This window comes from Tympanuchus pallidicinctus, unplaced genomic scaffold (assembly GCF_026119805.1).
Source record: "Tympanuchus pallidicinctus isolate F22 unplaced genomic scaffold, pur_lepc_1.0 scaffold27, whole genome shotgun sequence".
Classification (NCBI taxonomy): domain Eukaryota; kingdom Metazoa; phylum Chordata; class Aves; order Galliformes; family Phasianidae; genus Tympanuchus; species Tympanuchus pallidicinctus.
Window position 1 is genome coordinate 7,093,260 of NW_026294744.1, and position 144,179 is coordinate 7,237,438.

At 41.1% G+C, this 144,179-nt stretch overlaps 1 long non-coding RNA gene across 1 annotated transcript; it reads left to right on the plus strand.

The window, feature by feature from the left end:
• The first annotated feature begins 58,448 nt into the window (after positions 1 to 58,448).
• On the plus strand, positions 58,449 to 85,890 carry LOC128084499 (uncharacterized). Its single transcript, XR_008208568.1, has 3 exons — positions 58,449 to 58,734; positions 80,208 to 80,338; positions 85,225 to 85,890. It is a non-coding gene; the product is annotated as an uncharacterized LOC128084499 (long non-coding RNA).
• Positions 85,891 to 144,179: the final 58,289 nt, after the last annotated feature.

The window sequence follows — 144,179 nt, forward strand, 5'->3', positions numbered from 1 at the left end:
CCTTTGGGGAAGTTCAGCAATTTCAACACAGTCGTTGGGATTTTCCAGGGGTTACAATCTACCAGTTAGTCATTCAGCCTGCTCTCCAAGTGCTCTTTTGAAAGAATCATGGCATTTTCAAAGAAGTCAGAGGTCATTGCTGGCTTGGCTTGACATTTACACTTATTTTTATCAAGAGATAGAAGAATGGCATTCACTGCTGGTACACCCAAAAACAGTGGAATTTTTTTCCTCTGAAGGGTTTAGAGCTCATTCTCACACTTGTTCACAATCCAAAAATAATTCTCTCATTAGTTCACTTACAAAATCACATTGCAGTACACTGCACCTTGTTACTGACGTTCTAGCAATATGTACATCACTGCAGAATAACTGCCTGACCGCTTCTGCCAGGAAGGAAAATGCCAGAGGATACATTCATTCCATTGGCAGAGGAATTAATTTTTAACTTTTTTCCCCTTTTTAGCTCTCTGAAAGATACAGACATGACCGAAGCCAGAGGAACTGAGCAGATCCTGTTATGTGAAGATCTGGCTAACCGTTTGGTAGGTCAGTGCACCAATATCTCTCCTGAACTTATTATGTGCTGCAGAGACAGGTGGAAGCAGAAAAGCCTAAAAGAAAAATACCCAGTTTCACTTTCTTGGGGCTTCCTGGTGATAAGATGGAGAATTTTTATTGCTATTTAATGCCACTAATACGTTTATACAGCAGGTTACCCAGCAGATAGAGGAAGGAATGTTAAATAATGTTTAATTATTAATTAGAACTAGGTGAACATTATGAGGCCTCCATCAAGATTAGAATCTCACTGTGCAAAGCTAGGTGAGAAGTCATTCCCTGCCATGAAGAACTTAAAACCTGAAGAGACCAGGGAGTCATTGGGATTGGACACAGCCTTTTTTACACTGAGAAACCAGAGCTGCAGTAGCCCTGTGTCCTTCTCCACAAGACTGACCCTTTCTCCGGGGGTTCTTTTAATAATGGACAAATTTAGCTTACTAGCAGTACTGTACACATGATCTGCTCCTTGGCAAGCACATTCCTTAACAGGCCAACTAAAATAATTCAGTTGCCTTTGTCCCTCTTTTTTTATTTAGAGAACTCGGAGTACATCAGCATACATGCAATAATAACAGATAAGAGTAGGAAGATATGACCAATCCTAATTTGTATTATGCTGGGTACATCAAAAAGCTACTTTTCCATAATCTGCTTATTCCCTTTGTAATCCATATGCAAGGACTCTGAAAATCTCCCTGGAGCATAAGGATAGAATAGAGTCAAAGAGGGAGAGGAAAAAGGAAGCATATTTAATAATTGAGGAAAATCTCATTTGAGAAAGGCTAATTTATGAGTACATGAAGCACCATGTGGTTCTTTATAAAGGCTCCAAGTATGACTGGGATGGAGAAAAACAGTTGCACTAGCAGATCTAGATCATATATCTAGTAGCTATATGTGGATCGATAGGTACTGTGACTCCTGGGAAGCCTATGACTGAGAGACTCTCCTGAGGCAAAAAGTGCACAAGGAGGTGGGCAGAGCTAAAGGAGCTCTAACTCTTCTACAATGTCTACAATTCAGCAAACATCAAATTCCCACTTGGTACCCTTGCTATTAAGAACTTCTCTGTTTCTAGTGGAAGTAAAGAGAGCTTTGCTTCATGTGGGGAAAACCCATCCCCATGATATAACTTATCCATAGGGATAAAGCCCTGGGCATGCCTTGAAAACTTGGAGAATTCAGTTATCCCAGCTCTACTTTTAGCATATATTTGAATCAAAAGGGAAGAGGACCCCACAGATCTCTGTGAATTGAAGCTGTCATCTTTTGGATGGCCCCATTTCAGTGCTAGTTTCTCCCACATTTCAATATGCCAGACAGAGACTCCTAAGTAGGTTGCATTAGCCTTCTGCGTGCCAGTGTGCTAGGTAAGTATCCTATGTACAAAACAATGCTGTACTTACAGAGAACTGTAGTTACTTACCTGAGTCTTGCATTCATCTAGGTTTAAATACAATTTGAAATAGCTTAACTTTATTTTGGGGTTCCCATACTGTTTTCTGTTATTTTTGGAATAAATACGCATTAATAAACATTTATGTTGGCCTGCACACTTGTAGAGAGTCCTGTGCATTAAGGAGATGATAAACACACTGCTGATGCATTGCATAGGGAATCTGGATGTGCAGTAATTCCGATGCAATCAACATGTGTAGGATTCACTAGGGTTAAATTGTAGGTTGCATCTGTATGTGTGTTGTGGCCATCTATGTAGCATAGTCAGGTGTTAGACTGTCTGGACTGAAATACTGTTCTGACTCAGTTGCCAGAGACATACAAAGGTCCTAGAAGTATGCCTGAAGTCCCCTTGTAATCTCAGAGAGAAATTTTTTTCTTGCTAGAAATCTGGCCGCAACCAGAAAATGCAGGTATATATAGGGTAGTACTATCCAAATCAAATCCTTAGTTCCCATGGTAGGAAACCAATGCAAATACAAGGGGATCAGGTTAACGTGCGTCTGTGTGCACAGACATGCACAACACAATTAAAAGCTCGGCTCCATTCCTAGCTCAATGCTCTAGCTCTGGGTAGTAACAAATCCTCACCCAGCAGGGTTTCAAGAATGAAAACCAGCCACAAGAGACAAAGAGGCACAGAAGTGATTGAAGCCAGCCTAGGCAGAAGCAAGTTCTGGGAAGTGTGATGCTCCTGGGCAGGCTCAGGGCCAGCAAGGCCCCGCTGCCCGGACTGATCCTGTAACAGATCCCTGAGGGCAGTGCTGATGTTGCTCTTGCTTTCCCTTCCTTGCAAGAGTTTGCAAGTAAAAGCCGTGCAATGAAGACTGCCTCTGTTATTTATTTTTTTTCTGTGGTCTCTCTGAAAGAAGAACATGATTTCTTCATCTCTGTAATTCAGAAGTATTTTAGTATTTGTTCTTCAGGCTGTGAAATGACCATAAATAGTTTTGTGCAAGAATTTGCTGCTTGGATTGTGGTATTTATTAGAGACAAGTCAGATAAAATACCTTAGGCTAAATTGCAGCCCTTTGGTCTCTGTTCATTGCAGAAAGGAGACTGGGAGGTCCTGGGGGAACTCTCCCACCAGAAAGCACATCTCAGGCTTTCCACACTGCTTCCTCATCACATCATCAGCAAGAGAGAGAATGATTTGGACACTCTACATGGAAGCCTGTACCCTAGGAAACCTGATAGCAACCAGATTGTGTGTGCCAGAAATCAGAACTGCTTCTTGGATGCACAGAGATCTGCACAAGCCTTTCTACTCCAAGCAGTGGAAAAGAAAATCAGTACTTCCCTTGCCCTCTCCCGCACTGCTGGCCACTGTTACTAGTTTGAGGAGCAGAATGCAGAATACTGCCCACATTATACTATGCCATCCTTCAGACAGTATCAGCATAGCCCAGCATAATACTACCAGGGGTGGGGGATAAGGACTGATACCTGAAATGGGGTCTTGTGCTGCGACAGGATGGCAGAGCACCAGGGGAGGCTGGGCAGGGGCGGTCAGGGCTGGTGGTGTGCTTGATGAAGGGAAGGCCCAAATCTTTTGCTACACATTCATTGTAGATGAACTTATGTACCAACATAAGTTATGGATAATTATAGACATGGATAATTATGGACAAAACTCAGTGATTTAAGAGCATGCATGCTTATGGGGCTCAGCAAACTCTGAATTAATGCATAAAGAAATCACGGTCACTGCTTCAAGTGTCTCTATTTACAGACACCTAAAAATAGCAGTGACTAAAGCAAGGTATCTCAAGTTAACAGTGTCCTGAATTGTCATGCACACATCATGGTTAAAACAGCTCTCAGCTCTTAAAGTCAATGCTCAGAAACTTCTTTAGAACATTTTAAAGTTAATAACATTCTTTATCCTCAAAGCAGGCATGCTTAACTGTGAGCTGATTTTGCTCTACAGTCATTTTGACACCTACATTTAGTTAACACTTCTTTATCCAGGCCCATCAGTGAGACCTGTAGAGTGGCAACACTCCTTGATTACTGACATGACTGCCTGAGCTTTAATGTGGTCTAACTGTCACCACCTTTCACATCAAGACAGGCACAAGTATCAGTCAAAGTGGCTTTGAGTTTCTCATATCCTTTATTAGCTTAAAATATTACAGTGAACATAGTCCCCTGTATAGAATGGTTCTTGGGGAGGCAGAGCAGTCCAAGAGTCAATTCATCAGTGACAATTTTTCTACTTGGAGAAAACATATACCAGTGATTATCAGTGGAATTGTCTATTGCTTATTTTAAATAAATCTCATTCTGTCTTCCTGTCCAATTCAAGAAATTTCTAAAACTCTTGTATTACAAAAGGGGGACTGACGTGGGATCCAGAATGTTCCTATTTTTATTTTTTTTTAGCTATTATTGCCAGTGTTTGAAGTGTGTTGACGTGAACCAGAAGCAGCTGGAGCTTCAGTCAGCAAAATGGAAAACATAGGTGGTGCATAATCATTGAATTAAGAAGCTTCACTGCTGCCCAGAATTACTGATTAGATATTATCTAATGGCAGAAGAAGAGATATTGTTAACATCTGATGGTTTCAATTTCAAGTATTTTTAGGAGATGCATCAATCGAAGCAGTGATTAGACAAAAGTGGACAAAGCCATCAGCTGACTGCTTTTAAACATTACAATCTCATTTAAAAATGAATGAAAAAAGTCTATAACTTTACTCAGCTGTAATTTCAGTCTGCTCGAATATTATGAGCTTGTTCTGTTTTGCAAACATCAAAGGGAAAAGATTTATGTAAAACGACCAATACTCCTTTCTCCTCCACATGAATAATTCCTGTAGCCAATTTCAACTGGGAAAGAGAAATACCTTTTATTTCTGTTGTGTACCCTGACACAATTCAGAGCAATTAGCTGCATTTAGGATACTTCAGATTATTGTCCATTCTTCTGACAGTTCAAGGAAAGTGGCCCAACAAGATCTGTTTTGAAAGAGATATTATGAATATGTCCAAAGCAGTGTACACAGCTGGGCTCAAGTGCTTCATTTCCAATGTCTTTGTTTTGGTAGGAAATGATGATAGAGCCTGATGCCTGATGCTTGGGTATTTTCTGGACTGCCTATTCAAACGGTGCCTCTGACACTCTTTCCAATTAGCATCTCCAAGGCTTACAGCAGATATTTATTTGATGGGTTCTCATTTCCTGCTTTTGGAAACATATGTTATTTGGAATGTCTATTTGGTAATAATGGCTTAAAAATAAAATAAAAACAGAGGCAACGTTATCAGAATAATTTACCATAGGTGATCCAAATGAAATCCCTGGAGGAAAGATTATCCAATCTCCTCATCCACTGAACTCTGAAACAAAAAGCTATGAAATAAAAGTGTTAGTATTCCAGAGTTTCTTTAGTTGTCTCTCTTTCCCAACACAGTAAACTAGTTTTCAGTGCTTCTTAATGTCTGAATGTATGAACTCTGTATGTTCTTAATGTCAAGTAGTCATAGCCATTGCTATTATTCAACTCTTTGAAAGGGTTGATAACTGCAGGACAAGGGGAAATGGTTTTAAGTTGAGGGAGGGGAGATTTAGGTTGGATGTCAGGGGAAAATTCTTTACAGAGAGAGTGGTGAGGTGCTGGAACAGGCTGCCCAGAGAGGCTGTGGATGCCCCGTCCCTGGAGGTGTTCAAAGCCAGTTTGGATGGGGCCCTGGGCAGGCTGGTCTGCTATTAAATGGGGAGGTTGGTGGCCCTGCATGTGGCAGGGGTTGGAGATTCATGATCCTAGAGGTCCCTTCCAACCCTGGCCATTCTGTGATTCTGTGATTTCTTCAGTATGGCTACTTTTCTGAGTTGGAGTAGGAAAGCAGATTAAAACATAACTACGTCTGTCTGCTTTTCATGTTCTATTAAGACATTGTCCTATGTTTCTCTCTCTTTTCAGAGCCATTGCTGTGCCAGATACTGAAGCTAGCAGTGACTGTATTTAAGCAAGGATTTAATATACAGAGGTCTAGCGTGGTTTCCTTAACCATCACGGATAAGAGGTTTCAGGTTCCATCAATTCTCCATTTTATTTAATGTATGAGTCAGTGGCTCAAACAAAGTAGTGATTTAACCTTGACACAAATCAGTTTATTTTTGTCTGTTTAAGTGGGAGCAAAATGCTTCAGCATGGGATTTTAAAGTGCTTTCAACATAGTTTGACTTTTTCTCCACCTGTGTGACCAGCATGACCTCTGTATGTCAGGATGCTGTCAGCTGGAATATAACTTGAGCATAGTTGTACTATCAGGAGAGAATTATTCTGTGATGTTATTTGGCTCTTCTGTAATGCATTTTAGCCAAACAGTTTTTTTACGATGAGTAAGATTAATTAGAGCTAGATGAAGATTTACTTGATCACTGTTGTCATTTTTCCACAGAATAAAATAAGGTTAGAGGAAAGAAAGAGATGTTTCCCCCTTGAAATTCATTGAAAAGCTTTGAATTTTCATTGCCAAGAATGAAAATAAAATAAAATAAAATATAAATAAAATAAAAAAGTCATGTATGGTTTTTATTACAAACAGCCATACTCTAATACAAAAACAGGAATTTTCTTTCAAACAGTATCCTTTCTACTCAGAACTTCTTTTTGGCTTCATAAGCTTCCAGTCAGCTCTAGTTCTTATCCTTGTCATACAGTTAAGGCATCCAATCTTCAGCCAAATGAAGGATTTTCCCCAGGTGCCCCATCAGGCTGGTGGCAGAGCCCAGAAGAGTCCAGTTCCCTGACATCCACTCTCTTGCTGGAGCCTGTTTTCCATTCACACTCCTCCACAAGAAGAGGCATGCATCAGTGCTCCCAAAACAGCTCCAATATTGCACTCTTTATTCTCAGAATAGAGAATTGGTCTGATAACAGCATATCTGCTGATAAATGCTGACATCATTTGGAGTTAAATATCCTCTGGAAAGATTCTGCTGCAGAGAGACATTTGCAACTGTAAGGAATATTATTTAGCATTGTATGTTTCTCTGGCTATTGAAAAAGATGCGATGAGCACTTCCTTTAGGAAATGAGAAAAAAGAGAGAAAATGTAAATGATGGCACTGAAGCCAACACATTCACCTGACAGATAAAATAGCACTTAGCAGTCACAGTAAGTCTTAGCTACACTAACAGCATTGGACATTTAAAGCAGTGATTGGGCTTAATTTGAATATGTCATTCTTCAGGATCTATGTAATTATTATCTGTATATTGTATATATTTCTGCTTTGAGTGCATCAGAAAGGATATATTTTCACACTATCTGCTGCTTCTTTACCTACTGCTCTAGATTTTCCACAGAACCGTATTTTGTTCTTTGAGATGATTTATTACTGTGACTTCCTCAGTCTTATTTGAATTGGGATTTAAATAATTGCATTTCCAGTGTTTTCTTCCTTTTATGTGCAAGGAGCTTTCATAGGAGATGGTGCCTGACACAGGCAGAAAAGAATGCATTTTGAATGCGATAATCTCCAGTTTAGCTAATAGTGCTAATTAACTAGGATTATGCTTTCTGGATTGTCACTGGTTAGTGAATGAATCCCAGGAACAATGAGTGCTGCAATATAATGAGACAGAGTTCTTAATGTATGTTTTTAGTGTTTCTTGTCAACAAACTGTGTCAGCTCCTTACTGTATTACATGAAGGTAATATATATTTTTAATGCTTTGGCTTCAGGAGTATTGACTAAAGACTTCTCTTCGACTGATCAGTATATATTTTTGTTTCTCCAGATTACAAAGCTTGTTATTTCCATGTCTTCATGGTTTACTGAAGAAGAAAGCCAAGTAGAGCTTCAAGTGCCTGCATCACGTTCAAGTGTCATAGATGAATTTCCTTAACGACTGCAAGGAGGAGTTTAATTTGGCATCGATCGGATTAGTTGAGAACTAGGTACAGTAGCAGAAAATGTGTTGCAGGGATCAGCACGAGTATATGGGCTTATTCTCTTTTCTCTTAGAAAATGTCTTTGAAGGTGTTCCCAAACTTTATCACTTTTCTGTGCTTTCAGAGCCTTTTTAAAGTGTTTGGAGAAAGAAAGAAAGGAAGGAAGCAAACTAATAATCATGGAGGGGTGGTGAGTGTCTGTGATCCAGACCTTGTCCATAACCCATCTGTAATTCATCCTCCCTACACTCCCTGGCAATATGCTACTGAATTATCACACTCGATGTACACAGTGCACATAATAACAAATAATGAGGTCTCACGCGGAATTCATAAACTATCACGGAGATGCCTCCAGGTTGTTTCCAGTATCAAGATAAATTACGTTAGCTAATGTTATGTAGCATGATCGTACATCACAGGCCTTCCCCATAGACCATATTGCCTAGCTCTACTTAGTTTTCTTTAAAAATAGATGCTATGGATTTATATTCCTGTAGCATAAGAGATGCTTCTCCTTGGGCCTGGTAAATGCAAGAGCTGGAAATGAACAATGGTGTAAGGGATATAGAATTATAGAATTGTTTGAGATGGAAAGGACCCTTAAAGCTCATTTAGTCCAACTCCCTTGCAGTGAGCAGCTACAGCTAGATCAAGTTTCTCAGAGCCCCATTCAACCTCACCGTCAACGCCTCCAGTGACGGGGGTGGCATTCACCACCTCTCTGGGCAACCTATTCCAGTGTCTCACCATCCTTATTGTAAAAATCTTGTCCCTTATATCCAATCTAAATCTCCCCTCTATTAGTTTGAAACCATTTCCCCTTGTCCTGTCCCAACAAACTCTGCTAAAGAGTCTGTCCCCTACTTTCTTATAGCCCCCCATTAGATACTGAAAGGCTGACATCAGGTCTCCCCAGAGCCTTCTCTTCTCCAGGCTGAAATTTAAACAATATTTTTCCTCTCTCCTTGACTCTCCCTGTCCCAGCGGGTACATCTTAGGCTTTATTTGGACATCTCTACAATGCCTTTCCCTGAGGATCTGTGAACTTGCCATAAGGGAACTCCAGGGTAGCACAGAAGATCACAAGAGCTCATGCATCATCTCATCACTGAGCATCAACCCTCCCTGATTCAGTGATGAGGGGCTGGGCAAGAGCAGGCCTTGTGGTCTATGACCTTCGAGCAAGACCCACTGTATTCTGAAAGTGGGTGTGGTGGTTGGCACACTCTGCTAACTACACTGTTACATGGAAATGGCATGAAAGAGAGATCTGAGAAAAACTAAGATACAAATGGCTTTTTACTGTCTCACTAACAAGCTAGTCTAAATACAATACAGCTTCAAAAGTGTCTTTAATTTGTACAGGGCCTACCACTGTGACAAGCTCTTTTAGATGAGAATACAAGGAGAGCCTTGGTGAGAATATGTTTGGGGTTTTTTTAACTTTTTTTTTTTCCTTTTTCTTTTTTTCCTTTTCCCCTTTTTTTCCCCCTTTTTTTCATTTTTCATTTTCTCTCTATGTTTAATGATGCTAGATTATGTAATCAATCTGATCACCTCTTTTGGAAGGCATTTATAATGATCAGTGTCAATATTTATGAGAAAATAAAGCACTCTAAAAATTATTCATAGTCACTGAGACTATTTTTCACTTAGCATTAATGCTCTGAGTGTGGGTTTCTTGATACAGTCAGATATGCTAGCCAAGAATAAGCTCAGACCCTAGTGTACAGCTAAGGATGTTTAATGTATCTTGACAGTCATTAAGTAGTTGGTAAAAGACTGGCAATGAATTCATTATTCATCTTATGAATCAATCCTATTTATAGCAAACTATCAAAAAATTCACACTATAATATGGAGATTGAAATGGTTATATATAATGGTCCTTTCAGCAGAAGCAGCCATGAAAGAACCGGTGAGACTAGAACAAATTACAGTTAATGACAGACTCTTTCTCAGAGAATTAAATACTTTAATTGGTCAATCAGGTTGGGCATTTGAGAAAGAAAGAGTTGTAATTATGTGAAAACCTGCCTACTGTACTTTGGCAGCTTTATAGGCCTCTGGAGAGCAGCAGCAGCAGCAAGATAAAAAAAAAAACAATCAGAAGCAATAGCAAAACCCCAGAGGAATCATGTACCAAAACTGCTGCTTTGCTCAGAGGAAAAGTCACTTTTCCTTAAGGAAAGTCATTTTGTTTCTTCACCCTCCAAAAAAAAATACTTCTCTTAGGCAAGCTGAGCGTGGATCTGTTGTTTTATGGGTAAAAAAAAATAGAGGTATTTTGCCATCAGTGCCTCTGTACATTATCACCTTCAGCTGGCAGGCATGAAATAAGAGCCTCCACCCCTGAAAGCAATGGGAGCAATCTAGGCTTTGGGAGGATGCCTGGTTCTCAAATCCTACCTTCTTTTGTCACAGCTGTGTTGAGCCTCTAGGGCAACAATCTTCCTAACATGTGTGGTCAACACACACCAAGGCAGGGGCAGAAACTCCGAGGAGCTACACTGGCAGCCAAGCGGAGAGGTGCTTCTCTGCGTCATGAGCCACGGCTCAGGAACAGCCTGGTACACGAAATATTTCTGAAGCACCGTGGAAACAAAGAGATGACACACACTCCCAGCAGCAGTGGCCTGCCAGAGGAAATTTCTCCCTTGTTGCAGCCAACCATGGCTTTGCCTAGACCCGGGCAGGGGGACCAGGGCCAGGGTAGGCCCTTCCCAGAGTATGTCCTTCATTGCCCTCCTCACTCCGTTCTAGACCCACGGCCTCTGAGGTAAGAGGCAGCCCAGGGCACAGTGAGATCGGCTGGGCCCATCTGTGGGGAAAGGGTTCTGTCTGCGGGACAGGAGTGAGTTCTGACCAGCGTGCACAGGGCCGGGCAGGGCTGGTCTGCAGCGTGGCTAACAAGATGGCTCCCGTCAGACCTGAGGTGAGAGCACCAGATAAAACACAGGTGTCAGGGAAGGGGGCTTCTTTTTGCATTGTCCCTAAATGTGCCTCTGAGTCTGAGGAAAAAAAACCCAGCCTATTATTAAGTAAAGCTCGTTTTGTGTGTATACAGAGCAGAGGAGAACAGTGCTGATCTGACTAGAAGCAGCACAGCACCTGCAGCTCCTCTCCATTCAGGAGGTGGGAAATTCGTGGAGGCCAATGGCTGGAGGGGGATCCTATGCAGCTGCATTTTGCCAGGAAAGAGCTTGCACAGCTAAAAACCGTCATCATGGTGTCTCAGAGAAGGCAAGGAACAAAACTGGGTTTTCAGGAAACTGTACAGTGTTTTCTCACATCTGACTATTTCTGGGGTGTTTACAAAAAATATCACCTCTGATCTTGTGCTAATAGGCAACATGCCACGAAGTGCTGGATGTACAGCTTCCTCTTGCATGTGCTTGGCACATCCCAGGTTTAATACAGCTTTTGGCATGAATTACTGCTCACTCCCCTCGGGGGCGGGTTGGTCAGTGTCCAGCAACACAATGGTGTACTCAGCTGTATCCCTGGCTGTGAGTGAGGGTGGTTCTTACACCACTTGGGCACACACAGATACTCTTCTGCAACTGGTGCGTGCTTTGGAGCTGGCATGGAGCCGGTCTCAGGCATGGCTCTTCTGCACTGAAGTGAGAGAAGACATAGCGGCTAAGTACAGAGCCCTATTTCTGTCCTTGCTCCAGACCCAGCCATGCTGCTCCTTGCAGTTAAAATCAGCTTTCTAGCTGGCTGGCTGCCAGCAGAGGCCTAGAGCAACCACAGCCCAAGCCTGCTGCACTCTGCACTGGCAATATAGGAGCAAAACTATTTGCATTGCTATGCAAACAGTACCTACGTCAGTGTGAGTGTTCGACCTTCAGAGAGACCTCATCCAGTTTGGCAACAGTAGAGTCAGCTCTGGCACTACAGGTACAAGTGACTTCTGCTGCCCCAGTGATGAGAGGCCATGGTGTGGTGAAGAGGTGAATAAAGCCTCTGCAGGTTATGGGCAGATGGGAACTGCAAAGAGAAGTCCTTGAAAGCTGGGCTTGCTTTTCCTTAAGTCCCTGGGAGAGTGGGAGTATGGCTACTTCCCCTAAAGAGAGAATTCCTTTTACTCTTCCTAGACAGCAGTTAGAGCAACCTGACATACTTTGAGCTCTCTTTTATTGGAGGCTGCAGCTCACACCAGCCTGGTGTTGCAAGCAGGTAGTGGGCAGCAGTCTGCTACTCCATGGAAGTATCAGCATTGCTGGGGCCTTTAACTCGCATCAGCAGTTTAGGGAGCTCAGGTTTACCTAGGCATAAGAATGTTAAAATTCACTGTAGCTTATTCACTGAACACATTACAAATGTTATTAAATAAACTGTTAATGCTTTTGAAATGCAAATTCTGGGCAGGGCTTTTCTCTGCTTTGCTTTGTTAAGGATCACAAGACTGGGGAGCTGACTCTTGGCAGGGTTCTCAGGGGTCTCCAAGCTTTTAGTGTTTTGGCATTTACTACCCATAAATACACTTTTCATATTTAGATGACAAACTGGCACTGCACCAGGGGAGCCCATATTTATTCAAAATATGCTAGCCTTCCTCATGCTTAGGACAAATCCATACTCAAGGCTTCCTGCCAGCTTGAAGGTCTGGATCCTGATCAGCAAACTTTGATGAGAATCAATTCAATATAACTTGCTATATTAGCAGTTGATGTGAGAATGAGCTCAGGGAGATGAAAAGCCAGTACAGCTTCTGTTAACAGTTAGACAAAACTGCTACATTTATTTGTGCATTTGCAAGAGAAATAGCTTTTTGATGCACTGGGCCTTCAACTTCTGTCTTTCCTCTATAAAGAGAAACACATGACCTGGCAAATCAGACCTTTCAGTTTTTGCCTATTAGGGAGATGTTTGATAAGTCCATATTTTTCCTTTAGAACGTGAGTACTTCTTTGGGCTTTAAAAACTATAATTTGTTTAACTGGTTGCTGTCTTCAGAAAGTACAGGAAAATCTAAAAAACATGCTGGTATCACACAATCCTCGTACCATGTTAGTAAATGGAAAGGTATCCAAATGATTTGCTTTTAGAGGTACCGTGTGTTTTGAACTTGCCATCCTCTCTGTACTTGCCTTTTCTTATCCCTTTTCTCTGTTTGTTCACTGTTCTTCCTGTCGAGTCGGGAGCTCTTCCCCCCAGATGTCCTGTGCTACTCAGTGGCCCTGATAGAGAAATGTTTATTGCCTTCTTCTTCCCTGCTGTGGCAGGCAGGAAGTTTAGCAAATGATGTTTCCTGCCAGGAATCCAATGCAGGGCATAGGAATCTCTGCTGTCCAAAAAAGCTCACCAGTCAATGCAATAAACAATGAAACTTCTTTGGTATGGATTACTACAATCGTTATTAGTCTCATATTTGCATTGTTATCTAAGAACAAAATTGCCATATCTCTGTGCCATGCAAAAGTTTTGGTTGCTCTGCAAACTGGAAAGTCAATTTAAATTGAAGGAGTTGGTTAATAATGTGCAAGACAATCAGTTTCACTCTGTTATTCTCAAAGATATTAAGTTAGTATTGAGGAAATACAAACACTGCGTGACAAGATTATCGTCATATACAAACATCTAAGGCCTATAGTGTCTTTGTTATCCACATGGTAATTACTTACTATTATGTTTCCTTGGTTTAATTCCATTTACACCTGTAAGATTACAAAATAATTAAGCTTGAGTTAATGCAGGAAACTAGAAATGGCATGGTTTGTTAACAACAGACAAAAAGAGTAAAATTGGCAAACATGTCATGGTTATTTGTGCAACATCTAAAAGTGTATATTACTACTTTGAAGATCCAAGAGTGTTGTGTGGGATGCAGGCGTGAAGCCTGGCCAGCTTAGCACCTGATAAAAGGAAAATAAAACACCAAGGAAAGCACTGCATTGTAAAGCAAACTGGCAGATCTCCAGGGCTGATTAATTTTAGAGATGTAGCAATTTAGCATACATCTTCATTTGTGACTTCTTGTCTTTTTCATGCTGGTGTACCAAAAAGCATTTTTACCTATTGCTTATGTTGTACGAAAGGCTTATATTCTTTTTGTTTTGTGACTGTAGCGGGCTGGATTTCCATGAGTAGTTACCATGTTAAACAGGGAGGAAATGCCAGTCAGATTGTTTTATTTGTTGTCCTTATGGAGAAGATAGAGCATTTTGATGGATAGGGCACAGAGCAAAACATTCTGCTCCTACAAGTATTGCTCTTTGACTTCTGGAGGCAGATGTGTCTCTTCACTAAGAGTATGTCTATCAGATTGTCTCTCCAAACTCAGTTAAGCCTTCTAAGCCTGGCAAAACCTATAAAGGTTATTAATGATACAGTGGAATTATCCCCAATCAGTGATGGCAATGATATTATCAATTAATTGGCAGCAGCAGGGAGCTGTATACTTTAGGTCTGCATCGTTCAGGCCTTGAATGGTAGGTTTTATTATGGAATCAAGGAGAATTTAGGATTTTAGCCTGAGTTTAAGATTTAGGAATTTAGGATTCATCTTTCAAGCTCCTTAGCTCCTTGCTAAGTCAACATCTTTCATGTGGTATAGAATGTCATCCTTCCATGACAGTGGCCATCAGCTGATCTGGAGCAGCAGCCTTGACTTGGAGTTGCTTTGTTGCTGTTGTGCGTTTCGAAGTACATATAAAATTCTCTCAGCTTGGCTTTTTGTTTCTTCTGTGCTTATTTATGAAAAAAAAAAACCCAAAAACTGAAAGACAGCAAAACCCTCATGGAGCTCATGAACCTCCTTGCCAGCAAGCCATCAAGAATTGCCTCCAGGTATCACTGTGTTGCTGAATGTCTTGGGACTTCAAGAAGCTGAGCAGGGTGTTGAAGTATCCAGAGTGTCAGCATAACCCCAGGCATTTCTACACATCCTCCACTCTCTGTAGACTGCAGAAGTGAATACATCCTGGCGTTTATGTATAATAACAGCATTTTGACTGTGTTGGCAGTGGAGCAGGTTTAAATATTTTCACAATGACAGTGCTTCATTTCATCTAAAGTCATTTAAATAATGTAAATATATTTAAGCTTTGTGACAAGCCAACAAGTAGATAAGCAGCATTACTCCTACCAAGAGACAGTAAGAATGAGGTACCAGGAAAATGAATAATTTAGTTTGGTACAAATACTGTACTGCAAATAACAGAAATACAGAATTACAAATTCTTTGCTGCAACCTCTAGAGATGACCTCCCCTGCTGCTAAGTATTCTTCTTTTACAGTGCTGGTGAAAAACCTACTGCACAACTGTGGAACATCTTTGTAATAGAATAAACAAGCAATAGCATGAAAACTTGTCCAAGAAGACTCAGCTTGCGAGGCAGCGAGCTGAACAACAACAGGGAGCAACCCAGGAAGGCAAGCAGGGTGACCCCAAGACCACGCTTCCCCATCCACAATGCATGGACCCATGGGATTTGAGCTGAGTGAGTAGAGTAGAGGCAGTGATAACAGCAGGTCCTAGTCACTGACTGCTGAACTTCAGGGGAAAGCAAGGTTAACAAGCCAGGCCCAAGGTCAATCCAAACACCAATTCAAGAACAAGGCTAGAAACAAGTTGTCCTATACCACAGCTCTGTGGAAAAACGATTATGATTATTATTATTACCAGGAAGAGATATTTTCCAAACCTATTTGAGGAAATCAGATGCCTTCTGAAAAAATGTTTTTTGATTTGAAAACATTTTTTTCCTTCCAAAAAGAAGCATGAGAGGAATGTAAATAAGCCCTACCTAGTGAACTTTATTTGACTCTTTAGTGCCTTGAGCATCTTAATCACTTGTTTGGTTGGGTATTCTGTAAAGCAATGGGCTACGTTCTATGGCACAGTTGACTTTTTGCAGTGTATATTCAGTTATGCCAGTGAGACTGGGAAAGATCTTGGGCCAAATTACATGATCCCCAGGCTAATGTTTTACATAGCTTCATTTCTTTTTTTTTATTTATTTATTTAGTTTCCACTCATTAAAATTAAAAGTAAACAGCAGTTTTAAATCTTCAGTGACAATGCATGACGTATTTAGGCTCTGTCTCGATTACTCCCAGAAGAAAAAGCTTGAACCCAGTAAGGGGAGGCTTTACCTTTTTACTGAATTAGGGTTGAATGTATATTTCTTACTGGCATGAAGCTTGCACTGGTATCCACTTTGGGCTACCATCCTGCAGCAAGCAGTATCCTTGCCAGAAGTTGATCCAGGAAATCAAAAATCTGCTCCAGAAAGTCACTTCAGCAAAACTTGCCCCCAGCACTCATACCAAAGAGAGATGAAAACAATGGCTCATGATCTATTCAGGGAGAAGCGGTGACTAAGAGGGTCCAAACTTTAATAATATTTTCCTCTCCGCCAAGTAAGTACTTCCAAGAGGTGTTACAAAACAAAGAAGGGAGGATCCAAGTAAGGCTGTTTGCACCCACTTTTCTTCGTCTCTCTGCATGGTCAAAAAGCTTCCAACAGTATAAATAAAATCAGTGCATTTTAAAAGAAAATAAAAATGCTGCTTTTCTGTAACATCTGCAAGTCACCAAAACTGGCTTACAGCTGGCAGACTTTTATTGGGTACCTTTCCAGAAGAGACACAAGTCTCTTCTGGAAAGCCTTGCTAAGCCAAACCTTACCTTTTTCAAGATTGGCAGTTGCAAATGGCATGAGTAGAAACAAGGGTACAGGAAGGTAAGCAGTGAACCTACCTACTCTTGCAAGCCTGCTGCCTTTGCCATGGTGACTACAAATCAGTATGTCCTAATGAGGGGATCTGAGGTATCAAACAACACAGGTCAGACAAAATTTCCATGGCTTCTCTCCCCCTGCTTCCCAGTGCTAGTGGTTTGTGTTTCACAACAGTAATAACGGAATTCGATTCTTTGTAAAAACAAAATTAAAAACCCCAGCCCAGTGTATTTTTCCTTGTCCCCCAAAACATTAGGCTCAAGAAAGAACTATTCCAGAAGCTGAAATTACAGGACCAGGTACTGCAACTCCAACACTGTCTGGAACTTCAAAACCAAAATTGTTTGCAGGTGAGAAGGATAAACTTGGCCTTAAAAAATGCATCTCCAGTGCCTCGTAATTATGCTGTTGTTCCCACAGAGCTGAATTTCCTTCCAGAGCAGGTTAGCACAAAATGGCCTACAATGCAACTGAACTGCAGCAATGATGCTGGAGAGCATGTTATTGAATTCAGTGCTTGAATGCAATGCAAAAGCCTTGGGACAGGGCAGAACATTGCACTAGCTCTGGGCTTTTTCAACATTTTCATCATTTGGATTACCAGGACTCAATAATCTACCATAAGTGCTCACTGGCCCTTGTGCCTCATTGCTGTATCAGTCACAGTCATTGATGCCTCTTTTTTCCTCCTTCAAAGTTAGGAAAAAGGACCAGAACTGCACGTGGTGTGAAGCTAGCTTACTGCTTTTGTGGTCTCTACCCTGAGTATTAAGTAAATTCTAAGGTTTAAATTACTCTTATGAAATAAGGTAGTAAATAATATTTTTGTGAATATGAATTTGGTCTTACTTCACAATTCACGTAGTCACTTGCAGAGGTGTGTTTGTCCACTTAACAGACACAGGGCATTGCCTCATATCAGACTGCATGCTCCCTTTCATTTCATAAAATCATAGAATGGCCTGGGTTGAAAAGGACCACAATGACCACCTCGTTTCAACCCCCCTGCTATGTGCAGGGTTGCCAACCAGCAGACCAGGCTGCCCAGAGCCACATCCAGCCTGGCCTTGAATGCCTCCAGGGATGGGGCATCCACAGCCTCCTTGGGCATTTCTTGATTATGTTTGTGGGTGATTTGTCATGGGTCCTGGACAGGAGCAATAAAAGAAAATCTCAGAGAAGGGAAAGCTCAGGACTTCTCAGTGTTGTAAGTAGGTTTCCAATTTGCTTGGGTTGCAGGTGCTCCTGTTCCACTAAGGAAGGGAATGTGTCAGGGCTGAGTGTGGTGTTATCATGTAGATAGAAGCCCATTCCTTCAGGGGCAATATGCTGGCTGGTTTTCTGGAATTGCTGAAGTGCAATGAAAGCTATGGATCCATATGGATAGCTATGGCTATTAGCTGCCATAGGTGACCAGCCCTGCATCTGTATGAGTTTAAGCAAGGCTTTTTATTCTACAGATTGCCACGTGAAAGGAAAGAACTGATGCTTTGGCTTTTCTGCCAAGATAACTTGCTCATTTAAATGGCATCACTTCTCAGGAGCAGGTTGTTTGTGGCTACTACACCTACAGTGAAAAAAAAAATAGTGCCGACCCATAGGAATTGACTTGTAGAATAAAGTAACTGTTGCTCAAGTCCTGGTATCTGCAATGTATGTATTCTGGGCTACTCTCAGACTCATCCCTAAGCAGTGCATCCATTTGCAGATGGGGCTATTGCTCTGTTTAGTTTGATTTTAAGTAAGTTTGCTCTGCAGGCTCTCAGCCTCTCTGTGTTATGAACCAAAGCGCGGCGAGTGGGAGTGATGGAAAGGATGCTTTTTGGAGCATGGCTGCTGTTCTAACAGCATCTAATACAGGTCTGCCTTTATGGTCTGCCTTTATGGTCAGCATGCAGCATTGCTTCCCTTGGGCACACCTGCTGATGGCAAGGGAAATAGTGCTGGACTATGCAATAGCTGAGCTTTTCAAATGTGAAAAATCCCTTTTTTAACACATTGATTTGAAATGTCTGCTTGCCTCTGCATCTACAGTGGATTCAAATGCATTGGCTGACAAGGGAAGAGCAGGTATTGATTCCGAGGAGAATGATGAAAATGTGAATTGTTTGAGTAACCTGAAACGCAGGCAGTGAGTCAGAGTGAAGTCACTCATGGTGACTTCCCTCATTTTGCTAGGGAGGTGATGTGATGCTTAATTCTTTAATGTTTGCTAAGTGTTTTAAAACTGTGAAGAAGTTATTTGAGAGATGTAGAGATTACTAAAGGCCTTATGCAGTAAGCTTTCAATGCTAGATTATTATTTAAATGTATAGTACCCTGCTATAAACTGAGTGCCAGAGCTGTTTCATTAAAAGATCTGTTAGCACTTCCATTATTAAATTCTATTTTAATGCTAAATCTCATTCCTGGTGAGCATCTTGGGAGCACTTCCCACCTTCCCAAGTCCGAGAGGTGTTTAAGTTCTCATTAGTTCTGGAGCTGGCTCTATCAGTCTTGTAAGTGAGCAGAACTTCTTCCCTGTGGAGATGATGGTTTTGGTTGCAGTAAATTTACTGCAACTGAGGTGCAAAAACTGGTGGGGACCAGACACAAAGGAAGGGGTGGAAACGAGTAGAGATTGTTTAGGATTGGTCTGGTTGTGGGTTTTTTGTTTTGTTTTGTTTGCTTTTTAAAGAAAACGTACCCAAGAATGAAAACCTAAGGTCAAAGGGAAATGCAAAGAGGTCCTTGAAATGTCAGTAATTCAAGCTGCAGATACCATGTTAAAAATAGCATTCTTCAGACTAGATTAATTGTGATCAGTATTGCCAGCTTCAGGCTTTCCAGGTTCCCTCCTAAACCTCAGGGTTAATTTTCCTGTCTGACCTGCTTTGGTTTCCCGATGAAACTACTAAAATAACAGTTTGACAATGGAAATCTTCCCTGCGCATGAATTTAAAGAGAACAAAGCATGAATTAGCATTTGTATTGCAGAGGTGCTCGAGAGAACGGAGCCAAAGTCACAAGACAAAAGCTCTCTGTGTGGTTAGGTAGTCTCCTTGCTGATCCGTAATGACACTCGTGATGCTGACAATGAAGACCCAACAAAAGGGGAAAGTGGTTCTGTATTCAGTTTCTGACTTTGTACTCGAGAGACCGAAGTGTTTCACTCCATCTCTTTACCCTTAGGCAAGGAACATCAGCCTTACAGCCCAGCCGGGTGGGAAAAGCCAAATATGAGGCCATGAAGTCTCATGAGTAGATAAGTATTGGTGCCCTCTGCAAAAAATCACGTAGGTCTGAACCCTCAGATGAAGCATTTTGTATGCTGTTTCTAAACACCGCTGGCATTTCCAGAAAAGCTGTTCAGCTATGGTTGTGCTGTGCTCTTTACCTGAATGTCTGGCCCCCAATTTGAGCCAGTCTGAGCAGGCAGATAGGTTGCGAATGCTTCACTTTGGGAAGAGAGTCTTGGTGGGAACACTGTAAAAGTCTGGAGATCACTGAAGTTTGGTTTTTGTTTGCTTGTTTTTTGAGCGGCCTGATGTGTTGGGAGTGTTTTGGTGGGGTTTTTGTTTTGTTTTGTTTTGTTTTGTTTTGAGAGGGTTGGGTAGGAGGGTTGTTTTTAAGTGAGCAAGATCTTTCTATATACTAGAGCACGCTTAAAATAACACCTGGTGAGATGAGAGGTAGACTGGCTGATGAGAGAAGCTGTTACTTTCTGGTGTTGGCTAGAAAGGAGTTCTTGTTTTGTATACATACAGCAAAAGAGCACAGTAAGAAGTCTTACTGCAGAGACATAGGTAAGTGCTACTGCCAAAAGCAGAACAGTTGACTTTAATGATCTGAATGGAAACAGCAAAGGCAACGATTAGCTCTTGCTATTTTTAATACCTTGAGGAAATGCCAGTGATACTAAAGGTTTGTGGAATGAAGAAGGCAGAAGAAGACTGCTGGAGTCTTCCTTCAGACAGTGTTCTGGTTAGTAACTTTAAATAGTCCTGTGTACTTTCTGGGAAATCAGTGCTAGTCCAAATGTAATGCGTCTTCATTCTTTTTCATATTCTCTGCGGTAAAATTCAGTGCTTCTCAGTAGCTGATTTGATCCAGCTACATTCAGGAATAAAAATAACAACCAGAGCATGACTTCTCTTAACTAACACTGTGTTGTGTGCAGACAGATAAAATGTGACTGGTTTCTTGCAGTGCACTATATACGATTGTCTGCTTCCCAAGGAAAGTGTAATACAGAAAAGTGTGGTTTGGCTTTTTTTTTGGCCTGTCTCTTCTTCTCTTGTTGCAGTCAGTTCTTACCCAGGTCCACGTGTATATGATCACTGACACTGTCACAGGCAGAGGGCTTCCTGTGTCACCAGAGCAGGCCTATCACTGTGTGATGTCCTCTGTGTACCCATTTCTCATCCCTTCCTCCCTCCCTTCCTGTTGGCTGTTGTTTCTGCAATGCAGCACAAACGCAGAAGCAAAGCTTATGTCCCTGGAGCCTTTGTGTGGAGAGAGGTTAGCCCAGCACGGATAAGGTTTGCTGCTTATGCCCTGTCCAGGTGTTTTGGCCTTTCTCAGGGGGTGTATTTGAGATGGGGAGGCTGAGCACTGCCAGAGGGAGATTGTGAAGCTTGGATGAATATGAAGTGTTTTCATAATGCAGGTCAGCCCAGGTGAGTTGCTGGGGATTGGCTTTAGTTCAGCCAGAACTAGGCCTGTGTCTACTGTAAAGCTGTTAGCTATGGACTATTCTGAGGGAAGGCTGTTGTGGAAAGTTGTCACCACCACCCCTTGAGTAGCTGCTAACAGCAGGGCACAAGGTAAGCACAACATTGCCTGGTGTGGGGCACTCCAGATCTAAGGTGCTTGCTCTACAGAATGATAAAGCCCTTGAAATAGTAGAAAAGGGCAATAAAAAAAATGAAGTTTATCAATGATAGAATGGAAATCACTCAGGGTATATGTATTTAGGGACAGATTGTGACTTGGCCATCCTTCCATGAGGTGTAGGACAGTGTGTGGATCACACGATACAGTCAGGTGTGTGAGGGAGGCATGCAGAGCTGTCACCCCCTGCAGCAGCTGGGGCCGAAGCATAGCTTGGCACTTTCAACCCTCCCTCTCCTGCTGCCCACCTTGCCTCCTGCTCACCATGAGGCAGAAATAGCAGCAGGACTGCAGCTTCTATAGCAGTTGTTAGCGGCAAGCCCAGTGCACCACAAGCAAAGGAAATAGCAGAGCACGGCTGTTCCAAACACCCACGCTGCATTGCTGCCCAAGGCAGCTGCCAACTTTCCCTCTGCCTGGGGCAGCCCTGTGGAGGAGCAGAATCCCCTGGGTGGCTGCCAGCAGGAGGTTTTGGCACCTGCACCAGGTGTCCTGGCCAGCATGCAGCTGGCTGAGGAATGTTTCATAGGGGGTGACGGGCAGGGTGCAGTTTGCTTATTTTGTCTCTTTATGAGTTAGTTTTCCTGGCTGTTCCTATGCCTATGCAAACACTTCCTCCCTGTGTTCCCGTGCCTCTATTGTTTCCCCTGGTGAATTGAAGTTACTGTTACTGAATGATGATGATTTTTTTTTTTTCCATCCACTTCATTTTCAAGCATGAAAAGAGGTGATTAATGTGTGGGAGGAGGAGTGGAGTGGGGAGAAGCGCTGAAGGCAAGAAGTGTTTCCTGTGGCATGAAGGGGAAGATTTCTGCTGATCTTGCTGAAGTCCTGTGCTGCTGGTTGGGACACTCCTTGTACCAAGAGGAATGCACCCAGGGCAAAGCATATCAGGCTTCTTGTGTGACGAAGATGGTCAAAACGGAAGTTGGATTTATTTTTTCGCCTTCTTGCTGCTGGATTTCCTTTTTCCTTCTGCATTCTGCCCTGCTACTAACAGCAGTTTGTAAGAGTTTGATAAGGGACACAGGCCTGTTAAAGGTTACTCCCTTAAACATAGCCTTAACAATTGGTTAACTGGCTTCTTGCAGCGGATGCTTGGTTATGGAGCCTCAGTGAATCCCTTTCTTGGCTTTTATTTATTTATTTATTTATTTTAACAGTTTTATTTATTGTCCCTTCAGACAGTCTCACGTAATATCTTATCTCATAAAATACTAGATACTAGCAATCCCAGCTTCTGCAGTGAGACGCTCTTTTTCTCAAGTCACAAGAAGAAATCCTTCAGAACCCAGTGATGTGGACCAGGTTTAATGTCAGAAGTTCAGAAAATCTGGGAAACCAACAAAGCAAGAGTCAAATGAATCCAAGAGCAGCCTGTGGTAGCATAGTATCAAAATTTAAGCCTATAATGTACAACGTTTTCCTTCTTTCATTTGTCTACTTTACAAGTGCTAACACAGCATTTTTCAAGGTTCACAAGGGGGCTTTTCTCCCTCTAGGCTATTAGCTGCAGTAACAACTTAATAAGAAAGTTAGATTTTTCTCCCAGATGGGGGAACAAGAGGTCTCTGGAGAGAGAGGAAGATGAAAAAGCTGAACATTTTGTTTAAACAACTTAACAATACAATGCCAGAGGAAATGAATCAGATGAGTGATTTCTGTGTGTATGTTCTGCTCTAAGAAAACAAAGAGGTTTAAATCTTGGCCTCCTAAGAGTCAATAGGGCCTGTATTTAACTTAGAAAGGCAATATAGAGTCCTGGATCAGTTGCTAAGGGTGGAGAATGGTATTTTCAGAAGAATCAGTGTTAGGTTCCTATGTAGTATAGCATCCTCAGAGGCCCTTTACAGGAATATTTTCTGGGGAACTAAAAGCCAAACAACCTTTTTCCTTAGAAAAAAGCACAACTTTAATGTCCTCATCTACAGAAGATGAGATCATTTGCACCTTGATGCAGTAGGGTGTCATCTTGTTGCTGGCTGGCACTTGGCACAGATGCCTAATTCCTTCCTGCTGTGTGGTCAGACCAGCTCTGAAAAGTCTTAATGTTGCCCAAAGCTGTGCCACACTGAGATGCTTGGAAGGGCCATCTGGCAGGCATGGACTTCAGAAGACTGTAAATAAACCCCTGCTTTTCCTGAACTTGCCCTTTGAGATGAGATATACGGTTTCCTTCCTCTCATTTCCTATATTAGCAAGATCCTCAGCTCTTCATCTGAAGAAGACAGAATAGGAGGATGTGCTGCCTGTCCTGTACCCAGTGTGGCTGTTTGTGTGTGTGGTGTCTGTAGATTATTAATATCCCTTTGTGGGCAGATCATTCATGTGGTTTTGTTTGCATGCACTTCCAAGCCATCCTGCCTTTCTTTTTAAGGACTGTTTCCTGGAATAACCCTCTGTGGGCTTTGTATAACTGATGATTACCATCCTTAGTGTAAGACCGTTAGCTTTTTACAGCATGACTGATGGCTGTTTCACACTTCTGGTGATTTTTCGTAGCACCTTTAAGTGTGTGATGATTCTGAAATGGAAATTTTGCTGTTTGCCTTCTCCATTAGTGCTTATGAATAATTAAATCTCAAGGTAGTTTGAAATAGCAGTTCTGTTTTTCTCCATTCTGAAACTTTACTGTTCTCTTAGTACCAATACTTTCAAGAGGGCTTCCTGTGTCTCTCAAACTGTCCTGTTCATTTATCCATAAGTAGTGATATCAGTCAATGGGTGAAATTCTGGTCTGAGCTTTCGTAGACTGTTTCCTTCCTGCCTCTCTACATGCAGGATTTCCTGATTTTAAGTCTTTGAAAGCAAGACTTAAATGTTCTGAACCAACTCCTGCTTGAGCACTGTGAGTAGCTGTAGCCAGGCAGGCTGGACTGTCTGAAGTGTAAATCAAGGAGAATGATATTTCTCTCTGCATGTTTAATATGTCATTCAGATCAGAATACAAATTCTTGCATACAGAGAGCCTGAGAGAGACTACCCCACACAGGGAAGGTGGGCTGGGACATGTGGTCACTTCAGCACAGTCCAGGGCACAGTCCTGCAATATCTGGTGACAGAGGTAGTCCCAAGCTTCAGTGTCATTGATGTTCTTAAACAAGATGAGCTGATGAACCAGGTGTGGGATATGTCTAGGAGAGTCGATTCAGAAGCAGCAAGAGACCAGATTGGAGCTGGGACTACCTAGAATTTAGGCACAAGGATCATCTAACCAACAGGGTCAGAAATGAGACTGGAAATAGTAGTATAGGTGTGGGGCTTTAGGGGATGCCCCATCAGTAGGTTGGGATGGGGCTGGGCACAGTCATGCAGGCAGCAAGAACTGAAGCTCCAGAGCTGAGCTGCCAACGGCAGGGGATGTGTGGGGGTCACATGTGAGGAAAGCAGGGTCTGTTAAGGCCGCAGAGTTGTTAATGCAAGGCAGAGTTCTGGAGGCTCTTTTCAAAAAAAGGATAACCAGTGAACAACCTGTCACAAAGACAGACTTTGTAGTTCTTTGTTTTTTTAAGAGAATAGAATTAGTTTTCCCAGATTAACAGCCTGCTTCCTGAAAACTGACACACAAAAAAGTAAAAAATAATTTAAAAAAATGATGCAAATAAGATGACAATGAAATGTGAAGGGTAAGGGAGGAAGGAAGAATGAAAAACACTTGGCCGATGTGAGTTGTTGGGTGATCTTTTCATATGAGGACAAAAAAACATTTCCGCATGAAAATGTATCCAATGAGTTGTTGCCCAATGAATTTTGCTCTCCTAAAATACACAACTGAAATGGTCTGAGAAGGAAAAGTCAGAGAAGTTCCAAGAATGATGTTGTATTATTCAAAGCCTCGTGACCCTTGTTCTTGTCACGATCATGGCTTTCTTTTCAGTCCCTTATCCTAGCAATTAGCAAAGCATCAATTCTGTTATCAGATCAGTAATGTCTCTGAAGGTTAATAGATGTCCCTTCCTTTGAAAGGTCACTTCTTTTCAATAGAACATCAGTAAGGAGATTTAAGTGAGAGTATCTGACAAATTGCAATGTGAAATCTTTTGAAATACTGCCAAGAGAATCTATATTCTTCCATTATAGCATAGTAAAAATACAAGCAATCAAAGAAGGACCATCACTTTTTAAAGGAGCAAATCTGATTAGGACTTTCAGTTTATGAAGGTGCATACTACTGCCTAGAAGTGGACAGCCTTACCAGACATTTGTCAGGTAGGGTGGAGAGGAAGAGATTGCTAACATCAAAGCCCTTGCTGTAACTTATTCCACAACAGAGCATTAGAGATGTCAAGATGCAGGAAAGAGTTATTATTTTAAAAATACTTATTATAAAGGGAATATGAATCAAAGCTAAGGCTACTTCCCACTGCCAATTTTATTGTTTCATTTGTTATCAGAAATGCTGAAACTGTATTACTGAGATTGCCCAGACATGTTTCTGGCTCAGCCAGAGTTAGGAAATGCTGCAACTCTCCTTCTTCTTGTCTGTTCGCTTTTTCTTCTGAAAGCCCCAGTCTGTAAATACAAGGTCTGTCTCATCTCACTCAGTTTAATATTTCTGCTGATCTGTAAAGACCTATCTGAAATTAGCCTGTAAGTTCAAAAGTTATTGAAGGGTGTGTATGTGTTGATACCCATCCATACATGCGTTCATCTCTTAGTAAGTTCATTAAGCTTCATTTTCTTAGAAAACAAAGCTAACAACTCAATAAAATAACACTTCTTTGAAATAGCTTTGGAAGCAGATATTGAATGATAAATTGCACAGCCTGTGATGCCTGCCCCCCAAATTGCCATGTATTAGCAGACTACGTACCATAAATGCATAATGGCATATGACCTTTTCACAGGTGAATAAATCCTTGTGATTTGAAGGATTGTTTAGTAGAGGATAGATGGGTGGGAGGAAATAGATCAGAACCCTCCTTTTTCTAATTGCACTGAACTTCTTATTTGCCATGTCAGCTCATAATTTGTGTGCCTGCTCAAAGCTTTTGTCCAGTTCTTTTTGGACAATGTATTATCGCCACTTGTCTCAGTGCCATGCAAAACTGAGAACTGCAATAATGTTAATTACAGCCTCTGATATAATGCTCAAACTTGCCATCATGTAGTGTAATGCTGTTTGGAGACTACTTTTTTTAGGTTCTTGAGTTTCAGAGGATATACTCTCATGATTACCAGCGTGAATGATCTAAATGGCAAAAATCAACCAATCTGTCAATAAATATCTATTCAAAATACTTACTTTCATAAAAGACTTCACCAAAAGCTCTTAATTTGTTTCCAGCATGTGACCACAATGCATATCAAAACCTCAGAAGCTGTTGTTCTCCGGCCAGCTCTTTAAATAATTGTTAATTGTTGATCCATCAGCTTGCTGGCTATAGGTGTGGCCTAAGTATGAAATGTGGCCAAGGACTGTGTTTTACTTCTGTACACTTCAGCTATGTACAATTAAGTGGACTGTCTAGTGCCATATTTAGTTTGCACAAACAAGCATTAGTGCAGTTTCTCTTCCCATTATCTGTAATTGTTTGAATGGCAATTTCAAAGGTGTGACAGGGACCAAGATGAAGTTAATATGATTTGCTGCCATGTGCATTCATGTGAAATGAATTGCACACTAGAGTAATTAATTCTCTCTTGACCATGATGGGGGAGTCCACTGTAAGATGCTCTGGCATGGGTAAAATGAATTCTGCTCTGTAGGATAGTCTGTAAGACTTATGCTCCCAGATTGGTTGACTTCCTCCAATAAAACCCACTTTGCTATTTTATTCAGGGGAATCAGCCTTGGCTCTCTTTGCAGGGGCTCTAATCTCATGCGTCAGTAGGGAAATTTGAGGAGGCAAATGACCACAGTTCATCAACAACTCTTCTTTTCCATCACGTTTCTGATCAGCGGGTGTGCTCCTCCTGATGAGCTGCAAATGTGTACTTAATATTGTATTAGCTATTAACTCCCAAAGTCAACAGTTTCCCTGGTAAGATCAGAACACTTCAAACGTTGGTCTGTAGATTTTTAAAATAAAAAAGTAATATTTTTTTAGTGTAAAAGAACCCTTATTTAAATATTTACAGATACTTTTATGATGCTGTATTGCGGATCAACGGATCAACTGTGGTGAACACATATGTATGTCATCAATCTCTTCCCCCAAGTTCTTCAAACAGGAGAAAGTATTTGTTTCTGTATCCAGAGAAGTTCCAAGCTTGTTATGCTCTATTATGAAAATGAATTGGAGCCCAAAGACTTAAAGCAAACATGTGAAGTCTTTTGGTGCGCAGTTGTCTTCTTGCGACAGTGAAAGAGGTTCTGTTGACTGTTCTCTTTCATGCCAGTGGAACAAGAAGGAGGGACTCCTCCATGCCTTCAGTAGCTTTGCTCATTTGCTCGGGAGGAATAAATAAAAAATATCCTGTGTAATTCTCCTTTCTCTAAGTTGCATTGTTCATACATTTAAGTTGCAGTAGCAACTCTGCTAGGGCTATTGACCATTAGTTTTGTAACATCCAAATTCTCATTCTTTTGGATTTACGCTCTTATGATTATGAATTTCAGCAGGCTTGATGCAGTGTAACTCTCAGAGTTAATGACATGAGCATCTTTCTGTTAGTTATGAGAAACCTATTTGGAAATGACAGCACCCTTACCTGATCCAAAGCCTATTTAACAGATAGAAATTTTCCTACTGATCTCACTATATAGTGAGTTAGTCTCCCAGATACACAGCAGCTCCCTCACAGCAGCAATCAGTTTTAATGCTGCAGGAGGGATTAGTTACAGGCAAATGGTGTTTCACCAAGTTTCGGGCCAGCAGCTAATTCTTATATTGCTCCAGAAACAGTATATGCTTACTGAATGTGTGTCATGAGCAACTGCAAAGATGGCAAATCATCAAATGAATGTTTTGTGCCTAAATGGAAAAAAAATAGTGAGCATGAGGGAAAATTAACGTATAGTTATGTCTTGGGAATGCACAACCATTCAGCAAGCAGTTGCTGTTCTGTTTTGAGCATCCCAGATCAGTGCAGCATGCTGTTTGGCTTGATATTGGTGTGTAACATAACTAATATGTTGTGATCCTTCATGCAGATACATAGAAGTCAAACAAAATAGTCAGGGCCTTGGGAGCTTTAATAGATGTGTGAGAAAGAGGGGGCAGGCACTGGAATGGAATGTCCAGGGAGATGGCAGAGTCACTGTCCCTGGTGGTGTTCAAGAGAGGTTTAGGTGTTGTACTGAGGGACATGGTTTAGTGGGAAATACTGGAGATTGGTGGACAGTTGGATTGGATGACCCTGGAGGTCTTTTCCAACCTTGGTGATTCTACGATTCTGTGAAGTGGAGTGGCCTTGGCAGCATTATTAGACCTAAACTCATGTGTCCCAGATAGTGGGTCTTAATCTCTTCTGGGCTGTGTAATGATTCAAAGGGCTCCCAGGGTCTGGATGCAAGTACAGCACCATCTGCAGTGGATTTCTATAGTCTTCTGGTCCTTTGTGACATGTAACTGATCTTTTCTTTCAGTGCAACAGTTTGTGATCCTATACTGCAAAAGATTTAAGAAGATTGGTCTTTCTTCTATAGAATCACAGAATGACCAGGGTTGGAAGGGACCTCAAGGATCATGAATCTCCAACCTCCCTGCCATATGCAGGGCCACCAAGGTCCCCATTTAATACTAGACCAGGCTGCCCAGGGCCCCATCCAACCTGGCCTTGAACTCCTCCAGGATGGGGCATCCACAGCCTCTCTGAGCAGCCTGTTCCAGCACCTCACCACTCTCTCTGTAAAGAATTTTCCCCTGACATCCAACCTAAATCTTCCCTCCCTCAACTTAAAACCATTTCCCCTTGTCCTGCAGTTATCAGCCCTTTCAAAGAATTGATTCCCCTCCCCTCTGTAGGCTCCCTTTAGGTATTGAAAGGCTGCAATGAGGTTACCCCGCAGCCTTCTTTTCTCCAGGCTGAACAAGCCCAGCTCCCTCAGCCTGTCTTTGTAGGGCAGGTGCTCCAGTCCCCTGATCATCTTTGAGATCTTTTGACCTCAGCTGTGTGTTGCTACAGTTTTGGAAGCAGTGAACAGTGAGCATGAAGGTGAGAATCAGCAGCTGGAATAATGAGTATCTGTGGGGTGAGAGAAGGGAAAGCAAACTTCTTCAGCCAGCTTTGTGCCACTAAAGCTTTGGGCTGCTTTTCTACAAGTCTGCAGGCTTTTTTCCTCATGGTAAAAGGGGTGAGAACAGGCATTAATTACTGACTGTAAATGTTTAAATTAGCCTAAGAATTGCAAACTACCACCTTTAATTGGTGGAATCTTAGCACCCGTGGAGTTGAGGGTCATCTTATGCCTTCAGTGCTTGCGGTCAGTGCTGTCTCTCCCACCACAGCCAGAGGCCAGGCTGCTGCCAGGTGAGGCAGCGAGAGCTGCTGAGCCCGGCTGGCTTGCTCTGCCTAAAAGACCAGGAGCAATGGCCAACAATACTTGTTCACTTAACACAGCAGGCAGGAACAGGCTTTTGGTTTTGGGAACAGTCTCGGTGAGAAACTAGTTGTTCATGAAAAGATTACGCAGCTAGATAAAGTGGGAAATAATAAACCATATCAAGTGGTGTAAGAAGAATGCTTCCCAGGATGCTTGTGTGTTTGAGTGAAAGAAAATCACTGAAATGATTACATCTCTCTCAAGAAAAGTGGAAATTTTCTAGGAACTTGTTAACGTAATTATGTGTATGGAGTAGTGCAGGCATATTGTGTGTTAAGGCCTTTAAATTAAAAGATTATGTAATGTAGCTTTTTTAAACAATGCTACCGATAGACTAGTAACCCGCTAAACTTTCTAATAGTTACTTACTAATGTTTCTATAAATCAGTTAATTTGGTGGTTAAGAATAATTAAGACCCTAAAAAGTACATTTTGAAAACCAATAATATAGGTTGAAAGAGGAAATGATTCTAATTCTGTCTGCATTTATGAGGCTGCTCCAAAAGTAGCACCTCCTAATCTTATTACATTGGCACACAATGTCAGAGGTGAATGTTGATGGTATGGCAGTAGAAGCTGAGCCTTGTTGCCAATATTCCATTACATTTTGTTGCTGTGACAGATGGCAGCAGAGGGGCAGCGTGACAAAACGGCATCTGACATGGAAGTGCATATGAAACTAGGATGTGTCACTGAATTCCTCCATGTGGAAAAAATGGCAACCACTGACATTCATCAATGTTTGATAAACATTTATGGAGACCAGCAGTGGCAGTGAACACAATGAGGTGGTGGATGGTGCACTTCAGCACGGCAACAGCCACAGTCAGTCATCTCAACTAGTGCAGATTTTTATGAGTGCAGTATACAGCTCTTGTTCATCGCTGGCAGAAATGCACAGCTAATGGTGGTGACTATGTTGAAAAACTGTTTTGTAGCTGAGAATTTGCTCTGTCAATTTGTGCTCTTGTGCTCTTGTATCAGTTGTCGTTACAGTGGAAATAAGTAGGAGGCATTACTTTCAGAGTGACCTACGTGCTTCATGCTGAAGTTACTCCATTTCCTTTTAATTTTTTTTTTGTTTTATTTTTTAATGTGAAGGTAAGCAGGCTGTGGATTTAGGTCTGCACTATGTGGAGGGAGGAGTGTATTGGGTCTGATTACAATACTGAGTGCTGTGGCAAACTGTGTGTTGTGATGGTGCCATGTAGGGGCAGCCCTTGAATAACACTTCCTTCAAGTGGAATGGAGAACTATTGGAGCAAAGTGATGCTTTGCCTCACTATACTAGGATTTTCTGGCACAATTGTATTGTATTTTCAAAGCTACCAGCTGGCAAACTATCTAAGATCAGATACTAAATATCATACGGCCACTGTGCCCTACTTTGAGAACTTCCTTCTGCTAGCAGATTTTAACTCACCTCCAAGGAAATCTGCCACAGTAACTAGGAGTAAAAGGAGTGACAGGAGAAGGTGAACCCAAACACCTCCACGCTTGCACTGTTTGCTGGTGTGATTGCTTATGCAACTTAGTGCAGCCCCGAGGCTGCTTTTCCTTGAGACAAGAATTTTCGGATCAGTTTTCAGTCCACACTGGAAATGCTGTTGGCCGGGACCTCTCCTTGGAGCCCTCAGTGACCTTCTCATGTCATGCTCCCAGTTGCTGCAGTAAACCTGTGAGTTCAGTGCTGATGAAAGATGGTCTGCTGACAGCTCTGGAAACATGTTAAATGCAAAGCCAGGCAGGAGTACCAGAGGCCTATTGGCTTCTCCTGCACTACTGGCATGCGGGTGGCCTCACACAGGACCAAGCTGCTGCTGGCTCCTGTTTAATCCTTGGTCTTGCTGGGGCCACTTGCAAACCACTAATTAGTACCACCTGTAGAGACTTCCTCTGATGTGTATCAACAGGTCTGACATCCAGCCCTGTTGCAGCTACTGATGAGCAGGCCTTGCTGTTGCTGCTGAGCTGAGTCAGTGCTTCTGTGTGGAAGTTTTCAGAGAAAGACCTCTGAACAATTAGGTTTCTTAGGGGGAAAAGTGGCCTGCAGCCAGGAGAACCAAGTCACTGAAACAAAAAGGCAAAAGGATTCTGAATTCTCTGCAGCTCTCTGAAGAGAAATGCATAGAAAAGAGAAGGCCTGCTACTACAAATTCTGTGCTTACACAGCTGTGAGGCTGTAACCAGGCCATCTCTCTCAGGTCTTGAAATCACAGAATCGTAGAATCACTAAAGTTGGAAAAGATCTCCGAGATCATCCAGTCCAACCATCCACCAATTTCATTCACCAGTGTTTCCCCCTATACCAAGTGCCGCAACACAGTATCTAAACGTTTCTTGAACATATCAAGAGTCAGGGACTCTGGGCAGCCTGTTCCAGTGCCTGACTTTGGAGAAGTAGTATTTCCTTACGTCCAGCTTGAATCTCCCTTGATGCAACTTGAGGCCATTGTCCCTAGTCCTATCATTACGTGAGGGAAGAGGCCAACCCCCAGCTTACCACAGTCTCCTTTCAGGTAATTGTAGAGAGTGATAAGGTCTCCCCTGAGCCTCCTCAAAAGATGGGTGGCAGTTCCAGGAAAGTGTTGGGGGGAGAAGTGTATGTGAAGTATTTCATCTAGGTGTCTGAAGTAAGGAAAGCATTTGAACTTGACAAGGGTAAGGGAATGGGAGAGCAATAAAATATGAAACAAACTGTGGTTGAAGAAATTCATTATTAAATTGTTTTAACAGCCTTGTGGCTCTTTTCCCTTGAATCTAGGAGTATGAAGTACTCATGAATCCAGCAGCAGTAATCTGGGATTTTTCCCGAGTGATTTCCCAGCTGAACTGTCTTTGTTTTCCATCCTAGTAGTGTTCCAGTACAGTGCTGTTTCCATAGGTGATGTAGTTCCCAAAGCACATCAGTTTCTGTATCCCATGTTAGTGCCTAGAAATGCACAAGACCAGCTTTTTGCACTGGGTGTGGTTGCTGGGTTTAAGACTTGTGCTATTCTCTGATATTGTCAGAGCTTTCTGCTCTCTAAATGGGAGCCATGAGAATGCTAGATGCCCATGGGAGATGGTGAGAAAGGGCAGAAATTCAGAATAAAAATACCTAACTGGAGCTTTGGAATAAGCCTAAAGTGTATGTGGGATGGCAGTAGAGAGAGAAGAAATTAAACGGATATTCGACTTCCACTGTCATAATATTTTATGGAAGACTTAAGTGTGAGATGAAATGGCTTTAACACTTGAGTAGTTCTATTTTCTGTAGTCAATTTGTTCTGTATTCAACAATACTCTTTCTTTGCATCCACATAACTTATCAGAGGTCAGTAAAGTAAGAAAGAAGTGCGGAAATAATTTAGAAGAGCTCCACCGAGCAGTAACAAGGTAGGTTTTTTTTTTCGTTTTTTTTTTTTTTCTCTCTGAAGCAAAGATGGAACTAAGTAATTATTTGTTAGAGCTTGGAATCAACATAGGAACATTAAGGAAATAAATAACATTTTCTTTTGAATCTTCTTGTTATGCTTTCACTATTTCCAGCCATAACAAGAAAAAGCAGCAAAGTCATGTTCTCATTCTGCCATCCAGGCACATGGCTATAAGCTGAATTCTGGCAGCAGCTCACCAACTTTCCTCTTCTACTTTATTTCTACCTGTTGAGTAACAAGAATCTAAAAATGCAGCTGTTGCTTGTGGTACCCTCTGATTATTTTAGTTGAATTTACCTCTATCATATTTGTTGCAGTACCTTCCACTACCACTTCAGGGGTGGCTAAGGTGAGATTGGATGCAATTCTTGTTCTCTGCCAGAACAGGTAAGCACTCATACAGAAGGACTTTTGATTGGAAAAGTACTTGCTTGCAGAAATATAAATTCTTTGTATTAAATAAGATTTCTGACTATGGAGAGAAAGAGAGAAAGGGAGAAAGAGTACATAGGCTATAAACTTCTCCACAGACGCTAGAGAAATGCTTAATGATTCAGATGAAACGACATGTCAGAACATTCTCGTGAGGCTGCTGAGTAGCCGCTGCTTAGTAAAGGCTAAAGCAAGAGAGCATGCTGTCCTTTGCCCAGAATACTTTCTTTCTTCCTCGTAAGCTGTTGCTTCAGGGCTTCCTGAGGCAGAGTTTGTATCTGGGTTACTGTGTTCAATAACCACTGGTAGACTAATCCTTTCTCAACTTGTCAAAATTTTCTTACTCTGGAGCTTCTTCTTTGGAAATGAACAAATGTGGGACTTCTGGTTATGTTTATAGGAGAGGTGCTTCTATTCCTACAGGAATCCCAAAGCATTCAAACCTTTTCAAGCTGCAGGTAAGCTCTTCTGCCTAGACACCCAGCTATGTCCAAGGAGTATTCTCATTACTTGTTTTAGATTGGAGTGGGTGGGAAGTTCTTGAGTGCAAACAGTGAATAATGTATTGCATGCATCAAGGATGAACAGACTGACAGCTCCTCGCACTGAAGAATTCTTGCCTTGCATTTGTACAAACAGAAATGAGGCTGAGGGAAGGTGTTGGTGTGTCTTTTCCATTAGGAAAGAAATTCCCCCTGCTAATGTATGTGCATACCCCTAGCACGTTCTCCTCTGCTATAACCACTTCCAGGAGTCATGTGAGATGTTCTGCCTGTTCACACTGTGGGTGGCAAGGCAAACTTGATCTCTTGGAGAAGCTCAGTGCTCTCTGCCCACTACGGCCTTACACAGCATGTGTGTTTTTGTGTGGACTGACTTTCACAGGGAATGTTTTCTTTACACTGGAAGGGCCAAAAATACTGTGTAAGCAGAACTGTATATATTTAGTTGTGAATCTCCTACAGTTGGTTATTTGCTTGAGTGTATGTTAGAAATCATGTTTTGCTGTTTTTAAACAACTACTTTATTGACCAGTTCCAAGGGAGAGTTGCTGTGTTTCTGTCCTTGCTCACCTGCCTTAACATCTACTGTACATGTGATCTGCTTTGTTTGTTTCCATACTTGTACTGAGTGTTTCTGTGCCACTCCTGGATTTAAAGCCCAAATGCAGTTTTATATAAAACCAGATCTAATGTAAAGGATATAAATTAACCATTCGGCAAATAGCACAGCAGTACTAATTCCCACAGCATAACTGAGATGCTCTCAACATGACTGATGCCAGTAACATGAAGAAAGATGCAGCACAGCAATCTCAGCTGCTAAGAGCTGTGCTCCTAATAAGGAGCATGTGAGAGACAGGCTGGGTAGCTGCTAGTGCCTGTTCTCTCTGTGCCTGGCCCTTTCTTCAGAGCTTGTGAGTCACTTCCTCTCTTCCCTGAAGAGAAGCTCTTCAGAAAATGGCATACCAGGATGCTGTGTTTATTGACTTTCAGAATTAAGTTTTTCCATGTACCAGCAGAGATATTTTTCTCCTAGCTGCTGACTCCATAGATTCTCCTGGGTGCTGTAAGTCAAATAGTTTTTCCCCTGATTTAGGTGTTGTTGAGGATTCAATAGTCTCAGGCCAAATTTCACTTCTGGAGGTGATGTGAATGCTTCTAGAGCGTGGCTGCTATCTCCCTGAGCCCCTTTCTGCTGACGTGCAAGTGGACTCAGTGTCAGCTCCCTGTTGACGTACACTGATAAAGACAAAGGGAGTTTGTAGCTGCCTCTTCTCACAGAATGGAGTTTGACTTCCCACCTTTGAGGAGGTGACCAACGATGGCAAGTGGCTGGGGAAGGCAATGGCATTTTCTTTGGCTTTTGAGTATGTTCAACCCATGCTCAGTGAAACATGGACTTAGCAGGAGGCAGTGTGTGGATCTGAAAGGCCATGTGCCAAGCATTGCCATGGGACTGTGTACTCCTGACATCAGTTAGTCATCCCAAAATCATGAAAGGTTATTTGAAGGGCTGGCTACCTGAATATTTTTATTACTGTAATTTTAATTTATTTTGAGGGGAAACTGGATGTTGGGGAAGGTCTCCAGGGTGTATGCTCTGCAAGGGTCACTCTGCAAAGTGCTTCATGCTCTTTGCATACCACCAGCTGTGGAGATGTTGTGTTGCTTCCATAACAACGAGCTGATGTTATCAACATGATAACAACATGAGATTGACTTAACTTTAAGAACAAGCAGATGTAGAAATGGCTGTGGAGTCTCTAATCCAAGACTGGGTCCCTCACCCAGTTCCCATGCTGTGATGGGACTGGATTGAACCATAGCAATATGGTTCTCACTGTAGCTAGTAGCTTAACCACAGATCTTACTGATACACAAAGTGCCAGTCTGTTAGGGATATCTGTGCTGTACTTATCTTATGCTCATTTCAAATATTGTCTGTCAGCAGTCAGGAGTTTTTCATGCAGTAGCCACCAAGCGAGTATTGAAGGCATCCCTCTCTGTGTGGAAAATAGAGAATCTGAATGTGTTTTCCTGGGAAAAGATAATTTATATGTAGTTTTCAGTACTCTGCAGCTAAATAACTTCTTGGTCTGATTCAGCAGCATATTAAAACTCTTCTTTAATACGCCCGAAATACAAAATGGCTTTTTAGTAGATCGAGTAATCACTGGAGAGTATCTACTGGAGCTGGTGCATCTTATTCCTGGTAAAGTTACCATGGTAGTTCTCATGCAATTTATTTTTTAGGCTCTAATTGGGTATGCATCCGCTGACAGATCCAGCATCAGCTATCTGCTTCTCAGGATTTATGCACCTCCAGTGTTGTTCGGGGCCTGTCAGTTGCCCAGACTTTTAGTAGGGACTGAAACAGAGCTCCACGAGACTCTATAATAAAAAACCTTCCTTATGTATCACTCACGTCTTTTGAATTTGTCTTCTGTTGAATGTTCCATGGCTCAATTAAAGAACTGGGATTTTTTTTCCTGTTACCTCTATGAGCTTCCATTTAAAGTTATGATAGCTAGCCATTAAAAGTGAACTATCCCCTCAGGTTTTAATGCAATTTAGTTTAACAAATTCTTCACTATCTTTCAATTCTCAAAGCATGTGTGTATATGCATACATTATTAATTTTCGTAATGACTATAGTAAGTCTGAGTGCAACTCCCATGAGCAAGTTTAAATTTGACTTGCAGAGTAGAGCCTAGTTAGTAATATGTAGAAACAGGTGTTCTAGGTTATTTTCATCCATTCTAACATTTCCTCTTTTAGCTGTAGGTTAATGTGAGTAACATTCCTCATACGCAAAGTGTTTGCATCATGCAAAGCAACCAAAGATAATGTGTAAAAGTTATGGCACAGCTGAGACAATTATGATGTTAGGAGACTGGAGCCTTAACATCAGTGGCACTGTGCATCTTGCACGTTGTAAATGATCCTCCCACTGGAGAGGAGGAGGCATTTTTTTAAGCAGCAGTATGAAACAGCCACATGCTTCTAGACCAGCACTGTTGCCCCAGACTACAAAAAATACCACAATAAATTCTGGAGGCTATCTCTGAGAACATTGTTAATGTCTAGAATCAGTCAGTAACAGCATTCTGTTGCACATAAAGTTCGGTAAATGACTTCTTTCAGACAGAAAGGATCTTTAATTTTGACCAGAATGCATGACTGCAAACAGGCTTCAGTAAATTAAAATCTCAGGATAAACAATGTTTTATTTTTGGAGAAAATGGAGAAAAAAATCAGTAGATGCATTCCTTTGTTCCTGAACTTTGAGCTTTGCTGTACTCCATTGGATGTGATGCTGAAGAATAATCATACCTTTCATTTTCCCCATATTTTTAAATCACAGGATGAATGTGGTGTGCAAACACCATAGCTGCTGTGGCCAGCCTCTCTGGGAGAGTTAAGCGTATGCTCCTGCTGTTCAAACTGCTAAACCAAAGTACAGTCTCTCGCATAGTCGATAGCTGTCACTAGTTGGTGCTGGCAAATGCAGCTAGGAATGGCTTGAACTGGCAAACTCAGTGGGTGTGAGCACTTTGAGTCAGGCTGTCTGCTTGTTGCTGTCATTCCCAGGCCACTTACACTCCCACTAGTGTGTACAGTGCTTGATTTGAAGTCAGCCTTGTTTGATATTTTCTTGTGTGCACACTTTGGAGGCCTGACCAAATTCTGTTCTGACTGGCTGCTAAACCCGTTACAATATTTTAATTCACTGTAAGGCTCATGCATCGCTTTAATACAAGTGTAGAGCATACTGGACCAACAGCTCCTTGGTTTTGCATATTTTCATTATAGTCAAAAAACTAGACCTAATTTTTTGTTTTTCTGAAAGCACTGGCTCTAATTTTAGCTATTTCTTTCCTTTACACTGAATGGGAAGTTAGGGTCAAGAGTTCAAAACATGGCGTCAACATGTATTCTCTTGTTACTGTATTTGGGGATAACCAGGAGCATGCATGGCTCATAACATACCAAAAAGCACTTTCAAAGCTGACTGTTATTCTGCTTTCTCTGCCTGCGGGTCTTTAGAAGCAGGTCACTGCATCATGTCTTGAGCTGTAGTACTATGCTTGGCCCCCTTGCAAACCCCTATTTACCATCCTCTGCTTCCTTCTGGGTAGAGAGGTGCAAAGCATTCTTGAATTGGGCTCAGTATTATCCTTACTCAGAAGAGCAATAGAGTGAAGCTAGACATGGTTTGATCCTGAATCTTTCTGGAGCAGTTGAACTGCTGTTCCTGAAACATATAGAAGGCAGTCTGGCTCCAGCTGTAGCTGTAGCTCCATGGTGGTGCATCTTTTTTTTTTTCCCAGTGTAGATTTTTTTCCCCTGTAGATTGGAGAAAAAAACAAATTTTTAAAGTTCATAATGGCAATTTTGGTTGTCTGAAACTTCAGAGCTTCATGCTATTAAACCTGTACCTGAGGTTTAGTGCCACCTGGTTTTGTCAGTTGATGCTTTGGTTTCTGAGGTCAAGTATTTTCATATGAAGACAAAACCAGCATTTTTGGTTTTCCAAACAATGCTAACATTTACCCCACTATTTCTTGGAACAGTGTGCAGTTAGAATAAACACAGAGACAAGCTATGTTGTCTCAAAACAAGAATCATATAATGGCTTTGGTTGGAATGGTTCTCAAAGATCATCTAGTTCCAACTCTTCAGTCATGGGTATGTTTACCAACTGCTATATTTGGCAGGTTGTCCAGGGCCCCATCCTGGACAGTCTGGCCTTGAGCACCTCTGGAGATGGGGCATCCACAATCTCTCTGACAACCTGTTCCAGCACCTCACCACTCTCTTTGTGAAAAACTTCCCCCTGACATCCAATCTAAATCTCCCCTTATTTAAGGAGAGATCCCTCCAGCACCTACGCACCTACCTATAAGGCCTCATCTGGAGTACTGCATCCAGTTCTGGGCTCCTCATACAAAAAAAGACAGGGATCTCTTGGAAAGAGTCCAACGGAGGGCCACAAAGATGGTGAAAGGCCTGGAGCATCTCCCCTACGAAGAAAGGGTAAGTGAACTGGGTCTGTTCAGCTTTGAGAAAAGAAGATGGAGAGGGGACCTGATCCAGGTCTATAAATATCTGAGGTGTATGGGGCAGAGTGGTGAGGCCAGACTGTTTTCAGCATGGAGACAGGACAAGGGGGAACAACCAGAAAGTGCAGCATAGGAAGTTCTGCACAAATGTGCGCAAGAACTTCTTTACAGTGAGGTGACGGAGCACTGGAACAGGCTGCCCAGGGAGGCTGTGGAGTCTCCTCTGGAGATGTTCAAGATCCGCCTGGACGTCTACTTGCAAGACCTGCTGTAGGGAACCTGCTTTGGCAGAGGGGTTGGACTCGATGATCTCTGGAGGTCCCTTCCATCCCCTACGATTCTGTGATTCTGTGATTTAGTTTAAAACCAGTCCCCTTTGTCCTATAACTATTTACCCATGTGAAAAGTTGATTTATCTCCTGTTTATAATCTTCCTTTAAATATTGGAAGTCCATAATTTTCTTTGATGTCCTTAAGCTAGAATAAATCCTTGAATTTGGCAGATGTAGTTGTTTTTTTTGTTTACAGAGGAATTAATGAAGACCATCATAATTAATACTTGATGTTGCTTTCCTAGTGGTACAGCTCATTAATCTGCTCAAATCCTGTGTTGATGGGAAAACACTGAAAGAAGAAATGAAATCAAAATAAATGTTACATAGTTAAAAGCCTTCTGTATTATAAGGAAAACATGGTACTAATGCTGTGTATCTAGATAGATTAGGAAAACCAAATTGTTAGAAGAAAATGTTTCTGGTAAAATGCACTGTGGTCTTAAGGTGAATCCAAACAAATGTACATGCACATGGATTACTCCCTAAATGCTTTCCAGTCTTGTTTTTAATCAGTATTTCGTCTCCCACAGTCGCTGTTAATAGAGATTTGGAGCTGCTACTTCTCTCCCACCATGCTATGCGTTTGGCATTTGCCAGCTGAGATGTGGCCATTCATGTCATCAGTGTTGGTGTTTTATTTCTACTTTGATATTTATACAGTTTATGTTGCTTGACAAGTCCCTCATGTATGTATGTTTGTTATTTATTGCTGTTTCAGAAGCTGCAAATGAGATTACGTGCTGACCAGGTCATGCTGGAACAAGTACAACAGGAGAACCAGTGCCTGAATCAGCAAGTTGCCCATCTGACGGCTGCATTTATGGCATGGCAGAAAATGGTGAGATCAATATAACAATAATAGAGGCTATTTGAAAGTTTGAGGCTTGGAAGCAGTTAAAACCACTGCCTGATTTTATAAAGCTGAGGTTTTGTACGGGCATGTTTTCTTCTGCATGCTTCAGAGCATAATTCATTGTGTGACTAACGTAATGCTATTTACTTGAACACATATGAAAAGAGAGCCTGGTGTTCAGTCACATGTATTTTTGGAAAACTTCCAAGTGCAACATTGCTGTAAGTATCTTGTAGTGATATACCTAGAATAATTCAGAGGAAAGTTTGAAAACTACAGTGGGGTGGGTTTTTTCCCTTCTAAAACAAGCTGAAGCCTGATATGGCTTCATCCTTTAAAGGGATATTATTGGGCAGTTATTTAAAACAGTGGAGGCACTTGATCTTTTCATGGCTGGAGGAGGGGAAAGGCTTTTGCTGTAGGCAGTAAGATATCTTTTGCTCTCTATGAGTGCTGTTTCAATAAATTGCATTCTGGTAGATTTCACACGGTAATAATATAATACGTTTGTTTGGCGCCATGTAAGCCTATGCAAACACTGTGGCTGAATTCTCAGTAAGTGCTTATGGGCACTAATAGCTTTCATTACCTCTTGACATAAACATGAGCTACAAAATGTATCAAGTCTGGTTATGTTGCGTTAAGGAGCAGCTGTTCTTTTCCCTCCTTCCTTCCCAAAACAAGAGACTGCTTTCAGTATTGCATGGGTAGTGTGTTCTCAGAATTAATTCCTTTATCAATAGAATGGTTAATAAGGATGAAATGTCATCTGGGAAAAGGAATACAGATAATGGAGAGAAGAGGAGGAAGTGGTGTAATTCTTCCTTTTACCCAAGAGATCTGCATCATTCACCTAGCATACTTTGAATAAAATTACCTTATTCTTAATGAGGGGGATTTAAACTGCATCTCCCATCCCCAAGAATTTTCGATGTGCCTAACTGCTCAGGGGCCATTGTTCATCTTCCTGAATTTTAAATCCCTAAAGATGTCTCTGTATTCTCATTATTTGTACAAAGAGTAGTTGTGGCAAATCACTTCAAGGATGGTTTGCATAATATAAGAGGAATCACCCTCTGGATGAGCTTATTTTGACTGCACAAGGTGCTTAAATGACTCATACAGGAGGCCTCAAGTTAAGTGAGGAGGCATTTATTTCCTGTCTTCCCACTCCAGTGAGGATAGATTCTAGCAGAGGTAACAAAGATGTTGTCCTGACTTAAGCACCTCGTTTTGATGCTTAAAGTCAGATTGTGCAAAAAATGTGTTTCTGTTTTGTTTTCCTTAAAAGTGGGTTAAAACATTAATTATAATTTAAAAGATACCTTTTATCTTGGTCTGGGCAAGATCAAAGGCATCCTGAAATTACATTGATATCTGTGGAACAAATGAAGTGCTGTTTGTCTCTTTGGAAGTAATAATGGAGCTGAGTGGGTTTGATCCTATCGGACCAAAGCTTTCTCTCTTTGCTACCAGTGAAGTCATGCTAAGGGTATTGAATCCCAGATGAGTATTGCTATTCTGCACATATTGGATTTCTGTAAAGAAGAAAAAAAGAAGCTAATCTTTAAGTCTATCTGTTTTAGACCAAGATGCATTTGGAAAACTACAGCAATTTAATCCTATAGATGGTGGAAAGATTGCTGGAATCTTCTCAAACTTACTGCACCTGTATTTGCTAATAAATAAATAACTCACCCTTGAAAAATTTCTTGTACTTTTTTGGTGCAAGATGCATATATATTTAAGTGACATCCTGAGTCTAAATGTGAAGTTTGTTAAATCTAAGTTTTAAAAATATATCTGTTTCTAGGAGTAGTCCTGCAGTAGTGTCTGCAATTGCTTCTGTAGCTTGCACTTGTGGTTTGTGAGCAGCCATACCCAGATGCCCATCAGGTCTGCTGTTATTTTCCTTGTTTATACAGCCAGGAAAATGAGACCTCTGATACTGTGCTTGGCTTCACTTGTAAAAATACTTACATGTTCCAGGTAGAGTAGAGCAGAGTGAAGAAAAATAATCTGTGCTCCCTGCAGGATGCTGCTGAGACACATACACCCTTCCTGAGCTTCTAGAAGCAATTGAAAGCAATGAAAGGCAGATTCCTGGGCTGCTGTGCTAGGGCAGTGCAGTGTCCTTTGAGAAGATTGATTTGCTAATCAAAGGCTGTTGCAGAGGCCACTAGAAGAAGATCAAGAAAAGTAGTAATTTCCACTAGATTTCTGTGTAATGCCATTCAACTAAAGGAATGAACATTGAAGAACTGTGGTGTCAATAGTATTGGCAAATATGTATGCTTAGTATTTTTTAAAGATGTCTTTGCTCGTTCTCTGCAAGAAAATCTTCTGTTCTCCCACAGATTTCTTTTGTAGGCTGAGCAGTACTTGGCGGAGGAGCTGGCCAGTGCTTGGTGCAGAAGGTCATTGCTTTGCTCTCTGTGTACTGATGTACGCCTCACCTCTGTGAGCTGACCTTACCCCTGTCACAGAACCCAGGCCTGCACCAACAGCCTGACGCATGAGGGAGGGCTTCTCACCTGTGCTGGAGCTGCCTCCATGCTGCACACAGTGTGATCTATCCTTCCTTTCCAGCTTCTCTTTAGTTAAAATACATCAGACTGGACACACCTCTTTCTTTTTTCCTGCTGAGGCCTGTGACAGTGGGTCTGTGGTCTGGACACTACTTTCTTAAGCACTGTTTGTGCTGCTGTGGACCAAGTTTTCTGCCAGGCTGTGCGATGCCTATGAAGGACAGATGCAGAAGCAATTTCATGCAGAAGGACATTAAAACCTCTCTTTCAAGGATTTCAAACAGGCATTTAAAAAGTCTTCCATATAAACACTGCAGTATTAGCAGAAACATCCCCTCTGGCTGAGGGTTTGTGGTAGGAGAATGGCAACTCTCCTGTTGCCATCTTCTCTTCAGAGAAGAGCATATAGGGAATCCTGTTCTTGCTGATTGAGTTTGCAAATCCCTCTTCCCCGGGGCATTGCAACAAGGTGAGGAAGCAGTCACTGAGATATCCACCTCAGCCTTGATCCTGCCTGAGTGGGGTTAATGAGTTCTGGGTTATACCCACAGGGAGCAGCTTCCTGGTGAGCATTTGTTAACATTGAAACATGAGTGCTGGCGAATAACTGCAAAGAGGACTCCTCAGAGTGCGTGGAGAAAAGCTTCAGGGATGCTGACTTAGGTAAAGTTTAAGGCAGAATAAATGAGACTTGTAGGAAGCTTGATTAAACTGTTGATAAGTTTTGTGCTAGTGAGAGGGATTTTTCTATACTGAGAAGAGTGAACTCAAAAAAATGAAGGTAGGATTTGCCCAGGCACTCTTGAAGGTTAAATTTGAGTCTCCTGACTGCATCTTAATGTGTGATTCCATGGATAGTCTAACATGGTTCAGATTTCTTTAAAGTGTTTTAATCTCTAAAATAATTAATCATCTTTGTTATTTTTCAATTTGAAACGTAGTGTTTTAATATGTGTGTAACTGAATCAGGGTAAATATTTAGAACATTTACCCAATAATCCTGTAATGAGTTGAGTCGAAGGGAAGTACCTTTCAAGCCAGCAGAACAGAAGTTAGTTTTGAGATATGACAAATACTCCGTTGCAGGTGAAGGGCTGCACAAGGTTAGGGCACAGCAGTGTGTGGTAAAATAACTTGTGTTGGCAAAGGTGTTGGTGCATTCTTCTGTCAGCAAATGTGATATCGGAATATCCCGGATCACTTAGGACCATTTTCTGCTGAAAGCACCCTGTGGTCATCACAGATCACTTACTGCGTACACCTCAATTTATACCAAGAAAGCCCATTCGTTTTCCAGAATGGATTTCCTCGCTTCCTCACAGCATTGCCTGTGGAAAAACTGATACAGTACAAACTTCATGCAATCCTGGCAAAAAGCATAAAGCTTTCTAAAGTAGCATGTAGTCTGCATGGATTGAAGTACTGAAATAATTGTTGTAGTGTGTTGTAGTTAGGAAAAGATTTTTACTAGAGCTCAGTCCCCTTATTTGGGAAAGGAACATGAGATCTCAGTGAGACTCCTCATAGGGTTTTGTCTTGCTGATGTCCAGCAATCATGTGAACAGTCTTCAGGGAATTCATATGAATGAAATGAAATTGGGTTTAACTCTTCCCTCTCCCTCTCCCCCCCTTTTTTTTAAATGCTTATATCATGTTGGCTTTGGAGTCTTGTTTCTCTTGTGGCTGAGGTAGTTCAACTTCGCCAAATTTTAATCTAGTATAGGTTCTGTTGTTGAAAATGTCTCAATTCATTTGAAGCATCTTTAAGGTTTACTGCACTTCAATTTGTGTTTTGGGATTTGAAGCTGAAGTCCTTAAGGCTATCATTAAACTTGAGGTAGTGATGCTTGGTAGATTTTCACTGCACTTCTACTGTTATCTAATAGATCCTGTGTGTGTGCAAGAGATGAATGTTTTTCCCTATTCCTTAGCAAGGACTAAATCCAGGGAAAGGAGGGGAAGATGTCACAAATGTTTTGTGCACTGACATAGCTTCATGTGTGTAAGGAGCTGATGTTTAAAACGAACCTTTGGAAATTATCTGTGCATGCTTTCCTTCTACTTTTCTTCTTTGGCATGTTTTTGGACATGTATTTGTCTTCTTGTAAAACATGTCAGCAGAATAGTTGATATGGTCACCCAGTAGATGTTAGTTTTGTCTTGGGTGAACAGATCTGGTGGAGCAAGGCAGCGTTCACAGCAGTAGATGGCAAAAGTGAAACACCTTTGGAGAAGTTCTGCTGTAATGGTGCCCAAGGCTTTCATAAGGAAAAGAAAGGAATGTCTGAGTCTACCCCTTCCTTTAAGGACAATCCTGGAGACCTCAGTCAGACAAGCTGCTTCCAGCTGGCTAAGTCTATGGCGTGGCTAAGTCGGTTTGTGAGCACTGGGACGTGGTGAAATGCATAGATCATCCAGCAAGTGAGAGAGGACTGAAGTTACTACTAACATTCCTTTGTGATGATAGTCTAGATGCAATTAAGTTAGTAAGAGGTGATTTGCAAATGTTTTGTTCAAGTTAGTGCACCGTAACATAGCTGTCACCACTTTGCACTATTTGGTTTGGCAAGGTGAGATTCTACTCTGTCTTGTCTGACTTTTGTAAATGATAAACTGTCTCCCAAAATTAATAGCAATATGTCATAAGTATATCAGCTTCTTAATTAATGTGAAGATTAATCTCTTAGGATTTACCTGTCTTACCAAGTGCTTGCAAGCATGCAACTGCTTTCTTACATCCCAGGGCTGGGGTATTACATATTCATAATGACAAAGCAGAAACAAATCTCAGATGTGGATGATCCCCTGTATCTTAACTGGACTGTATCCTGTTTCTGCCACACTCCATAGAACATCATTTAAGATTGGTCTGTAAGAACTAGACACACGCAGTGCTGAGGAAACCTGCAACATAAAACAAAGTAGCTGGCAGAACAGATGAAATGCAGAGCACATTTCCTGCAGTGACAAACAATCATCTGTAGATCTAAACAAGATGTATGTCACAGATGTAATGACTGCATTTTCTTCTGGACTTTTTCCCAGCAGCAAAATGTTATAAAATTTTCTAGTAATCTACCTTAATTTCTACCTGAGGTGTGGTACAAATATAACAAGAAATGCCTACTGCTTAGTAAATCTTATTTTTTATAGAATTGTGGTTATGAAATTAAATCCTTCAGCTGCAGTCACAGTGAAATATTGTGAAGTGCTACAGTGTGCAAGGATAGACCTCACACTACTGTTTGGATCTCACTGAAGGACAATCCATACATCTTATCCGCACCTCCCCCTGGTGAGGAGGCTAATTTTACTCTGTGAAAAATCAACAGCTCTCTGTTGTTTGTATTCCCTACTGGCAGACAGATACTTGGACGGAAAATCAGAGCTGCTTTGAATGAACAAAGTCTTGCAGGGTGAAATTAGACTACAAGTCACAGGAATGCTTCTTTTTTGTGTGTCTTAACATAGGATGCACATGCAGCCTTGACATCCTTCATCTGCTATAGCCCTGAGCTGAGGTATGAGTTTGGTCACACCCTGCATGTTGGTCAGGATGTACAGTAAAATTCCGTGCTGGCCACATACGAGGAGAAGAAGCACTTCTGTCTTTGGAGATTAATGTTAAAAATGGGCAAGACAAATTACTGTGATACAAGTGAGCCAAAAGGGAGGAGCCAGGGGTTTTCATTTGTCTTTTTAAGCAATCGTAGGAATAAAGCAAGAAGCCAGTAGCTGCTTCCATGCTCTGCTGCCCTCTTGCAACCTAATACCACATGCACTTCCATTCTCCCACTTTCCAAGCAGTGTCTCAGTGACTTGCTCAGTGCTGGAGAGCTTAATTCTCAGATGAATATCTGCTCTGTAGGTGTTCTAGTCTGACTGTGTGACAGCTATTGCTGTGGGTCTGACTTCTTTTTTTGAGTGGGCCAGTGTCACTAAAGTATACTTCTGCCTGAAGATCAGATTTGGATTTTAAAACCTCTTCAGAAGCATGTCAGTCACAAACGTTGCATTGACTGTGCTTGCTTATCTTAGACGAGGCCTACAGTGACAGACTTTCTGCAGAAATCACTCTGGAGCAATCAGAGAGCATGAGAGAATGTGCAGGCTCACAGAACTTTCTGTTCACTTTGCATATTGTAAGGAAAGGTGAAAGGAGTGATGAGAGCTGCTAGGAATTTTTTAATAAAGTTTTTTGGCAAAACATAAGGTTCTGTCAAGAAATACTTCTTTTCACACTATATTTCTGTTGCTAACAGCATTGAGACTTCCAAAATGGGTTTCCTAAAGAGCTTTTAACTTACAGAAAAGCTTTCTGATGAACTGGAATCTTGTGCATGCATATACACTTACATTAAACTTGCCCCTCCTAGCTAGCTTTAATGAACACAGTGCTCATCTCTTTTGTTCCACTATGTTGAATCCGTACTGATGCTGTACTTTTCTCTCTAAAGGAATCTGTAACCCCGTGGAAAGGACAGGAAGAACTATGGGTTAAGTTTCTAATGATCGTGGTCAATGTTCCTCCTAATCAAAAGCCAGGCTTTGATGGCAAATAGACTTTTTGCAGTATGCAATTAGCACCCAGTGGCCCTACTTATTACTGAAAGGGATGAAATTAGTTCAGAGTGCATGAGGTTAGTTGAAAAGTAATGTTTGGTATCCTGTTGTATTTATTTCTATGACTTTTGGATGAAGTGGTTTACATTAATAAAAACCAGGATGTCAGACTCTTCCAATCAGAAACGATTTTTTGGAAGGAAACTGGCTACCAAAACCCTTTTGCTAGGGCTTGGCTTTAACTCCTGAGTGTTCTAGCCCTTCTGGAGCACATTTCTCTCCTCTTTTTTTATACTGAGTGAGAGGAAGGTGTCTGTCTGAACTAAATAGGCTGCTGCAAGGCTTGCATGATAGTTGCAGAATTAAAGTCTATCCAACATGCATATACTCGATGAAGCTTTGTCTTTGGGGTGAGTTGTTGCTCACTTTAAAGCGTGTATATTCAGTTGTATACATACACATGGGTGTGGGGAGAAGAATGGGAAGGGAAAGATGTAATTATTCAACAGAAGCATTAGTCTTGCATTATAAATATGGATCACAACTTAAGGAGCCTGAGGACATAATATATTCATCTTCTGCTTGAATATCTAGTTTTAGTCAAAGACTTGCCCAAAAGCCCTTACAGAAGATAAGCACTGACATTTAAAGTACTTATGACGTATATATTGTCTATGTGCAGATACAGTGGGCAAAAGGACCCAAGACAAGAGGATGCTGAATTGAAACAAAGCCAAGTCAGCCTTTTTCCAAATAGAGAAACTGTATTTTCATGCATTGGAAAATGCCTATAAGTAAGGGAAGGATAGATTCAGCATAAATGTCAAATCATTCAGTTGAAAGGATAATTTCTTGAAGCATGAGCACTGGGGAGCGGGTTGACAGGAGGTGTAGATGCTGCTCACAACCCTGGCATTGGCTTTAGGCAAACTGTTTAATCTCTTCCTGCCCTGCTCCTGTTTGGCGTATGCTTATTCATCCTGCTGAGCTTTCCTGAAGAGCACGTGCACGGTTGTGTAACTGCAGATGGGACCATGTGACAGCTGTGTCCAGACTGTTGCCTTTGCCTTGGCAGAGAAGTATATGAAGTTCAGCAGATGTACATCTCATCTTATATGATCCTATGCATGCTCACTGTATTCCCAGCTCTGCTAGCCATAGCATTGAAAAATGCACATGAAGAATGTGTAGAGAAGAGATGCTCAGAATGGCACTCCACACTGCTGGAGAGGCAGAACCAACATGCATCTATATAGCATTCCACAGTGAGGACTTGATTACATAGCAAGCCTTTAGGCAGTCCTGTAATTAAAAATGAATGCTGGGTGAAGTTAATCAACTATCTTGTGTCTTTCTTTCTCTTTAGTCCTTTGTGATAACTGGCTATATGGTCCTCACTGTGATAAAATAAGATGTTTTACTCCCTTGGCAGTTCTGAATTTAATGATCTAACTTGTTTCTAAACAAATCTTTACCCAATGGTGAAAGAAAGGTGCCTCTGAAATACCAGGGAGAGCTTGCCCATGATCTCAGAGAATGTCATATATATGACACCAAGCTACATCTTGTGGGCATTCAGGTGTCCTGCAGACACTTATTTACACAGTTCACCTAGTTGCTTGAGTCATTCTAGCATTTAACCCAAGTCATGGTGCTGCACTGAAGCAGGGCACCTAAGTGAATGGCTGTTTGTGGGACCAGGTTAATGCTTATTCTTGTGAGTACTGGGCTCTTTATCAAGATGAGACTTTGCACTCAACCTGCTGGGATATTCAATAGCCCAACTTCTAATTTAGGAAGAGAGATGAGTGTGGTGGGGTGCACTTTCTTGTGGTAGCTCAGCAAATGAGTAACCATCTTTTCTTTCTTGCTTTTGGCTGCAGAAAGCCATTGGGGAAGCTAGACTGTAAAGAAGATGAATGTTGGTGTTGGAGGAGGATCAACTTATGGAGCATGAGACCCAATAAATGAAATGGACATTCTTCTCTCCAAAGAGACTATTTTTCTGGAAATTGAGGGTTTTTTTTTAGCTAATATAATCAGTACTTTTCCCTGTGCTAGGATACATCATACGATGCAGTATGCACTGTGTATTTGTCTATGGTATTTTATACAAGTCTTATTTCAGTGGTAAATCTTATATGTTAAGAGTTTCCTTATATTTGGATTACAGTTTAAAATTTTTCAGAACAAACTGAGACCAAAGATCCTGAAGAAGCTAATAAAAACTATGACACAAATGCTCAGTGATGTTACTCAAGCAAAAGACTGAAACTGTCAAGGAACAATTAGACATTTCCCTGAGGGAGCAGGCATACTATTAGAGGATGAAATTTGATGAGACACATAACCTTTACTTTTTCCCAAGAAGAGACTAACTAACTTCTTCATACTAGTTATGGAGTATATACAAAAATGTAAGTCAGGACATACATTTGCTGAAGATTGTTTAGTGCTAGAAGAAGAACAGTGTAAGGCTGTGTTTGGATAGCCAACACACAGAACTACCTTCCCAAAGGGGTTCCACTTCCAAGGCATATTTGCTGGGGCGTTCTATCACTGATAAACTGTTCACAAGCCTGGAGTGATACAACAAGGGGGTTATTAATATTTAGCATCCTAGTAAGTATGGGAGTACAAGCCTGCTGCCTTCTAACCTGCAAGTTGTTCTGCTTGTGGACAGAAGCCAGGATACCAACAGACTGGGGCATCTTTGGCTTTGCTTTAATATTCCCTTCTAGGAGAACAGGCATAGCCACTGCAGAAAAATAGGCAAATATTTTTCTCATCCTACAAAAAGAAACTGTGATTCCAGTAGCGGGGATTTCATAAACTGTGTCCTTTGTGTGTAAGACTTACTAAATCTCACTCTTTCTATCTCTTGTTTAATATGTTTAAATAGAGAGCTTTAAAGCAGTTATGATAAAAGGGGACACAAAAGCCAGTGTTACATGAGCCAATTTTCTTCCTGAGAGTTTTAGCATTAAATAAATAAATAAATAAATAAATAAATAAATGAAGTCCTTCCTATCCTGCAAAGCAGGTAGCGAACTAAATAAGGTAAGATTTGGAGAAGTTTTCCCTTCTGTGAATGAAAGCTCCCACTTTCTCAGCTCAGTTTCCTCTACAACTTGCAAGTTTGTGATTAAGGCTGAGTTTGGAGATAGTTCCTCTATTAACTTTCCTTTCTTGAGCATCTGTAGATGAGAGGCAAAATACAGAGCCAAAAAGGAGCTGCCACATTTTTTTTCATGTGGCAGAACGTTTGTCAATGCTAAAATATATTTCTGAGCTAACTTTCTCTAAGTGAGAGGTGAAGAGGCAATGAAGGCTAGCCTTTGGAGGAGTAGGATATCTGAGGTATGATCTCAGTTCTACTGGCCTATGCCTTGGTAAACATATGTGGGACAGTTTACAAAACAGGAAGAAAGAGTCTCCCTCTTGTGTGCTTCGGGACCTACAGATAAGAAGTGCTTCATAACAGGAAAATGGTGTTGTTAGATGTTACTTGGAGTTTGTGTGGATGCCAACTGAACTGCTGATATAGATGCTCTGGCTTTTTCTCCAGACATTCTGACAGCAGGGTGTGTTTGGTATTACAACTATGCCCTTAATTGTGGGTTAGGAAGCTCCTAGACAGAGGTGGTGCTAGCTGTCAGTGAGGAGATTGACACTGTGGCTCAAAGGAAGATGAAAGATGTTGCACTGCTGCCAAAGAGAGTACAAAAACTTAATGAGTGTTTTGGAGGGTTTATCTTTGAGCTCATTAAGTTAGCCTAACTGGACAATATGCATGGAAAGCATTGTTACCAAAGGTTTTTCACATCTGAACTTGCCCAAATTTTTCTGGCTATGGCCAGATCATGGACTGAATTACACCTGAAGTGATCATCCCTTGTTGGTTTGTGAAATGAGGTGCTAACGTCAGAGACAATATCCAAAACAGAAGCAGCAGTTTGATAGGAAATTGAGCTTGCTTTTATTCTGTGGTGTTACAATAATCCCAGTAATATATTTTGTTTCTGCTCCAGTACTACCCTCTACTAATGATCAGACTACTTTCTTCACAGTTCTGTGTTGTTTACATAGCACCATGGGGATATCTGTGATAAGGCCTGAGCGCAGAACAATTCACGTGCTTGGAAGACCTGAGGGATTTTCCTTGTTTACAGGTTATTTCAAGCTCTGTGTCCCTATTCCTGTAGCACTGGTAGCGAATCTTCCAAAAAGACCATACAAGAAAAGTGTATTTTTAGTGGTTTCAATTGAATTCTAAAACTCTGACTTTTGGAAAAATGTGGGAGTAGGCTCATGCATTTGGCTTTTACCTTGTGCTTCTTCATGTGCCCAGCATGCTTGTGCTGCTCTTTGTGCTCTGGAAGCTGTATCATGCATAGTCACTTTGCCTAATCTGTCTCCCAACCAGCTGCACTGGCACATTAGGTGTAGAAGACATGGGTGACCTGAGTTCAAAGACTTGCCATCCTTCTTTTCAGTCTTAGCATGTCAACATCTTGCTGTTAACTTGTGCATCCATCTCATCACCTGGTATGCTGCATGCTGGGAGAAGAGAGGCTTTGGAGATCTGTTGGAAGCTAGAGGAAAATTATTTTTAATTGTTAATAAATTTAAAAGTGATTTTAATTACTACTCTTCTTCATCTGGTTGCATCATATATAGACCCTAACTTGGTAAGCAAATCAGTCAACCGGCTGTCTCCTAGTACCGTCGCTTGGATAGAATATAGTGACCATGCGTGGATGGAACACAGGTGAGGTGTCCTCAGCTTTCCAAAGACAAGGAGTTTGACTACATCCCTGCACCTACCATACAGTGGCATCTACCATACAGTGGTTTGTGCAGGGCATCAGCTGCCATTTCTCATCTTGCTTGTAATAGGCTTTGTTGAGCAGCATAAGAAGATCTACATGCACTAGTTGTGACATGTCTTAGATGGTTATCTGCACCATGAGAATTCTGTTTTTCTGATGATTCTCATGAAAACAGGTGTGCTTTAGGAACTGAATGATTTAGAGTGACATAAGCATAACCCCATTATGTACATCATTGGAAAATTTCTTCAAGTTTTTAATCAGCATAAGCTATTTACATGTTTAAATCTCCTAACTGAAAAATGGCTTCCCCTTTTTAAATTCATATTCTCTTTTTATTCCTGCCAGGTGCCAAAGAAGTACAAGCTCAAACAAAATAGTAGTTATTTCTTAGGAAAGCAAGCATATTTTCTGAGCTTATGTATCAAATCTAGCCCTGAGCCTATGTATCAAATGCAAGCAACCTCTGTAGGTGAAAAAGAGAGGGTTCAGTTTTAAATCTGACTTGGAAATTTGTCTCCTCTGTTAATGAAATAATTTCTTTCGAGCCTTCAACTTCATTTTGGTGTGAAATTTGGCTCAAAGGAGGAATCTTTTTTTTTTTTTTGATCACGTTGCCAAAGGCTATGGGGTACTCTGTCCAACTTCAACAGCATAGATAATAGAGTGCTTCCTGGCATGATGTGAGCACTCTGCATTGAAATATGCAAGTATGAATGGGTGGATCTCTGGAGGTGTTCATGGTCACTCCTCTCTTGTGATGTGCTGTAGCTTGCAACTTCTGGTCTGTTGTACTGAAGGTCTTACTTTTTCATGAGCTGCTACCTAGGATTTTCCAGTCTGAAGTAGTGGAATGGGTACTTTATGGCTCTCTAGAAGGCTAAAAATACACATAACTAAATAGATTATGAGCATTTTAATATAAATTGTTAAGATCTGCTGCCCCAGTTAGGCTATCAGTTACTGATGAGGTCCCACAAGCACATCCCAAGTTTCACATCTAGTTCTCAAGAAGTTTGTGCTACATCACAAGGTTGCTGTTTTTGCCTCGATCTCTGTGGGCCTTGGCACTTACGAAAGTACCTGAGCGAACCTTCCTTTATATCAGCAGTTGTTGTGGGATGGGTTGCCCATGTAAGCATGATATGCTGGTTGACACCTAAGACATGTGATCAGACATATTGGGCCATTCTTTCTCAGTTAAGACTTGATACACAGGCTTTTGAAGCCTTTTTAGACTTATGTTAGTGCAACTCTTTCACAGCAGAATGCTCCTGTTGAGAGGGAAAAAAGAACCTGTTGTAGTTGGGTTGGGCAGGAGAGGATAATGGTAAAATACCGCTCTTCTACTCTTCCTATGGCTCCTGCTACCAGAGTTGCTGCCACTTACACCACCCATTCCACTGTAATGTACAACTGCAACTGCCAGGTAGCTGACCCAATTCCAAGTCAGACCGTATCTGAAATGCTAGTGGAGAAGAGCCTCTGCTGTAATTACCATAACTTTTCTGAAGTTCTGAGAATTTTTACGTTTGGTTATTTCTGGATATTTTATGCATCATTCTTTGGTTCTGAGAAGAACTAAAAATGATTATATTTTGTCTGTGTGTGTATTACATTTATGTGCATTATAATAGCATGGCTTTTAAGCACTGTACATCTGTTCCCTCCCTGCCACAATACTGAAATTCAGTAAAATATGAAGGAGCTAGAAGCCTCAAAGGTAGCTATGTTGTTTTCCTCTTCAACTTACATTGAAGCTTACTCATTTCTATCCTTTTTTTCATCGCTTCCATGCTTAACTTTCAGCTCTGTACGGGATCATGCTGATTGAAGTTACGTAAGAATTTGGCTACTTAGGTGACAGCTGTACCTATATTTAGAAAATTCTTTTAATGAATTCTGTTCCCCACCAATTTCCATTTTCCTTTGTGATGTTTATTTAAGAGCAAATATTAATAAGCATCAAGAATTGACATCTGCACTGCAATTAAAATAATTGCATAATTAAGAGAAGAATAATTTAATACTTACTAGTAAGAGCAGTGACCACACCTCACAAAATAATATTTGTGTCTCATCAGTATAAGCTAAAACCAAAAACCTGGATCTGAATAGGTGGTGGGTATTATTCAAATTTCTCTTAAAAATTACAGCCCGATAAACTAAGGGTCAAAGAAAGTTTGTGAACCACATAACAAATTTATAAGTGTTTGACTTGGCCATTGTTGTGTGTAGCAACAAAGCAACATTCTCCAGCCGCTACAGACTTTATATTCTCGTTCAAAATCTAAAAGAGTGGTAATAAATATGTTGAGAAGTTGTCATAACTAAGACTTTTGAACTGGATCTATTGCACATTGCTCTGGAAGAATTTAAGAGTTCTATATTTTTAACTAGTAAAAAATTCTGATGCTTTGGCTCTTGTACCACGTCTTTTTTAGTGTACAGTAAATGAAATGAAATCTGCTTAGCTGCGCCTTCTTGGTAGAATGAATTAGAACAGATTGGACTACAAGCATATACCAAAACAATATGGTGTTCTTTTAAACAAGTATGGATTTTTTGTTTCTCCACACCAGGTTCTTTTTCGCTTTATGACATACTACCTTGTTTAATTGTATGCTGTCGTTTACTGCTATGTTCTGGTACATATACAGGGGCTGCATTTGCTTCATTTGGCAAATTCTCACTTGCTGCAGTCGAGGACTTTGCTACTACACTATCACTGCAGCACTTTCTGCTGTGTTATGATGTCAAGTTATTCTGTCAGATCTCTTCATGCTGTCATACCCCTTGGTGTGACAGTGCCCTTTGTAGGGCACTAGTAAGGTGATGAAGATGGTGAAGGGTCTGGAGGCCAAGATGTATGAACAATGGCTGGAGTCCCTTGGTGTGTTGGGCCCAGAGCAGAGGAGCTGAGGGCAGGCCTGATGGTGGCTGCAGCTCCTCACCAGGAGCGGAGGGGCAGCGCTGAGCTCTGCTGTGTGACAGCGACAGGGCCGAGGGAACGGCATGGAGCTGTCAGGGGAGGGCAGCTGGGGGTCAGGGACAGGGGCTGCAGCACAGGGCAGTGGGCATGGAATGAGCTGCCCAGAGCAGTAGGCATGGCCCCAAGTGCTGGAGTTCAAGGTGCATTTGGACAGCACTCTCAGACACGTTTTAGATTTTGGGTGTGCTATGTGGAGCCAAGAGTTGGACTTGATCATCCCTGTGGGCCTCCAACTCAGGGTATTCTATAATTCTATGTATGTGTAAATTGTTGAGAAGTTTGTGATTTGTTGCTTGTTGATTGCCATTTGCCTCAAAAGTAAGAATAAATGCTTGATACTATATAAGATTTTTAGCATGCCGGTAGTGAAAATGAGCATCCTTTCACTGAGCAAATGTTGTTATTTGTCCAAATGATTATCTTGCAGGGGACCCTTCCTTTGTTGTTTGCTGCTTTTTTTTCTCATTACGTTACTTTCAACTAGATGTCTTTGGGGAACTCCGTAAACTCAGGCATATTAGAGCTTCCTTTTAATGTAAAGAGGAGCACAAATGGAGTGTGGTTTAACTTTCAGCAAGATTATAGAGTTTTATCCTAAAATCACTATTTCCCCACAGACAACTGATTTCTTTAGTGACTTTATGGTAATATGTCAGTTAAAAAAATTAAAAAAGCCTAGGAAAATGAAGCTATTCTGTGTTAAACAACATAGGCTGCACATAGGTTGGTTGTATGGTAATTCGTGGAAACTTTGTTTTTAGTTCTTTTTCTCTTCTAGATGTCCCTTTGACTTTTGTCATTTTTGGACTTGAAGGAGACATGGTAAAAATGCTGGATTTGTTTTTCTTTGTTCAGAAGGTGCCAACTATGCCTGAACCAGCACTGAACCATTGCTGCAGCACAGTATTGTGTTCTGACCAAGGCTGGCTTCTTGAAACTATTTGATTTCCTGGACTGATTTTATAGGGATTTGAGTGAATTCAATATTTTTTTACATGAGTCATCCTTAATTGACCTTCAGGGAGCTTCATAAATTCTGTTCTTACCACATATTAGTTATGTTTAACTGCAATTATACAAACAATCACATTTAAAAACTGGAAAAGGGCGATGAAAGGAGGATGAGGAGGAAATGAAGGGCAAGGAAGAGAAAAGCAGAACACTCAACAAGCCTAACATTTTTCTCTACAGTACATTTTATTCCTTGAAGGAAAAGGGTTCAGACCCAAGAGAGATTCAACACTATAGTGCCTAAAGCAGAGTAGGAGGTGATGTGAGCATCCTTCTCATTTTGGAGATGTGACTCAAATGGCAAATGTAAAGCAGCAGTTGAGTTAGTGCTCTGAAAACACATAGAGAAGGGATGGTGAAGATGGATATCTGAGAAGAGCATCTTAGTTTGTGCTTCCCTGAGGAAATACCAAAATACTGGCTTATCACTTTCCTTCTACTTCATTCCTGGTATGGCTCCTATGCATCTTTGCTCATTGCGTTTTTAATGACCCGATGGCTTTCTTTGTGATTTAAATGTCATGCCTGGACAACTAAACATGCAGAGTAACATGGACTGTCATGGTTTGGTATTTGCTTTCAGTTTCATAACTCCATGATTTATGGCTTCAGAATTAGCTTATCCTCAGTTTGATATAAAATAATAACTGCAAATGTCTGAGTCTTTCTGAAAAGATATTGTTTTTTGATGAAACATTTTCATGAAGCCTACAAACAGGAGGGGAGTCAACTCTTCATAAAGGTAGATAGTGGAAGGACAAGGGGAAATAGTTTTTAAGTTGAAGGAGGGAAGATTTAGGTTGTATGCCAGGGGGAAGTTCTTTACCAAGTGATGAGGTGCTGGAACAGGCTGCCCAGAGAGGTTATGGATGCCTCATCCCTGGAGAGTTCAAGGCCAGGTTGGATGGGGCCCTGGGCAGCCTGATCTGGTATTAAATGGGGAGGTTGGTGGCCCTGCATGCGGCAGGGGGGTTGGAGATTCATGATCCTTGAGGTCCCTTCCAATCCAAGCCATTCTATGATTCTATGATCTTGTTTGAAAACTGCACTTTTTAAGCATTAAAATCTAAGGAAATTGGGAACCCCCTTATGCATAGTGTGCTTTTGTGACATTATATCATACTGAATGAGTAGAAGTAAAAATTGTGGAGTAGTGCAAAATGATTATTTCTTGATTAAAAATGTTCAAAGAATATGAAGAAATTGCATCAAAATCTTCTATAAATTAAAACTTGTAACATGGCACCAAGCTTCTCTAATTATAAAGGTACTCTTGGTTAGAAAAATAGGAAGAGCTGGAATCATGACTGGCACAAATTTGCCCACATCTAGTGAAAGCAAGGTGCTGCCTTCATGGGGGAAAAACAGAATCTATAACACATAGTGGTATCCCTATTTGGGGTCTCTACTGAATATGTGACTGCCAAATACATGGTATTTACTGAATCAACCAATTCCAAAAGCTAAGCAGAGAATGGCTTTGGTTCTCAAACAGCCTCTGTGGACAGCAGATCCTTTAGTCAAAGGTTCACTTTCAAATTCTTTCTTTGAGTTTACAACACTTTCATTGCCTACATATTTACAAGTGGATTAAATCCTTAAATCCTAGCATATATTGTTGTTTGATGGTGTCCTGTGCTCTTTGCGTGTGTTTTTATTTTGTGAGGCAGCTTGTCCCTACAAATCTATAAGCTCACTTTTTTAAACAGATTGAATTGTGAGACAGCTGGTTTGATTATAGATCAGTGCCTTTAGTTAATCTGGAAGAAGTTGTACTTCCAGTTATAGAATTATATGTGGTTTGAGAGAGGGTGGAGGAAGAAATGTGAAGTTTTATATAACCTTGGCAGGCTAATATTTAACAGCCCTTGCTTGCTTAGAGTGCCTGGAGGCAAAGCTGTTTCTGTATTATGTGACTTGGAGTTGTTGCTCCCTTTGGAGAGGGGAGAAAACAAAGCCATGAAGTTTATATTCTATTGCAGGTTGCCTCAAACAGATGAACTAAGGCTCAAGCATGCTAGCAGCAGTATTAAGACTGATATCTTTTGAAAGGAAACAAAAACTTAATCCAGAAAACTCTTTTTTTTCTTTTTTTCTTTTTTTTTCTTTGCTTACTATTATTTTTTTTTTGCTTTCTGGATTATTTATTATTATTTTGTGTTTCTAGATCTTTATTTCCTTTTCTTTATGATGTTACAGAAAATTAAGAACTAATTTCAATGTAAGTTAAAATTTCATTCATCACTTAGGTGAGCATGGTGTTGGGGGGGGGGGAGAAGGGAGAAAAATGTAATTATTAAAGCATACTTTTATTTTCCTAGTTCCTTTTGGCTACTGAGGGCTGATTTGCTCCTTGATAAAAACTGGAGTGAAAAGTAAAAAGCTTGTAGATACTATATATTGGTGCACAGATATCAGTATCCTCTTCTTTTTGGCACATCTAACTCACCACACTGGAGACTGTGTCAGGTATACTTCTGTCTTTAGTGTGAAGCCTCACACTTGCAGTTCAAGCAAGGAAGGCTTTTTATCATGAGAAATAGTTTTTCTCAGGAAATTATCTACTCTCAGTGACAGCCAAGCAGCATCAGAATACTGAGTGAGCAGCCACTGTGCAAAACATGGAGGTGCTGGATTTTCTCCATGGCTCAGTCCCAGCATGTAGCTCGGACTCTCCCATTGCCCTTTGTGGCAGCAGAACCACCAGTGCTGATTCCCGACCACAGGAGGTTGATAACCAGTGTAGGTGCAAAGCCAGGTCCTGCAGGGCAAGAGGTCAGCCGCAGGACACCAATTAACTTCCTTTTAGAGCTGCAAAATTATTATTTTTTTCTTAATGTGCATCCTAAGAAAAGAGCTTTCCAGGATAAAGAGAGTATTAAGATTGCATGGTTTAAGGAGAGAATTTCTGACTCCCAATCCTTTTTTACTGGCAGAGTGAAATCTGATCTTTAATGCAGTCACTTTAATAACAATGAATAATTTATATTTAGCAGTAATCAAATGATTCAAATGCAATTTAATTTTTTAATTAAATCATTTAAAAGCATGCTTTGAATGTGATGCTTTAATGAAATGATACTGTCTGCTGCTCTTTTATGAAGAACTTTATTCACAATCTTGAATGTTTCATGGTGCCAGGGGCATCGTACCTCCTCTGATATTGCCAATCTGATGAGGAGGTCTTGAAGGTAATTTCTTCACACAGTGGACAGACAAGTATCTGACAGTTTGGTAAATGAGAACATATTGCTTTGAAAATGCAAATGAATAAAATAACATTAGCATTAGGAAATATTAGCTGCATTGTATCAAGCAACAGCCAAGAAATTATCTGAGGCATTACTTAGACAGTTTGCATTTAATTCAAACACTTATTAATCATTCTTTGCTGGTAGTTCTCATGCTGAACTCTGCCCTGGTGTGTGAATGAGTGTAACATCACTGGAGTCCAGCACAGTAGTTATTTCTTTAATTTGCTCTCTAACAGCAGTGGGTCTTGTTTAGCTTCTGAACCAGTGGAGTTGTGTGTGCTCATGAATGTCACGCTAAGCTAAATCCTCTATTGTTCTTCATATCCTATACAAATATACACCAGTCTATGTGTGTGTTTAAGCATGGCTAGTGGAGATCTACGAGGTCTGGACCAGTCTGAAACCATACAGAGTTGTGATGGTGCTGGCTGGCACTGCCTGCTGGAGAGAGAGGTGTATTTCCTTCAGTCTGGAGGAGTCAGTGAGAGCGGGTTTTCATCTGCTCCTCCAGGGCGAATAATGTGGGTTATTCTTGTGGTCTCCTCTTGATCTTCTAGTCCACTACGACCACCAGATAATGAATCAGCACTTTACTTGTCCTATGTGAGCAGCAAGAATACATAGCCACAAATAGGGTACAAATAGGCAGAAAATTCTGCAGGAGCTTCACTGCTGCAGGGCTTCTGAGAGACCTGTGGGGATGGTGGAAGGACCTCTGCTTGCTGGCTATTTTTCCCAGCACTTTCCTGTCAGGGTACAAGTCCCTTGGAAAAATGCAAATAGATAAATTGCATGTCTGTGATCACTTAGTCATTTAAAAATTAAGTTCATGGTTAATATCTTTTATGTGAACACTGCTATGGAAAGGTCTAATGTTTTTGATGAGCTGCTCCATCAAAACTACCATTAAGTCCTCTTTTAAATGTTAGGAGATGAGGCTATCTCTAATGCTGTGGTTACCAATATCATGATGCTTGCTGTTTGCAGCAACTTCATTTTGTTATCAACTTCACTTGAAGCAGTCTTCATTTTGTCATTTGCTTCTTCTTATTTAGACCTTTATGTGAAATGTAGCCAGACAAATAGAACTTGTTGCTGCCAGTAGTTCTGGGAGACTTTTATATAGGCCCTGACTCAGAAACGTAAGAAGAAAATTTCCCTTAGTGTACTATGATAGTATACCCTAAATCGTACTGGGTACAAAAAAGGGTTGTTAGTAGTCTGTCTGATGAAAAATCTTGAGTGACTTTCACTTCATACTGTATTTTATCTCTACCAGGTCAATAGTTCTTCAGTGACAATAATACTTTCTTTTTCCAGACTTGTCCTAAGTCGCTTTTCTAATGTCTGTATGCACTGTTGGACAAGTTGTACCTTCTAGAGAGTCTGGATTACAGGTTTCAGAATTGCTAGAAGTATTCCTTCACTTCTGTCTAAATCTTGGTTGGGAAGGGAGATGTTTTTAAGTAACCAAACCGTTTCATTTGGAAGTTTTTATAATATTCTTTTCAAACAAAAACAGACCAATTCTGTACTGATTTGGGCAAAATATTTTGGAGAACACGGAGATTATATGCAACATTTGGTTTTAGATTGAAAATGTGTCATTGATGAAGACACTTATGATTCTGCCATCGAGTTACTCTTTCTTCTCACCCTTTCCTTTGCGTTTCTCTACTCCAAACTAATTTTTGTTTCTCCCTTGGTATGAGGTAGCCATAAAACTGACTTGGATTATTTCTTGATGTTCAGTGTAACTAAGATGGAAGCATGTAAATCTGTCCCACTGTTTTACACCATTTAGACAAGGCAAAACAGCCAGTGCAATCCAGTGACTCTGGACTACTCAACTGTGTTGAACAGTGAGACATCAGTGAAAGGCCGCATTTAGCAAATAGGAAATATTTCTTGTCTTGTAAAAAAGAAAACATTCAAGGATGTGGTAGAGAGCCAGATACTCAATGACAGTGTTTCTGTGAGAGAAGAAGCATTCTCCTTGCCACTTTCCAAAAGGCAGGGGTTTTTTTTATGTAGTGGGATAGGTGAAACTTCTAAGAGGCAAGTCTTCCACTTCAGCTCTCACAAGACAGACATTTGCTGCCTAGAGAATGTATTTTAACCTTCTTCCTCCTTTGGTGGTTGTATGCATTTTGCTTTGGGTTGTTTAAGAATAAAATTAGTGATAATAACAGATGCTCTGAGTAATGCAATAATGTATATTTTGTTGTGAGAGAAGTTAGAGCATTAGCAACCACAGCAAAACTCGATATTGTGCTTCAGTTAGCTACAGTGTAATCCAAGCTTCTGTGTTTAAGTTGTCCCTTCACCTCCCTTTGCCTGCCTTAGAGCTTTCTCCTTGGAAGCATTGCTGCAGAGGGCTCCTGGCTGAACGGAAGGCCTGGTGTTGAATTTGATGTTGCTCAGCATAAAGCCTACCTTTATGGTTTCAATAATGCTGATGCTGCCTCTGTGTCTAATTTCTGAAAGACGTTTATGTATGATAATATTGGCTAAGAAACTCTTCATTTTTCATAGGAAAACGTAGTCAGTTTTCAGCTCCATGTTTGTAGGTCTTCCTTGGAAGCGTCCAGAGGAGGTGAGGGCTCATGGCTGATGCAGTACATGTGTACTGAAAACTCCCCAGTAAGCTCAGAGCGTCTGGCCTTATTAGGCAGCCCAATGACTCATGTTACTGTGTTATCAGAGCCCCACACAGCCCTGAATGCCAATCCCCATGGTGTCCCTCTGGAGTAGGAGCTATACATACTCCTGTTTTATAGATAAGGCTGTGACCTGGCTGTGCTGCAGAAGGAAGATGTGAAGTGCTGCAGTGTTAACTGTGCTACATTAACGAGGGTAAGAATAGCTGGTGCTGGCAATGTGCAGGCCCTCTGTGGGTGGATGGTATGTTAGAGGCTGTGCTAGCTGTGTGCTGCCATCCATGCCAGCTGCCATCACTGCTGTGGTTACGATGCGGAGCTGAAGTTAGCAGGCAGTGACCTTGGCTGTCATTCTGCTGTTCAGATATAGCTGAAGTGATATGCCCAAGGTCACCAAGAGAGCAAGTGCTGGCAAAGTGAATTGGGTTGGGGAATTGGGAATAAAGCTGCTACCGTGGAACCGCTAGAAAAGCAGAGTTTTCCCTCTATTGTGGGAGTTATTAAATGTTTTGCTAGCACCAGAAGCTGAAATTGTAGGAAGCCGCTGTGGAGGGAGAGTTACTGAAGCCCAGTGTCACACTTGTCATGATGTGGTCAGGTACAAATTTGTATTCATGGCTGTATTTCATATTTGCTAATACTCAAAACACTGCTGAATTGCTGAAATCGAAGTGGCTAAATGGAGAGCTTATCTCACATACAGCTGTACATTTGGCTTTGCGTATCCCACGTGCACAGCCAAATGACCAGAGGTCTGTGCCCAGGAGCACTGCTGCTCACTGAAGAGCAGCACTCACCTTTTGGATCATCATGGAACATGTGTGGATGAGGCCTTGTGTCAGCAAAGGGAGGGAAGTGATGACTGTAGAAACCGATGTGCAACGATTTCCAGAACTGCTGTGAGGTAATTCAAAGTGAATGAGCCTTTTAAAATTAAGCACAGGCAGCATAAAAGGTACTTCACAAAATATCATTCTGTTTCTAAGTGTACAGACATTAGACTTCTCAGAAATATGGATGAATTTAGCTATTGGGCTAATTTTCAAGGCTTTCACTGTGATAGTTGGAACAAGTGATTATGCCATCTTTTACTGTGGAGTACTTCCATCTAGAATGCTGGATGTGATTTTTCCTGTTCACAGAGCACAAAGCAGACACCTCACTTGGAATAGAGTGTTTAGTCTGAGTGAGAACTACTCTTTGTGTGCACGTGTGTGATTTATTTATAATAGATAATTCCTGCTATCCAGATGATTTCTCCCAGCTTCCTTTCAGTCTGAGCCAGGGCAGTCTTTGTCAGTTATGTAAGGTCTAGTAAACGTGGCTAAGAAGCAGCAGCCTTTATTTTCATCCCCATTGGAAAATAAGAAGAGCTATTCCCCTTACCTCACAAAATAACAGAGTTGTTTTGGGAAAGGCTGCTGCCCAGCTGGGAGGACAAAGAATTACACACCCCTGCAATGCTGGCAGTTTTAGTGAAATAACAGTGATTGAGCAGAAACACTTGCATAAGGCTCACGTCTGGGCAGGTTTCAGAAAGGACAAAGCTGTGCTTTCAATTTACCTTCCCCTTCAGCTCTAAACTGCTCTAGCTTTGTCCTCATCTTCACAAGCCTAAGAGTTTCAGGAGTCCTCCAGGAGATGGGCACTTGCCTGGATACAAGAGGTAGCTGTGAAGGGGTAGAGGCCTGTGTTGGTTCTTCCTCAGTGGTCTTGGTTTAGAGCTTATCTACTGTATTTCAAGAATATGTTTAATGAAAATGCAGATTTCTACAAATGGAATGAAGTGGTAATACTGACTTTAAAGGCCCTCTAAAATTAAGACTGAAACTGAGATTCTAAATGGAAAGTATAGTACCATTTTTGCATTCCCTCAAGAATAATATAATTTTGACATTAAAAAAAAACCACACACACAAAAAGCATGCCAAATTTGTCATTAGGTTTGAGTTGAGGACTATTCGCTTTCCATATCAGAACATGTAATGTCTTTTGCATCTCAAAGTGGATGGAAATGGTAGCATTTAACTCCCTCAGTTTATTATTTTGTCCACAGCAATACGGTTGATAGACTGAAATAAAAATGGCCTAAAGTGAACCAAATTGGAGGCGAAAAAGAAAACTTGCATAGTTTATTTTTCGCCTTGATGCCCTCCTCCTCCTTCCCCCCCATGCTGTTTGAGTTGTCATTCTTCTGCTTCCATTTTGGCATGCAACTGCAGCGGAGAGTAAAATCCTGTGTAACCATAAACCTGCTTTGGCTCTTTGCACAGCATTATGACTTTCACCTACATGGTCTTCTCATTCTTCAAACAACCGGCTCAAAAAATGACTCAACTATGTACATCCCTAGATTTATTCCTGTTTTTTGTATTTTATAAGAAAGGAATTAAAAGACTTTTATCTTTTTATAGCACTTACTATATATGTAGTTTGCAAAGGGATGCAAAGATAAGAACCTACATTACTAATTGGAGGACTGCGGTGAGAAGAGCTTGGAGAGATTTGGACTAAAGCTGTTAGTGGCACCTTCGGGCAACCATGGTTACCTTGTTTTAAAATGAATTTGTTATCATTACCCAGAAAATGCATACAGAAAGTCATTGTACTGTTGCAAACATTGCCTTCCCTTCAGATTTCAGTAGGCTATTTGTTTATGGGCACAACTGGTTACAAGGAAGGCAGATTGTTGGACTCTGTTTAAAAAAGTCTGGTGTGCAGAGCATGTCTTATCCCTGTACAGCTATGACAGAGCAAAGCAAGTGTTCACCAAATGGCATCAGGCTGCTGTTCAGACTTCAACAAAGTGGAGAATGTGTTGATGTTAAGGCTCTGCTTCTTAACAAGCCTGTTCCATGAAAAATCTCAAACTCAGTGTGGTTACTTCAGTTGAGGGGCTTGCTCCTTTTCTCCTATCTTTTTCCCCTTGAAGGCAAGAGGAAAGATTTTATGCAAGAAGGGAGGAAGACAAGGAGAATATTTAACTATAATCTGCCTCTGGCAAGTCATGTTCTATTTAAAACATCAGTGCTTCGAAGCAGCTGAGCCTGGCGGGCCATGCAATCTGAGTGCAGATTGGGCTCAGCAGCTTGCAGTGAACCCCTGAGCCCCCACATCTCTCTTCCTCTCTCTCCCTCTCTCGCATCTGCCTCTCCAGTCTCTATCGCCTCTGCACAGCCATGCTCCCTGGTGTGCATGTGAAGCACTGGATGAAAATGCAGTGTGTTAGTGCTGGACTCCACGGTGCTGCGGTTTAAGCACGGATTTGCTGTAACTTCCTTGTTATCCGCTCTTTCTTCTGCTGGAATATTACTTGCTACTGCTTTTACTACCATTCTTTCCCACCTCTTTCAAGCCAAAGTTATTTCCAGCTTCCTCTTCTGTTTCCTAAAACTCCTTTATTTCACAAATAAGTTACGAGAGAGACCTGCGCTGATAATCATGTGGTTTCTGCACTTATTTCCCCCACCTACTGAAGGAAGAGTAAGGCAAGGAGAGCTCTTACACTGTTCTGGTAGAAGGCATATTGAGAGGTACCATCTGTTTTTTCCGCTCCCAAAGAGAAGATGAGGACAGCGAAGAGTAGTATCTGTGTATTTCCTATTGTGTGCTGTTGTTGTGAATCCTAAAGAATACCAGGAGGTTGGTCTGACTCCAGCATTTCAGCCTTGCCTAGAGCTGCCAGCCTAGTACAGCCCTGCTTGGCAGCATCAGGGGAAAGCCATGTCCTTCCTAAGCTCCCCAGATTGATCTTTTTTCTGGGCAGATAGAAAAGCAGTGACAGTGATGGACTTTCCCCAGTGATGGCTGTTTTATTTGCAATTATAATTGGAAGCACTAATATGTTTATTCTATCCCATAATATATGAAGAGACCCTTTTATTATTTTTCCCTTAAAGTCTTTACATTGCAGTAAATGTGAAACTCATGATGCTTTGCTACTCTTTAAAACTTCACTGTCCATAATTACACCTTTGCAAAGCCTCTTGTCCTGTTAGTCTGTGTTTTTTCAGTTTTTTTTCTCCATAATGAAAAATATCTGATGATCGGAATCTTCTTTGTAAATTAGGATGGAAAAGAGCCTTGGTCTCCTTTCTTTCACCTTTAAGGCTGCCTTTCACCCTGGCCAGCATGCTTCAGCAGCGCATGATTGGAAGTGGTCTCCTCTGTTATAGCCTGGCTTACAGTGAGAGGTCATTGAATCTCACTCTCCTGTGGAAATCTGGTAGATGTCATGTAGGCTGGGAATGTGTTTTTTGATTTTGTTGGGTTTTTGTTGTTTTGTTTTGTCTTTTTGTTTGTTTGTTTTGATGCTATCAATCTTTGTTTCACTAGTAGGAGCATTTGATTGAATATGAAGCCTCCAATGGTCTCATTTTCTATTGTTCAGTATATCAGGAAAAAGCAATAAAGCCTTGTGAAGTAGGTATTATGACCTCGCTTGGAATTTGATGGTTTTTTTTCTGCAACAAAGACTTCCACAACAAATAAGTGCATGAGCATATCCTAATTAGCTATTGATATGTACCATCCAGATCTTATCACTTTTCCTTGGAGAATTCTGATTTGGCAAGAGCAAGTGACTCCATGTTCCAGAAAAGTCTGCAACGGTTACTTGTGACACCCTCCCCCAGCTTTTGGCATCCCTTCTTCATTCTGTTTGCATCTTTAATATGTGTAGACATATGCTTATGTGGCAGAGGTATGACTAGACATGCAAAGCCTCCATTATAAACAGTTTCTGATTTCTCTGTTCATGCTACTGCCTCAGAGCAAGCACACAGTTTGCTAGTTAGTTCCTGTTGCCAGGATCTTTTTGCATTTATCCTCTTTTTATACAACCACAATTACCCATATTTGTTTGTGCTTATTATAAGTGGGTTTTTTTGTTTGTTTGTTTGTTTTTTGGTTTTTTTTTTGAGTAATATCTGTTCTACTGAGCTTGATCCTAGGATATACAAAAAAGTCTATGATCTAACACATAGTTGACTGAAAATTGAGGGCAATTAACCTCTTGAAAAAACTATTCAGAATACCCGTGGAACTTCAGTGTTGAAACAGTCCTATAGATAGGCCTTTTAGATTCTTGACTGAATCCCTCTCTGAGCCTTGTGCAAAGGACCACGCTAAATTAATTCTATATAGCTTCCTGACTTGGCTTTTCTAAAGAGTTTAGCAGTCAGCTGGCACTGCTGTATTTCTTCCCAAAATGTTTGACTAAAATGCACCTTTCACTTGTTCTAGGAAGGTAGCTCTCCTGAAATGTGTAACTTCACCTCTCTTATTTAGGAGCTGAAATACTTTATCTAATCTCTAAGAGAACAGTGAAGTTGCCAGGTAAAGCATTAAAAAGTAGGAAACTGCAGATTTATGATTAATTCAACTGCTTTTATACTTATGATGAACTCTCTTATTACTGGATTGAACAAAGATTTTTTAAAGCCTTTTTGCTACACAAAATTACTTCATAATTTGTCTCCTTTTGATACAAGGTTGGGCATTTACTTGCTGTGAAGTGATGCAGCAGGCAGGTGAAGCATAGGACAGTTCTCTTAAGCACAATAGTCGGTAGTGTGCTGAGTGAGGCACATGCACGTGCCCAGGCATTGCAGGGAGAGAACTCCCTACCAACCTGCCCTAGTCCATCATAAATTTCTGTGCCTGGTTCTAGTCATGGCAGCATGTGGCATGGCATAAGTCAGCAGTCACTAAATGTTAATGCTGTTGTCATAATGCTGAAGGCTTTGAAAGCATTTCAAGCAAAATGGCCTCACTTAGTTCTGTATTTTTTACTTCTGTTGGCAATTTGAAGAAACGTCTACAGCATTGCAGGGAACTCATGTCTCATGTCTCAGGCCTCATGTCAAGCACTCCAATCCTAGGAAATAGCAGGAGGACAGCTGCTTGTGTGTCCTGGACTTTCCATATTACCTTTTTTTTTTCAGAGTGAGAGTTAAATCCTATCCAGATGTCTGCTAGTAGCCAGCCATCTGTGACTGGAGCACAGTTTGACTCATTTTTCCTCCTTACCACTTGTTCATCACCTCTCCCTTTCCATAGGAAGTGAAAAAATGTTTTTAAGGGTTCTGAGCAATGAACAAAGTTAATCCAATAATTGTGGTGATTTATGAGTTGATGACTGATAGCAGAAGATGTAATTACTCTTTTTCAACTTTAGTTAGCTCACTATGATCAAATACAGTTATGTGTTGTTAGGTTATCGTTCAGTGAATTGTACCCCAGAGCAATGTGCCAAGCTGATGGTGCCATGGTTCACACTCATTACATCATGAATTGGATGAATTTTGTCTTGTTTATCACAGGGCATCATCCTACAAACACTATGGACACTTTAAAATTTACTGGCAAGATAAATCCATGTCTGTAGACTGCAGCAACCTGAAGGGAGGAGATTTCAAAAATACTAATTTCCTACAGATGTCTCTTTGCAAGCTTTATCCCATGTTACATTTATATTTCAGTTATCTTTGTACTTGTATTTGGTTTTTGCCCAACCTCTTCTCAACTAAAACTGTCCTCAGACATAGGCTCTCGATGATACGACCTTTGAACCATGCTTGACAACATGGGAGAGACTATAAGTTATCTCCTGGGGTTATTTTTAGAGTGGTCCCTGGTCTGCATAATTTCATAGGCTGTCCTTAGTATCAACAGGTATCAGAGTCTAGGTTACAGGATTCCTGTGCGTTTGTGCACTGCACCTGACCTATCCAGTCTGTACACCACTGCTGCTTACCTGCAATCATTGTCTTCATTACAGACCTACTTTGTGGTTTGTACACAGTGCATTTTTGTTGGTACATGTGTGCATCCTTACCTGTATGTTTTAATCTTGGATGGCTGTCCACTTAAATCAATATTAGCTTCACACCATCAAAACTTCAACACACCAAAACAAACTGCAGTTCCATAGAGAAACAGCCAGGGATTCGGCCAGAGATAAGTTATCTTTTGATATAAACATGTAGGCAGCTCTGAAAGTAATGCCTCATTTATTTCCATGGAAGCTACAACAGTGACAAAGAGCACAATAACACTATTTGATAGAGCAAATTCTCAGCTACAAAACAGTTTTTCAACACTGTTAGCTATGTATTTTCACCAGCAATGAGGTAGGAGCCTGTATGCTGCGCTCATAAAGATTTGCACCAGTGGAGGTGACCCACTGTTTCACAGCTGCTGTGATGGCATTGCTGCTAGGAAAATGTGCTCACACAATCCATCTTTCATTGGCCCAAGCAGATGGAAGTCAGAAGGCTCTAAATCTGGGCAACACGATGAGTGTGGTAGGACAGTCCAGCTGAGATTGGCAGCGTGCTTCATGGTCTTCAAACTTGTGTTATTGTGTTGCAGGAGAGGTTGTCTTCTCTTGCCTGACTCAAGAAGCTTGAGCCTTCAGTTTAGCATCATGATGTAGCATTCAGAGTTGATGGTTTGTCCAGATTCCAGGAAATCCAGAAGGATCACACCTTCTATATCCCAAAAGACAGTATGCATCACTTTGCTTGCTGAAGGCTGTATCTTGAATATTTCCTTTGGGGAATTCCCATGTTACCACTCCATAAAGTGCTGTTTTGACTCTGGCTTGTAGAGGTGAAACCATACCTCATGACTGGTAGTGATGCAATCCAGGAAATTGTCACCTTCAGCCTTGAATCACTTCAATAGTTCCTGGCAAACTTGCATATGCTATTCTTTCTGTTCCCGCATGAGCATTTGTAACTAGCTGGTGCAAAGTTCACAATATTCCAAGATTGCCACCACTGTTTCCAATGCATTGAAGTCTATGTACGTTTCCATGGTCATGATCTGCTCATTCATGTGAAAGAGCTGATTGAGATGCTCTTCATTTTGTGGTGTTATTGCTGTACGTGGCTGTAAGGAACATGGCTTGTCTTTCACATCACTGTTGCCACTGCAACAGTGGCAAATCTGTCAGTCTGCAGTGTCTGCTTCCAGCCTCAGAGTTGAAGCCAGCGCCCACAGACTCTCCTCCAAAGCTCTTGGTACCCTGTTTTGCAAGCTCCAATTTTGGCTCCTCCAATTCTGTGTCTGACTTTATTGCAAAACACCACCTAGGGTGGAAGACAGAAATTCCTGCTGCCTCTACTCAACTGTATGTCCTCATGGAAGAACTTGTAGTTGCATTTTGACAACCAACACTGTGGTTAGTCTGATTTGCCTGCATTCCCTTTACCCCATGGAGAGGCTTTGTGCAAGTTTACATTTAAAAAAAACTCAAAACTTTATTGTTTGTTTACTGTTGAATGGCATCCCTATGGTGCTTTTAATGTCCTACACTGGATAATATTTAATTTGTTAATGAGTTGCATTGATTGCACGATGCGTTAATGTGTAAATTTATTCCATGCTGCTGTATTTGAAGGCATGAATGTGGTGTCAAATGTTCTAATAATCCCATTAAAATTCTTTCACTCAAAGATGTGCATGTAGATTATTGTATTGTGCAGTTCCCAAGGGTGCCCTGCAATAACAGATATCTTAGTCTTCATTTTGGTTTTCTGCACCCAGGCATGGCATAGTGCACATGCTTCCAGGTCTGCACACTGGAACATGCTGCAGTGTGTTAGCCCTGCTTCTGATTTAAAAAGAAGTAAATCCTCACCGTTTTTGTCCAAGATACCATGCAAAGTAAGTGACAGCACGGTAATGTTGATGCTGTTGTCAGCATAGCACGTAAACACTGCACCCTATTTGGCCTCCAGCCTTACTTCTGCACATCCCATTGCCACCCTGCTGTGGGCTGAGGTGGCAGTAAATCTTCCTTTGCCTTGTGGTGCTTTTGGGCATAGATCAATGATAATCTGGAGCCACACGATCAGGATGAGTCCAGATATAATGACAGAGAGGTTAACTGGAGTCTGAGGAGTGAGTTTGTGATCTGCATGTGACTCAGATGGCCTGCTTGTCCTCATAAATAATAATCTGAACTACAGTGTTCCAGAAGATGTGTCATCCTAGCTGAAGATTTTTTTTTAAGGACATGGTTATGAGTGCACAGTGTTGGGAGGCAGATAGGCTAACAGCTGTAGTAGGGCAAGCTGTTCTCCTAGGATGACATCAGGCATTGACAGCCTTCAGTAACAGTTCCTTGGAAGGAAATGAAGTATTTTTTTCATCCAGCATGACTGTGTTGAGACTGTGTAGTGTGAAGGCATGAAAGACAAGCTTGCACTTGCTCCAAAGAGCCTATTTCTAAGAGTATGTAAATGCTTGCAGAGCCAGGTCAGTGTCTTGAACATATATTAAAACATATGTTTTGTAAACATAGTCAGCATGTTTCCCAGTATCTCACATTTTACATAGAAAGCTTGCAATATTTGGTCTTTCTGAAAGTTTCCTAAATGCTGTTACACAGCTAATAGAAATGGCCCTAGAATTAATAGTTTTATTTTATTTTACATATGCTTGGTTTGCAGCTACAGAGCGGTGCGTATTTGTAAGTTGGGAGTAAAATATGTTAATATTTAACCTTGATGTTACTGTAGAGAAGTGCTGGAATGCCTGTACAAAGTAGTGAGATAAACTGGTATGTGCACATTATTTGTACTGAATTATAGAATTGCAGAATCATTAACTTTGAAAAAGACCTCTAAGATTATCCAGTCCAACCATCCACCTACCAGCAATATTGCCCATTAAACCACATCCCTAAGTACTATGCCTACCCTTTCCTTAAATACCTCTGGTGACTCTACGACTTCCCTGGGCAGCCTGTTCCAATGCCCAACCACACTTTCTGAGAAGAAATTCTTTCAAATAGCCAACTTGAACCTCCCTTGGCACAACTTGAGGTCATTCCCTCTAGTCCTTTCACTAGTCACCCGGGAGAAGAGGCCAACACCTACCTCACCACAACCTCCTTTTAGGGAGTTGTAGAGAGTAATAAGGTCTCCCCCTGAGCTTCCTCTTCTCCAGACTAAACAATCCCAGTTCCCTCAGCTGCTCTGCATAAGACCTGTATTCCAGACCCATCACCATCTTTGTTGCCCTTCTCTGGACACGCTCTAGAGCCTCAATGTCTCTCTTGTAGTGAGGGGGCCAAAACACATTACTCAAGGTGTGGTCTTACCAGTGTTGAGTACAGCGGGACGATCACCTCCCCGCTCCTTTTGGCTGCACTATTTCTGATACAAGCCCGGCTGCCATTGACTTTCTTGGCTACCTGTGCACACTGCTGGCTCATGTTCAGCTGAGCATTGACCAACATCTCCAGATCCTTTTCCTCCACGCAGCTTTCCAGCCACTATGCCCCAAGCCTATCACAGAATTGTAGGGGCTGGAAGGGACCGCTGGAGATCATCAAGTCCAACCCCCCTGCCAAAACAGGATCCCTAGACCAGGTTGCACAGGTAGATGGGTCTTGAACGTTTCCAGAGAAGCAGACTCTACAAGCTCTCTGGGCAGTCTGTTCCAGTGCTCCGTCACCCTTACTGTGAAGAAGTTCTTATGCACATTTGTGCTGAACTTCCTATGCTTTAGTTCGTGACTGTTTCCCCTTGTCTTATTGTCACACAACACTGAAAAGCATCTGGCCTTGTCCCTTTGCCTCCCACACCTTAGATATTTGTTGACATTGATCAGATCTCTTCTGTCTTCGTTTCTAAAGGCTGAACAGACCCAGTTCACTCCGCTTTTCCTCACAAGAGAGGCGCTCCAGGCCCTTTATAATCTTCGCAGCCCTCTGCTGGGCTCTTTCCAGGAAATCCCTGTCCATTTTGTACTGGGGAACCCAGAACTGAACACAGTAGTACAGGGGAGGCCTGATCAGGACAGAGTAGAAGGGGGATTTTCAGCTCCCTTGACCTGCTTTCCACTCTTTTTAATCTACCCCAGAATGGGCCATCATGGCCAACCTGTCATCCACCTGGAAACCCAGGTCCCTCTCTGCAGAGCTCCCCTCCAGCAGGTCATCTCCCAATCTGTACCGGTGCATGCAGTTATTCCTCCCTAGGTGCAAGACTCTACACTTGCTTTTGTTAAACCTCATCTGGTTCTTCTCTGTCCAGCTCTCCTGCCTGTCCTATAGTGTTGCATGGGTTTGTTGTGACTAACGTACAGGATCTTACACTCAGTCCTCTTGAACTTCATCCCACTGGCCTCAGCCCATCGATCCAGCCTATTTAGGTACCTCTGTAGGGCCATCGTAAAGAGGATAGATGCCCTCAGATCTATCCCTCAGATACTCAGATCATCCCTTCAGATACTTCCTGCCAAATTGGTGTTACCTGGAAATTTACTATCTGCTTACTGCACTTAATTATCTCATCCAAATAATCAATAAAGATATTAAACAGGGGAGGCTTCAGTACCAACCCATGAGGAACACCACTTGTAACCAGTTGCCAGCTGGATTTAGCTCCATTCACCACCACTATCTGGGACTGGCCCTCCAGCCATTTTTTTTTTACCCAGCAAAGAGTGTATCTGTCCAAGCCATGGGCTGCCAGCTTCTCCAGGAGGAGGCAGTGTCAAAAGCTTTGCTGATGTCTAGCCAGATTATGTTGACAGCCTTTCCCTCATCCACCAAGCAGGTATCCTGGTCATAGAAAGAGATCAGGTTGTTCTAACAGGACTTGCCTTTCATGAGTCAGCATTGGCTGGGCCTGATCCCCTTGTTGTCCCACATATGCCGGGTGTTTGCTCTCAAAATGATCTGATTGCAAGAGTACTGAAATATATATATATATATTTAATTGGCTAATCTCTAATGTCTGTATTCCAGAAAGATCTGACCTCAGACTTAATGAAGTTGATGGAGGGACATTCATGCACTTTTGAAAGTATATATGTTGGGTTGAAGAAGATATGTTCTTCAACTTGACTTCATTTGTCCCACAGCTAGACTTTTTTTTTTTTTAATTGTTATGGTTTATCACTGAATTACGTGTTTCTGTGTTTCAGAGGTATTTTGTGTTAGGGCAGTAATTTCTCACTTGAAGTGCATGTATTCTTTATGCAGGTTTTGGTTTTGCTTGAGCAGAGCACATAGGAGAAAATGGGGCCTGTGGTTTGTCAGTGTGCTTCTCCTGGAGATCCTCTGGTTCCCTTTGTCTCACATCCTGTAACAGTAGCTTTAGGGCTGATTTTTTGTGAACTCTGTAGAATAGCTGTAGGTTTGCTGCTGTGAAGCAAATTTTTCCACTGTGATGCAAATGGGACTCATTTTTGGTTTGGAAAGAATACTCCCAAAAGTTTTTCAGTTGGTATAAATATGCTGGCGGGGGGACCCAATTTAGCTTTTTGTAGAACTGAAAAAGCTTTTGATGTTAACATCCGTACTATATAAAGGGGTCATCAGACTGTCTTCTGATGGCTTTTGAGCTAACACAAGAACTCTTCAACCAGTGATGTTTAGATAAAGAATTTGATGCCTTCTAGTGATAATACTTTCATTAACATAGAGCATTTTCTCTTCTTCTCCTTGGCACTTGATTTAAAATCTTCTTGATAAAAAAATTAGTGATCCCATCTACTAGTTTACACATGAGGAAAGATAAGAAATAACATTTTAATTTTTATGTCTCTTTTAACAGAAGAGTTAAAAGATTCTCATCTGAGCATCATGTTCTATTGCCTGTCCTTGTAGGCAGCAGCATAAGCTGCTATTAAATATTAGCTATCTAATAGAGAAGAGCCATGTTGATTGTATTGTGATCTATTAACACAACAGATACTAGTCAATACATCTTCTTCCTGTACAAATCACAATATTAAGAGCTTGCACAACACTCTGTGGGATGAGGCTGCAGCTGAACTACTTTAGGAAGTTGCTGTGAGTGGTTTTTCCTTTCAGAGGCCCTTTGAAAGGACGCTTTCCAGCTTTTATTCATCACTGTTTTTATATTATGTGTTTGAAATAAAAGTAGCTGCAGAAAACATAGTAAGAGGCCAAAGTGGGTTAACACTACATATATTTAGTTTACCCTATATATATAATATATAATGAAACTTAATTTTTTTTAGCACTAGCTTTCCTTAATTTGTGTACCCAGAGTCCCAGTTTTAATGCATAGTCATTAGAAAGGCAAATGCCTCTAGAACTCTTGAGTTTGCAAATGCGTGTTTCTAGATGGGTTTTACCAGATTTCCCATGAGTGTACAATTTAACTTCTCAACAAATTCTAAGTTTTGGGAATTGTTTCTTCAGCTTCCACTGTTCTGTTCCAGTTATCTTCTTGAACATAGATGGGTTTTACTGGATTTTATTTAACACTGGTCTGCGTCAGCCAGACTTTCCGTAAGGAGGAAAGGACAATCTGCTGATACAGATAAGCAGACTAGCTCAGCATTTACCACATTATGTAAATAACAGATTTGTGGGGTTGCCTGAAGGAAGATTATTTGAATTTAATTGGCTAATCTCTAATGTCTGTATTCCAGAAAGATCTGACCTCAGACTTAATGAAGTTGATGGAGGGACATTCATGCACTTTTAAAAGCCTGATCTGGGTTCCAGCAGTACTGAACTTAGAATCCCAGTTGACAGCTTTATGCTTTTATCTTCCTCTGACCCTTTAATCAAATTTTGTCAATGTGGGTGATCACACAAATCAAATTTAAAAGCAGAATATGTGCAATCTTCACATGTGCGGACAAAGTGAACTATTTGTTGCTTATATATTTTGCTTATACGTTTCTGACTGTTACCTTTCATATCCTCCAGATGTTTTGACATTCTCCAGTTAAGGAGCAAAACTCAGCATATCTGACAGCTTAAGCAATTGCAACATCGACAGCACCATCCTCGTTCTGCAAAACAAGCATTCATTCCATATCGCACACAGTTTGATGTGTTGAACTAAAAACAATTGGACAAAATTCAGAATAAAATAAATTCTAGTTACAGCTACTATGTGAATAAAAATTATCCGCTATTGGCCCATTTGCTTGTTTCTAGTCAGTCATCTGGTTTTTTCTTTTTTTTTTTTCTTTTTTTTTTCTTTTTAATGTGCAAAGAAGACAACAGCATTTTTCATTCATTTTCTGTCCTTTAAAGCCAGATGCAATTATTAGAAATGTATACCGTTTGGGCATGTGTATGTATATGAGTGTGTATGTTTATCTATGTATACACATACAGACAACTATTCCTGTTTTTCATTAAGGTACCAAAGGAGATGTTTTCTGCTGCTGCTCTTTTCTATTTACTGCGAGGACAGTGACGCTGATATTTTCGTGTGCTGTTCTATGTTGTCCTCTGTCTTTCCAATTTGGGTGGAAAGTTCAGCTTTAAAACCTTGCAGAGATCCTATTAATGTAAGAAAAATACTGATAAAGATGAAACCAATAGAAGCTAACATCTTAGAGTGCACTGCTTGTTGCATGTAGCACTTCATCAAAGCCATCAATCAGGCTAGTTCTGTCAAGCTCCTGGAAAAAAAAATCCCCAGTTTTGTTTTTTGTTTCAACTGGATTGGTGATTTTGGCTATGGAACAGAGGGAAAGACTTTATTCTAATGACTAAAAAAAGGTGCATAATTAATAAAAAGACCAGAATATAAGTGGACTTGCATGGATTGATAGATGCACTAAATTAGTGATATTAACAATTTAATTTCTTTCATTAGTCTTTTTCCATGATGTGTGCTTGATTATTAATTGTTAATAACATACCTAGCACTAATAAAAATAGGTTTGTATGGACCAGTTGTTCCATTGGAAATGTTGGCTTCCTGATGCTGTATTCATAGAGATGCATGTGCAGTGAATGTGTAAGTAGAAGTGACTAGATGTATTTGAAATACACAGCAATTACCACTCATGCTATTGCTTGCAAAGATGGATTTCCCCAACCTGCCAATTGTTTTCCTGTCGTGAGGGACAGAGAAGAGACTGAGGTATCCAGGATGCCACTTGACAGCAGGAGGAAGAGGAAAGCTGTTTTACTGAAACAGTAAGCACTGCTAAATAGTGGTTTCAGCGACAAAGCACAGGGTCTGACAGGCTCCTAAGCCAGGTATTGACCACTATGTTTTGGATTGCTAGTGTTAGCTCACATGCTGATGTTTTTAAAACATCATTAAAAAAAAAAAAAGAAGAAAAGAAAAATGCAGGCATGCTTATAAAAATGCATCCGAGTAGCAGCATTGCATATGGCTGTTTTTTTTTTCCACCTATGAGTTGTGGTAGTTGATAGGGGTTGTCAGGGAGTGCCAATACAGGCAGCAGACGGCACCAAACTCTGGGTACTGTACTCTGGGTACTGAAGATTTCTTCTTGTATTCTGACCAAAGTGACAAAGCTTTGGTAGTGTGCAGGATCACACGTAAGGTAACACATGCCAATGTCCCCTTGTAGGCCCTTTAAGCCTTTTTTGGTTACAAAAAAAAGAAAATCTCTGTTAAACTAGTTCCTATTTTTTCCTCTAATATAATCACTCAGATAGCAAGTGTGAATGACTACTTGTTAATTGCTTTCTGAAGAGGCTCCATGCCAATGTGAAGCTGTTTCTCTGACCTGTTGTAAGTTGTTAGTCAGTTGTGACTCATAGTTCTAAGCCTGTTCATGCTGATATACTATGAAGCACTTCTGGAAATAAGTGACTCATACTCAGTTAAGTAGGTCCCAGTGAGACTATAAAAGTGGGATGACTTTGTGTGCAATGTATTTTTTTAAGTGCTGTGATTTTCTTTAGGCCCAAGGAAAAGACCTATAGTATGCCCCACATCTTCATAGAAAAGTTTCATCAAGGTTTCATGTAGTTGTTCCTAGGGAGGCAGGATTCTTACATCCCACCCTAGGTATTGCTAAGCTATTTCTTCTGCCTCATCTCAGGATATATTATAGGTGTGGTTATGAAGGATTTTTTTTTTTTTAATAGGTATTTGAGGTGGGTATTTGAGGAGGTACTGCTGAAACTGATTACATTGAATTAGCAAATTAAATATAAAACAAAAAAAATTTAGCATGAACAATGAAAAGTACCTTTTGGTTTCATCCAAAGTCCATGAAGTTCAATGGAAGTTGCATTAATGGCAATGTATTTGGGCTCTGATCCATTTTTCATACATGAGTTAGAGTTTTGCTTCATGGTCCCATTGACAAAACTAATCCCTGGATGTGCTGAACATTAGTTCTGTCTGTATAGGAGAACTCTGGGTGTTGCTGCTTATTCAGAGGAGAAGGAAAAGGTCTGTGGCAATTGTGAGCCTGATTAAACTCAAGAGGTGACTGCCCCTGATCCATAAACTTTATTCTTGTGCACATATGTGAATCTATAAATACACAATGTTTGTAAAATGCCTGCCTATCCAGTAGAGAAAATATGTTTACACTCACGTCATCAGAGAGAACTGGCTGAGTGCTAAGCCCACCATAACTAAATTGCTCATTTCTTGGGCCACCAGTTGTTCTTCCTTCTGCATTTCTGCATACTCATTTCAGTAGAAGAAAGATTTTGACTGATTGCAAAACTGTTTTCTGAATGAAAAAAATTAGAAAATATTCTGATTTGTGTTTGTATTGTGAGAATATCTTTGCAGGTGATTCATTAGCTAACATCTCAAGCTGGACAACACCAAAAAAAGTCTCATCAGAGCCTCAAGGTTCTCTTCATCCTAGCAGTAGATTAAATAGTAGTATAGATCAATAAATTTAGATACAATGGAGGAAAAAACAACTTTTAAGTTTGGTGATACAAAAGGAGAGCAACACAGTAAAAAAAAAACCAACAAAATAAACAAAAAAAAAACACCATTCAGTTCATTTTGGACAAATGCTGTAGTTCTCAGAAGCACTGATTCTAACTCTGAATTTAATCCAGCCAGCAAATGAGACATGTCGCTTCAGTGAAGGCATTTCAGAGAAAGCTGGTGAAAGGAAAAAAAATTCTCCAAGTGTTGCATTTGCTCTGCTCTTTGATCAGCCCTCCTTGGAAATGTTGGGCACAAGCTGTTTTCCCTCACAGTCTGCCCTCTGAAAGCAGCACAGCTCCAGCTTTTTGGGGAGCATGTGATAAATTGGACTAACTGGCACTGATAGCAGCAGGTAGAGCTGATTAAACAAAACTGTGGCATTTGCTGTTAGTACCTGACAAGGAGTTAATGCAGGAGTGCATTGAGCAAGGTGTGAAATCCTCTTTATGCCAGACTGCTGAATGTGTGAGCCATGTCTTAGTTATGGTACAGACACACCAGTCTTTGTCACTGTTTCTTGTATTATTTATGAGGTGAAGAAGTTGGAAAGTGGTAATGATACACACTGATCTCTGCTTGGCATAGTAAAACCAATGCATTTGCCAAGAGCTTAGAATTTTTTTTCATCAGTGTACCTAAGAAAAGATTTATTTTTCTATTTAAGTTTGGCCAATATTTAAGGGTTGTGTTTCTGCACTCTTGAAGATAATGACTTCTTTCTGGATATCCTACTTGTTTGCTGTCAATCAGGGAAGCTTGTATCGGTAGGACATTTTTTTTCTAGAAGATCACAGAACAAAAGACTCATCTGAGTAGGAAGAGACCTTTAAAATGTCATCTAGTTGAACTCCTGTGCATTGAACAGGGACATAAACAGTTTGGTCAGGTTGCTCAGAACCCTGTGCAGCCTGACCCTGCATACCTACAGGGATGGGGCTTCCATCACATCTCTGGGCAACATGTTCCAGTGCTTCACTACCCTTATAAGAAAAACTTATTTTTTAATGATACGTAAATCTCCTGTGTTTTAGTTTGAAACCATTTCTGCTTGTCCTATCACAAAAGAACTTGCTAAAGAGTCTGTCCTCTCCTTTCTTACAGCCCCCCTGATGCAACCTGCAGCTGGAGAAAGAAGGCTTCATCAACAGGTTCCACTTGATACTTAAACCTCTTCTTGTCATTGGGTTCTGTAGGCACATACCACTGCAATAGCGTTCTGTCCCTGGGGAAAGGTAATTTCATTTCCAAGAAATGCAAAGCTCCCAGTCAAGCATTTCTCACACAGATGGCTGGTGTCCCCAGAGATGATTTGGTTTCATTTTTGTTCTTTCTGCAAGTATGGTGCTCATAAAACAGAATTTTGTATGACTTCCTAGCTTTAACTTATGATCTGGTCCGTGGTCATTTTGAGCTTAATCTCCCCTTATGTATAGAACATCTGCTGTATATGGAGGTATCATAGGCCTTGTACTTGGTGAGAAAAAGAGGTGATCAAAATGGCACTTTACTCAGGAATCTTAGGAAAATATAAGTTAGAATGACTTCAAATCAATCTGCTGCCTGCCAGATTTATGAGCGCTTTTATAGAATAGAATGCAGTTTGTTTGTGAAGATCAGGACTGTAAAAAATGAAACTTTTCATATTATGTATCCACAACTAGTGTTTAAATATCTTATTTGAAAAATATTAAACTGCTGAGCAATGAGCAGTCCTTATTTACCAAATCAATTCATATTATTATATTGTATCTCTTACTGAAGAGAGTGAGAGGGGGGAGTCGCAGGTGAAGTATAAGCACAACTTTAATTATAGCGTATTCTGGTGTTGTGCTTAGTAATGTTCTGTGCAGCTCCTTACGGCTTTATTATTATCTACTCATTGCATAAACTAATGTTAAGCATATTCATCCTGTATTTAAAAATATGGAAATAGGTGCAGGTAATAAACAGTGACTATATCTTAGCAGAGAAGGATATGTTGAATTTAGCAACTGATGGATTAGACAATTGGAAAACAAAGCCTTAGTTTTGGATTAGATTTGTTCTTTGAAGACTAAACTGATTTTCTTACTTAGAATGATTTTTATAACGAAGAATTGTTACAGAAGTGAGAACCCAGTATTTTCTTCTTTCTTTGGCTGCATGTGAAAAATGCTGCAGGTGAACATAATTTGCAGCTGTGAATTTCACAGATAAATCTGTTTAAGATATAATTAGCTTAAGGGGAACTATTTTCTGAAGTGCAAGTTATGTAATTGATGCAATTTTACCCAGATAAAAACATAATCAAAAAGCTGTTTGTAATTTTGAGCTAACTTTAGGAAGTAATTAATCTACGTAATTTAGAATTTAGTTAAGCTCATTATTGTATCAATTTTTCTTCTTTTAAATGAAAACAACAAACAAAATTCATCAAGCAAAGTGCAGCCCCCCTTTTGGCTGCCAGTGTAAACGTTGTCAAACAGTACCCATAGACCTCTTGATTGCCCCAACTAAACCTTTCCTCAGGACAGAGCTGCTGGAGGCCTTGCCACCCACACACACTGCAGAGGTCCTGGAAGCAGTTTCTGTTCTTTGTGTCATTTGCTTTGCGCAGGCCATATTTCTTTGTGTAGAAGTTTGATGGATTTTACTGGAAAGTGGATTTTCAAAGACTGACATAAAACATCAACAATGGGGAAACAGACTGGCAATGCAGAGCTAGACTCTTTTTTTTGTTTTTTGTTTTTTTTTTTATTCCTGCCTGCAGAGTTCTGTGTATTTCAGAAACCACTGGGATTCTGAGTTACTTTTTAAGCATTGTGAGTATTTCCAGCTGTTTTCAGACCCTCCTGGCTGAGCAAAGCTAAAATCCAGGTGCACTGCCTCATTCCGTACTTTTCTTCTTAGCAGGAGCCAAGTGAAGTCACCAAAGACACTACAGAGTGCATCAGCTACACAGGCAGGCAAGGCTGCCTGTGAGAAGAGTGTTCTAGAAACACTTCTGATTGGAAAAAAGAGGATAGGCAAACTTGACATGTTTTGTGAAATGATGTCAATGTTGCAGAAATGTTATAGAGGAAGAATTTCATGCTTATCCTGTGTCATGTATTTCACTCATATTTTCAGAATGAAATATTCTCCTTTTGAGTGTAGCATTTTGAAAAGACATCTCTCTATCATCTGCAAACTTCAATCCACAAAATGTTGAGAAAAGTCATCCAGTGAATCATAGGTTTTTCTCTTTTCAGTTGAAATAAACTCTGGTACTTAACATCTCAAAATCTTTTCCTTGGTGTGGTTCCTATCTTTTTCACACCTCTAGCCTCAAACTCTGAGGTCTTGGTCTTGAACTCCAGGCCCTGTAACAGAAATAAGATGACACTGGTGGAGTCTCATCAGCAGGAAGACCTATGATTACACAAATTGCTGCTGTAATGGAACTTGATTACATTCAGACTTTTGCATCTTAGCGCAATGGAGCTCGGTACCTGAGAAGGGAAAGCGTCTGTGAATGCCTCTTTTGGGTTGGCAGAGACTGAATAGCTTATCTCCTATGTGTATTTTTTTGTATTTACTAAGGTACAAGCTAGTGCTGTTGCATTTTTTCAGGGATTAGATTATTAATAAAATCATCATCCTCTGCCTAGCCAGTTATTTTTGGGAAAGTGGTAGGAACTTAGCTCCCTTTGAGATTGCTACTCTTCTGCCATATTTCACTGAGCAAAAGCCTTAAAAGTCACTGGGCAAGAGATCAAGAAGGCAGAGTACCTGGGCAAATCTTACGTAGTATTCCAGTTTGACAGGAGAACCACAACAAACCAAATGTGCTCATGTCCTTCCCCATGGCTTGGGAGACAAATACAGCAGTTTGTCCGTGTATGCCATTGGAGTGGTGATGTACCTGCCACTTGGGCATGCAACAGCAGGACACGGGGAGGCATTTGGCAAGTTGAGAGTGAATACTTGGTTTTTGGGTGTCTTTAGAAAGCTGGAGCTGCTTCACTCTGATCCTGATGCAGGAAACGGCCTTGTAGCAAATCCACCTCAGACTGCTGTCCCCAGCCACCTGAATCCCATTAATGGGACTTAAGCTGGGAACAGTTTTAGTCCTATGCTAGATAATAGTCACAGCAGGGTTTTTTTGCCAGCCATTATTTAGATTAGGTTTTGCATAAATAAATACCACACCAAACAGCTTTTATAGCTATTTTGTTTCAAGGCTGAGGGGGTAAGATGCACCTTTTCAAAAAGAAAAGGAAATAAAAAAGAAACAATATATGGAGTGTTTTTGTTTTTTAGCCAGTCTCCAGGCAACTCCTGGCTGAGGGCAAAGCTACATTAAATTTTGTAGTAGCAGACTGTTATACATACACCCTAGGAGCTATTTTTAAAACACGTACATCTACCATACCTCACATCTGACAATGTTATTTGAATCTAGGCTATTCAGTGGGAAAAAGCAGCTAATTAATTTATCTCATGAATATCAAATATGCAATTAGTCACACTGCACTTGCTATTCCAGCCACTATCCACCAATGCAGGCTCTTTACTGCCAACAATGACTCTGGGAAATGAGTACTATTCAGTGCCTGACCTGCCATAGAAAGACAGACACAAATGAGTTTACCATATGCTGTTGAATATTGTGCTTATAATTCTTGTGTGTATGCATGCATGCGTGTGTGCAGTCAGCTAATGGGTTCTCTTCCATTGTAACAATGTGAGGAAATTAAAGGAGTGTTCAGAAGATAAAGTAGTACTGTAGTCTCAAAGCCTTCAGATTACTATTTTTATCCAAAGATAATTGTAAAGAAACACGCCCCTGTGTATTTCTCCATGTGAACTGTTGGTAAGACAAAGAGGCAAAAGAATAAAATTGCAGACAGGAAGATTAAAGTTAGATGATAGATGAAAACCTCCAAAACAGTAATAATGGTTATACATAGTTAAACAGATATTCAAGGGGAAACTAGAGTCTCTGCTGCTGATGTTTTCTATGGAGCAGTGTGATGGGCACTGAGGAGGTTCAGACATGGAGAACGAAGGCAAGTGATATAAATTCTGTCTCCTTTCCAGCATTGTGGCCACATGATCTTCAAAACTTCACCGAATTTGGCAGCTGGATTGCTCTTCTCAGTAGCAGACTTGAGCATCAAATAAGCTTGCAAGTTGAAGTTGAAGCACATTTATGCAATTCTGTGAAGCAAACATCATTGCTGTTGCCCTTGAGATATTTATGGTTAAACACAATTTCCCACGCTGGCAAATTGAATGCCTTTTTTAGAAACGCTAACTTCTGTTATTCAGTGGCTAGCTCCTTAGGTATAACCTTGGAGAAGATTCTGGATGGTGAATGATTTTAAAGATCAGTAAACGCTACTGTAATTGTAGGAGAGTCTGCAAGAGAGGGACCAGCTCAATTCATTGCGCTGCTTTGGCAGCATAGCAATTACAAATTGTTTCTCTCTGAAGCACTGAAAGGCATTGTACTTTCAATCTGCACTGGAGCCTTTGGTCACAAATCTTACAATTTGTGGTAGAATCTAAACTAATAAAACATTACGAAGAGGGCAGAGAAGTTCCAGAACATTTTCAAACTCTTCATCTTTGCTTGAGGGCACAGTGTACAGAGATGATGTGAGGTTTAATGATAGATGGGAGTCTATCAGTGCTTTGTTTATCTTCAGTTGTACTTCATTTCTTAATATTGTCAACTGCTGGGTTTTGATGGATATTTTTTTAAGTTGCTAAACTAACAGTTTGTAAATAAAGCATAATCAACTATCCTTTGAGTTGCACTGTAGGCCATTGTGTTTTCAGCATCAAGGTGCACATCTAAATGTTAGCGTGGAAATCACTTCTTCTGATTAGTCACCAGATAAAGCAGAGAGTTAAATACTGTTTTTTATGTGGCTAAATCAAATCTTCAATTGGAGGAAAGAGTTAATTATTAATCCACATGAAATCTCTGAGTGTACAATGTTGGGTTTTTTTAAAATACTACTCTGTATGTACAGACATAGTGTAGTGTTTTGAGGCTCCGATGAAACAATATTATTAACATCTGAAGTGTGTTCGCTTCAGATAGTTGGGGAGTATTGTTAATATTATTCTTTTTCTTCCTGTAATTTAGGGTCACCGTGAGAATGGGGCTGCAATTCCAATGCACTTCCATCAACTTTGGAGAGCAAGTATGGGAACTCTTCCATCTGTGCCAGCCTCTGATAAAAAGACTATGGAACATAGGTGAGAAGAGACACCTCCTGCTCCTGTGAAGCCTCACTATCCACCTTTCAGGTACATCCCTCGGAGTATTTCTTTCCTCTTTCAAGGCTCATGACTCTTACAGGCAGCAGCACTTGTGTGTGGTATTGAAGGCTTGGCTTGTGTTGTTTTCCCAGCTATCAATAACTCCCAGAATAGACACCCCGATTCCCTCTTGCCAGATTGGACAGGCAGCATGGGACCAACTTGACCACACTGTCTCCCATGTCTGAACAGCACTGGGCTGCCAAGATGAGGGTTACATGTACACTGCAGAAGTTGGGTCTCTGCTGTGAGCCCTGGCCTCTGTTTTGAATCCTCTCTGGGACCAGAAGACCATGATCACAATGTTTTGCATTCATACCTCAGGGGCCTAGCAGTCTCAACAGTATAATTCAGGGAGTTTAACAGCAACTTTTTTCCAGCTTTAACAACTGCTCTGAAAGTCAAATCTCTTAAATCTCTTTAATCTCTTAAAGTGCCAAATGTAAACAAATGCCACTCTGCATAAAAATGTCTTTTTTTTTTTTTTTTTTTTTTACTGAACATAAAGATTTAAGGAAATGCTTTATAAAAACCAATTCTCTTTAAATCCTTAAGGGACACTAATTACTTTTAATTTCAATGTGTGATGGTCCTTAGCCAAGAGAAGTATGCTGCATGGACTGTAAAGCATTTTTATATCATATAGCATTTAACAGAGCATGCCTGAAGTTAGCTGAGCTGCTTCCCTGGTTCTCTGATCTCTATTATCCTTCACCATGATTAAACATGCAGTGCCTCACTGCCTGATCTTGAAGGGCATTTAGGAAAGTTAACTGAACTTTGCTTCCTTATCTGCCGGAGTTGTTATGTTTCCCTCTGTGCTTGCTGTATCAACTTAGCAGCTGAGCATCACTCTGCCTAGGGAAGGTCAGAAGGTAGTTGTGGCCATGCAGATGCTGTGTCTTTTTTGCTGTTTCCACTGCAGAAAGATCAGCTCCAGTGAGAACTGTCATGACAGTTGTGAGTAGCCAGGAGTCGTTGCTCTGGGGGTTACTTTCCAAGTCATTCATGAGGCTGATGTAAATTACTCTCCCCTCTTCAGAAAGAGCCTCACTTTCTCTCTAGAAAGATGTGATGATGGTAGTTTTCCAACCTCCTCTTATCTCCTCCACAAATCAGCAACTGGAGAGCAAAGCTTGGGAATTTGCTGGCTCTGCTTGGATTTGAACCTCATTGAATTCAAGGTCAGCCCATCCTTCCATTTCTTCTAGGAAGCCAGTGTTTTTGCCATGTTTTCACGTTGGTGGCATTCCTGCTCCCTTCTTAGCACAGTTCTATATGAAATGGAATAGCTAGATATTCACAGCTAAGGAGAGAGATGAACATGTATATTTGAGCATAAAATAAAATTAACAATACAACCATATTATTTCAGCATTAGAGCAGCCTCTCACTACATTTGCATTCCTGGAAAGCTGCTGTTGCTGTTCTTGAACACTCAAGCATCGTATTTTTTAAACCTTCAGTCTGTCTATTGCTTGGGTAGCAACCTGTTCTTCGTTTCTGTGAGGAAATCTTTCAAGATATTGTGGATACTACCGGAAATAAACAGCCACATTCATAAACTGCTTACTGTGTACCTTTATGAGTGTTGTGCATGTTTCTGTATGCGCTTTCACTTAAATGAGTTTTTGGAAATAAGCACAGGCTTTAGTTGTGAAACTTAGGCATAGAATCTGGAAAATGTTCTCATTCATGCCTATAAATTGGTCTGGACATCTTCCCATTTTCAGACATCCCTGCTTTTGGTGAAGCATCTGTAGCACCTATTGGTGAAGCAACTCTGTGAAGCACCCGACTCTGCTGAAGGGATGGATCTCATATGGTCTGGTTCATTCAGACTGATTGTTTTGAAACTTCTGAGGCTAATCCTGTTTCAGACCAGAAATGAGCACACAGAAATACGTATCCAAATACTGCAATTTTATATAGGGGGAATGTGTCGATGCCTTTTTACAAGTAGATAAAGAGCATAAAGTAATTTTGCACTGACCTTAAACTGCCTAAGGTTCTTAGTTTCACTGAAATGTGATTCCATCCTGAAAACAGTTTTTTATTTTTCCATTCAGCCTCATTTAAGTGACTTAAATGTCTCCTGCCTTCTCCTGTTGCAGGACCAATTAGACCTACACATGTGATTAAGTTCATGGAAGTACATAAGCAGTACCAATAACACCAGGAAAAATGTCTGATAAAGGATAAGCAGCTACTGGTAGGCTAAGGATATGAATGTTGTTTTGCTTCACAGTGTCTGTGATTAAATGATTGCTATTTAAAAACAAGGAAAGATTTATATTTAATCAGTGGGATAAATAATAATGCCCCCTCTGTAACCAGTAGTAAAATGGGACTTTTGCTATTCTTCTCAGTGAACTTCAATCTTGCTCATAAGCTCAGCACAGATTATGATGTTAAAATTTGCAGAGACCCAAAATATCTTTGTCACAGTAATGGCTTCCAGTTGCTCTTCAGCCTAAATAGGATCTGAAGCCGTGACCAGCAGATGAAAGTCTCTCTCTGCCATTTTCAACCCTGTAACCCACCTAGCCAATTTCAGCGTTTATTTTTCAGAAATTAATTTTTTTAAAAAGCAATTGTTTTTGCAAGCAGCCCTTTGAATTCTGTTCCCAGTGGCATTTTAGAGCATTACTGCAAATTGTTCAATTTATATGCATAGTCAAGCCTACATTGTTATTCCCACATTCTACTAAGGCAGGAAGAGGAAAAAAAAAAACACTCAAAAGAAAGAGCAAAAAAAAAAAACCCAACCAAAGATAAAATTAGACCACTCTTCCAGAAAAATATTTTTCACCATGCTCAAAATAAACCTAAAACTCCTTCGTCAATGTGATCTTTTTTGGAAAGTCATTGTAAGCAAGGATTCAAGTGACTGCAGTAAAGCCCAAAAGATACACTGCATTATGAACACTAATTAATGCAAGTATTAATGTTTTTGGCTGTAGATAAGATGATCCAGCATTTTTAAAAATTAATAAAAACAATTACAGAGACTTATACACATACCTGAACGTGTTCCAACTTAGCTGCTAATTATTCACAGAATAATTGGCTGCTCATTCATATCCTATGAGTTTCAGAGCCTTTTAACTACGTAGGTATTACTTTCTTTTATGCACTGTTTTGTGGTTCATGCTTCTGATGGGAAAGATGAAGTAATGCCAGCGTGGTTAGCCTCAGAAAAGACACAAGGCATGGGACCGTCCCTCCGGCAACCATCAACTACTTGAGGAGTTTGTTGTTCTTCCCATGTTCTGTGTCTGACCCTCTGGAAACATCCAGGTATAAAACTGCATCTTAAAGCTGCAATTCCCCATTCTCCTCATTTTAATCCACTTCGTTGCTGTCAGGAGTGCTGAGATGATAATTCAAATTCAGAAACATGCTACTAACGAAAGCAACAAGAACGTATGTGGTTGTGGAGCTGAGAGTTGTAAGTCATTATTATGCACACTCCAAACATTGGTCAGATTTACTGGTCAACAAACTTGAAACTATTACTGGTGGCTTTCTCAAATGCACTTACAGAAATGCTGGAACGCTGGAGAAAATCCATTCCAAATTGCAGAGACAAAACCCCTTCACTTCAGCTCAGAGAAAGGGGAAGTTAGATGCTTTTGGCTTGAAGTACTTGAGCTGGCTGAGACCAGTGATAAGACATAAAATAAAATGACAGGAGGAGTCTGAGGGAGTAAGACCTGCAGCTGTGCCCACAGAAGAGCTGTTCCAGCAGCATGCTCTGCATCTTCTTCCTGTTTGTTAAGTATGGAGAAGCACAGATCTCTCAAAAGGAATGGGTCCCACTGTGGGCTTTGGAGATAGAGAAGCTGCTGGTTGCTTGCATCTGGTTTGCATTTTGGTTTGTCCCTGCAAGTTTTGCCTGTGGCCTGCAAAAGACCTGAGCAAGGTGTATAGCTGGCTGCCTGATGTTTACCTGGAGTAAAAGGGCATCAGCTATAAAGTGCTTTTTTCTTCATTGTGCTCTGTTTTATAATTTGAGAAAGCTCTTTGCTGGGAGGCAGTTTTAAATTACTTTTTTGCTGGCTTTTCTGATTTAGTTTACTTAGAGAAACTAGCTATTAATTACAAGTTGGTAAGGTCTCACATGAGGTCTGGACCAGCTGCTCCACAGACAGATAAGCTGCCGGTTGATAATGGCTCTTGGCTTCTGCTGACCTGGGCTGGATTTGGGCCGTTGCTTTGTTCTGTAATGAGCAATCCCACAAGCCATCCAGTCTCCAAAACTATGCTCTTTAAATTTTAAAAGTGCACTTCTAAGACCTAGCTCACGTTGTTTATGGAGCTAATTGCCCTCAAGTTCACCTTGGGCCTAATTGGCTTACTGGCTTAATTAACAAAATGCTTATTAATGTCTAGTGGTAATTAATTTTCAAGGGATTATTTTCTATTAAGATCATGAGTACATTATTAATGTTGTGCAACTGTGACTGAAAAACCAACGGGTATGGGGTGTGGAGTTTTTTCTTTTATGTACACAGCAAAATTTATTTATTTGGTCACGTTGTGCTGATTTGCCCTGTAGTTATGTTAATTAGCATCTGCATAAAACCAAGAACTGTACGCTGAGATTAGGGTCACTTTGGAAACAGTGGCATGATAGCTTTTACTGGGCTTGCATAAATCATAATGGGTTGAAGGAGCAAATAAAAGGTGTTTGATAACATGGTGTCTTACTAACAAAAGATATCTTTCTGAATGGCAATGAGCCTACATTTTACAAAGTCAAGTGAATTGACTTGGTATTTTAATATGTGTACATGCATGAAAATTGGAATATGGACAATAGATCCCAAACCTAGCTGTAATCCATTAGCTCATTTCATAATGCCACAGCTCTTTCATATTTCATTTGTGTGCCTTATTCCCATACAGAAAATCTGGGAGTACTGGGAAGGGCCAAGCACCCCTCTAGCCCAATGTCAGTACTAAGTGCTTAGAGGAACAATGTAAACATAGGGTAAGTTACAAAGACAGAACCTCCTTGGACACAAATTCTTTGCTTTCAGCCACCTGTGGCTTTCAGGACTTTCTGAAGAAAGAGTGTGTGATAGCCAGCACTCATTGACAGGTTTTTCTTTTGTGAGTTTTGTCTGTTTTGAACACATTTATACCTTGTGTAGTTGCACATCCCGTGGCAGTGAGCTCCCCAACGTATGATGGCTTGAAAAATTCTGCCTTTCCTTTCTTCTAAAACATTTATGTGCTATTTCTTTTTAATGCTCTCTAGTTCTTTGTTCCAAGAAACTATGACTCGTTCACCTCCAAGCAGTTTGGGACTGCAAAGGAATCTTTGCTAGCAGCACACCGGCTTCTTCTCTTTCATACTTGAAGAATCCCAGCTACTCAAACCTCGCACTTACCATACTTCTCCACATCCTTGGTGCTTTAAGTTTGAAAAAGTTTACTAGGATGTATGAGAAAAGTGTTAAAATTGGAAGGAGGCAGATGCAAGTTTTGATTTAGAGACTCCCTGAGCAGCAGATTGCCAGGTGAGATGAAGTACCGGTCCTTCTCCTGGTTTTCACATTATCTGCTATTTATCATTCACACAGGCAGGGTCCTCGGCTGGAAGGACCTTTGCTTCCAGTGTGCCAGTTTGATGTTTTGCTGTGTTTCTTGACCTTGTACTGGTTCTACAGAGTCTCTCTCACACTTCTTTTTCTTGATATATTTGGAACAGTTTGTATCATATTCTTTAATACTCTCTTCCCCCAGCCTTATTATAATTGTATATGCCTTTCTTCAGTTTTCTTGTTTGTACATGAAACAAGCTTTCATGTTTTCAGATATAATATTCTACATCTGCTGTCTTCTTTACTCTGCATTCTACTGTGACAGTTCTTCTCTGGGGGAGGTGGGAGGAAGTTGCTTTGTTGGTGGGTTTTTTGGTGGTTTTTGTTAAGTGGTGTAAATTTTTGGTGTTTGTTAGTAAGGATCCTGCCAATAGACTGAAAAATCTTTTTGACCCTCACTAAAGAACAAATTTCTTCACCTTTGCTTTGCAAGAGTGAAACAAAACAAAACCAGTATGTTTTGTTTTCTTGTTCACTGTTTGTGTGGCATTTTCGCAGCTGAATCAGCTGTATCTGGAATCATGTCTCAAAGCTTGGGAAACGTGGGAGTAGATATGAGAAGACAGGAGTTCACACCTCCTGAGATCCACCACCACCATTAAGTAAGTTCACATAAGATCCACTGATCTCTCCTGAACAGCTGGTGAGAGGCTGATGAGCTGCTCAGGCTCTGTGCCAGCAGGAGTGCATCACCCCCTTAGCATCTTCTGTAGCAAATTCTGCTAGCTAGTGGAGGATACTGGCAGTGGGCTGCATCTCCACCACATATCTATCTCTAGCACCATGGAGCTGTGGACACCTATTTTGTTCCATGTTTTGTTACTAAAATACACCATAATAATAACAATAACAATAGTATCAGCAGTTTCTTGTCAGTGATAAGAAGTGCCACCTGTGAGTTAACATGAAATATGTTAATCACCTTTCCACACCAGGCAAACATTTGCATTTAATTTTGTTCTACAGTTTCATAATAAAAGCTTAATTTTACTCCCTCCCCTTGTACAAAGCATACACTATTAAATAACCAAGAGCAATCATCCAAGTACGAATGCAATAGAAAGCTCTGTACACATTTATTATGCAAACATGAAAGGGAAGGTTTAATATAAACTCCACTGCAAAATAAGGCAAATATATTCAGCTTGCATGTAATTGCATTTACATTTTATAACTTAACTGGTACTGTGAGACACATACTATGAATGAGTCACTGACTTTTACATACCATCCCATTATTATTAATAACTTCTATTTCTATAATGTCTTCCATCTCAATTGGTCTCAGGCAATGAATGTGTTCCCAATGTACATGTTGGGAAGACTGCTGCTGTAAGGACACGACACTGCAGTTGTCTTGCTTGGCACAGTAACTTTTAGGGGCAAGAAGCAAACCACACAGTAATGCTGTGTGGTTTAAACTGCAGGAGTATGTGTGGCAATGCATTATCATTTGGCCTGGTATCTTGGTGAAGTGCTGCTTCAGACAGTATCCTTATTAATTACCAAGCAATCCTTGCATGTTATCTGGGTGGGAAATGTTGCACTAACACACGAGTACAGCAGCCAGTCAGAGCAGTGAGTTTGTTGCAATAGGTGCCCAAGGGAACAGAGCCCTCACATACAGGTTGCCTTGGGAGAGGGCTCCCTCATCCCTGTCTCCTGGTCCAGGAATGGTGCACATCTGTTTTCCTGAGCCATGTACACAGGCAGCTGACGCCTCATAGCTCACCACCAGTTTTCTTCTCTTTGCTCAGTTGGATTCTGTTGGTTGAGGCATGACCAGCCTTGCTGATCTCAAGGTAAGCCCTGTCCCTTCATTCCTCTCACAGCCTCATCTCTCCCATGTAGTTCTTGCACGCAGGTGGGCTTTGGGATCCCACGATGGTCTAGAGAGGGTCTGTGGGTTTGTCATTCCCCTCATGCGAATTACAATCTGAAGCAGGGCATGCTAATTTTATGGTAATTTGCTCTTGCTGCCTCTGTACACAGTTGAAAACCACAGCTATCATAAGTATCTGTTAAAAAATACAGACATCTGGGCAGAAGAGAAATACAATGTTCCAGAATTACTGCAGAAGTATCTCACTGCTGAGCAAACCCTTTAAATGTTTTTCCTGATCAGTCTAAGCACAAAAATGGACGGTCTGTTGCTGTAAAGCAGGTCTCATTATCAGGCTGCATAAACAACACTCACTGCTTATTTCCTAGGAAATGAAATGCATGAGGTATAATGCACAATCCTTTGGGTTCCTTTCATTCAAGTGCTTGTATCCAGAAATGATGGAAAAGGGCAATGACAAAATGTCATCTTTATCGCTGAATTAAGTTCTCCAGGACACAGACTGCCCCTTATTTTTACTACGGCAAGATTCAGTGTGAAGAAACACTGGCTTCTGTTTTAACAGAAATAAATCAGGGTAACCATATGCTGAATGCCAGCAGTACTGCAACAAGCATTTTGTATCTGTACATCTGGTGAGTGCTAAAGCTATTTTTTCCTTGGCCTCTAAATAGAGCAGCACATGCATGCAAACTCCTAAAAGGCAGCTAGGAATTAGCAGCACTTGCTGTCCGGGCTGTGAAAAGTGTTACAGCTGAAAAAGGCAATTGTTTGCTTGTAGTGCTGCAGCAAGAAGGCTTGGCAGCTTGCTGGAGATTGCATAGGAAGACTCTAATTGCTCCATTTCTTCTTCTTTTGTTGGGTGTTTTCCCTCTCACAAAGCCTTCTTTTTCCTTCCTCAGCTCCTCCAGGAGCATAGCAGGCACCGCATACATCCTGCCAGGGCCGTGGGGTGGAAGTGGCATGTGGCAGGCAGGCCCAGCTAACACTACTGTGGACCATGATAAAATGAGGGCATCTCCTTGATCAGAGAGCACAGGGTAATCCAGATTGTCCTCGACGGGCTCTATAGTGAGGCCCAGAGTCTTCCTCATAGGTCTCTGCTGATCAGTAATCAAAGATGTATGCAATGAGGCAATAATGCTAGTTGAAGGAAAATAGCTGAATTCTGCTCTTGTGTGTCTCTCCTGTAGTAGTGGTACAGAAAAAGAGGGTATGCAATGTAGGTATCCTTAACAGTGCTGCACTCATTGGGTCTAAATCTTGTGTGAGAAGTCAGGAGGTCCTTAACTGTTGTCCAGTGTGAGCAGAAACTGGAGAAGATGCTGTTGTGTGAATAGCCATGTCCTCTATTCCCGGCCCCCAGCTCCTAGAGAAACAGGGTGTGCTTTGCAGAGCAGACACAACTGTGCTATAACCATGCTTGCAATTCATGCTATTGTTCTTGGCCTAAAAAACAAGTGGTACATGAAGCAGTGCTTTCCAGATGTAAAACCATAAAACATTTGCCTTTACTTTACAGAACAAAGTTGTGCTGAGTCGATGTCAGGAAGAAACACTGTAACTAGTTCCCTGACACCCCTGTCTTTTCTGCCTGAGAGGTCTGTGCTGTTAGACACAATAAAGGAAAAAAAGGTGTAAAACTGAAGCCTGTATTTTGGGCTTTATGGGCTGCGCAGGATTTACAGAAATGAATCCCACAGCAAAAAGAATCTCTTGGTTCAGTTTCCCTGTAGTCATAAATGTAAGTATAAGAATCTGAATGACCTTCTTGATGAAAACTTCTTTGAATGTCTTCTTGGTGTGGAGAATCAGCTGCAACCAGGGAATGAGAGGAGACATTGAAGTGTAAAGAGGGTTTTAATTTTGTTTGCCTTTTTTTACAGAGGACATTTGATATTCTTCAAGAAGTTATACTTGTTTCTTCATTTGAAATAAGGCTCTGGTTTGGTTTTTCATCTTAATTTATGTGATTGCCTTTGCTTATGCCAGAGAAATTTAACCATAGTAGCAGTGAGAGTCAGCTATTTTGACTGGTAGAGTAACAGAGTACCCACATAAGAACCACAAAGGATTTCACAAACATTAAAAAGCTGCACTTCTCAGTATCTGGGAGAGAAAAGCTATTATTTTCCACATTTTACAAAGAGCAGAAGCTGAAATGAATGGTTTTATGGATATGTCTCCTTAGGATTAAACATATTTTTGCAGAGCACCTCAGAATTTCAGTAAGTTGTTGCAGTATGAGGGTCTTTTAGGCACTGGAGCTGAACATACTGTTTTTAGGTGTAGTAGAGTATTAATCTCATAGATGTCTGGCTTTACTTGCACAAAACATTAGAAGCTTATGTCTGAAGCTGTGCACCTGGTCAGTAGAAGACCTTGACAGGAAACCCAGATCTTTTTTCAGAATCTCTCTAAACCTTCATTTGTTCATTTTGACCTTACTGATGAGCTTAACAGACCATTTAGGCAGGGCTTGTGTTTTGAACTAATCTGTCAGGTTAGACAGGGAAAGATGTTTTCACAAGGCTGATCTGTTAACACTGTGTTGCTTACTTGAATGGGGGCATGCCCCTCAAATCAAGTTCCTCCCTTCTCAAATGTTAAGAAAGGATGAGAAAATGCGAATAAGTCCTGAAATATTCTTTTCACCACTGCACTTTACTCCATCTAATTTCCTTCTGAGCAAATCTACCTGGCAGCTTTTCAGTTGTCACTGCTAGCTTTGTTAAAGATGCCACCATATGCCAAGAATATCATCCTAAAAACATCTTAGTTGGCCAGGGCTGATACTGCTGCCAGTGCTGGGGGTTCCTAACTCCTTCTGATAAAAGCTGCTGGTTTATGGAACTGTGGACTTCGGGCTTGTCATGATATTGGCAGTATGAACATAGTGGGATGGAGCCAACAGAAAAGAAGAGGATGGATCATATAGTGGCTGATACAGTATGTATAGTGGAGAGCAAGAGATCAAAAAGAAGAGAAGGGAGAAGTAGAAGCAAAATCTTCCGCAGCGCCCTGGATGTTTTTTGCATGCCTCCAGAACAGTATATATTCCAAAACAAATAAAATTGGACATGTTGTCAAACTGAGCTGCTTACATTTCCAGCATCTTAGAAAAAGGGCTTCCTCAGTGCGCGCTAAGGGCTATGTTCAAACTTGCACCATTCTGTACTCAGCCTCCATATGTTGAATATTTTATTTGAGATTTGATTTACTTATTGAGGAAGTAGACTAAAAAAGCTCCCAGTGTGTTGCCTCTAGTTACTAATTTAAATTGAGATTAGAGCAGGAGACTATCCAACACCATTAGTTTGCTTTAAAACTTGCTGCATCTGGCACTGTCTCCTGGCTGGTGCTAGTACTCTCTTAAATTGAAGAGAAAAGCCTAAGAGACTTTCTACATCTGGCGCAGAAGTAAGCTGGCAGTTGGATTTTCCTGTGTGGATGCTGAATTTGCGATGGGGTTAACATTTCTAAAGTTACAGAAAGGCATCTTCTGTCCCCCTTTTTTCACATTTGCTTGAAGTTCTTCCTCTCTGTAGCAGGTGTATATTTGTGTGTATATTTCCTGTAGGATGACCTCTGAAGGACTCCTTGAAGTGGCACCAGTGACTAGCAGATACAGCCTGGATGTATTTCTGTCACTCTCTATCTTGAAGCACAGAGGACAAGGCTGTATGTTCACATTTAAATTCAAGGCACTCTGGAGGAAGGTGGAAAGGAAACCAAACAACCTTGTGAGTGATGGTAGGTTGCTGACATTGCCATAATGATCATCCCAGGTTTTAGGACTCTCAGGAGTTACCCTGCGAAAAGGGCCATCCGAAGCTGGGAAACTTAGGACTGTCCTGTTATTACCCAGGGCACACAAGATGAGCTCCACTTAGAAACATCTGAGCACAGTGTATGTGTGTCCACTAAAGGTTATTCTTCAGTCGAGTCACCCTGATCAGAAACGTGTTGCTGAATTAAAATCAGTAAGGGTAAGGCCTTCCGAGAAGCCTGTAAAAACTTGTCTGAACGGCAAACTGCAGTAAAATATTACTGTACCCAAGTGCACTAAGAGCTACATTATTAAAAAATAAGATGAAATTTTATTAGGGAAAAGTAAGGCCATGAGTTAGTGAGGTAAAACAAAGCAGAAAGAATATTCTTTTTTATCAGAAGAAAGCAACACAAATCAGAATGAAAAAAAAACAAACACCAAACAGTCAATTCTTGGAAATTTCAAGTTATCACTATGCGGAAAACCACAGGCTTTTAAATATTAGGAGAAACTGCAATAATACCTGGTCTGAAAATACAGGCATCTGACACATGAGTTGAAGAAAAGTGTCACAGCTTAGCAATCTCAGCCAAACAGTTCTATCTACAGGAATGCATTGGTTCATTAACTCACAAGCTCGTTTATTAAAGTATATTTCCTAGTTTTTAAGTTCAGTTAAATAAACCATGTGACTGAACTTGTCAATGGAAAAGAAGTTTTAGCCTCACTATTTTTCCTTTGCTAGTTGGATGACCTTGAATGCGTCTTCTGTTCAGGTTTCCTGGACTCATTTCAGCATTTGTAGCTTTCTGTTCCCATATGGTTGTCAGCTCAGGCTCATAAAAAAAAATCTCCATTTATAGAATCAACATGAATTCCTTTTCAAGGATAAATGTTTCTGATATGGGATTCATATCCTCCGTGACACAAACCCTATTTGGTAGCAGATTTTCACACTCCTCAGCACTGCCAGAGTCTAAAAGTCGTTTCTCTCTGGATACCTTGCTATCTTACTCCGTGTTGCTGATTTTGTTTTCCTTTGCACCTGTTGAGAGGTCAGGTTTGTATGTAAAAACTTGCAGGGGAGTAAAAGATTCTGGTAAAGACTTCTAATAATTCTTTGCTCACTTACTGCATTTACTTCATACAGTGGTTGGTGTATTTTATTGGATTTTACTTTCCCGAGAACATCTTAATTTTCACAGCCTCTCTGTACCTTACTGGTACTTTGCTACCTGAAGAAAGGACAAGATCATTGCACTTCCAGATAATCTTGTTTTTTCTACAAGTAGCAGAATTTTTCTCTGAACATTTTGATGCCTCTTCAAGAATTGCTTTTTTCCCCTGTTTCTATTTTTCAACTTAATTTTTGAGGTTCTCAGCCAACAGGATTTTTGTCATCTTTTCTACTCATGGCTTATCTCATAAACGGTCGGTGGATGTGAGATTCTAAAGAAATTCTGCAATAATTTTAAAATACATTTTCAAGCTTAATCTGGTGATCTCTCTGGGAAATCAAATAGTAAAATAGAGGAACTAAAAGTATATGGTGATTCCAGAGCAGTTTAGTGATAAAATATCTCACCTAGTCTAAACCAGCTACATTTCAGTTATTCATATTCATTTCCTTTATAATCAGTGGGCCATTTTAAGGACTGATTAATTCAAACTTTTTATGGATTTTTCATTTATTCATTCATTTGCTTAATATATCGAAGACATTTTATTTTATCCTCTGTTGCAGGAAAGGGAATCCAAACAGCTTCTTTAATTGACCAAAGCTGGGTGAGATGAACTGTATGTGCTACATAGTGTTACATCATTTTTCTTTCAGATATAAAGATTTTAATAACAGGAGCTTGAATGGATTTCTGGATTTCTCCTACTGGGAAATTTGTGATGAATTTGCTTAGAATACTCAATGCTTTTTTTTTCATCCATTCTCAGCAAAACAGATGGCATATAAGACTGCTCATTTTGCTCTGGGAATCCCAATCATTCATGTTACTCCTGATGCATTTAAGTTTTATCCTTTATAGACATTCCTTTCACAACAACAAAAGAGGTGATATAGCTTTCCTTGAATGTATTAACACCTTTGCATCAAAATAGGGATCTCATCATGCATTTTTCAAATTTTTGCCAACCTTTTTTTTCTAGATTCATAAAAAACATTAGCTAGGGAAAGATCTGTGTGTGCTGTTTCATCACGTCTTTTACCAGCAGGGCTCTGGATGCACAGTATGGGCTTTGCTGCTTGGATATGTAAGAATCAGCAGTAGTAGACTGTCATCTAGTCCGAGCAGGTGCTGGAGGAGGCATGGGCTGGCACTGAGTGTCATAGGTAGGTTCCAATAGCTTATTCATTGATCAGCTCTGGCTCCCAGGCTCCTATTACAGATGAAATAGACTTCAGGAGAATCTGTCTCCTGAGCCTTGACAGTAGCTTGTTCTTCTGATAGCACTTTTCCCAGTTTCAGTTTTTACTCATCTTTACATCCTTGATCACTTGTTCCTAGTCTCTCTCAGGGTCTAGGAGTTCTGTTGTCTTGCATAAGTGGGAATATGTGAAATAGATGCACATTTTCAACTAAACAACCGTAGAGAAGTAGACAAGTCCAAAAAAAACAGTCCTGTGTTCCCATCTTGATTCCTATTCCCTCAGTACACATTATGTGTATCGTCTACTGTTTCGTTCCACTGTTTGATCACATTTCCATTCTCCATGCACAAATACCACTAATTCCCATCTAAAGGGAAGCATTTCTCAGCTTTGTCCTAAATTGCTTCCTCTATTGCCACTCTTTCCATCCTCCAAAGTTTTGCCTTTTGTCCATTTTGGGAAGCCCACTGCTTCCAGTCTTTGTGCCATTCAAATGGCACAGCCTACAAGAGGGATGATCTTGCAGCTAGTGGTTCTCTTTAGTGCCACAGGAGGAACACAGACACAGGAGAGAGAGTCCTGAGTATACTCAATGCACAGAAAACCCATGGAGAATCTAGCTGGTAGCCCAAATGTGCTGAGACTTGCTGAGAGAGGCTTGAATGCAGTGAGAACCAGGTAGTACTTTTTACAGGGGTATCACAGGAGACGTCTTGCACACTAGAACACAGCCACTCAAATTTCATCTTACTGCAGAGCAAAAAGGCATTCAATCTTTGCAATGAACCACTATGAGAGTTCTTTTAAAACAGAGAAACGGCGTACGTCTTCATAAACCCATATTAAAAAAGAAACTTGTTACTGTTTAAGCTTTCAAAAATAGTGTCCTGAAGTATTATGTCGCCTTTCAGCTGACTGGCAAGGGTACAGAAAACAAAGCACTAGAAATGCACGGCCTTACTACATACATTTTTTTACCAGCTTAGTCAGTTACGACTTCACATTTTCTGAACTCCTGTGCTTCTGATTACCTCCTGCATTATCATGCAACGCCTTGCTAAGGAATCAGTGGAAAATAGTAAGCTCCTGTGAGACATAAATCTGTAGGTGACCTTTGGAAAGCTCTTGACCAAGAGTGTCTTGGGAATTGAGAACCTTAAGGCAGCAGAATTTAATTGCAACTCTTAATACTTCAGAAACTATTTTTAGTGGTTGCAGAAGAAAAACTATTTATTAAAGTGAAAGACGTTGAGAAATCAGAATGAGTGCAGTGGAGGGCTACAGGGATGGTTGGGAGCTGGAACACTTGATCTGTGAGAAGGCTGGGATTCTTCAGCCAGGAGAAGTGATGGCTTCAGGGAAACTACTATCAGCCTCCCTGGTGCTGGAGAGAGGTTATGCAGAAGACAGAATCATGCTCCTTATACAGGTGTTTAGAAGGAGGCCAAGAGACAATGATCATAACTTGACAGCAATAAAATTCTGACATAAAACGAAAAAAAATCACTATGATGACAAGACCAGGTTTTCCAGAGATCTTGTGAGTATTTGTCTTTGGAGACATCTCAGTCCCAACTGGAAGAGCCAGTGCTACTTGGTCTTATATCACTGTTGATCCTGCTTTGGGCAGAGGCTGGACCCCCATGATACTTTCTAGTCTGACTGATTCTGTGGTTTTGTGAAAATGTACAAAAAATGCAGATTCGTGTTCCACTTGAAGTGTATAAAAATGTACTTGATATAGCAGGTATAGATTTTACTTCCTATTTGAAAGGAGATTGTGGCAAGATGGATGTTGGCCTCTTCTGCCCGGTTACTAGCAACAGGACAAGAGGGAGCGGCCTCAAGTCGCACCAGGGGAGATTCAGGTTGGATATTAGAGAGAATTTGTCAGAAAGAGTGGTGAGGCATTGGAACAGGCTGCCAGAGGACTGGTGGGGTCACTGTCCCTTGAGGTGTTTAAGAAAGGGCAGATGTGGTACTCACGGACATGGTTTAGTGGGCGATATTGGTGGTAGGTGAGTGGTGGAACTAGGTGATCTTAGAGGTCTTTTCCAACCTTAATGATTTCCAGCCTAATTATTATGATAATTTAGGAAATTATTTTCCTCATTTTTAATCTTGAGTCAGGCAGAGTTTTGGCCATGCTGAGTCTTTGCTGTGACGTCTGTAATATCCAAAATTGTTATGAATCTTACAAGGCTGCTGGAATGTTAACAGTGTTGTTAGACATGTACACTTTAGTAGGCGGTACTACATTTTAATATAATATAAAGAGATCTTTATAATCATTAAAGGAATAAAAAGGAAAGTTTATCTGCTCTTTAAATAACAGCTTTCTAAACTTCTCACTTTCCCATTTTTCTCCAAAAAATATGAGAAATCCAAATCAATAGCTGATTTCCTAGATGCTGTGGAAAGAGATCCTTACCACGGAGATATAAAGCTGCACTTGAATTATACCTTAAAAATAAAAAATGGCAGCCTCATCAGCTTGTTTGCTGTGGCATTCAAACTGAAGTTGCAGCTTCCATTTCTTGTTGATAGGAAACTGTTGGAGGGGGAGAACTTCTGTGCTAATAGATGAAATTCCTGTCAGTCACACCGGAGCATTAGGAAATATTATGAGATTTTGATGAAATCTGCCAAAAAGTGTATGCTATCATATTCTAAATACTCAGGTATCTTTAGTAGTGCATTCCAGAGATTTTAAAATGCTGACTCCATTAGAAAACAAAAACATATGAATAGATATTTTCAGTGCAGTCACATTTCCTGAATGAAAGAGTTGTCACAAAACATTCATTCCACTTTTGTGCATTTTTTTGTATTGAAAGACTAATAATTTGTATGCTAAAACTAGACTGCCTTAATTATGTATGCTGTGTATTCATTAGACCCCAGAGGAAAGGGGGAAGGCCATGTGATCAGTTATCTCATTACCATGCGTAAAACGATAACGACATTAGCAATGGCCAGGCACCAAATCGAAGCAAGATTATTGTAACTCAAGGCAGAGAATACCACTGGAGTGTTTCGGTGCCTAATGCTTTTCACTGAACTTTACAGGCAGAACAACTGCAGTGAGCATGACAGCCTCCAAGGCATCTCCAAAGTGGGGCTATTGTAGGAGAGTATCGCATCTGTGCTTGTAGTGCTTCACAGCTGAGGAAATGGCTCTGGAGCAGGTGGGCTGTTTCAATTATGCAGTGGCTATGAAATACCCAGGGGGTGCTGCAGGATCTGGTTTTGGTCAATGAGGACTGCACTGGTACAAATTTCAGAACATCCAGATCATTTCAAAAATGTGAAGGTTTAGAATATAATAGATTTCTGGTCATATTGTGGCAAAGTGATAGAGTGCTGCAAGAACCAGAAGCTGTTGGGTGGCTTCTCAAAATCACCTAAGGTGTTTCTACGGATGTGCCATTGCTGATAGTTATTTAATCCTTCAGCAGTTGGGAATGCACTGAAATGTTTGGACAGGTAGTATATCACAAGAGTGGCTGGAGCTAAGTTAGGTTTTAGATTACTTCAGGTGTTGGTCAAGTTATTACTTGACAGTAACGTGGCCACATGCTTTTTACATTCTCACTGCACGACCATACTCATCCCAAAACATGGCAGCAAATAACGACTTTCAAGAATGAGTTTGGGCCTATAAGCGTATCAGCTCAATAGCATGTGAGACTTTATCCTAGAACCATAACAACACAGAATGTTGAGAGTTGGAATGGACCTGCAGGGATCATTGACTCCAACTCCTGGCTCCACACAGTACCACTCCAGAGCCAAATGTCACTCAAAACCCTGCATCTGACAGCGCTGTCCAAATGCACCCTGAACTCCGGCACTTGTTGCCGTGCCCACAGCCCTGTGCATCCCGTTCCATGCCCAGCGCCCTGTGCTGCAGCCCCTGTCCCTGACCCCCAGCTGCCCTCCCCTGACAGCTCCATGCCGTTCCCTCGGCCCTGTCGCTGTCACACAGTAGAGCTCAGCGCTGCCCCTCCGCTCCCGGTGAGGAGCTGCAGCCACCATCAGGCCTCCTTCAGCTCCTCTGCTCTGCGCTGAGCACACCAAGGGGCCTCAGCCATTCTTCATACATCTTGCCCTCCAGACCCTTCCCCAGACCTCTCATCTTCCCAAGTAAATAAATAATACTAAAAAATATTAAAAAAAAAAAAAATCAAAGCAAAACCTGACAAAGTACAAACTCTGATAATTCATATTTTCTTTATGTTGCTAATGTACAAGAACAGGGGAAGCATTTGTATTTGTTCAAGTGAGGTTTAGAATACCTTTAATGGCAATACCTTCTCTTATAGGCTCTTGTACATCCAAAGCAGCAAAGGCAGTTATCCAGTTTTGTATCATTCAGATTAAGGCTTAGCTCTCTCCTGTCCATCCTGTCTGCAGCTGTCAGTCTAGTGTGCAGTGAAAGCTTGCCAAGAATTTTCAATTGGGACCTGTCAGTTAAGATCATAGCAAGGTCTTGTGACTGTCAGTCTCCTTTGGAACAAAACACTGTCTGTTAGTTTCATCTTGCTTTTCTTTCAAGGCTTTGAATTCACTGGAATATAGATATCACTGTTCCGGGCCATATATGTGTGCTGAGAGAGCAGTACATTCTGCTTTCTTCTCCACGACTGGCTAAGCTCACTTAACAAATTCACATTCTGGGGAAATGTGGTTCAAATTATTATTAAGAACAAGCTTTTTAATGCACCAAAGGCGAATTGTATCTGTTTTTATTATGGACAATTTCTCTGTTATGATAAATTGAGTATTAATCATAGTTACAAAGGGAATATCACATTACATCTGTGTAGTCCTCTCTTCATAATAGCAGAGAAAACACATCTCATGAAAATATAATAAACCTCTTCACATTTTTTAAAATATTTGATGCATTCATGATATTGCCAGTAATCTTCTATGACTTCAAAATTGTAGTCTGTTTTTTTGTTTAGTTTTTTGTTTTTCCCCAAAAATATCCCATTGTCCTGCATATTTTGGAGAGAGGAGAAGAGGAGAAGAATTATATTCATTTCCTGCAATTTTTTATATCACTTGGTAAGCTAGGAAATTCAATAAATGAGTAGTTTTCTACCATTTTTTTCTGTCTAATTATCCTATGGAGCTGGGGAATGTATTTAATACCATTGCTTTTTCGTTCTTTTCTTCTGTATAAATACTTTTCTTTTGGGATTTCTGACTTTTTTTTCCTACTTGTTCCTGATGAGTTTGAGATAGAGCTGTCTGTCACTTACAGGCTGAAGAACTCAGGTCATTAGCAAGATCCTTTGATCTTTCTTCAGGCAGAGGTAAGGCAGACACTCCTTTGGAAAGCAGGACGTGACTCTACAGGCATAAAAAGAGGTTATGATAAGCTGGAGGGTATTGATGGAGTAATATCACCACTAATGCTATTAGGGGTGAGGGGCATTTATCTTTTAATGAAACCAATTATCTACTCATTAACTTTTTATGCATTTATTATCCATTCTGTAGACTTTCTGTTTGGTGTTAGGAACACTTTCATTTTCCTTTGAACTATCCAAATGTATATCCTTGCTGCATGCTGCATGTGACTAGAATTTGTCTTTGGAAGCCAGGTATGTGGAGGGTCAGAAAGAATGTTGGGAATTCTGGTAATACCAGCATAGTGGCCTAGGAAGATTGTTTCTTCTGAGAGGCTGAACTGTCTCAAAATTGTACTTAGGTACATTTTACTTTGCATTAAAAGATGCAAATGTGTTAAGATACAATAAGAAAAAAAGACTTGTATTTATTATTATTTTCAACTATACTTAGTCTGTAATGAGTACAAGATTTCCCTGATAGTTCCAGCATGGCTCAGCATGACGAATATGTTCAGGTGCTTTAGAGACTTTGAGAACATTTATCACATTCAGTACTTGCCTTTAGACTTGATTTATTACCATACAACATGCAATAAGCTAGTGCTGCCTGGAAACTCTCTGTAAAACAGAAGTTTTCAATTCTGAAAATTGTTTAGTTAGTTCCTTCTAACTTATGATGGGTGATACTTACCCAAAGTAACTCCTTTCCTCAGGACAAGTGCCACCCCCACCTCTGTTTTGCTTACAGATAAGTCTTTTTCCACATGTGGAAGTTTCTGTTGTGTGCTGGTTTTGCAGTTCTTTTAAAGAACTATGCTGCATCCAGCTGTGATTGCAGTATCCAGTTACAGCTTTCTTTCCACTTAGGTGAATGTTTTGGAAGAGAACATGGAGTTAGTTTTAGTATCTTTGTGGATGTGTGTGCGTATGTGCCTGTACAAATGAACCTAACCTTGCTTGCTCATTTTAGCATCTGTTATTTTCAGTCTTTGCTTTCAGATATAAACACTTAACACTTTCAGTCTTGGTTTTGGGAAAATATTCGTGAAGGTACTTTCAAGCCTGTGGCAAAAAAATTGACTCCTTGAGGACAGATGGGTTCCAACAGTTCAGCATCACTATGATGAAATGTGTCTCAAGAATTACATGTGGCCTTTAGCAAGCTGAATTTATTTATAATATCTCCCAGCTTTTGGATGAGTTCAACATGGCCTTAATTGGCCCTTCCTGCAGTGGCCTCCCTTCCTGTTTTATGGCAGTGTCTTCTGAGAGAGGATAGAGCCTTCCCACTGGGCCAATGTTGAACATCACCTCCTGCTGGCTCTGCCCCTGGTCAGTCTGCAGATTGGAGTCTTGTTCCGGTGCTTCACATATTCAAACTTTCCTCATATCATTAATCAACTTGACTGCCTTAAAAAGATAAAAATAGGCACATCACCCTATGCTACAAAAATGTGAACACTGAACTTTCCAATAATCTTTTGTCCAGCGGGTCAAATCCTTGTTTAGCCATTCAGCCAGTAAAACTTCAGGTGAAAAAAAAAAAAAAAAAAAAAAAGCTGTTATAAATAAACAGCAGAGCTATGTTTTGCCAGCTATCTTGTTGTCTATTTTTGAGATGTCTCTGTGGACAAGGATTTCATTACACTGAGCTGAAATTAAATTTGCTGAAAAATTCAAGAATACAGCTATAAGTCAGCTTCTTTTCAGGATAGGGACTGCTATCTTTGCCCTGGCATGTGGATGCTGCAGCAAAGGATAAAATGTAGCCCAGATATTCCTGCAGCTACTGATACCTCAGAAGGAAGTGATGGCAAGAGGTGCAAGACTGGAAGCTGCTGTGAGTATCCTCACCCTCAGGGCAGCAAACTGCGTTGCTTCCTACCCTTCTCTAGATTTTTGAACCAGTTGCGTCCCTCCTGTCCATCCTCAGGGGATGAGGTGAGAGTAGAAGTTTCCCTTCTCGATTTTTCTCCCTTTTTCACAGGGAACTCTGAAATAAAATTGCCATATTGGCCCCACAAACTTGTAGGGACTGAATGGAAGGGGATGAGTGGTGAATGGACCCTGTGTTGAGCTGCAACTGGTGACTGTCTCTAGAAGAAAGAAAGGAGCCTGCATCGAGAAGTCATTAAGCCAGAGAAGGACAAATAAAAATAAAAGGTATGTGCTTCTGATCCAAGCATCATCTGCTTGGAGATTTCTCTAACAGGGATGCAAATCCTGTTACCATGTGAGAGGGGGCAGATAGATAAAACATTCAGAAATAATTGCACTGCATTTCATTTGCTGTTATTCAAATTATGTTGCCTTAGCCTTTGTGCTCAGTTATCTGATGGCTGCCGAACAAAATGCAGAGCAGTAGGTAAAAAATGCAGGCCCAGCTCCGGAGTAATTTAGCACCTTATATTTATCCGTTGTAGGTTTTCAGAGACAGCAGGGACAGTGACAGCACACAAATCTGAACCCTGGCTATTCCTTTCGGCCAGTGCTACCACCTGAGCTATAGCTGAGTGGTTATGGTACAGGCTTGGTCTTGTGGGGATCTGTTTTCCTGACTAAGTCTCTCAGACCCTTCTCAGTAGTGGCACTGCTGGCAGTGAGCTTCTCTCTCCTCCTTGCCACTAATTTTGTTGTTTCAGTAGCATTGCTTTATTGCTTATTAGCCTGAGCTGAAGGCAAGCACCATTTCAGTACATAGAAAAAATCAAAATCTTAATTAAAAAAGAACCTTGTGGTGAAATCCTGTCCCAACTGTAAACAGCAGGAGGTTAAACCACTGACTTCAAAGCAGCTGGGATTATATCTGTTATCCAACACAACATCAGCTTCCTTCTGCTCTTCCTTCACACAGACAGCTTTGCTTCAGGCTCACTCCTCACATGCCCATGCTCACTGTGATAATGTAAGCCTCGACCAGCTGATTTTTCATCATGTGAAGCGTGGGCAGCTCATGGCCAAATTGTCTCATCCCGTGATTCTGTGCAAGGCCAAGGAGGAATGGTACCTGATGCCTGCCTGACTGCTAGTGCCTGATCACAAGGAAATGCAGGTATTTCCTCCAGTTTTCTCCTCCCTCATGGGAGTCCCAGAACAGCGGGGACTGGAGAAGCTTCCATACCCCTACCTCGATGCAGCCTGTCACTCCTCACAGTGTAGGCAGTCATTTCCCAGTGGCAAAAGCTGGAAATCAGATTGCTGCCCCAGCCTCGTGCTCTAGAGAGCTGGAAGAAGCAGGGGAGGCATGGTGAGTCAGAGCAACTGAGTCACAGCTCTTCCTGGCTTCATGCTACCTGAAGATTACCCTCTGCTCGGAGCTGTGCCCTCAGGCACTTTCTGGCCCCACGTGCACACCTTGCATTTTAATCAGCAATCTGCTCTGCTTCCCTATTGTTTGGTCTTGTGGATTTCTTCAAGAAGAAGATGAAAATATTCTGGGGAGACTGGAGTGAATTCAAAGTGCAGAACAAAGGAAAGCCAAATGTAATTTAACTGAAGAGTTACCTGTGAGAAAATAGTAACTGTGTGATTGCTGTACAGCTTCTGTCTTGTTTAATGCTCTTGAACACTTACACTCTTCAGTATTTTTTCCTCATCTAACTACAGCTTTTATTCTGTGTTTTCTTTTCATTCCCTACCTGTTAACGCTCCTATTCCTCTTTTATTTCCAGTATTTTGATGGAAGAGCATATACTTTTCATTTGAGAAACAATTGCCAGAGAAACTAAGCACCTCTGATGCGGTCGCAGTTGTGCCATGGCAGTACTCTTCCCTGTCACTCCTGTGCTGGCAGCCCCCTCACCACCTCAGATCCTACTTTGGAGCCATCCTAAGCCCCCATTTCCTCAGTGAACAGCAGCTGGCCATTCCCAGTCCCAGGCAACCTCTTGCAGATGGGCTCGCGGTCTGCCAGGCCTCCATTCTTGCAGGTAACTCCACTGGATGTGCTGCTTACAGGTATAACCCTTTGAATGTTCAGGGCCAATGCCTCAATTCTTTTAATCTGTGGTCTCTTTGAAGCTGCAGCTTCTCTCCCCACTCTCAGTAGCAGTCTTTCAGACTTTAAGTTTCTTCCCACTGTTCAAATGGCTGAGATACATCCCCTTTTTGCTTTTTCTTAACTCTTTTCTTCTGCTGCTGCTTCTTATGAGAAATCTGATTGTCTACATTTAATCACCACATATAAGACATACGACTCCCTAATATGTTCCCCTGCTTGCTGTATCTTTCTGATTTCTCCTGCAGTATCATCTTAGTCACATGCAGCTAAAAATAAACACATTTTTCCTCCTTCTCAGCCTTTTCCACCCAGTTTCACTCATCCTGAACTGTACTGAGAAAATTACTGCATTACAGACTCATATTTCAGACAGACAAAAGATTTCGAAGTTTCATAAACAGATTTAAAGAGGACATCCGAATTCTGCTTGAAGCCTGGAAGCTCTAAGAGATCTTTATGAAGTTTTGGGACAAGGAGAGCATCCCTAGAGCTGATTAAGTCTCTGTTGAGCATGAATAGTTGAATGGGCAACCACTACCATACAGAGAGAACAATCATTTCCTGAACAACTATGGGAAAAAATAAAACATCAGAAATAAAACATTACCACAAAAACATCCTCTCAGAAAACAGCAACAAAAAAGCACATCCTCTTTCCTGATCAAGTCAAAAGACTCCCTGCTTTTTTGTGCATTTGTGAATGGATATTTGTGTAGAATAACTTAGTAATGGGAAGGAAGGGGAACAGAGAAGGAAAAAGAGGGAAAGGAGAGGCTCCTGGAGCAAGTGTAATCTGGAAACAGCTAGCCAGAGACACTGTGCTGTAGGTAATATACAGGGCTGCCTCTGTGCCCCTTTCTTCTTGCCTTGCTTTCAGATGTTTTGTTTAAGATGCCCCATCTGGGGTAAATAGACTGTGCACTGTGCTCAAACCTTCATCCTGCAGATGGCCCGGGGTATTTTATTTTTAACAGTTCCATCTTTGCATTGTACTTGCCCCAGAACACTTCCTATGGTCTTTCCAGAGAATCTGCTATTGCCTGCACTGGCTAGAGGCAGTCACATTTCTAGAACAGCCTGGTTTACAGGGGTTTTAGCTTGAACTGCTTGCTGGTCTTACGTAATGGAGGCAACAGCTTGAATGCTTATAGTTGAGGCTGCACTATGAAAGTACTTAAAATAGCAGTAAAATCTCTCAGTGTACATTTTAATTATTAAATTTTGTCCTGCTGCAGAGCAGAGCAATTTCTTTTTGGGATAATTGCCTTTTCAAAGCAATTTTTTCATTAAAGATTCACTGGCTTTGCAGAAGCTAGGTGCTTCTAAATACTCCTTATTAAAAATTTAATCTGAGTCTTGTCTTTTCTCATTTTGCTTTTTATTTTCTCTCAATGTAATTCACTCACAATCAGTAACCTTCATTCAATTCTAGCCTAATGCATCACTTGAACACATCTGATTTGAGATTTGTACATTGAAGCAAAAAAGGACCCAACAAACCACCCGTCCTCCCCCACAAAAAAAAAAAGGTCTTCAGCATTTGTACCTTCTAAACCCAGTCTGACTGTGGGACAGTTCAGTGTGCTTCTTCACAGTCCAAACTGCCGTGCTGAAAGGGTTCCGTTCTTAATCAAGTACACTGACTTCACTGTGACCTTTCATATTTGTCATGTTTCATAGCAAAGAAGAATTATTATGGAAGGAAACTGATTAAATTTCCCAGTTCATGATTGAAAACGCTCCAGCAATTCAAGCTTTTCTAAATCAAGCAAGATGGATGTGTTATTTCTCCAAGTAAGTTCGTCGTCTGTCATAGCCACTATTCATCATGTTGCTCCTGTTCTCACCAATGAATTTTTGCATGTCCCAAAGGAAGGAGGAGTTATGTAAAGGAAGTTAGAGAGAACACACGAACACTGGGAACTAAGTTTGTCCTCTGCATACGGTGAGGAACCTCTTTAGAATTTTCTTTGTGATTCCAGCTTGGTGAAAGAGGTACACAAGAAGCACTGTCTTTCTGACTGCCAGTGTCCCAGCCAGATGTTTCAGCAGCAGAGTTCAATCAAAAGAGCTTTTGAGACTAGCTAATACCACTAAAAGAGGTCAGAGTCACTATTTGTTAGTGCACCACCAGTGCCACACTAGGACAGCTCAAGGTTTCTTCCTATTCTCATCTCTAAGCAATTTAGAAATTAATGGAATTTTAATAGCAGGAATTAGTTTTAAAAGTGGAGATGACATTACATTAAGGACACTTGAATTTAACTTCCATCAGATCATTCTTTCTCGCTGCTTGTCTTCATCTATTGATGTCATCAGACTTTTCAGTGGTATGAGCCAGATCAAAATTAACACAGTGAACAACCTCAAATGATGAGATTTTTTCCCCCTTTCTCTGCTCGCAGTCATGTTCTCCCACTGTGCCGTGGGTATTTGTAGCCCTCAGAAAAGAGCGAAGCTCCTGAAGGTAGTATCTCGGACAGGGAGTGTAGGTTGAGAGATAATGTTAAAATTCAGTTGCAACATACAGACAGGATTAACAAGTGGATTCAGGTTTGACACTGCTGAACCTCCATGCGTTTGTACTGTTATGATCAGCTAAAAGTGAAAAAAAAATGCTGAGTGAGAAATCGATCTTATGACATTCTGCTTTGCCCTTTCCATGGTAAAATAGGGTTAAAAAATTAGTCTTTATCTAACTGAACCTGATCTGAATTGCAGGTGCAGATCTGGCTTTTCACTGAAGATCCCCCATCCTCCAAAAAGGGAAGCAAAAAGAAAACAGAATCTGTGCTACTCTCATTCTGGTCTCTCTCTCCCTGCAGTGGGCTGTGCCATTGTGCACTGCAGTCTGCCTTGCCCAGAACAGATGTGGCTGTCATCTGCTATTGTAGAATCCAAATTGAGACTGATTGCATTTCCATCCATCCAGTTATCCGCTGTCAGTCTCAAATGTGGCGAGCAATTGGTGAACAGTTTTCGCCTGGAATTAGCTGGTTTAACCTTGAGTAAAGTGCGTAAATATATAAAATAGCAACTGGAGTTCGGTGATGACCAAATAACATCTGCAAAACTCGGTTCCATCTTCCAGCTGGCACTTCTCAAGGGGCAGCAACACAATTGAGATTGATGGGAGGCAGGCAGAAAATCAGCTTCATAAGCTGAATTCTGGCAAATGACTCAAATACCTGCACAGTGTGTAAGTTATGATGCCTTTCTTAGTAACAAAGTGGTTTTTGTATTTGGTTTCTTTTCTTGCTTATCTGCATTAGTCTTTCATAGTCATAGAATCGTAGAATGGCTTAATTTGAAAGAGACCTTAAAGATCATCAAGTTCCAACCCTCTGCCGTGGGTAGGGCTGCTGCCCACCAGATCATTCTGCCCAGGGCCCCATCCAACCTGGCCTTGAGTACCTCCAAGGGATGGGGCATCCAAGCTTTTCTGGGCAGCCTCTCTCTCACCGTACACTTAGTAAAGAACTTCCTCCTAATTTTTAGACTAAATTTCCCCTCTTTTAGTTTGAAGTCATTCCCCTTTGTTCTATCAGACCATTTAAGAAGTTGGTGTCCTTCCTGCTTATAAGCTCCCCTCAAGTATTGGAAAGCTGCAATGAGGCTTCCCTGGAGCCTCCTCTTCTCCAAGCTAAACAAGTTCAACTCCCTCAACCTTTCTTCACAGGAGAGGTGCTCCAGCTCTTTGATAATCTTTGTGGCCCTCCTCTGGACTCATTCCAATAGCCCCATGTCTTTCTTGTGCTGGGCATTCTAGGTCTGGATGCCCGTGGGGCATGTGGGGCCTTAAAGGGCAGAGTAGAGGGGCACAATCACCTCCCTCACCCTGCTGGTCAGACTTATATTAAAAGAATACCACAGTATACATCAAATAGTATAAAGTAGTAAGTGATTTTTGTTTTTTAAAAAGATTAACACCATTCATTTTCATAGAATAATGTTAATTTAGGCTTAGAGGGAACTCAGGTTAGCTCATTGCCTTTTTCATGCTAGTTTTATGTATATGGACCAAGCCCTAAATCTATGTTGTGCTGCTCTGAAAACATCAAGCACTTTCAACTCCAAAAAGATCAATAGAAGAATCATAGAATCGTAGAGTGGCCTGGGTTGAAAAGGACCATAATGATCGTCTAGTTTCCACCCCTCTGCTATGTGTAGGATCACCTGCAGTAGACCAGGCTGCCCAGAGCCACATCCAGCCTGGCTTTGAATGCCTCCAGGGATGGGGCATCCACAACCTCTCTGGGCAACCTGTTCCAGTGTGTCACAGCCCTCTGTGTGAGGATTATAAGATTAGAAAATATTTTTTCTTGTGTCAACATCATAGACCATATACATCTTAAGCTACGTAGTTTGGTTGTTTGGTGAAGGAAGGTATTGAATAAACTGAGGAGATCAGGATTTGACCATTCTTATTTAAAATCATTATTGACTCTGTGAACTACAAGAAAAATAAAACTCATAGCTATATAAACAAAAGTTTTCAATTTCAAATACTGGTAGAAATGCAACAAATTGAATGAATGAGCAGATTGCTGATTATATGGATGAAATAGTTTTTGAGGATATCAACTGACAATTAAGTAAGCAAATAGGGCATGTTTGCAACTCCCACTCATGCTAATGGGGTTACTGGAATCAGTGGAAGAACAGAATGGAGAACTATCTGAAGACATTGGAAAGAATTGCTCAGACAGTATATGAGAGCAGTGAGTTGTCAGAAAGCAAGAAGTCTCCACAGAACATTTCTGCAAATAGTACAATTAAAAGACTGTTACACTTACTCAAAGCAAAGTAGCAGTATTTAAGCCTTTGGAACTATTTATTTCTGATTAGAATTCTTGGGTAGTTCTTTTTCTGTTGTACTCAAATTTCTTTGTGATTATCCATCCCTCGCTATCGCATGCAATTGATGAAATAAAAGATATCCCAGATCAGCAACAGTACTTTTCATAAGATTAAAACAAACAAAACCAACAAACAAACAACTTTCTTTTTCTTCTTTTTTTTTTTCTCTAAAGGCTCAGATAGAGTATAGAATACACACAATCCAAATGACAGGATTTTTTTTTCCCAGGCCTTCAGGAAAGACAGATTCTATTTTCCTTTTTGCCTCTTTCTTTTTAAAATGTTGCAATACTAGCCTGAGAGAAATCAAAGAGTTCTTCCATGCCTGAAATGCTGTTTTACTCATACACCTCAGCAGGAGGATTTACTTTTCATCATTTTGGCAAATGAGACAGCATATGTGAAACAGGTGATGCCAGTTAACAACAGAAGTTTCTCATGACAGCCTGCAAGGCAGGAGAGGAAAGAGTTAAGAATTACATAACAGAAATAAGCACCGAACATTTCAGACACTTTAAAATCAGCTCAGTGCTATATATTTTGGGAAATAAAAGAGAGACTTTTTTTCTTCCAAATGGATTAACTCAAAGACATTATTTGCAGCATGGAAACTAGAATCTGTTTGCCATGTGTAGATATCAAAAATTTCAGGACAGCTGTAGTGAAAACATGAAGAAACACCAGTGGAGTTCTCCACGAGATCCTGGAGGCAATCGCTGCACTGTATTTGAACGATTTCTATCATTTCTGCACTGACCTGAGCAAGCGAGACATATTCTATGCCTGCCGAGAATCCAGAGTAACGACACTGATCAAAACACATAATCAAATATATGCTGTTTTTGTAGAAACACACTGATATGAAGGAAAATCCATTTGAGGGCACTTGAGGACACACATCCCACACTTCCAGTTCTCTATTTCAAGTTGGTCACTACATGCTGAGTTGTCCACATCCACAGGAAGGGCATCAAGAGTCAAGTGTTAACTGTACTGTTGGGGTCCAGTTCTTTACTCAAGGTAATTAGAAGACCCCAGGATCCACACAGTTCTTTGTCTATGAACATCAAATGCTTTTGATGTATCTCTGCAGAATCTCTTGCAGCACTGTAATGCTTATAGCATTCTTTACTTTTTACAGACGTGGAGAAAGGCTGAGAGCAGCTAGACTGCTAACCATTGGCATGGAACAAACACTCCACGGAGCAGAGGTGAGAAACAGTTCTCCTCAAGCCAGGAGGCATTGCTTTCCATATTCCCTACATAGCTCAGGAACCAAGACTGCATTCCTCTTAGCCCCTGGGGAGTTGGTATTTATGGTGGTGCATTGGTCAGTGGGTAGTGAGTAGTTGCCTTGCAGCTGCTGACACTCTTACTGTTGCATTTTTGTCAGTTTTCCTCTTCAGTCTTGGTAAACAGCTCTTATCTCAGCCCATGGGATCTATTTCATTTCCAGTTCTTTCCCTCATCCCACCTGAGAAGAGTGAGCAGAGGGTGGTGTGAAGCTGAGCAGCTATGGTGTTACGGCACAGAGTGGAGCCACTGCAGCCCAACCTCTGCTTCTCTGAGAGTCCTCGTGTAGGAAAGTGATTGTAATGCAAAACGAGGTTCTTTTTGGGCCAGGTAATTAAAGGCCAAGGTAGTCAGCATCTTTGTGATGTCAGGTAGTTTCTTAAAATAACCCTCTGAGTAAAGCCTTAAATTGGAATGCACCATAGCATACGGCAGAAGTGTAGGGCACAAGTGAAAAGCTAATACAAAATTTACCATTATCCTTTCTCTGGGATGAGGATTTTGAAGGAAGTCCCAACTATTTATCCATTTTTTCCCCCATTTTTAATTCCAAGTGAACTCAAGGTCTCTCTTTCCCCTTCATGTGGATGTAACCAATGTGAGATATAACCAGTGTGCTTTCTTCCCACCTCCCTTCCCTATGAGAGCTGTATCAGAGTATGATTTTCATCACTGGTTAAGTAACAGAGGCCATGCATCGGGCCAGAACAGGCCCTTCATTTCCTTTGCTTCTGCCTTTATTTCTGCTCAGTGTCTGAGGAAACATAAACACTGGGAAGAGGCATCTAGAGGGTTTGGTTCTTTGACAAGCAGCTGCCCTGAGCTCTCCTGCCTTAGAGTAATGGTGCCTACCATGGAACAATAGTGACACCACAGCCACATGACTGCTGCCACTGCACTCTTCCCACCATGACACAGCAGCAACATGGTGGATGCTGCTGCACCCCTTGCCACTGTGACACAGCTGCCATGCCTCTATCCCACTGTGACATGGCTTGTGAAGATGCACTTGCTTCTCATTATAATTAATAGGTAATAATTAAATAGAAGCCTACGATTCATCACTGTTCTGGGTGGGGGTAAATTTGGGTGGGTAAGATTGGATTACATTGTGAAGAAAAGCGCATCATTTATTGCTGTGTGTTGCTGGAAAGTGTTTAGTTATTGCACTGTGACTCTACATAGTGTTGTTACTGTGTTTTGGTTTCCTTTTTTGTCTTCTGTCTTTGCAGATATTTTTTATTTCTTCCCACCTGTTCAATTCATTTCCAATTCTCTCCCTCATCCCTCTTTGGTAGTCTGATCAAAGGACGATCTGGGCCTGAGTGGCTGCTACACCACACCAGCACACATAGAGCCCACTGGCACCCAACCTCTGCTCCTCTGAGCATCCTGGTGTGTAGGAAAATGATCAGAATGCAAAATAAGGTTCTTACTGGACTACATACTTGATAGCCTGATTGTCAACTTTTTATGAATATCAGATAATTTGTCTGAATAGAAAATAATGCTCTTTCCAGGTAGGAGTTCTCTCTACTGACTACCTTGATGTGCCCTGACATCTTCCATTCTCTGTACCTTCTACTTTTTTCTTGGTACTCTAAATTCCCAGAGAAAAGCTCTGCCATCTGAAGTGTTATGCTGGGTTTTGTCCCAGGCCTCTGCGATCAGCTTTCCATTGCATTTGGTTTGTGGCTCCAGGGAAAAGAATGTGAAGATGCAGAAGGAAGCTGTGTTGTGATATTGAAATATATACCAGAATGAGCAAACATTACATTCAGGCGCTCTCAGTCTTGGGAGACATTTGATTTTCAGCTTTTGGCTTTCAGCTCCGAGGTTTGCAATCACCTCTGCAAACAGCATGGCATCAGAAAGCCTCTTATCTTGTGCTCTTCCAAGATGACAGCTTCAGGCCTGTTGTCAACACAAGGCATTTTTTTCCGAGTTGAATAAAGGAAGTGATTTTTAGAAGCAGTTTTCTGTCTGTGTCATTTCTTGTCCTGCTTCAGAACCATCTGGTGAGCTTGTGGCCACACTGTGCCCCTCTCCCAGTCCTCATGTAGTCCTGCAGCCTCTATGGTCCCTTGTCCACAGGCACAGGAGGCTACAGAAGCTGGACAGAAGAGGATCTGAGAGACTGCCTGACAGGGCTGTGGGAAAGTGGGAAGAGCTGAAGGCTATTTCCGTGCTTGGTCAGGCTACTCATGTAAAAAAAAAAAAAAAGACACCATGATGCAGATCCTGTTCCATGGGGGTGAAAAAAGTGGCTTTTGGTACTGTCATCAGTCTTAACTGTCTGTGTTACAGTACCACCAGGAGGCCCCGTTCTCTTCTGGGACTAATCCGTAGTTGACAGTTTGCACCCTGCCACATTCAGTGAATTCTCTGAGATGACAAGGATCCAACTGGACTTTTAGCACTACTGCTTCTTGCTGCCAGCACACATTGTACCCTTGCAAGTGATTTCCTTCATGAAGGGTGCATAGTCTGATCTAATTGCTGATGGAGCAGATCTGATATCAGAGTACACAGCTATGTTTGTAGGCATGTTCTGAAGATGTGGGTAAAAGGAGGTAAAAGAAAAGTAAAAATAGATTCTTTTCTCTTGGGAGGTTTCATGATCTAATGCATCTGGACAGTGCAAGTTACTGTGTCTGGAATAAAGACTTACCCATGTTTGTATCTTTTTGATACTTTCATTGATATTTTTAGTGGCTCATATTCTTCCCCTCCTGTCACCACGATCTGTGGATGGACTTCTGGAGTAGTTTGCTCACTGTCTTGTGTTAAAGTTCATCTGCTTTCTGAAATTTTCCAAGTACTTTAAAAGTGATCATTAAGTATATATTAGTATGTCTTTGAAAAATATTATTAAATGTATGCTTCAGATTTCAGAAGTCCCCAGGGAATACCTTCACCACACAATATAAGAGTGGATCATTTTCTTTCCTTCCCTTTTCCTCTATCACATTTACAGGTCTCGACTCCTGAAGCTTATTCATTGACCTGTTCTTTTTCTCCTTAGGATATTATAAAGATATTGACAAGTGCCTTGTAAGTTAAAATTTAGATCTGACTTTAAAAGGAGTTATTGAATGTTCAAAACAGAGTATTATTGTACTGTAGGATCACTTTAAGAGCCCCATTTTATTGCCACAACCATGAATGAGCCATTTTAAATCTCTGTGCAATGGGATCAGGGCAGTAGAAATAATAAAAAGTAGAAATTGTTAAAGATAAAACTAAAGGAAAATCTGAAACATTTTGCTGGTGGACCAAGAGTTAGTAAGTGAAACACTCTGTTGAATTGCTGAGAGATCTGTGTGCAGCAATTTTGTGCTTGAGGTAGGAAGTAGAGAATGAAAATCATTGTGCTAGTATCTTTCTCAAACTGTGAAACAGAACAAAGCTAAGGAAAAATATTAAATGGAGTGAACAGAAGGTAAACTATGATGATCCAAAGCAGCAAGTTCATAATGAAGAAAAAATAGCTTTATGGTAATCTTTGTTCACTTTTAATCTATTTCTCTTTTTATATTTGAGACAAAAACACTGCTTTCCTCAAATCATTCATAATAGGTGTTAGAACAGAAGAAAACAGGTTAACCACTGAGTCGGAGACATGGACGTAGCGGTGCATTTTTGATGGCAGGGCAAAATACCAACTTTCATGGTAGTATAGCTTTGTGGTAACCCAAGATGTTGATCCATGAAGAGCCTAAATAAAAATCTATACAAGGAGAGTTAAACCTTACCCAAGAACCAAGGTGAAGCAAGCTACAATTCAGTGAAGGGGTGCAAGTCAAAGGACATTTTTTCCTACTTTTTCCAGCTAGCTAATACCCTGTTTTCTATCAGTTCCGCACCAGAGAGCTCACTTAACTGATCTCAGCAAGACGGTCAGGATTCAGACTGCCATGTGCAGCCTGCTTTGCAAGAAAACACAGACATAATAATATATCATGAGTCGAGAGATTCAGCTGGTCCTAATAGCCCCATATATATGCACTCCAGGGGAGCTGAATGTTACTTTCCAACCCTGGGGGGGGTGTCTCCTGAGTCTATCCTTCAAGTATTTCTCTTTATATATTTATTTCAGTTTCTGGCAGAAGAACAGAAGGTGAACAGGTTGGCTTGCTACCCCAGCACCTCCTGCATTGCTAGCAATTCATGAGCTGTGTGCCAGTGTTAAATAAAACTTGCACAGGATTTGGGTTTGAAAAAGTGCAGGGCAGGGAGGTGAGACAGATCCCTCATTCTCTGGCCTGACTTTTCTTGTATTTCAAGAGAGCAGCGTTTCCATGCCATTGTGAGGATGGAGCATGCTTTCTTTTGTTATCATGGAAGTTGGTAACAAGCAGGATTTGGGATATGCAGAGTGGTGTTCACTCTAACTTGCGATTGCTAGTTTCCATTTTTCTCTTCAAGGCAGCAGCACCTGAGCTGCTCCCCATGCTGGGATCTGTTCCCTGAGGCTGTGAGGTTGAGGGGGCAGGCTCTCTGCTCTCAGCTTTGCTACAGACAGATCCAGCTGCGCTTGGTGTCTAACTTTTGTGTGGCATCAATGTTTGAAATAGCTTACTGTAGGAACATACGTTTTCTCCTGAATCTATCCTGAAAGTTGCCTCTGAGGAAAGGATTCAGATCTAAGAAGGAATTTGGACATGTTGAATGGTCATAGGTTAAAACTCACATTTAGGCCACCCCTGAGCTGGGGCAGCTCTTCAGTTTTGCAGGTAAGCAGTGCTAAGGCAGCCTGCCCTCTAGAAGGGCTGTCTTTCTGTGTCTGAGGGTTTGACAACAGGAGTGCTAGAACATGCTTTGCTCTGCAACACACTGGTGTTAGTAGCATTGTCATGGACTTTACAAGTGGAACTGGTATCAGATGAGAGCTTGTGTTTTTCATTTGTCTTTAGACCTTGTATTTCCTCCAGCCCAGGGAGCTCTGCATTTATTATGTGGGATAAGAATGTAATGTAGGAGAAAAAAGTAATTGCCTTTGTTTTAGTGAAAAGCTATTTTTTTTTTTTTTTTTTACTTTCGTGTTTTTCTAAGGAATTATATGAAATATAATATGAAATATTATGTTATAAAAATTCCCTGTTAATGAGAAAGCCCTGCCTGGGGCTGGATTACTTTACCTGGTGCTCAGCAGAACTGAAGTCAGTGGAGCTCTGCCACAGAAGTGCTGTTTGAAAAACTGGAAGCAATCGTATGTTCCTGAAAAGCATCTCTGGAGTTTCAATAGGTTTCTCATCAATGATTCTTACCATTGATTTAGCCTCATAAATGAGCAGCACAATTAATTTGTCTGGAATGAAGTTTGCATTCATCAAAATATTTTCATTCATCATTTCTTCCTTAATCAAAGTAGGCATTTTGTCTGTTGTGACCGAGGACAGTGCTGCAGTTTTGGGGAGCATGCTGCAGCCAGGAAACAAATCAGGAAAGGGGTGAAACCTGATAGTGTGGGCATTGCCTCCCACAGTCAGCATTCAGTATGCGGTGGCTTTGCCAATGCTGCATCCTGCTCTTAATGTGCCTGTTAAGGAGGGATGTGCCCTGGTCCCACAGCAGCACCAAGGCTGCAGGGCAGAGGCTTGGGAATGACTAAATGTGTCCTAGTTCATAGCCATGACTGAATCTTCCTGTGAACAAGCTGCAGATAATTGTCCTGTGACTTAATCCTGCAGAGGTGTCCTAAAGCTGGCACCAAGGAAGACATCAACACCTGGACTCAGATTTTTGGGGAAGAACATAAAGAAGTGCCAGCTCCCCAGATGCTGGAGGTGGCTGCTCACCCTTTTGCTAGTATTGCTGGTCCAGCGCCCCGGAGAGCTGACAGCCAATGCAAAGGGCAGTGGGCAAACTTGCCATGTTTCTGCTGGAGTATGCTGGATTGCAGATCACATCGAGCTTTTCATCAGAGATGTGTCAACCAGATGAAACATTTGCTAATAGCATATTTTGCAGAAACTGTAAACTGTTTCATAACTCAGAAAACTATTCAAATGACAGTTTTCCCCAAGCCACCTCCACTCAGTTTATCAGTTTCATTATTAAACATTTATATAAGCATTTTAACATTTCACAATGTTTGACAGGGATTTTTAAGTCTTCCTAATTAGCACAGCCCCTGCCACATGGAATATACTTTTATTATTACACATTCATGGCCTTGTTATTCAGAAGAGACTCTCTTGTGAATGGAAACATGCATTACTGTACTTCAGGCTAATAAGTGTGACATAAAATATGACACATAAAATTAACTACTGCCCAACAGGACCCAAACATTGGGGCTGATGTGTATATGGTCACAGTGAGCCTCTGCCCCTTTGCATCATTGCTTTTCTCCCTTACTGCCTTATTAAAAGTCTGAGAGAAAAAAATACTGGGAGGAGGGAGGAAAAAATGAAAAAATCTCTCTTGGCATAAATAGGTTTGGCTCAACAATACAACGTTTATCAGCAGCCTTTTCTACAATCTTGTTCCTTCAGTGAGGAGGGAAGTGATTGAAAAGTCAGTTTACATCTTTGCAGCATTCTTGGACAGAATCTTCCAAAAAAAAAAAAAAAAAAAGAAAGAAAGAAAAGAGAGAGAAAATGAAGAGAGCTTTATGCTTCTATGTGTCCATTGCCAAAGTGGAGCTTGCCAAGAGGAGATGTGTTCCTCTCTTTGCCCTATTGTCTGATTCCAAAGGTTGAAGCCAAAAAAAGTAGCCTCTTTTTTCTCCTCCCTCTGCCCATTCCTGTCTAGTTTGTTGTTGTGGAAACATATTGAATGCAAAATTATGAAGAACATTGGCAGTTTTTTGAGCTCCCAAACAATAAATTACGAATAAGGATCATAAAACAAGTCACTACTTGTCTATTAAATATGCACACACAAGCTTCTCCAGCTCTCTGTTCTGCCCCAGTGTCTGTGTTGGATAAGCACCTGTGTGTGTCTGGTGCTCCTCAGCCGTGTCCTGGAGAGATCAAAACGAACCTCTAGCTGAGCTGCCAGCTCTCCTGACACATTTTGGACCACAGGCCAGATCTTCCTCACTTTGGGCCATCCCCAGGCCTTTGGTGTTTCCTTTGGGTGCTTCCTGAGGAAAACAGAGAAACCGTAAGACCTCATTCAGCAAAGCCTTTGCTCAGTAGCAAAAGTGGCTGGCCAAGAGAGCATGGACTCTTTTGACAAGGATGGACTTTTTGGACAAGAATGGGCAGGAAAATGTTCAGCTTTCAAATATTGAGGTGCAAACAAACCGTAGTGGGGATAAGGAAGAAAGGCTAGAAGAGGGACTTCCGAGCCTGAGGGTAAGAACTGAGGCAGCTGGTGTCTGCTTTCTGACTGCTTCTGGAAGGCCTATGTAATATGCTTCAGTCATTTCACTTGTCCCCTCAAGGTTACAATACTGTAATTGAAAAATAAAAAAATACTGAATGTTTTTAATTTCCAAGCACTGCTGTCTTCTCTGTCCTGCCTATCCTACAAGCCTTACTCCTAATCTTGTCCAGAAATCCATGGTCCTGTCCTAGCACAAATTGCTTTCTCTCCCACTACAAATATGAAGATACTGTTCTGTTCTTTAAGGAGGGACCTGCTCGATCAAGCACTAGATCAGGCTGCCCAGGACCCCATCCAACCTCTCCTTGGGCACTTTCAGGGACAGGTCGTACACAACTTCTCTGGCAACCTGTTCCAGCACCTCACCACCTTCTCTGTGAAAAACTTTCCTCTGACATCTACTCTAAATCTCCTCTCTTTTAGTTTGAAACCATCCCCCCTTGTCCTATCACTCTCTACCAGTGTAAAAAGTTGTTTTCCCTCCTAAGAGGGAATAGAATAGAAGAAATGATACCAGCCATGCTTAGCTCAAGCACTACATTTGAACTGATTTGCACAGCTGCTACTCTTCAATAACGTAACTCAGTAAGTTTTGCCCTTAATAACACACTGCAGTTTTGAAAGAGGAAAAGGAACGGAAGAAAATCTTGTGCTTCAGTGCATGTATTGATCCACAGCCACGCTAGGAAGCTATTTCATTTCCCCCTCTTGCAAGCCCTACAGTTGCACAAATGGGTCAGTTCATTGTGCAGCCTTTTTTCACTGACTCTGGTGACAGTAAACTAAGTTGTCACTCCTGTGGCAGAGCAACAGGTTCTGCTGAACCCAAGCTTTGCAAAGCCCGTACCCTGGTGCTTGCTCATACGAAGGTGGCTGGGGTGGCTGCTGCAAGGCCTTCACAGTAATTTGCGAGGACACTCAGCATTTCCTCTGGAAACATCTGGCCTGTGGTATTCAGAGCACTGCTCTGCTGATCTGAAGATATGTGGTGCGTGCCTTCGCACATGGAAGGTATTATCTGCACTGCTGCATCTTCTTAACGAAAGAAGAGGGATTAGAGCAAACCTGCCTTTTTAAAATGTTCCAATAGCAAACTATTTGATGAGAGAATATATGGCGAGTGGTCAGGGTGCATGAGATATGTTGAATTTTGACAGTGAGAGATTAACATGCATAACAGAGTCATTTTAAAGCAACCTGAAAATGATGAGGGTTGACCATTGCTGGATTCAAATGTCATCATTTATACTAGTTTACATTTCTTATAGAAATTGATGGACTGCTGGGGAAATACATGATTTCTTTTTATCAAGTTAATTCAGTCCATGTACGTGCATATATTAGGTATAATGCAGTGGTGGTGTCTGGATGTATAGATGGTAGCATACATATACATCAATTTAGATGATTTATGGGTCCCAACTGTTGGGTTTTTTTTTTTTCTTTTTGTTTTGTTTTGTTAGTAGAAATGACAGAAAATGTCCCCTGGCAAGGAAATAACCTTAACTGCTAACTTAACTGCATCAGCTAGCATATAGATCAGTCTTCCCCTCATGGGACAGTGGCTTTATGTTGTTAGAGAACATGCATTCCCAAGTAGACACAGAGACACAGCCCTTCCTTTCCTTATGTCTTCCACATGTTCTTGAAGGATTTTTAAAGACATTTGAGTGTTTCTGACACTGTTTAAAATGAACTATGATGATTGCAATTTCTCAGGCTTATGTGTAAGGAACAAGTGAGAAAGGAGAAGGATGTAAAAAGGCATGAGCACTTAGGGCAATTGCTTATGACAACACGGAGCACTTCAGCAAAAATTTTTACTTTGAGAAGAGGGGACTGAGGGGATGCCTCATAACAGCCTATAGATCCTCACGAGAGGAGTGGAGGGACTGATTTCTGCTCTCTGGTGACAGTGACAGAGAGAATGGCATGGAGCTGCATCAGGGAAGGGTCAGGTTGGTGTCAGGAAAAAGGTTCTTCATCAGAGAGTGGTCAGACCTTGGAACGGGCTCCCCAGGGCAGTGGGTATGGCCACAAGCTGCCAGAGTTCAAAAAGCATTTGGACAGTGCTCTTGTACACGAATTTTGGGTGTCCTGTGTGGAGCCAGGAATTGAACTCGATGGTCTTTGTGGGACCTTTCCAACTCAGAATATCCTGCATTGTATGATTCTATGCTACGGAATGGGTTTCATCTGACTGAAATGTAATTGGGCAAGGGTTCCCTTTATGCTCTCAGCTGGGCTTAAAAGAACACCACACAGTTCATCCCACTCTGCACTGGGGAATGTGGAGGGGCTGCTACAACCAGCTGGGTTTCAGCTTAGTGTTGTATGCTTTTTCCCCATGATGTGAATGCCACTGGCAGACAGGCACCCAGAGGGATAGGAGATACCGCAGATGCAGAAAGCATGTTAGAGATTTATCTTATCTGAACTCCTAGGTAAATAGATGATTCAAACTCTGGAAGCTTCTGGCACCCTTCCAATACTTTTCTCTTGGTACTTTTTCACTCTCAAATACGAAGTCCACAGCCCATAAGTCACCCAAGAGCTTGGCTGTAGTCAGGACTACTGAGAATCTTTATTGCCTGTTATGGAAACCCCAGCCTATATTTAGAGAGAGATCTTTCTTGTTATCTAATCTCTGACAATGAATTTGTTCCTATGAGGATTTAGCATCTTACTACCTATGGATAGAAACTCAGGCCACTTCTCGCAGCCATTATCTTTCTCTGACTGGTGGTACAAGCTGTGTCCGTAGAAGAGTTGCAGTGCTACTTTTACACTTTATTCACAGGAGCAGTCAGACAAGTACTTTAAACACAATTCAAGCTGATTCACAGTTTTTATTCTTCCAATTAAGACATCATAACTTACTCTTTAAGCAATTTTAGCCCATTTGAGTGAATGAATCAATAAATTTACTTCTGGCATTACTACGTTCACAGATATCCCTGAGGATTTCTCAAACTGTTAGAGCTATATCTGAGGCATTTACCTGGGTGTACTCAAAACAGGTGTGAGGATCTTAGAGAAAGAAAGAGAGATCCTAATGAAGGAAAGAAAAAGGTTAAAGAGAATGTCTGCAGTCTGGCAAAAGGAGTTGCTTGGCTGCCCAAGTCAGACTCCTTTATTTCTCTGTATTTTTATGCCTTGCAAACTGTCAGTAGAGAAGAATTAAGGAAAATACTCTGAACTTCCTGAGAAACTCTCAGTGAAATTTGTTCCTAGATTTAGGTAAAAGTTCACATACATATAACTGTGTATTCAAAAGATGAGAAGAGGGAAATTTGTACTGAGAGGTATGAACAGTGTGTGTGTGTGTGTGCGCATATACGTGCTTATATATGTTTGTAGAAATGTACATTTCAATGGCTATGGGAAAAGGTTAAGATCATTTAATGCTTTTTTGCTATTACTTTGTGACTAGTAATCTCATAAAACATTATTTCCTTGAAGTGTTTCCTGACCAGAATTCAAAGTGAGCATCCAATGAACACGGGTGCATTTGGCTGTTTGATTATGTAGACTGAAATGTGGGAAACAATAAGGAAAGGGCTGCTTCTTCCATTTAAATGCAGTGTCCCATTGTTTTTCAGGGTCTCCCACACCAGACTGGCTTGCCACAAGCCTGCCCCAGGCCTTAAAGCATTGAGATTAATTAAACACAGTGCTGGACTCCAGTGCTCTCCAGAGAGCAGTATCCAATTTACAACCCACATATATTCCTGTGGAGAACAGCCCATGGTTGCAGAGAACCTGCTGGCAGCAGGCCCCCCCAAATGCTAATTAATGCTGGAGGTCTGCAGTGTGGCTGCTGACCATGAAATACCCAGTTCTGAACTTCAGCTTGGGACATGGCCTGAGCACAGCAACTTCTAGAAAGGTGTCCCAACAATTTGTAACACGATCACTTTTTATGTTCGAGCTGGTGGAAAACGTGCCGTTCACATTGCTGTTGTGCTAGTATTACCTAGCATAACAATTTGAACGCTTCTTTCACTGTCCTGCACAAAGGCAACCGGTGTTAGGAGGGATTGGGCAGGCACCTAGGTTGGTGCTGTGTTGGCCCAGTGGGCTGGGAAGTGGTGACTGCTCTCCCTGGCCTCAGGACTGCCCATGTAAGTCAAGAATGTTGCTGTTAATCTTCACTTTTGAGGTGATGAGGTAGAGTGTGCTTATGAGGTGGGGACACCTGGGCTGTCATCACTGCTGTGCTGCTGCCAAGCAGTCCCTCATACTCCTTCACAGACCTGCTAATGGTGCTCTATGCAGGCAGGGGACAAGCGCCCGCACAAGGAGTAGCAGAAGGGATCAGTGGCTATTTCTGTCTTCTGCATGTCTCCAGAGATGCTTTCCCTGGTGTGTGGCAGCAGAGGAGGACTGGTGATATGTGCTGCAATTTCCTCAAGATGTGGTTTGCAGAGCCTGTGATGAAACTGTGCTCTGCTGCCCATAAGGAAGGGTGTTCCCAGAATTGATTTTTAAAGCAGATGCAGTGAGAAATACTGAATAAAGACGTGTGTTCGGCACGTTTTAGAAACACTTTAAGGAATAATATTCCCTCATCATATGCTGGGTGTTTTCAAATGTCTGTGGATGATCTCTGCTCTTGAATGTATGGTTTCAGGAAATGAAAGTCGATGGAAGTGTGGAGATTGCAGTAGATCCATTACTGCTGTTTCCAACATGCCATTTCAAGATTGTATCGTGCACAGATATCAAGCATACAAACACATCATCGTAGCGGTGTTTGTTGTTCACAGGGAAAGGATGAGAAAGAAAGAATGCCTTAACTGAAGTACAGAAATGAGAAAACAAAAAATACCTTCTCTTCCTGAAAATATTCCAGTCCATCTGTTTGTTTTCACACTAGTCTTGCTGGTACTGCTGGTAAACTAATTGCCTGCTCCACGTAAACCTGATCAGAAAATGCAGACCTACAGAGGAGGAGTTCTGGTCTTAAATGTTTAGTGAGGTTTCTTTTGAAAAGTTTAGGTAGTTGTCATCTCAGATGGCTACCTCCAGAGCACATCTTCTGATTGCTGAGAAGTAAAATCTAAATTGAGAGACATGAAAAAGCAAACTACCTAGTTTGAAAGAAGGAAGGAAATGTTTTGGAGCGTATGGTGCCTTGCACATCATAAGCATAATTTTATATACCAGGTTGTGGAGATGAAGTGAAATAAAACATCTGCATATAATAAAGATTTAGGTCTGTTTTGTATCTCTGGCAACTATAATTTGAGTATAGCTTACAGGTATTCCCAGTTCTTTTCCAATAACATCTCCTCAAGATAAGTTCCCCACTGATTATATTTTATTGAGTCCTGTGCAGGTGGAGGCCTGCCCTCCAGGGGCACTGATACATAACCTCGTTATGGAAGGCCACAGCCAGCAGCAACTCTGAAGATGGTACTAGAGAGCTAGTTTCAGTTTGCTCATTTTTCGCATGTTCTCCATTGATAGAGGGATAGCAGAGCATTTCATTTTTTTTTCTGCAGAAAAAAAAAACCATCTATGGAAAGATTTCTGTTTCTGATTGCATGTGCCTTAGGCTCAGTTCTGTTCCACTACAGTCAGTGTCAAGCACCTTCTGGTTATTCAGAAGCACTCTCTGAGGCAGCCGTGGGCCTGACAGGACGTGCACCCACCTCTTGCTAGTGCCACAGGCCTACCTGTGCAAGCATGCCTGGTGGCATGCTTGTCCCTCAGGCACTTGTGTGAGCATGATGCTGTTGTGCATATGTTGCCATGCAGTCTAGGAGATGGGCAACATGCCTAAGGGAATGGCTGTCATGTTGTCCTCCCTGTGTTACACAGACGCCCCCACTGACTTCATCCTAAGAACTGTCCTCCTCCATGTTGGTAAGCACATAAGAACCATTCGTAGCATTAAGGATGTGCTCTGGTCACATTTGTGTCAGCTGGACCTTATGCTTGTCTCACTGTGTATGTGCAGGCAGTCTGTCATCCCCATGAGTAGGTGGCGTGAGCTGTTTGTCATGAGCTTGAGCCAGATCTATAAGAGAGTAAGTGTGGCCTAAGGTTTGTTCTGATCCTGTTGTCAGCGAGGTGGCTGTAATGTTTTATATGTGATGGAAGCGTATAAAACTGCAGTTATATTTTATGGAGAAGCTGAAGTGGCTGTTGCTGAAGCAGAGCGGAGGAAGCAGTGAATAAACTTTGGATTGCATGGTTATAGATGGGAGGACACTGAAGCCACCAGAGATGATCATAGTGTCCAACTCTGTTAGGGAAGCACCCAGGAACAGAACAGCAGAACATGCTGTCATCCTGGAAGTTATCCTTAGTGTGTGGGGGATCATCCAAAAAAGATTTGACAAAAGAAGGTCAGAATCAATGTAATACCTGTAGAACAAGATCACATCGTTGGTCACATGCACAAAAACCAGTGAAGTAGTGATGAAGTTAGGAAAACTGGCAGTGTGTTGTTATCGCAGATGAGCTGAATCAATGTGACTGCTGTGAGCCAAGTTAGGGAGCTGGGGAGGTAGAAATGATAGATTTTGGTAGGTGATTCAGACTAAAGCAAATTTCTACAGGATTTGTTTCTAGAAATGAAAACAACCCAAAGCTCTGAACTGTTTGCTGTGGACTGATGAGTGTGTGTTTGTGTGCCTGTGCTTTCTGTAGTTTGTAACAGATTGGGTAAAAATTACTGTGTTGAGTGGGTAGGTGGCATTGTTTGTGTTGCAAACTAGACTGTTGTCAGAATACGTATACTCGCCTATGGATAAGGTGCACTTGGCTAGACATGTGAGAAGGATGCTTTGCAGGCTTGTTTTGCAAAATCAACTAAAATTATTAAATATGAGCTGGACAGCTATGCCTATTTGCGTTAGCTTGTTTGATCTCTTGTTTGAGGTACATGCAAATACAGGAGATGCTGAACTATTGTGAGAAGGCTGTGAAGTGGCTGTGTTGATTTTAAGAACAGAAGAGATTGATTTATGGTCGTGGTGAGCCCTGATAATTCTCCTGACCTGCCATGGCTATAGTTTGAATTTCAGTGTCTCCGTTGTTCATTCAAGGCCCCCGGTTCATATCTGAGGGCTCTGAAATGTACTTAGTAGGTGGCAAAATTTTGCCCTGGTAACAAAGCCAAGATTATACAAGTCTGTCTCAGACCTGGAATTTCTGTCTCATAGACCATAACCATTAGCCCCCAACAAAATCCATTTAACTTTAAAAACAATTATAACCATGTTACCTCAGGTTGCCTATGTTATGAAGCAAATGGCAGGAAGTGAAGGCAAGGTTTATGATTTTGGCACTGCAGTGTTGAAGAAGTAGACAATTATGTAGAAGAACTGCACTCACAGAAGTCTGATCTGCTCTTCGTGCCTGGTAAAATTGCTGGGTAAGAGTTTCTTCTGGAAAATTTTAGGTTTCTGGAATGCCTGAGGCAGCCGGTGAACATCTTGTGGCTCACTGCTAAAATGCTGTTCTGGACTCCCAGATGGAGTCTTTAACTTGCTGATAGAAATTTCCATGTTTCACCATTCTTCAGTAAAAAAATAATGCCAATGTTTTAGTAGGGTTAAATCTTAAAGATAACTCGTCACTTAAAAATAACATGGGTATGGTCTCTGAGCTAGTAATGGCCTCTGGAAAATATCCAAAGTCCTTTTAAAATATCCTTAGAAATGACATGAAGAATGAAAGGTAAATCTCTGCCAAAAACCCAAGGCATCAGTAATCATGGGAGTAAGAAAAAAGCCTCCTTTTTACTGTTTTGTTTTGAGGCATATCTGTGTTTCTTACACATTAGTATGCCTCAGGCAGAGCTAAATGGTTCGTGTAACTTGATGACCCTGGAAAATGTTCTACAATTTCAGGATAACTCCTATTGAATCTCTGTGAATCTGTGAGGATCTTATATGAGTACAGGCACCGTTTCTCCAAGCCCCAAAATGCTGAACAGCTCTATGATACTGCAAGGGCCACTCAGTGGAAAGACTTCTGCTCCTGCATAACAAGCAAGGTTTCTGTTATTTCAAGGTAATAGGAAGACCGAAGAAACCACAGTATGTGAGGAACTGACTTTCTTGTTTTGCTGGTTTTGCAGGTTTTTTGCTTGTTTGGAAGTTGTGTGCTGCCACCTATTAACTTTCTGTTACTGATACTTGCAGAATGGAGCAGGTCACCTCTCTCTCTGCCTCTCTCTGAACAAGAAGACTATTATAGGCCTCTGCAGCCGGGCCCCAGCAGCTCAGGGCATCTTATTGCAGCGGAAGAGATGTGTTTGGAGTTTCATATAACATCATGCTTTTGAATAAGGGGAAAGTTTAGGTGAATGACTGTGTTAGAGCAGTTATAATTCCAGTATAATTCCTGTATAATTCCAATACTAGACCGGGGCAGGCTGGTCTGGTATTAAATGTGGAGGTTGGTGGCCCTGCCTGTGGCAGGAGGGTTGGAGATTCGTGATCCTGGAGGTCCCTTCCAACCCTGGCCATTCTTTGATTCTGTGATTCAGTTGAAATGAACAACTGGAAAAAAGGAAAGAATAATGAGGAGGTTTAACCTGTGGAGAGATAGAAAGTGCCTGCTCATTTTTGTTCCTTAATACCTGTGTATTTCTCTCACAGATCAAGGCCTCACTTAGCAGAATTATTATTCAAGCAAGATGAATATTGTCAGTCAGCTATTTCCAGATGCTCATAACTTTGGCCTGGGGGTGAAACATTTGATCATTTCCTTAAGACAAAGAAAATATGTCAAACAACAAAATGAGTTCCTTAGTGGGAGGATATAGGGAGTGATAACCTTGTGTGGAATTCATGAATGAACCTTTACAAGACTGACTTAGGTTGTCATGTTAGAGCATGTTGGCATTATTTTGTGACTCACTTGTGGACATAATGTGCTTTATGTCTTTCCTCACTAAATCTATTGCATAGCCATGGAGACTAAAACAACATTTGTTTCAGTGATGTGTTTAGTCCCACACTATCCTGTGCTGCTTGTTTCACGGCAAGATGATCACTTTCTAGTGAGTCTAAAAGATCTGGTAAAAGTTTTAATTCCAGTCAGTTCCTTTAGCTAGCATTTATTCTTATTCAGGATTTAATACGTGTATCTTTTACATAGTAGGATCATAGCAAAAGCATCCTGTGTATTTAAAGCAGGTATCTACTTGATGGAGAGGTACTGATGGTCCTAGGTCAGAGTGATGTGATTGAAAATGTCACTGTAGAGCTCTGCAAGTCTCAGCAAGAGCTCTGAGAGTCAAACAGTAATGTCTGATTTCTGTAGGCTCTGCTCACCTGAAGCCCTTGTTTTGTCTCGTAACAGAGCTGCATTCTGATTGCAGAGCATCAATTATCTATAGCTCCCTATTTCCCCTACTCCTTATGTGTAAATCCACCTAGAAGCTTCCTATTTATTCACTGTGATCACTTTTTATTTTGCAAATGCTAGCCCATCTATTTGCTTAGTTAGACTGTTTCCCATTTGTTAGTTTTTCAGTCTGTGAATCATAATTTGTGTAATTTTTAGCTAGCTATTAATTGAATACCGTTTATAACATGATCACATTGTCTACATTCTCATTTTTTTTTCATGATTGGAAAGGAAAAGGCTTTTTGTTATGATGTATATCAGATTTTCTGGTTAATTGGTGGTTTGAAAATGGGAAGAAAGTAATTTTTTTTTTTTTTAATTCTTCAGTAATTACAAAACGTTCAGGATGGTTTTAGCTTGTTGAATGTGAGAAGTCAGCTCAGGTTTCTGCTTCTGTGTTTTGCTGAGGAAGACCAGAGGGAGAAAAGAGCGGCCAAGAAGGTAAATGACCTTACTAGGCTTGTTAGGCCTCAGTGGGTTAGCAATTGCTTTAACCCTGCTACTTTGCCTGTTAGGTCAACAGCGTAATTAACGTACTGATGCTGAATCTCACTATTGTAATCTTGTTTTGTGCCTCCAGCAATGCTGGTAACACTCAGCCTATAGATTGGATCAGGACTGGCAAGGACTTTGAACCTTTGGCTGCATAGAACCTCTTTCAGGCAGATACTGGCCCCTCTGCATTTGTGGTGAATATACGGTAACTGATAGCATCACAAGCTGCCTTTGCCGTGGGCTGCTTGGGTGGCTACTGATCAGAAAGCAGCATGCTGGAGTGTCAAGGCCTGTTAAGCTTTCAGCATTGGCACAAGTTCCCTGCCTGCCTTGTCCTCATGTGATGGAGGGCACAGGATGGAGGAGAGGCTGATCACCCAGTGCTGTGTCCTGTGACAGGTTGTTGGGCAGCATCCTGTAGCTGTTGTCCCAGCTGCCTCTCCTAGCTCACTTTCAACCTGGAGAGCTCAGCATCCAGAATGTGAAGAAGACACAGCTAAGGAGAACAACCCATTCCTGCTAGTCATTCATATCCAGTGTCCTTTGTGTATTACAGTGGAGCCTGTCTGAGAAGTTGCTTCATACGAAATGGCTGAACCTCACTGACTCTTTTGTGCCAATCCTGCACTTAAAGGTGTATACAGTGGCCTTCTCTATAATGCCTGTGATTTATGAGAAGCTTGGGAGTAAATAAAAGTAAACCACTAGAAATGTTATGATAGAAGAGAGAAAATAAGATGAACTTTAGGAGAGAAAATTAAAGCTCTAGGGAGCACCAGGGCTGCCCAGTAGAGGAGGAAGATCCTTGAGCTGGCTTCAGTGACATCTGAGCTGGGCTGAGCTCACTTCTGTGAGGGCAGGGCTTGAGCTCTCATTAGGTTGGTATGAATGGGGACACAGAATTTGGATTTCTGCCCAGCTGTGCCTGGGGCTGTGAAGATCTGGGCTATTGACTCAGGTGGATTTTCGGTTTTGTAGTCACCAGAGCCAGAGCCAAACTGTTCAAATTCTCAGTCAGGGCATGATTCCCAGAAACAGCCAGCCCTCCTGTGAGATGAGCAGTCTGATTTTGGATGCTGGGCATAAGAGGTGCTGTGGTTTTTCTCAGGCTTGGGGGGAGTTTTGGAAGAGCTGCCCTGCAGTATCACCCTTGACTGCAGTGGAGAAAGACTGCTTTAAAATAAGAGAGAGGCATTCAGGTGCCTTAGTGCTAGTGCCAGGCAGGCTGTCAGAGTGTCAATGGCCCAGGTATCTTGTGAGCCCAGCTTGGTTCTGCTGACTGTAAATCATCCACAAAAATACTTTTTGGTAAATATTCATCTGTACTTGAGTTTCTGACACGGTAGGCAGCATCCAGGCTTACTCATTCTTGGCTAGGTTATTAAAAAAGAAAATCTGAGGGTTTAGCCAAATGTAGAATTATTATTCTCGCAAGCAATAAAACTGTAGGGCTGTGAACCATCTAAATAATCCCCCAGATGGCCAGGGAAACACTATAACCACAAACAAAAACAACTCCCAACTCAGAGTGTCCCTGCGAGCCCACTGCTGTACCTGAAAAGTTACTAATCAACAATTTGTGTTGGTCTTCTTTGGAAATGCACTGGGAAGCCAAAGACTGCAAAGTCCCAGTAGCGCAGAGATAATTTTATTTTCACTTTCTCTGCTTTGGGTGCTGAATGGCTCACCCGCCTCTCCCAAATTTAAACAGGATGCTATTGCACCCCAGGCAGAAAGGGAACAGAGGCAGTTAAATGCTGCCTGAGAGGAGATGCATGTCGCTGCTGAGCCCAGCACCACCCAGATTGAGTTTTGGGAGGTTCCTCAACCTTTGCTCTCCAGGTCATTGTGCTGCCAGTGTTTAAAGTTTTTACCTAAACAATGCTGGTAGGCTGTGGAGCATACCATTACGCTTGGTTACCTCCAGCTCTGGGAGGGCCCCTTGCTTCAAGTGCTCCCCCTCTGCCTTAGCCCATTAAACTGAGTGGGCCAGATCAGTCCAACATGCAAACAATGATGTCAGTATTGTAAAAGAAATGAAAAGCTCAGTGGGAATCCAGAAGGCAGGCCCCCAAATTAAGGGTCTTTTTGGCTAAATACAAGCATTAAGAGAGACTTACAGAGATCAAAATACTGTTGCGTGCCAATGTGGCATTTGATGTCAAAGATAAAAGGGGAACTTATTTCAGAAGCAAGATTGTTTCAGAGAGAGAATGAAATCTTAGTATCTGTGTTGGAATGCATGAAAGCACATGTTTTCGATATTGTTTTCTCATATGCAAAATGAACAGGACATCTGGATATGTTTTAAAAAATTAAATTAAGTGACACTAAAGCAGTGCTTTACAAAGCAAAAGGTAGTAAACTAAGAGCATCTAATAAGGTAACAACGAAATACTTGCCACAGCATTAGAAACTCGCACAACCAAAAGGAGCTGAAATATCTTACTGTGATATATAGGAGACCTTAGCTTCTCATTTATCTGTGCTATTTCTTACTACACTTCACAGTGATATGTTACGTTTCCATTGGTATAGATTTCTAAATGTTAGTGCCAAAACTCCAGATGTTTTCTAGGTAAATCTCTGGAGGCTATTTTATTGTGTTTCATTTCTCCTTATTTACAATTCACTCATCTCGAACTCCAGTCGCTGGTAATAAAAATGCATGAAGTCTGCAGCTGAGCCAAGTGGACACTTCTGTCCTGTTTTCTCAAGCCAGGAATGGGTTGATCCAAGCCTTGAGCAGAATCCAAACCGCTAGACTTTTCAAAAAGTTCATATATTCTCTTCTTAGCTTTAACCCTTCGTGCACTGGGCAACAAGCAGACAATTACTTTGTCTTCCTCTTTTTCCTAATTTCCTCCTAAAATGACCAGCCCTCTCCACCACAGCAGCATTTCCACAATTGTTGCCCTCAGGACTGTCCTTTGACCAAGCTTTTCTTCAGGACCAGCTCCTGCCTGTCGCGTCCCATTCCATACTCTCTCAGTCACTTCAAACACTGCACTGGAAGACATTCCATGGTGAAGAAGCAGAAGCAGTGCAGAGCACATATTTGCCTCATCCCTGAGCCACTTTGTGCTTCTTAACCTACTAAGAAAACCCCCTTTTCTGCCTTTTGGGCACAGCACAGAGTTCGAACAAGACACAAGTCCAAACTCCATCTCTTCCAGGGAGTCGTTCAAGGTCTTAATTAAGTAATTAAAATATAATAAGGCTTTCTGTCTCCTCTGTTTCTCAGTTTGCTGTCTATTTTGATTGTAAACACCTTCAGGTTCCCTCATACCTCAGAGAAATTCTGGTGCCCAGCTTGCACTGAAGTCAGTCTGTGGTTACTGGGGGTTTGGAGCCTTATGTGCTGACAAAACCACTGCTTAATGGCATATACGTAATTAGTCAGCCACTTTGCTGTAGTGGGAGCTAACTTTAAAGAGCTGAAAAGTTTCACTTCAGAGTTGCTGTAATTGCTGGTGCATTTTATAATCCATCACAGGCATGTTTGATTAATGGGCATCAAACTGATCTTTATAGGAATACACCCACCCACAATATGTATAGAAACATAAATCACTCCAGAGGATAATCTAATCATGTGGTTAGTTGTACTGGGCTCCACTGAGCCTCTCAGGGGGAGCAGCCATGTTCAGAGCCGTGCTCACTGTCTTCCTAAGTGCTGCTCTGCTACCATTTCTCCTTGGAGAGAAGGATGAATGGAAGTTAGTTGTTGCAACTCGGAAGAACTGATGTATTTCCTTGCATGCCCTGGTTAATCTGAGAAGCTGTGAGTCCAACCTTTTCCCTGACCTGTATTTTCTGTGCTGACACTCAGGGACTGTGCAGTACTTGAGATCTAGAGCTGCATCTAACAGATAACTCCAGCTCTCTGCAACAGTTCAGCAAATTCTTTCTTACTCCAGTAAGCAGCTAGATTGGCCAGACTATTAATTCTTTAAAAAATTTGTTTCTTTTTCTTGGATTTCTTGTTATTTGAGCATAACATCCTTTTCTGCTTTGTGCTGTTGCTCGTGAATTATTTACTAATTTGCAAGGTTCCAAGTTACCTATATGATGTGAGGCTTATCATTTTTGCTCCATGTATCTGTAGGTCTGACTGCACTGGATGGCATCTGACATATCTGGCAAGCTGAATATTTATTGTGAGTAAATTTTTCTGAACTGAGCAAGTTAATATTGGTCAAAGCCAGAGAACATTTACCAGTCATATTTGCCAAACTCAGGGTACCCAATTTGCATTACAGAGAAAGGTACTATGATCGAGGTATTGTGATCATTAGTTTTAGTTTTAAATGGACAGAGGTGCAGAAAGATGAAATGGTTTTCTTAAGGCGCTGCAGTTCAGTGGCAGGACTAGCAGTTGATCTTCAGTCTTGTATCCTATCTAGTGGCATTAAAACCTTGGAAGCAATGTCTTCCTGAACTTCAGAGAAAACCACCTCCATCTGCCATGCCTCAAGCCCAGCTCTAGAAATATTTAATGAGCAAAATTTTCACTCAAGTTGCATTAAGATAATTAACAAAGAGACCATCAAAGCACAGTATCTTCCCAAGCTAGCTGTGTTATACGAAACTTAAATCTCTCACAAACCAGAGAAAATATTATGCTGATCAACCATTTTCAGTAGGGAGAAATTAATCCAAGCCAGGCATTAAGAACCAGAAGTGATGGCTGCGGTTTAATTTTATTTTCTTCTCATCTGGAAGCAAGTGCTGTGTCTGTAGCCTACGGCTCTGTTGCTAACAGTGGGACTTCTGCCTGGATGGATCACAGACTCCTCTTCTGAAAGCACATGGATCCTTGTCACAGTGTCCTCTGGGTGCAATACGTAAAGGTCACTGTTCAGGTTGTTCCCCTTTTACTCCCTCCATGCTTCAACTTGTTCGAGCTCTACCTGTTCTCAAGGATGGTTAAAGAAAGAAGGACATTTTTAGTTCTGTGACCCTGTGACACTGATATGAAGCTGGATATACATACAGTGCTCAACATTTACGTAGCATTTGCCCTTAAAATGCCAGCATTGTCCAAGAAATTCTGGCATCTCGGATGTCATAAATAGCCCTCGGAGGTGAACTGAAATACTCAAAAAATGCCAGTGATTTCAGCACATTTTGATTGTGCCATTATTTTCCTACAGTGAGAAGGGAAAAAAAAACCAAAACCAAAAACTGTGTTCTCCAAATGCTGTATCTATTTGTAAATGCAGTAATCTCACAGCAGTCTGTTTTTTTCCTATGTAATGCCATCTCAACCAATCCTTTGCAGCCAGAAAGGAAAAGCTGTGACACATTCCCAAGTTCCAATCATCAGTTACCTGCTCCCTCTGCCCTCCCTGCTGTCTGTCCCTGAAAAGTGCAATTTGAGAGCTTTTTTTAAAACTTTCTTTAAAATGAAAAGAATGACAGCCAGTGAGGGAATGGGGAAAGCAATACATTTCACCCATCATAATTCTCAACAGTGCTTGAATTTTTAGTGTGAAGTACTTGTAATAAATTATATAAGATCAGTCTTGTAATAACATTTCAAGGGAGGGAAAGATTTGAAGTAATTTCAAAGAGGGATTTGAAGATCCTTGCCTGGACACAAAATGATGATAACTCTTGGGAAGTTGTTTCAGAAGGAGACAAAGGGGCAAAATTAGTTGAGTAAGTTATTAGTGTTAAATTATGAATTCATTTCTGAGCCAGTTTTCAACTACTTAATAGCAATTAATTGACAAAGATATTTCATCAAATGTGTTAGCTATTTTAATAAATGCTTCTGAACTCTTTTTTTCCTGGATGCTGAATGATGAACATATGAAAATGTATATTCAGCCTTAACACACGTCACAGTGATGCACTGTGTCTTCAGAGGGAGGCAGACACTAATGCTGGCTAAAGAACAAAGCTTGAAAAGCATTGCCTGTGCTGGTTTGTGGGGGAGACTAATAACAACCTCTGGCAGCAAGAAATTGTGTCTTTTTATGTGTTTCTGATTGAGGTCATTTCCCAGAGAAAATCTCTGTCCAAGGATTCCATCTGTGGCTGGTATCTGGAAGAGGATCTGTACTTTGAATTAAGTGGGAAGAGATTGCTGTAAGTATGAAACAGAAAGGGATGGCATGGCTGTAATGGCCATGTAATGGCCAATTTTTCCCATGCAGGGTGGGAGTGGTGGTGGCAAAGCAGAGGACGCTGGTTCCATGCAGCACACCTGTCCCATCCCTTCTGCATGCAAAAGCAGCTGGCGAAAGGAGATGGGTCCATAAGAGCAAAGAGCTGGAGAGCAGTAAATGTCTGCAGCCTGATCTTCTAGGCTGGAAATCTTGTGCACTTTCCTCACATCTTCCTCTGCAGCAGCTGCTTCTCACTAAGAGTTTGCTGTGGGATTTTCCATTGTTCACATGGGATCCCATCTGCTCTCACTCAGGTCAGTGCTTGGTGGAGGAGGCATTGGGCCACCCATGAAAACTTCTGCAATCTCATTTTTCTGTAACACGCATTTGAGAGTGTTCCAGTTCCAGGAGAGCAGGAACTTCACTTACTACTTTTGGGAGGCTCTTTGAAGATAAAGAATGTACTTATTCTGATCCTTTCCACATGCTCTTTTTACTTTCATCACCTAATTTCAAGTCTGATTAATTTTGGAAGAAAAATATTTTCCAGTTCTATCAACTTCTCTATCTAACCTATCTTTCCATTCAGCTCAGCAGTTTCCATAGGGTTAATAATGAATCTCACACATGCACCAAGTAAAGGATATCTCCCTAAGACAAGCAAAATTGCCTTCTAAATGTCATTTCTGCTGTTCAGTAAAAGGCCGGCTGAAATTACACTTTGCCACCCATTAAAATGAACCAGGACTGATGCCGAAACATGCATGCCCATGTGCACGTACAAGCATGCTCACAAGAGACATAGAAGCATCCTTCTGAAAGCTGCCCATGCTTTTCTGCTTGGAGCTTGCGTTTAGATTATACTTGCATAGGCTGTTAGGTGCTTTGTAGTGATGCACACAGACATTGCTGTCCTTTAATGGGTGAGGGTGTGTGGACACAGAGATGTGAGAGTCCCTCAGGAAATGACTGATGTTCCTCTGAATCAGGAACATTGTCTTCCAGTAGGGTTTAGGTTCCTGTCAACCTAAATCATTCCTGAAATAGGATTCTTGCTTCAGTGAATTTTGCATTGTGAATGTTACCAACATAGCTTTGTTCAGACCATGAAGCATGCCTTGGCAGTCATGGGAACATTAAAGTTTGCCTACCTCATTTTGGGTTATATTGATCACTTCTTTTGCACTTGGAAAAAGGAATGAACCAAGTAGTGCAGAAACACATGGAACTGCAAATACCAATAAGACTTCTCCTCATACAGATTTATTTCACACACACATATTTCTCTTTCATCTCCCCTCTAGTGACTGAAATTAAGCTCCTTTGAAAGTTTCAGCAACCTGTGATGACTGCATACGTGTGATATTTTGGTGGTACAGATCTGTACCCTCCATGCTATTTGATTGAACTTGAAAGGACTGATGAATGTTTTCTCAGTACAAAATATCAGAAGTAATTCAAACTATGGAGTACAAGCAGAGATGAGTCAGTTTATTAAATGAGGACGGTATCTGAGTCAGGACACGTGATTTTATCCCTACAGTTACCACCCCATGGGGAAGCTACATGAGTTTCCATGCCCAAATTGCCTCTCTGCCTTCGCTAGCTTTGTCTGTCAGGATGAGAAAAACATCTGAGCACCACTAAGTCTCACAGTGTATTTCAGAACTGCCCAGTATGATCACAGCAGGACTTCTAGGAATAAATGCAACACAAATGATAGTAACGGTTATCTTCAGAGGAATAGTGCAGTAGAGGTTTCTCATCTTTTAAAACACAGTTGCTGAAGAGTAACCAAACACAGCACCAAGATGTTAACAATTTCATACCTTTCTATGACTCCGTAGTATTAATTCCATCAGAGAGATAGCTAATAAAATAAAAAAAGCAACATCATATAGAAAAATATGCTTTAGAAGAGGGAGGCCCATGTAAACAATTACATATCCAGGGAAACTGTTGTGGGAGTCAGGTAGGGGTGGGAAGTCAGGATGTACTTTGGCAATGCCAGGCATCTTGTTCTGTTCATATATTCATATATATCAGCAATCATGTCTCCAGGCCCAGCTCCCTGCCAGCTCGCAAGGTGTGGGTCCTGAGGCCATTCGAGTCTCTCCATTACATGCGCATAGCTATGGAGTGCCATGAAGTTCTCATACATCAAAATGATTTGGATAGCAAAGTAAGCGTTGCTCCAAGATGCCTGGCCCATGGTTACCACTTGCTTGTGATAATTCAGTGCTGCAGGTGAGGGAGTCTGCTGGAGGGAGGCAGAAAGGATGCACAGAAGAGACTTGATGTTTGGACAAATAGGACATTTTGCTACTGTTACGCCCTCTGAGTTTTAAGTATTGCCTTTGTGCTATGGAATATTTGAAAGCAGGAAGTCAAAGTATCTTGGAGTTTCACTCCTGCTTCTACTCAGATATATACATGTGATCAACCCTTTCCTGCCAACATGAGTCTTGAAAACAGTGTTTTCACAACCTGAAAATGGTGTTTGCAGTCTGACTTGAAGCTTTATAGGTTTCTTGTCTGTATTTTCAAATGCCTGTGAATAATGAAATCAAACAAGTCAGGCACTGTATGGTGATAATGAACCACCTGTGTAAAACAGAAGTTAAAAAAGGAGTGCAAGTAACAGAAAGTGTGCCTGGATCCAGGCGTGCCCCGGGCATGTTGTTAATGATGCTCCTGGTGCATTAATTACCATCTCCCCCAGCACATCTCTCCGCAAGAAGCCAGGAGCTGGCTCACTGTGCCACCAGAAATAGAACTGGCAGGAAAACCATCCAAATCTTGCAGCTTTCTTCTCCTAAGCAGAGAAAGGCCCTAGTACCAATCTTTCCATGGTGTGTTTGCAAGTCACCGTTGGACCATGGCGCAGAGCAGTGCTGGCTGCGGTTGGCACGAACATCTCCCAGGCTGCCTTTTGTGAACAGAGTGCTCAGGTTGTGATAAGGGAGTAGCTATAGCAACCTGGAGTTCCACAGGCCCTGCACATCCATCAGAAAAGCTGGATGATAAACATGCATGATAAACATGCTCCCTGAGCTGCCACTGCTTCCACTTATGTGCTGGATCCTAGAGATATTCCTACAGTACCTACCTGTTGAGAAAATCCATTGAAATTAAAAAACAAAAACAAAAAACAAAACAAAACACAGCAATATAATGTTAGCGTTTATTTCAGCCCTGAATACTTTTCCTCACAGAGGTCTGGCTGGTCCCTATTCTTTGTGTTTACATCCTCACTTATCACACATCTGAGTCTACAGCACATCACAGGGCTACGTGTGGGCAGCCTGGAACTGGGATAAGGCATGCCTTGGAACGTCAGGATGCTACGGCCTGTCTCTGAGATCCCACCAGCAGTACCAAATTTTACACATTTGTGTTTTGTGAACCAAATTCTGCTGCACGAGCCTGAGGCCTCACCATCCATCAGTAGAACTGACCACCAGTGCATGCTGTGAGCTCACCCATCTCCCACAGCTCCCCTGAGCACAGCAACTGGTGCCAGATGAGGCAAAGTACCACCACATGTAGTTTACTGGGTTTTCAACTGTCTCATAATGAGACTTCAAGGTAACGTGTTGCTTTTGTTCTCCTGCCGACATATGGTTTTATAAAGCTGTTTGGTCCCTTCAGTTTCTAATGGCACCTTTAAGGGCAGCCGTGCTGCTGTTGCCAAGTCTTAATTAACTGGAGAAGAATAACCCTTTTTCTCCAGTGAATAATATACAGAAGATTCCAAAGTTTGTATTTCTAAAAACCTGCCCTTTCAGACAGGTTTTTCTTCGTTGTAAGACCACATATGCCCTCTGCTGTCCCTTCAAACTCAATGAAGTGAAGACGTATTATCAGAATATTGTTGGTGTTATTATTACTGATTTTAATTTAATAATTATACAAAAGTAAAGAAGAGAAGAAATATTCTGAACTAAAGTAGTATTCTTTTCTTTAGAAGTCAGCCTGACCCAAATCACAGCTTTGTATCCAAACCTTGATTTCTGGTCAATGAACGCTCATTGCTAAAAAGTGATGCCTAATATCCGAATGAGAGTGAAAGTATGAGGTGCTGCTTTTCTTTGCACGTGTTTCCCAGCAGGCCATACTCAGGATGATGCACACTAGTGCAGGATTGCTCTTCATACTGTCTCTTCATACTGTCATCCCCACCAAGCTCTACCTCTGTCCTAATACATGAACCAACAACAGCATCGTTTTTAAAATGTAATTTGAGCCCATGAAGAGCTACCATTGCATTTCATGAAAGAATTATAGAAAGAAAGGAGTTTTGCTGAGGGTGTAAAGTCCTGTTTCTTGGGGAATGCATAGTAAATTTCTTGGGAAAGATCTGCAGAAATAATGCTTTTCAGATTTTGAGTCTTTCTGCTTCCTAAGCACATTACTGTGTGCTTCACATTTCCAGAGAGTCATCTGGAATAAGATTGTATGCAAAACTATGTGCCTTAACAAATATGTCTATAAAAAAACAACTAAATAAATCTCTAAATAGAGAGGATCATATATTTTTTCAGAAAGCAAACTGTTCACATTTTTTTACATGCTGAATTTCTATTTTTCAGAGAGGGCTACTGTTAAGAAACCATTTACTGATAGCAGGCAAGCCTTTAACAGTCCTGGATGAACTTTATATAGTGTTTAGTTTACTCAAGCAACACATAATGGAAACAGAGTCTTGACTAGAATGCACATTTCCAAATTAATTCCTCTCTTCTGACAACATACACTTTTCTTGACAAAGATAAGTTTCCAAGAGCTATTCCAATTGCTTCCCGCTGTTTGTGCGAATTAGACACGCAGCATTATTTTAATGTTTAATGGCAGCCAAGCAATTTCTTGACACTGCTTCGAACTATAGGCTAAGCCAGCTCTCACTGGCTCCCGCTAATCCTCATTCTGGCTGGCACCTCTGTGTGCATGCCGTGCGGCAGCGGTCAGTGGAGGTGCTGGAGCAAACATCTCTCCATCCGCCCTGGGGAACGTGGAGACTTTTTCTAACAGAACTTGCGATGGTAAGTGGCAGAGGTGGCTGGGGATGTCAGTAATTGCTTGTGGATAGATACTAGCTTGGCACTGCACAGCACGGAAATGGGTTGGTAAGATGGTATCTGAACTATCGTGTTTATTTATACGAACCAGATTGCACCCCTACTCAAAATCTTGTATAAACCCATCAGTAAATGGCACTGCCTGTCTAACTAGTGAGTGTCTGATTGTGTGACCACATGTGGTGCCTTCATACAGATTATTTCCACTAATACTCTAATCAGTGTGTCTCCTAACACACTGTTCTCAGTGCCCGCATTGCAAAATGCTCAGCCAAAATTATCCATTAGAGTGCAGTTAGCTGTGAGCAGGGCACCAAAACCTGGAATGTTTTTGACTAAGAGGTCAATTAATGTGATTGGGAGGCAAAAGAAGCAGTCAGCCATGGGATGGTCAGAGGGAGCAATCAACTGAATTGAACAGTCAGCTGATTAGGAAACAGCTCGTGAGAGCAAGATGAATTTTTACTCTGGAAGTGATGAATGTGACCTGTCTGAAGTGCTCAGCTGGACTGAGTGCTCAATCAGCATTTCATTAACCTGAGCTGCCCCTAGGTGATGACATATACACCGGATTTAAATATATATGTGATGGCCTTATCACATGAGCCTTCCAAGAGTTGTGCTGTATACAATAAAGTATTGGAAAAAAATGGTAAATAATGATGACAATGATAATAACTTAAAAGTATAAAACAAAAAATTAATATTTATGTATTCAAGCAAAATATTTGCTTGAAATATCAATCAGATGACTTCTCTACCTTGCAACTCATCTCACAAGTGTAAATTACATGTGTTTCAAATCTAAATATCAACATCTTCTATCTAATAATAAGACTTAATGTAGAGCAAGACTAGGCTTTCAGGTTAATTAGAGCTCACTGGAAATGAACTTTCTGATATTATGCCTATGCCTTTGCAATTTACATTTAGAAGGCAGGGTTAATTATTAATGTCCCCTTTGTTAGTGTGCAGTATAGAACCAAGAAATCAGAAGCTGTGAGTTTGATTTTGACTGTGCCTTTTATTAATGGAGAAATCACTCTGTGGACTCCCCAGTGTGGAGGAGGAAGAGAAAAATGGGTGGGCTTTGGGATTTTTCTACTCCTCGGTGCTGCACCACAGGTTGTAGCACTGGGGTGATGGAACAGCCAGGACACTTGGTGTCGTCACACTTTTTTGGCTGCTTTGTGCAAATGGCATGGCTCAGAGGGGCTGCCCACCCTTTGGCTAAGCCACAGAGAGGCTAGATCA